At 40.8% G+C, this 128,053-nt stretch overlaps 1 protein-coding gene across 2 annotated transcripts; it reads left to right on the top strand.

Annotated features, from left to right (window-relative positions):
- Nucleotides 1-52,891: 52,891 nt before the first annotated feature.
- SLC14A2 (solute carrier family 14 member 2) lies at nucleotides 52,892-121,557 on the top strand. 2 transcript variants are annotated; one of them, XM_027869006.1, is made up of 20 exons: nucleotides 52,892-53,065; nucleotides 55,437-55,614; nucleotides 57,790-57,979; nucleotides 64,386-64,514; nucleotides 70,373-70,565; nucleotides 74,690-74,837; nucleotides 75,687-75,821; nucleotides 76,940-76,989; nucleotides 77,736-77,910; nucleotides 87,711-87,713; nucleotides 93,309-93,431; nucleotides 98,888-98,970; nucleotides 102,153-102,315; nucleotides 103,303-103,492; nucleotides 104,469-104,597; nucleotides 106,059-106,251; nucleotides 110,603-110,750; nucleotides 111,381-111,515; nucleotides 115,367-115,416; nucleotides 121,357-121,557. In XM_027869006.1, exons 1-20 carry the CDS (start codon nucleotides 52,892-52,894, stop codon nucleotides 121,555-121,557), a joined length of 2,790 nt encoding a protein of 929 aa, XP_027724807.1. The 2 variants fall into 2 exon arrangements, with proteins under 2 accessions (XP_027724807.1, XP_027724808.1); XM_027869007.1 differs by lacking the exon at nucleotides 87,711-87,713.
- The last annotated feature ends 6,496 nt before the right edge of the window (nucleotides 121,558-128,053 follow it).

Genomic DNA, 128,053 nt, shown 5'->3' on the forward strand with positions numbered 1-128,053 from the left:
GTTGTTGGGGCTTTGGTTTTTTGGGTGGTAGGGGGATATATTGTTTCCTTTGTAGCTTTTTTTTTTTCATTTGGGAATTTTTCTTTGGGGGAGGGGGGTTGGGTATAGGGAATGTAAAGTTTGATGAGTGAACAAAAGCAGACACCTAAAAAGACCCAACTGCAGTTTTCTGACATACAGAAGGGTAACCCGAACTCCTCTCATTACGGAGCATATTTATGGCAGATCATAACATTAAATTACAACTCAGCCGCCTCAGCCAGGAATGTGTAACTCTCCCCATGTGCTTCTAATTAAGCCCGTTTGAAGTTGCTCTGGATATTTATTTGTGGGGGATTTACTGCACAGAACGATTAAAGTTTGTTCTTGTTAGGAGTTCGGCCCTGGTTTTCGGAGGGGGAGGGAGAGAGTGAGAAAAGCTGCAGATGAACTCCAAATGAATACATGTATACATACACACATACATACATACATACATACGTATGTACGTACATATATATTTTTTTAAATACAAGCAATACAAAAGGGCCCTTTGTTTTCAATATGGTTAGAGTCCAAAATCTTCAGCTGTAATTTTGTTTATAGGAAATCCTTTATAATGCAAGTTTAGTGTTTCCATATGGAATTCTCCTAGGACATTTCCCCACACCCCCCTCCCCCTCCCCTTTTTTTATTTGGATAAGGCAAGAGAAAAGTGACTGTACATTCCAAAGATTCATAGTCATTCCGGATCAAATTCAATGGATTTTGGCAAGAGTTGAAAAACACAGATGCAGAGTTTTTGGTCTCCCGCTGAGCTGCCTCCAGCTGTGAGTGTCTGGTGGAGGCACTTTGTAAAATCATGAAAACCCTATTAAATTCATGAAATATGATATACTGTATTTTCAAACTAACTTTCCATTGAACTGTCCACGAAGATAGAATTTAGTTAACTCACTTCAGAAGGGGAGGTGCAAGGGTGGAGGACAGAGGAGGGAGCCCAAGAAGTGTCGGGAATATTTTTTTTTAGTTGGCTGCAAACATCTCTGTGTCTGGGTATGAGACCTCCCTGGGCCCTCAGGAGAGCCAGCCTTTCTCAGGCTTTGATTCTGCTCTGACCCGGGGCTGTCTTTGTTTTTCACCTCCCATCATGTTGTTGTGAATCCGGCTGTGACCGTCAAGGTGCCAGGATGAGGAGAATCATAATACTCATGGCTGAGGAAGGACCTCCGAGATCCAGGAGTGGAAACCATCACTAGGATCATAGGATTATCAATCTACAAAGCTAGCAGGGACCTCAGAGGCCATCATTTTACAGAAAAGGAAACCAAGGCTCAGTGAGACTAAGTGACTTAGCCAGAGGCGCACTTAGGGGTAAAAACAAGGACTAGAACTCAGGTCTCCTGACTCACAGTTTAGTGCTCTTCCCCTCACACCACATGCCTCCCTTAGAGATGAAGATGTCATTTTTCATGGCAGGTACTGATTGTGTTCTGCATTAACCCAAAGTGAGGAAAATAGGGGGAAAAAAAAAGAATGCCTTGCACATTTACACTCTCTCTCTCTCTCTCTCTCTCTCTCTCTCTCTCCCTCTCCTCTGCCCCTCCCCAAGCCATGGAAAAGACCAACTTAAAGAAGCTGGATAGTCTTAGTTCATTTCCTATTGGGCTATAATTCACATCATAAAACTATCACATGTTTATTTTCAAACAGAGCAGGGTGAGGGCTCCCTGGAGGTGAATTGGGTTTGTTTTCTGGAAACATCCCCAGGACATGGGCAATTGCAGGCGCTCACGTGCAGAGAACACAGCCTTGCCTGTGGCGGGAATGAGATAAGTCCAGCTTCCAAGAGGTGGTGCAGGGCCTCTCCGTTCCATATGTCTTGGCACCCCAGTGACTTCAAGTAGCAACCCCAGTAATGGAAGGATATACATAGAGACTATGAATCACTGTCTTATTGTTGCAAGGGCCCCTTAAAGGGAAACCACACACCCTGAAAGCGTGTATTCCCCCACATCCTCCTACCCGGGGACAGCTTTAGGTTTTGGCAGAGCTGGGGGAGGGTACCACCAAACCCTGTGCCTAGGAGAGATGTCCTTTTGGTGAAGCATTACCCTTTACAAATAGTCTTCCTTTAAACCCTTAACACTTTGGTTTGAATGAGTTTTATCATATCATCTTAGCCTACTGGGAGGAGAGAAGATGAGGCAGCCTCCAAAGGTAGCTCAATCTTGGGGTTAATGTCCAGAAGCGACCACCCCAGCATACTCTGCCCTTGTCGGGGGAAAAATTACAAACTGCAGCACGTCCAGAGGAGGGCACCCAGGATAACGACAACACTGGAGGCTATGTCATCAGAGGACTCATTGAAAGAGCTGGAGATGATTAGTCTGGGGAGGAGAAAATCCAGAGAAGACATGCTTGCTGTCTTTCAGTATTTGAAGGGTAGTCTTGTAGAATAGGGATTCAAAGTCAAGTCAACAAGCATTTATTATGCACTTACTGTGTACTCCTTGTAATTGTACTCCTATGTACTCCCTGGCCCCAGGGGACAGAATTAAAAGCAACGGGTTAAAGTTGCAGACAAGGTGATTTGGGCGTTAAAAGAGCAAGAAAAGACTTGCTAACAATCAGAACTATAAGAGTTGAATGGGTGGCAACCAGAAGTATAGTATTGTGCTCTCTCTCTCTGTCTCTCAAACTCTAGAACTAGATTTCTCTAGAAAGTAATCAAGTTCAACCCCTTCATTTCACGTAGGAGGAAACGGAGCTCCTCAGATTGGTGACTTGCCCTATGATACACATATGAGAAGATCCAAACCTTCCTTATGAGTCGCCTAGGGTCCCAGGTCCCAGGTCCCAGGGGAGTGAGAAATATCCTCCAGATCTATTCAGAAGGAACAAAATTACGTTTACCTCCTGGAAGACTATAATGAGTGTGATGGATTATTGTTCTATGTTTCTGTATTTGTTAGTGTGTGCTCTGGGTGGCAAGAATTTTCTGTGGTGTAGGAAATAAACGGTTGTCCAAAACCTGGTAATCATACTGTGTTTTAAGGACTTTTTTCTAGAAGGAACCATGTTACTCACTTTGGGAAGGCCCTAGACATTAGGAGATGAAAGAAAGGAACAAGAATTTATGTAACACCTACTATGTGCCATACACTGTGCTATATGCTTTACAAATATCTCATTTGATTCTCACAACAACCCTCTGAGGTAGATGCTATTATTATCCTCATTTTGCAGCCAAGGAAACTGAGGCAAAGGTTAAGTGACTTGACCAAGGTTACACCGTGAGTAAGTAATTAAGGCCAGACCAGATCTGAACTCAGATCTTCCTGACCCCAGGCCCAGTGCTCTAACCATTATGCCACCTGGCTATCCCTCAGGTATTAGCCATACCTATGCATTATTTAGAGGTTTTCCCTGGAGAAGGTAGGTGGCACAGTGGGAAAAAAAACCAGACCTAGAGTCAGGAAGACTGGAGTTCAGATCTGTTCTCAGACACTTACTAACTGTAGAACCCGGAGCTAGTCACTTAATCTTCGTTTGCCTTAGTTTTCCCAACTATAAAATGAAGATAATGATAGCACCCACCTCCCAAGGTTGTTGTGAGGGTGAAGTGAGCTAATTCCTCTGGACTTTCTCCACTTTGCCTTTCTTTATATATTTCCCCACCTGCATCTCAGCTTCCTTTCATGTGTTGCCTTTCTCTATTTGAATGTCAGCTCCTTGAGGGAAGGGACAACCTTTCCTTCTCTTTGTAAACAGTGTTTAGCACCATGTGTGGCACATAGTAGTTCTTAATAAATAGTTACTAACTTTATTCCTTGGTGGGCACAAGAATGAGTGAGAAAAAAACTTCCTTCTTTGGGGTCAAATCCATTTCCAGGTCCAAGTAAGTCCAATGCTAAAAGCCCTTTAGGGAGAGGGGACCCCTTGGACTGACAGTCACATCTTGGTAGCAAGAGTCAGGCTTAATTCATCACTGAGTATATTAAGTACTTTTTCCACTGCTCTGTGTCACTAGGTGTCTTCTAGTAGAGGCTACATGACCACTTTCAGGGACATAAGAGTGGAATCTCATTCTGATATATAGATTGGACTAAAAAGTCAGGGGTGGGGAACCTGTGACCTCAAGGCCACATGTGGCCTTCTAGGTCCTCAAATGTGGCCCCTTGACTGAATCCAAACTTCACAGAACAGATCCCCTTAATGAAAGGATTTGTACTGTAAAACTTGGACTCAGGCAAAAGGCCACACCCAAGGACCTAGAAGCCACAAGTGGCCTTGAGGCTGCAGGTTCCCCACCCCATGACCTGTGAGGTCCCTTGCTACATGGAGATCTTACAATTTCTGAACAAATTGTCTCATCAGTGACCTTATGAGTTAAGCAGGATAGTTATTATCCCTATTTGATATATGAGGAAAATGAGACTTGGAGAGATGAAAAGTAGCTTACTCAGGGTTACACAGCTATTGACAGACCCCAGCCCAGACAGCTTTGCTTCTGATTCACTGCCCAGTACTCTTTCCTCAGACAGTGTAAGGTCTATACCAGTGAAGTAAAACTCAAAGAGAAACACAGCTACTAAGCCAGACAAAAGGATCCCTGCAGGTAGGGCTCATATTGACTTAGAAAACCACATATTAACATTATTTATGTTCTATTGTATTTTTATTTATTTTGCTAAATACTGCCCAATTATGGCCCTACTATGTGGGCTCTACTATGTGGGCCTCCAGCAGACCTCGTGTTTGACATCTCTGGTCTCTACCATGTTTTGTATGACTGGACTCTCTCTTTCCTTACCTACAATCCCCTACAAAGTAGAGACTCTTTTCCTTTGATATCCTTCCTTAGCTCTACTCTCTGTGCCAGTACCTAGCCCTCAGTGTTGTTGCTCGGTCCAATATGTGGTCTGCCCATGCCTCTCTCTCTAAAAACTTACCTCAGTGTCTGCCAGCTGCCTTGAGAGCACCAATTAATGAGATTTCGCTTTTCCTGACAAGTGAATTCACTTGTGTTAAAGGAGTATAGTCTTTCCTGATTGGTGGGAGATGCTTATCTCTAACCTCTCCCTGGACTTTGCCATGACTATCTTCCCCATTTGCATGTAGGTTCCTTGAATTCAGGAACCATCAAATTCTGGAACAGAGTAAGTAATTAATATTTTTTTTTCATTCCATCCATCAATAAGTCAGTCAGGCAGGTTAGTCTGAAGAGAGGTATCTCATGAGCGTCTAGATGCAAAGAATACCACATAGAGGGGAGTCAAGAAATCTCCCAAGATACCTTTTGGGGTAGACATGGTGTTCTCTGGGAGACTGCCACAGTGGTAGGGATGGAGGTTTTCACTTCACTGGTTGTTAAGGGTCTGTGCTTTACTTCCAAACCTCTATCACTCACTGTACAGGGATCAGAGCCATACATCCCACCCCACCAGCCACATGATGCTACATTAATTAACATATAAGAATGCCATGGAGATATTTGGCTTGACAAGTCCTATCTATAATTTCAAAATATTATTAGAAACCATAAAGGCTCGCATGCCTAACAAAATCAAAACTGAACTCATTCACTGAACTCCCCTCCAAAAGAAAAATGACTCTGGTTAATAAGAGCATCTTGAAGATAGAGCTGTGTCCATATTGCATATCCTGAGAATGTATTTCAGACCCTTATAGGGTAGTGGGGAGAGATTAGAATGAAAAGGGAAGGAGCTAGTGATAGTCAGAAAGGGAATTTCCATGATGGATTAAAGCCAAAGGGAGCAATGGAGGAGGTGGACAGGGGAGAGAGATCATTTATAATGGAAGAGGTGCGCTGTCTCATCCAAGGCTTCCCTGAGAAGGGGCAGTAAATCCTGCCACAGTGTTCCTGCGTGTGTGTGTGTGTGTGTGTGTGTGTATGTGCAAGCACACACATGCAGGAAGGAGTCTGAACTCTTGGGACTCAATGATCTTTTGCTGCTTGTCACCAAGCAACACTTAGTGACAAATGAGGAAAGGAGGTGCTGCAAGAGGGCTGGGACCAGGTGGCATGGCCATAAATAGTGGGCACTGGCTGACCTAGCAGCAGTAGAGGGATAAGCTACATATTCTCTTTCCCGGAGGGAGAAATCTAGACTTGGAAGAAACTGCCTGTGCCTCTTCCTAGTACCGAACTGCAACAAATTATGAAGTTGGTACCGTTTTCCTTCAGTTCCTCTTGCTTCCGCATCAGGACTTTTCTCCTTTGTCCTGGCATCTCTTTCTCCTTCGTCCTAGAATCTCACCTTCCTCAAACACCCTCTCAACGGTCCATTCCCCCAGTGACTCACGTTTGTTTCTTTGCCCTAGTCCCACCACCACTATCCTAGTAAAAGCTCCCATTAGCTGACTGTCAACAAATCCCCTAAGGAGCCTATGAGTAGCAGTTTAGCTAATAAGGCCTAATACTTCCCATGGGCATTTCTGTCTTAATAGAATATTATAGTTGGAAGAAACCTCAGAGGTCATCATGTCCAACTCCTACTTTCAACATCCTGACATATGATCATTTGGCCAAGGGCATGTGAAAACTAAGATACCATCACCATAGCCCTCAAATGGTGAAATGAAAGCCAAGAGATATTTGGGAGGCGGGAGCTTAGCCCGAGGATCTTCTCAAATGTATTTATCTGGTAAGTATTTATGGATGTACAAAGTATATCACTGAGAACGGGGGAGGCAGGGGAAGTTGGCAAAAGGGATAATAAAAATGTGTAAAACAGGGTCTCAGTGCTTATGGGGCTAAAGTCTAGTCATTGAAATGGGTCATTATCCACCTTGACCTCCATAACATTTGGACACTTTCTCCTTCTTTCTTGCTTAAACATCTGAGATCCTCTGCCCCATTTCTGGTTCTTTTCCCACTGGGACTACTCCTGAATCTCCTTTGCTAGCTCCCTATCTTCTTCCCAACCAGCTTAAGTCCATGTTTCCCCCAAGATTCAGTCCTTAGGCCCTTTTCTTTCCTTTCCCAAAATCCTCTCCATAGCTAATATCTTCAAATTATATGGTTTTAGGTATCCTGCATGGGACAGTAACTTCTAAATCATTTCTTAGGTCCATTATAATAAATCATTTTAATTCAATTAACCGAGCATTTATTAAGAGCCTGCACTAGGCATGGGCATAAAAGACAAAACCAAAACCAAAAGGTCTTAAGAAGCTTCTATTTTAATGTGTGCAAAGTACTTTTAAAATCTTAAAACACTGTATCAATGTTACTATCATTATCAATGTTACCTTAGTTTTATTGTCTTCTATGAGGTTCAGACAAAAACAGTCCTGGAACATGTTACCATTCTATTATTGTTTTTATAATATTTAATGTACTACAAACTATGATACAATTGGGTTAACCACTTTTTGTAGTTGAATAAAAATATGAAGACATAAGTTCATTACCTCATTGAAAGGCTCATTGAAAGCATCCTTGGTACAATCCCAGGAGCAGATAGAACAGTAGGGATTATATGCACCTCATCCTGATTTTTTATTGTCATTTTTCAGTCTTGTCCAACTCCTCATGATTCCATTTGGTGTTTTCTTGGCAAAGATACTGGAGTGATTTGCCATTTCCTTCTCCAGTTCATTTTACAGATGGGAAAACTGAGGCAAACAGGGTTAAATGACTTGCCCCCATTCACACAGCTAGTGGGTGTCTGAGGCCAGATTTGAACTCACAAAGATGAGTCTTCCAAACTCCAGGCCCAGCACTCTACCCACTGTGACACCTAGCATCCTGTTACCATGTGATTTTGATTTCTTCTCTATGTTTCTATATTTTGAAAGTATTTTCCTCCAAGACACTTAGAGATTACAAGTATTTGAAAGTATGGTAACCTTTATTTAAAGCATTGTTCTTAAGTGTTTATGGATGGGTGTTATTTCTGGACGATTGTGGGCAACAGTGCTGTCCGTGATAATAGTCCAATTCCAGTATAATTCATTGGTTGAGTTCTCTAGGATATTCTAAGTTCTCTATTTAGAGTATGGTAATTTGGCACAGAGTCTGATGCAGAATTCTAGCCACTAAGTCAAGTTTTGCCTGGTATTCTATAGGTGCTAAGTTTTCACAACCTGCAGGGATGTGTTGCAGTTTGTACATTTGCCTAGAATAATCTGCTTGATCTTTAAGTCTGGGCTCTTCAAGGATAACCCCTCTATAATTTCTGGTGTAATGACCTGATCTAGTATTACCATCATAAACCCTTCCATTGCCACAAACAAGTACACAGCTTAGCCATTTTTTCAGAGCCTCTTTGTCAGCATGTTGTGGACTGAGTTCATACAGATGTCACCCCATGATTCCATTCTTGGATTTTAGCCATTTCATAGGCTCCATCAAGAAGTAAACCACTTTCTGTTCTACTCAACAAATTTAATGGTATAGACCAATTAACAGCTTTTACTGTTGCTAAGTCAAGTGATGTTTTCTTGTTCCAATTTTTTTTTCCTGTAGGTTTTTGACCTACATACCTCACCCTCTAAGAATTTTTATCATTTGTCTTCCTCCCTGGGGAAAGGAATTGTTCATCTTTCTAGAGCTGCCTTGAGATAATAGATTTTATGTTTCACTAATAGTGTATAGGTTTTTGTTAGAATACTTTCTAAATCTGTTATACTTCATTTTGTAGTTCTGGAATTATACACTAAAACTGGTAATGGCTAAGTGTTCATTGCTTTAAATATGTTCTTCCAATTCAGCTTTGAGTTCAAGATGCTAAGAAATCTCTTAATGTGTTTATGAGCCAAATCCTTCTCTTTGATATCTTTATACTTGATGTGTCTTGCCTGGAGGAGACCAAGGCATTACCTTCATCCACTGGTTCAGCGTAACCTCTAGATTCAAGAATGAAGCTTCTCCTCAGTGTATATTAAGAATTTAGCAATTATCAATGACAGTTTATTGCACAAAATGAAAGAGCTATTTAATTTGTTTTTTTATAGCTCAGTATCATCCATGGACATCAAGTCATTAATAAGACATCTCAGTTCAACTCCCTCTGTAATTCGGAGCCCATACATAATTCTATTTAGTAGAGAAGACAGTGGATGTAAAGCTTGAAAGAACCACAATTAGCTGAAACTCTTTCCCTAAAAAATGCTGTATTTTATATCAATTGTTCTTGACATCACTATGTTGGCCAAGTGTTTCAGATCAAGAAGTTTTCCATACCTATGGAATATGTTAAGGTTCTCAATATGCTTAGACAGATTTTCTATAGCTATAGATACACACATGGATATGGATAGATATACACACAGTATATGACTAATCCATGAGTGCAGAACTGAATCAAAGACCTTGTGATACTGAAAAGAGGCATTGTAAATATTCTGACACTCTGGGACAGCTTGCTCAGTCATTACTAAACTGATAATAAGTTATTTATTATTGTTCTTCATAACCTGCCTCATCCCCCTCCACATACCTTGCAATCCAGTGAAACCAACGTTTTTATTGTTCCTTGAACAAGACTCTATATCCTGACTCTTGGGATCTCCACTGACTGTCTCCCATTGCTGGTTTGGTCTCCATCTTCATATCTGCCTCCTGACTTCCTTTAAGTCCCAGGTAAACTACCTTCCACAGGAAGCTTTTCTTAATTCCCTTTAGTTCTAGTGCCTTCCCTCTGTTTATTATTTCAAATTTATCTTGTATATACCTTGTTTGTACCTAATTATTTGCATATTGTCTCCCCATCAGACCATGAATTCCTTGAGAGCAAGGATTGTCTATTGCCTTTCTTTGAATCCTTAGTGTGTAGCACAATGTCTTGCATGTAGGAGGTCAAACTACCATATTTGTTGACTGACTAATCGACAATTTTGGCATACTCTATTCACTCCTCAGGCATTCTATTGTTTTGTTAGAAGAGTGCATAGATTTTAGAGGTGCGTATACTACTGTGAGCAGTACTGAAATGTTTTTCAGTGAAACAACTGAATTCTTTGTATAAAATACACAAACACATAATTAACCTATAGCTGGAATGGTCACTGTTGTTTTCATTTTTTGATTAATAGACATGTAATATATTTGCTTTAGAAATTTGGGATCAATCTTGTGTCTTACGGGAAGGTGATAAATTGACTTTCCAATAATTTATGCACCACTGTCAAGCATTTAAGTTAATAATTATAAATCTTGACTAGTCCTACTGCTTTCTAGTTTTTCTCCCTTTATTTTTAAATTTTCTTTATTCCAAACTTTACAAACACCAAGTAAAATGAGCATTTCCATATCCGTAGTAGGATGGAATGAGAGTATTGTACATGAGAACGCAAATCTCTATTACGTATATTTTGCTTTTCTGGGATTTTTTTAAATTTTCAGTTAAATCAGTTAACAAAAATCTATTTTCTCTCCCTCCCACCCTCTCCCCCCACTAAAAGAAAAAGAAAACTAACTTGCTGTAAACATGCATAGTCAAGCAAAAAAAAAAAAATCCCACACTGGCCATGTCCAAAAATTAGATATCTCAATTTTCATCCTAAGTCTGTCACCTCTCTGACAGGAGATGAGTAGCACACTCCATCAGTGATTCTGACGAACTGTGTCTACAAGAACAAATGACGTTCTTAAGTCTTTCAAAATTGTTTTACTTTGTATTTGCTTTATCTAAAGGATTATTCTCCTGATTCTGCTCACTCCACTCTAAATCAATACATCCAAGTTTTCCCAGTTTTCTGAAGCCATCTCTTTCATCATTTCTCATAGCTTCCTGTTACATTTACGTGCCATAATTTGTTCATCCATTCCCTAGTTGTTAACTTAGTTGATGACTTAGATTCCAATTCTTTTCTACCACACAGAAAAAATAGCCACTATTTAAAATTGTTTATAAATGTGTCCTTTTGCTCTTTCCTTGACTTCTTTGGGGCACATACCTAGTATTGGTATTGCTGAGTCATTTTGGGGCATTGTTTAAAAATGTCTTCCAGAATGGCCAGCCCGCTTCACGGCTCCACTGATGTGCTGATTTTCCCACTTGTCATTTTCTTTCTTTCTCAACTTTACCAATCGTATGAGTCTGAAGTAGAACCTGGAAGTTGCTCTCATTTGCATTTCTCGACTTATTAGTGATTTAGAGCATTTTTATATGATTGTGGATAGTTTGTTTTTCTTCTTTAAAAAGTACCTATAGGCAATCATTGACCATTCATCAATTGGGAAATGTGTTTTCCAATTCTTCGGAGAAGCTACAGTTTCAGTCATTTTCCTTGACAAAATTCTTCAGTCATTTATCATGTTAATAGTCTATAAACTTTCTGTTTCTCATTTGAGCCACCTGTGGTTTTGTGTTAAACTTTCTCAAAACCACTTAGACAAGAAATTTTCCACATCCTCCTCCTTTGGAGGCTCTCTCTTCATCTCTGATTTCTCTACTTCTCAAGCATCTGTGGTAACATTTTTGACTGATGCTGAATAGTTTATTTTTTTCTTTGCACACTTGGACTCCTTGTATCACCTTAATCTTTTGATTTTTGCCTTCAGTGGATGATAAAGGAAATCTAGAATTTCTGATGGGTTTTGTTTTTTGGATGCTTTTCTACATGCTTCTTTTTGGCTGTCCTTAACTGGGCAATATGGCATTCAGATTTTCTTTGGGGTATACCAGCTAGATGTTGATGTAATCTTCCGAAGCCTTTTCAAAGATCTGCAATTGCTTTCTTGAGTTACTTTCACCATAGCAATGTTTGACCCCACACCCTTAAGAGGCATGCTTGCGTAGTTCTACTTTTTCTCCTGTGGTATTTACCTTGCAAACAGCTGGTGCATATGCTACTGTGTAAATGTCCTGCAATATTTTTACACTTTTTTTTACACTATGGAAAAATGTGTTCATTCGTGATAGTCCTAACAAATATAATACGGCAAGGGAGGGGAGACTGGCTCACTCATCTCTCCACACAGAGAAAGTGGGAAGCCTGCTATTGGAGGAATCATGGAGACATATAAGGAGAAGTGATTTGGAAAGATGTGGAGCAAGAGAGAAGACAAGGTAGCTGAAGCTGATAGGCCTTTCTGAATGCTTCTGCAAGTCAGTGCTCTTCAGGAGGTGGTTAGCCAACATCTAATTAAAGACCACGGTGAAACAAGCAATCTAAGTGGTACAAAGAACAAAATAAATTATTCAGCAGCAGTCAAAAACGCTAAAAGACCAAGATGGTATAGGAGAAAGTATATGCAGTTTGGATGATGAACAGGTGTAGGGAGAGACAGGAGGTAGAGAGACTAACTAAAAAATTCAGGTGATGAAGGCCTGCGTCAGGGAGGAGTCGGTACCAAAAGAGAGGAGGAGTCATATACAAGAGATGCTGTGAAGGCAGAATCCTGGGAATTGGCAACAAATTAGATTTGAGGAGAGAGAGTGAAGAGTTAAGTATAACACACAGATTTCAAGTCTGGCTGACTGGGAGAATGGGGGGTGCCCTCAATAGCAATAGTGAAATTAGGAAGGGGTTGGGGGAAGATAATGAGTTTAGTTTTGGACATGTTGAGAATAAGATGTCTATGAGACCTCCACTTTGTGATGTTCAATGGGGAGTTAAAGATGAGAGACTAGAGGTTAAAAGAGTAGCTATAGCTGGATGAAAATAATCTGAGAACAAATAAGCCATAAGTAATTAACTTTGACCATAGAAGTAGGAACAAAACTCAAAGTCAAGAATGTTCAATGTTTTTCCCTCCTAGGGACATTAATCTACTTCTTTAGCCTCTGACATGCAATACTTTTCCTGGCACCTCCCACCCCCTCATCCCACCCTCTCCCAGTGCCTTTTACTTCTGAGATTGTTTCCCATTTTTACTGCATAGATATTGTTTACGTAGTCATTTGTGTGTTGTCTCTTCCCTTAGAATGCAGGCCCCTTCAGAGCAGAGATTATGATTTTGTCTTTCTTTATATCCCCAGAACTTAGCAGAGTGTCTGGCACATAGTAAGCATTTAATAAATGCTTGTTGACTGACTAATTCTGATTGTTGTTCAGTTGTTTTTCAGTCATGTCTGACTCTTTGTGACCCATTTTGGAGTTTTCTTGGCAAAGATACTGGAGTAGTTTGCCATTTCCTTCTCCAGCTCATTTTACAGATGAAGAACTGAGGCAAATAGGGTTAAGTGACTTGCCAAAGGTCACCCAGCTATAAGTGTTTGAGGCAGGATTCGAACTCAGGCACTCCTGACTCCAGGGCTGGTGCTCTATCCACTCTGCCATCTAGCTGCCATTCATTTTTATTACCATTACTGTTATTATTACTGTTACTGTTATTATGATTTACTATTACTATTTTGACTAGGCCCATAATTTTATCAGTATTAGGAACTCCCAGTGAGGAGCCCTATTAATGCACAGTAGCACCTTTTCTGCACCTTACAGAGGTGACTATGAGGGTGAATGACTTGCCCAGAGTTAACAAAGCCTGCTTCTCTCTCTCTGCCTCTGTCTCTGTCTTCGTCTCTCTCTCTCTGTCTCTGTCTCTCTCTCTCTGCCTCTCTCTGTCTCTCTCCCCTCTGTGTGTGTGCGTGTGTGTGTGTGTGTGTGTATAATATATATATATATATATATATATGTATATATACAGTCAGGATTTGAACTTGAGAGCCATCAGTTCTCTCTTCAGTCCACTACTCTCGCTTCTCATGCACATATCTAGACATATACTTGCCTACATCTACCAAGTGTTATGGTAAAAATCAGGTGACTTTGCTTTTAACCAGGATATGCCAGGATTTACATATCTAAATGAGTGCTGTGTCCTTGGGAGGGAGGAAAGAAGGCAGAGAAGATTCACGTCTCTGTGCCAGGATGCCCTGGATCAAAATATACTTGTAGCGGCTCTTTCGGAACTGTCTTCGGTGCCCAGGGCACATTCTTTTGAAGGTCCTCAGCGGGGGCAAATCTTCCCATTTTGAATGTGACTTTGCCTTTGAAAGCAACCCAAAGTCCCCAGGGCCCAAATCTGTTGAGTAAGGAGGACAGTCAAGCTGGGTCATACCATTTTGGATCAGAAACTGGGGGTGACTATAAAATAATGAGGCTGATTTTCTGTGGCTCCTAAAGTGACCCTAGAAGCAGTTTCCAGAACAATTTTTGAGTATGAGCAGCATCAATAGGACACACCTGCCTAATCTCCCAAGATGAGGTCTCAGCAATTTGCACATCAGCTACTAATAAATGTGAGCTATTACTGGGTATGCATGCTTGTTAGAGAAATCATTCTACTGACAATACAGTTATACTTGGTATAGGGGTGAAGGGAACCCATGCAAGTCACTTTTCTCTGAGCTTCTATTTTTTGATCTACAAAATGAAGGTGTTATTCTATGACCTCTAAGAACTCTACTGACTCTAAATTCCATGGTCCTGTGACATATGTAAAATAAATATTCTCTCTGGAATTTTGTATAAACTGAACTTCTATCAGTAGGGCGCTTTCACAATCTGAAATTACAAAACAGTATCAACCGAACTTGATCATTTATACTCATCAATGATTCCGATGCCCTAACCAGTCGGTAAGTACTTTCTAAATCATCAGAATTAAACTTTAACATAGAGCGCTTTGCATAATTTGCAGTTTCTAATTCTTTGAAAAGTGGTAGTTCAAATAGGACATCTATGGTAACTATCTTTTTAAAAGGATATCAGGTTAACCAGGACAATCTTCAACCATGCCAGATAACACAAAAATGGAAGAGTTGGATCACAATTGTTTTCCCATTTTACATTGGGAAATCTAAGATTCAGAAATGGAAAATGACTCACTGAATTTCTCACAACACAAAGCAGATGAAAAATTAGAATCAAGGTTTCTGAACCCACTGTATTTTCTTTCCAGGCTTCCATTGGAGCACTGAGATGCTTTTCTGGTTTGTTTGTTTGTTTGTTTGTTTGTTTTGTAAATGTAAGGTTAAAAAAAGTTGTGGGGTGGGGGGGCAGAGTATAGATTAGTGATGTCAATCTCATATAGAAATAAGGCCACTAAACAGTACATAAGGATCCCAGCAGGAGCATATTGACTTAGAAAAACACATATTAATATTATATGTGTTTTATTGTATTTTTATTTATTTTATTAAACATTTCCCAATTACATTTTAATGTGTTGTGGAAGTATGGTGGTTCCCATGTGACGACTGAGTGTCTGACACCTCTGGAGAGAGGAACAGGAAGCCCAGACTGCATAGGGCCTGGGGGATGTCTCCTTAGACAGTCTATCCAGAAAGGACAGGGAGGCAGTTAATGTGGCGAAAAGAGAATAATAGAAAGAGGTTCTAGTTCCAGTTCTGCTGCTGGCTCTCTGGGTGACCTTGGATTTCAGTCTCCTTACTTGCAAAATGAGGGGATTGGATGATGAATGATCTATTGGGGCTCTGAGATCCTAGGACACAACGGAAAACTTGGCATCTCCCAGGTTTGATTTCACCTCTTCTTCATCCCTGGAGAAGGCTCATTCCTAACCAAATATCTTGCTCATTTTTCTCTCTGCATCTCTTCCTGCCCTGCCTAGAATCACATGCAGGGGTGTGCAGCCACCAACTGTGGAGAAGCGGCCATAAAACCATAATGAGCCCAGAGATGCCAAAGTGAAAATGATAAAGAGAAAGTCATAAACATTCAAATAAATATATAAATATAAATGCATCCATAAACTGAGCCCTGGAGGTGTTTTAAACACATAATGTGGCTGTTCTATCTCTTACTTTGCCTAGAACAGCTTTCAAAGGGAATTAACTTAATTCTCTTGTTCACCCCACCTCAGCCCCTTACAGGAGTAATAGCTAATAACGAATACAGATAGACTTCCCCTCCCCCTCAGGTCCAAGGACCATCCAAAGCCTCCCTCTTGCATTCATTAAAATAAAGGAAATGCATTGATTCACCCTGGCCAAGGTCACATGACTATACACCTGGCATCCCTTTCTGTTGTACCAATCTAAACTAGCACTGGCTTCCACCCCGAGACCTGCTGTGCCTTCTACAGATGTGGCCACCTCTCTGTTGCCCTGATTAATGTAAAGAGAGGACAGGGAGTTAGTAGGAAATCTTGGAAAATACACAGCTAGATAGCTTAACAGCTGGGCACCAGGCAAGCCTCTCACTTTCTCCCCTTTCTCTTCTTCCTGCCACATGGTGACATCTGGATTGAATAATAACATTCACATTTATAAAGTCATTTTCAAAACTCTATACATGTGTGTATATATATATATATGTATACACATACGTGTATATGTATAAACATATATTTTATATTGAAGAGATATATATGTATATATTTGTATCAGGAGATATGTTAGATATGTATTAGATATTAACATATATATTACATATGTATTGAAGAGATATATACAATTGGGAGAAATAAAATATTAAAAATAGTGGGGAAAAGATATATACATGTAAATATCTCTTTAATACATAATATATGTATATTGTATATACAAAGTATATGCAATTATAAAATGTACATGCCATATTAAATGTATATTTGTGATGTACATAAATATATTAAGTATATTATATATGATGTAGTGAATGTATTAAATACATTTATGTATAATGTATTATATAACATATTAAAAAGATATGTACATGTCTCTCTATAAAACATATACATGTGTAAATACATGCCTATATCTCTTTAGATATATAAAGATATGTATTGGAGAGATATGTGTGCATATATATATCTTTCATATATTATATACATTATTTCTTTTTTTTTTTTTTTTGGTGAGGCAATTGGGGCTAAGTGACTTGCCCAGGGTCACACAGCTAGTAAGTGTTATGTGTCTGAGGCCGGATTTGAACTCAGGTCCTCCTGACTCCAGGGCTGGTGCTCTATCCACTGCACCACCTAGCTGCCCCTACACTATATCTCTCTAATGTATAATATACTCACATGTTTATACTTTAATATATTTATGTGTTTTAAAACACAAAATATGTATACATGTGGGTATGTTTGTGTGTGTATACACACACACACACACACACACACACACACACACATTGATCCTTATAATGATCCTCCAAGTGAGGTGGTATGATTATCTTCTTTTTAAAGATGACGAAATTGAGGCATGGAGAAGTGATTGCTCTGGGTCACGTATCTACTAAGTGTCTGATCTGAGAGTTAAACCCAGGTCTTCCTGAGTTTGATCCATGATGTCAAGCTACTTTGTGGGTCAAGTGGAAAAAGCAAAGGCCTGGCAGTCAGGAGACCTGAGCTGGAGTCTAGACTGTGCCACTAATTTGGGATATGACCCTGGATCTGAACACATTTACCCAACTGACCGTCTACTGACACAGAATCATAAGCTAATAAGGGACCTTAGAAACCATGTAATCTAATGTTTTCCTTTACAGATAAGGATCTGAGACCCAAAGAGAGAAATGACTTGCCCAAGATCTCATACACAGCTAGTGGCAGAACCAGGACTAGAACCCAGAGCTTCTGACTCCCTGTCTAGTGTTGTCACTGCTCTACACCAGTGGTGTCGAGCTCAAATAGAAATAGATCCCTGTAGGCAATATATTGATTTAGAAAAGTACATATTAATATTATCTATGTCGTATTTTTATCTATATTGTTAATCAACTCCCAATTACATTTCAATTTGGTTTGGACCTCATGTGAAAGGCTAGTAGCCTGCTTACAGCCAGAGGATTGTGAGTTTGACACTCTGCTCTATACTGTTGCTTAAAAAGTTCAGTCAAGGGGCAGCTAGGTGGTGCAGTGGATAGAGCACTGCCCCTGAAGTCAGGAGGACCTGAGTTCAAATCTGACCTCAGACCAAACACTTGACACTAGCTGTGTGACCTTGGTGAGTCATTTAACCCCAATTGCCTTGCAAAAGAAAAAAGAAAAAAAAGTTCAGCCATGAATAAGCTTTTGATGTATAGATCTGTCCATAATGTCTACCTTTTCTATTTATTCTTGAACTTGGGATATACTTGAGGGACCACAGTCTACTCCATGAACCCCTATATGTTGAAGGCCAGTATTGTACTTGGGTTGCTTGACCCTGCCTCATTTGGGTCATTCCAACTGGATGGCTCAACCCCCTTCCCATTGCAACTCACCCTGTTTCATTTCAAGGCAGCGAGAGGGACACACAGCTGGAGGCCTAAGTTTCTGTCGGTTGCTTAGTATGTTTTATTTAATACATAATAAGTTTCTGCTGTTGCTTTGGCATTCCTGAGAACTTGTTCACTTATATCATCACTGTAGAGGAGAAGGAGCACAGATTTGGCTCTGAGATGGACTTTAGCAGATATCCAGTCTTCATAATTGTTGTTCAGTCCTTTCTCAGTTGTGTCCGACTCTTCATGGCCCTTTCAGGCTTTTTCTTGGCAAAGGTACTGGAGGGGTTTCCATTTCCTTTTCCAGCTCATTTTAAAGATGAGGAAACTGAGGGAAGTAGGGCTAAGTGACTTGCCCAAAGTCACCCAGCGAGTAGGTGTCTAAGGCTGGATTTGAACTCATGAAGATGAGTCTTCTGGACTGTAGGCCAGGCACTTTATGGACTACGGCACCACCTAACTGCCATCTGGTCTTCACAGAATTAAAAATTGAGACCCAGAGAGTTTGTAACTTGCCTCAAAACACAGGCAGTAAATGCTATAATCAGGATTTAAACCCAGGTTCTCTGACTTCAAATCCAACATTCTTTCCACTGGAGAACAATCCAACATTCTCTGGCATTCCCCTGTCACCTGTCAGACATTAAATAAGCTGTCAATCAGAATGAGGCAGCCAGCAATGGAATAACACTTAGCGCAAGTTTCTGTGTTTCTAAGAAGGCATTTAAGATGAGTATGCATGCCATGCATAAAAGAGAAAAAAAAAACTCCCATGCACACACCTATGTGTTCCATATCACTGACCTTGACTGAGAGGCCATATAGGTTAACTGAACATGGTTCAAACTCTTTTCCACCTCCCTACTAACCATGTAACCCTGGGCAAGTCATTCCATCTCTGAGCCTCAGTTTCTACATCTGCAAAATGGAGGGACAGGATTTATTTCATTCTAAGCTCCCATCAATTCTTGTCTTGGATCTTAGCCTTTGCGTTGGGGTCCTCCTTGCTGCCTAATCTGATGCCTAATCTCACCAATACTTTAAGAATCTTTACCCATCCTCTCTGCACATTTCTAAGACTCCTCATGGCAGGCAGGAGCTTCAGAAAGAAATCTCTACATTGTCATTATCATTAGCGAGTGCTAAATAATTACACAGATGAAAAGAGGCATTATATTGTCATCACAGTTTTATTCCACTAGTGTGCAATTATATCCCATGTTCAACTCTTACCTGGTATTCAGAGTCAGATCCAAATTTTCCAATTAGAGGGAATGACTGTATACAAATAGAAGGATCCATATATAGCACTGTAGACACTACAGGGGGGTGTCTATCTCTTTTAACCAGGTTCTTTTTCTGTGCAGAGCTCTGCAAAAATAAGGTAAAATGATTTGCTTTGCACATGAATTTTAAGGGCTAACACAAACTGGGCCTGCTTGCTCTCCATGGAAGAGAAGAGACTTCATTAATTAAATTTATGTAGAATTTATAACTTCAGATACTACTGGAAGAAGTAGAGGTGCCACACACATTAAAACTGCTCAAGATGAAATATTGAAGGCTGCAATAGAACAAAGACCATCTGAAGGAAGCAGAAGGAGTGGATGTTTTCAGGCACCAAAGCTGAACAGATTATAATGCTCTGGTCATTAGTTTATGGAAGAATACAAAGAAAGGTATAAGACAGTGTTAGAGGAGTCAGTGCTCCCAAAACAGGGAGTTCCTTAACCAACCTGATGAGTGTGCAGAGAATAGAACACCATTAGAAGCAATTGAGGGGTACTTTCTTATGGAATGTGTCCATGCTCAGTACAGATATCCCTTCCACATCAATGGGGTTAGGGTGGAGGCACCCCTGTGATCTGAAAAATCTGTGTAAAACTTTTTGGCCCTCCCTTCTTACCAGAGAAGTCTGAATTTTTTTTCTTTTTCTTTTATGGGGTGTTCACGGTACCTCATTGTAAAACTTGGGTTGATATTACAATACTATACATATATTTGATGTACTTCTGAGTTTCTAAACATTTTCTGTGTCATCTGTTGGCCTTTGCATATTGTCCACAGCTTCTACAAAAACACCCAAAAATTCCCATTTAGTATCTTATGCTGACCTTCAGTATATTGGAAATGTGATGGGGAAAGTGGTGATGGGGAAGGGATAACTGTAGCTCTATCCTGATCAGATTTCAGAGATAGAGACTATCTCCTGATGATTGGCTGACAAACATCCAACCGTCCCTGTTGTGGTTTATAAACATGAGCTACTCCATCTTTCTCAAGCTATTTGGAACTTCCTCTTTGCCTTTTCCCCCTCATGCCTTCTTCCATGTTGCAGCAAGGGGAAAACAGGAAAATCCCAACCTTCCAGTGAAGTCAGGAGAATCCTTGCATCTTTTGCATTTTTGGTGGTATGAAATAAGGGCTGCCTCACACTTTAGACCCCTTATTGTACCTGGAGTGCTTATGTGAGAGTTGAGGTGCTCTTTTATGTAGATTTTACGAAAATTCAGACACAAGTTATACAACAAGGATAATAAGGAATTTTTCTAGAGCAACTCCAGGTTGGAGCAATGCCCCTTTGGGATCAACTCCCAGGACTGAACCTGGTCTGTGGAAAACTAGAACTTCTGGTGGACCCTGGGCTGTGATTTACAAAGGCAAGAAAGTAAAACCAAGCATTTCATAGTTTTTGCTTTTTAACATATATCTTTGGTTGCAATTTTTTCCTGAAATTTAGGGTGGTTTGATGACTGTCTTTCAGTTTCCATGAAGGATTTTATGAGAAGAATATGGGGGCAGTTGTAATCTAACTACATAAATCAATCAGAAGCATTTATTGAGGGCCTTGTGTGCGTTCAGTGGGAGTTGGGTGCTCTTGGAGACACAGAAAAAGGAGAAGAAACCATTTTTTCCCTTGAGAGAAGAAAATAAATTGGAGAGGAATGAAAAAAAAAAAACCCAGACCAACCTAGTATAGCAAAGTACAGTAAAAAGAATACTAATTCTAAGTGCAGAGAACCTGGGTTCAAATCCTACTTCTAACACTTAACTGTGCGATCTTGAAAAAGTCCCTTATCCTCCTTGGGTCTTGGTTTCAGAGGCAACATGAAGTAGTGGATAGAGCACCATACTTGGAGTAAGAAAGACTTGAGTTCAATTTCTACCTCAGATACTAGCACATCATTTGACCTCTGTGCCTCACTTTCCTTCTCTGTAAGACAAAAGGATTGGATTTGATGACCAGCTCTATATCTATGTTTCCTTACCAGATGGTATGTTTAAAATATAAGTGCTTGGAGAAAGGGGGAGAGGAGAAGAGGTAAAAGGGTAGAATTGTTGGGAAGGCTTCATGGAGGAAGTAACACATGATTTTGGCTTTGAAGGATGGGGAAGGTTTAGACAAATGGAGAAGAGAAGGGAGAGCTTCCCAGACAGAACAGGGTAAATGAACATGCAGAGATGGGGTGCAAGGAGCTGAGAAAAACGTGGCTCCTGAAAAGGACATTAAAGAGTTGAGCCTGACTGGAAAAGATGAGTGTCTAGGGGAAGTATGGGAAATGAAGAGCTGAATATCCCCCCAGGAATTTAGATTGGATTCCAGAGGTCGTTGAAATGTGTGTTTGGTGTTGGGGTTGGAGAGAAGGGAAGATCAATTCTGTGAAAGTTCTAGAGATATGGAGAGAGAAAATTAAAGCAATGTTTAGGAAGCCCATCTTGTGTTATTAGCTGCATTGAGAAACATAGTGCTTAGACTTCAAGGGAAGACACTCCGTCTCTCTTCTACCCACAGGTCATAAATCCTGTACCTATCGTACCTATCATATCCAGGCCTCTGGTCTTCATCCTGACCATGTGGCCATTAATGACCACTGCCATTATCTCCTAACACCTTTCTCTAGTACCACAGTCCTCCATTATCCAGAACTGACAGATTCTCTTCTTATTTCAAAATTCAGACCCCTACTGAACACTCCCCCTCCTCCCTATGTCATGTGAGAGCCTCTGAAGTAGGAGTTTCAGTAGGATACCTGATGTACATGTCAGAAAGCAAATCTCCAGCAGGAAAGAGTACGAACATTCCCTGACTTGGAGGAAAGGGAGACAGGAAAGGGGTCTCAGAATTAGAGAGAGATTCCTGTAGTAAGTAGAATTTGAAGTGGGCTTTAACAGATGGATAAAATCAATAATAATAATAACTCCTACTAAAGATCCCAGAGGTTGTGTTGGGGTGAAGTATATAAAAGGAATTCTTCATATAGGTAAAAGAGTAGGGAGGGCAGCTAGGTGACACAGTGGATAGAGAAAGCACTGGGCCTGGAGTTAGGAAGGCCTGAGATTAAATCTGGCCTCAGGCTAAGTGAGCAGAACTAGGAGAACATTGTGCACAGTAACAGCCACATTGTGTGATGATTGACTCTGATAGACTTGGCTTTTCTCAGCAATGCAAGGATCTAAGACAACTCCAAGAGACTCATGATGGAAAATGCTATCCACTTTCAGAGAAAGTACTGTAGAGTCTGAATGCAGACTGAAGCATACTATTTGCTTTCTCTTTTTTTTTTGTTTCTTCTTTCTCATAATTTCTCCCATTGGTTCTAATTCTTCTTTACAACATGACTAATGTGAAAATAGGTTTAATATGAATGTATATGTAGAGCCTATATCAAATTGCATGCCATCTTTGGGTAGGGGGAGGGGAGGGATGGGGAGAAAATGTGGAGCTCAAATTCTTATGGAAGTGAATGTTGACAACTAAAAATAAATAATTTTTTAAAAATCTGGTCTCAGACACTTACTAGCTGTGTGACTCTGGGTAAATCATTTAATCTGGTTTGCCTCAGTTTCCTCATCTATAAAATGCAGAGATATAATCCAGTAAATGTTCACATCATTTTCGGCTAAAGTAAATCGCTCATTTCACTTCCCTACGTTAGTTTTGATGATACACTCCTCAAATGTCCTGCCCATGAGGTTCTCCTTTCCTCAATCCTGATTTAACCTTTGCTTTAGAGCAGGGATTCTTAAACTTTTTGTGTCGTGCACTCTTTGGGCAATCTCATGAAGCCAAGGGAACCCTCAGAACAAGATTTTTAAATGCATAAAATAAAATTCACAGGATGACAATCCTACCAATTATATTAAAATAAAGATAAAACTTTCCCAGCCAAGTTTATGGACCCCCTAAAACCTAACCATAGACTTCCAGTTAAAGAAATTTTGTTGTGGAGGTTTTCACATGAAACAAAGATCCCTAGTATATTTGGGGGGATTTATTGCCTCTCTGCCTTGTAGCCGCCACCTAACTGTACTCAGTGACACCACCCAGTGTCTTATCTCCAACTTCCTGCAAACACAAAGTTCACAAAACTCAGAGCAGGAAAATGTGCTCGATAGATAAAATAAAATAAAGTAAAGTAGAACTTAAAACAAAGGTCAGAAAAACCCCTTCCATAAGCAGCCTTCTCCCTGGACACCTGTACTGAGTCTCAGTCACTTATCTCATGCTAAATACGTAGCACTCCCCAGAGGGGCTGACACTTGTACTCCCTCAGTACAGGGCTCCTTCTATAGTTCTGCACTCCTGCCAGTCAATAACATTGCTAGTATCTCCCATCATGGTTCCCTTGTGTGTCCTTCACAGATAGGAACCAGAATCCCTTTGCCCGAGAGCAGCCCTCTCTGCTATGGATGCCATGGCATCAGGGCGGATGGCAATCCTACAGAGTTTCTCTGCTTTTACTTTATGTTGGCAGGAGACACAGCTCTTCCTGTCTCATCGTTCTTAGGTAGGACCAGACAAGGGGGTCTTCTGTTCTGGAGCTTTTCATGGTGCTCAGGGTTCTGCCAACCTCTCTTCTCAGGCCCCATGCTTAAGGACCAGAAACATCATGCCTTTCTCAAGTCCCAAGGGAAATCTCAGTCATGAATACTAGAGTCTGCCACGGTGACTTTCTCACGGTGTCCTTTCTCCCTTGGGCAACCAGGGAATTCACATCATGAAGTATTTAAGTGCCTCCTATGGGACGGCTAGGTGGCACATTGGATAGAGAGCTGGACCTGGAGTCAGGAAGACTCAGATTCTTGAGTTTAAATCTGACCTTAGACACTTATTAGCTCTATGTGATCGTGGACAAGTCATTTAGCCCTGTTTGCCTCAGATCCTCACCTCTAAAATGAGCTGGAAAAGAAAATGGCAAACTACTCTAATATCTTTGCCAAGAAAACCCCAAATGGGGTCATAGAGAGTCAGACACGACTGAAACAACTTAACAACAACAACAAAATATACCAGCTTACTATGAGTAATGAACATACTTAAAAAAAAAAAAGCAAAAATAGTGTGCCTTCAATACACTCACAATCTAATGGGGGAGATAAGCAAACTACAGTACAAACTGGATAGATATACATATATGCCTATATATTGTATATATCTGATCATATTATTATGTGTTATCTCATAAATATTTGTGTATATACATAGCCTGTACGTATAGACACACTTGCGTGCATTTATACATAAACGTATAAAATACATATGATAAATGGGAGAAAATAGAAAAGCACTAGCATTAAGAAGGACCAGGAAAGGCTTCTCACAGAAGGAAAGGTTTTCACTGGAATTTGAAGGAATTTCACTGCCAAAGAGCGCAGAGTCAGGAGATGGAGTATATTGGGTGAGAGGAAGAGCATGGCCAGTGGCACTGGACCGTATAGTGTGTGGATGTCTCTTCTGAGTGACCACAGTCTTTACCAGTCTATTGGCTTGACAAAGCAACCCGGTTTCTCCCAATTATCTCTCCAGTCTTTCTGAATTAAGTTGATGGAATTATTCATAAAACTATACATCTAGAGTGGAAGGGGACAGCAATGGACATCTAGTCCAATCCCCGAATTTTACAAACAAAGAAACTAAGGCCCGGGGAGGTTAAGTGATTTGCCTTAGGGTCCCAGAAGTTGTAAGCATCATAGGAGGGATTTGAATCCAGGTCTTGTGACAGCAGAGTCAGAGTTCTTCTCACTGTACCAACCACCTCTTGAAGGCTGCTACCCACAATAACTTAGACAGAGGGGAATGACAGAGGTTGATAGCACTCCACTGGAAGAATGAGAGAGGAAAAGGAACAGTCTCCACTATGCCATTCTTACGATTTTACAATATTCACAAAAATTTTAAGCATATAATAGAAGGCAATTTTCACTAATAGTAAAATCATACTCACAACATATGACCCAGATGATGGAGGCCTGTACTAAGGTGGGGATTAGGAGAATAGAGATGAAAAGGTGAATAATAATATCTTGTATTTGCATAACTACATTTTTCAAAGAATTTTCTCATCTGCTCTCTCTCTCTCTCTCACTCGTCATTAATCTCACAACAGCCCTAGTCCACAGTTCGGGTATGATCATCCCAGTTGACAGGTAATAATAACAAATGATAACTACTAGTCCATTATATAGTTTGAAAAATGGTAGCTAGGCCCCCTTCATTCCTCCTTTTTCTTACTATTTTCCATGATATTCTAGATATTTTATTATTAATTTGTCTAGTTTGAGAAAGTAATCCCTTGGTACTTTGCTGTAATCTTTAAATGAATTGGGGTAGTATCTTTATTTTCATTATGTTGTTTTGGCCTAACTATGAACAATAAATGTCTTTCTGGTTATTTAAGCCTTCCTTTATTTTTGTAAAGGATTCTTAATTGTTGTATTTCTTTTTTTTTCTTTCTTAAATTAATTTATTTTTAGTTTTAAACATTCTTCCATAAGCTTTTGAGTTTAAAATTTTCTCCACCTCCCTCCCCTCCCCAAGACAGTATGCAATCTGGTATAGGCTCTACATATGCATTCATATTGAACCTATTTTCACATTAGTCATGTTGTAAAGAAAAATTCAAACCAATGGGAGGAACCATGAAAAAGAAGAAACAAAACAAAACAAAAAAAAGAGAGAGAGAGCAAATAGTATGCTTCCATTTGCATTCAGACTCCACAGTTCATTCTCTGGATGTGGATAGCATTTTCCATCATGAGTCTTTTGGAGTTGTCTTAGATCCTTGCTTTTCTAAGAAGAGCTAAGTCTATCAAAGTTACTTATCACATAATGTGACTGTTACTGTGTATAATGTTCTCCTGGTTCTACTCACTTCACTCAGCATCAGTTCATATAAGGCTTCCCAGGTTTTTCTGAAGTCTGCCTGCTTATCATTTCTTATAGCACAATAGTATTCCATAGCATTCATATACCACAACTTGTTCAGTCATTCCCCAATTGATGGGCATCCTCTCAATTTCCAATTCTTTGCCACCACAAAAAAAAATTGCTATAAATATTTTTGTACATGTGGGTCTTTTCCCCATTTTTGTGATTTCATTGGGATACACACCTAGAAGGGGTATTTCTGGGTCAAAGAGTATGCACATTTTTATAGACCTTTGGGCATAATTCCAAATTGCTCTCCAGAATGGCTGGATCAGTTCACAATTCTGCCAACAATGCATTAGTGTTCCAATTTTCCCACATCTTCTCCAGCATTTATCATTTTCCTGTTTTATCTGGTTAGCCATTCTGATAGGTGTAATGAGTAACGTAACTATGAGTGGTTTTGATTTGCATTTCTCCAATCAATAGAGATTTAGAGCATTTTTTCATATGACTATAGATAGCTTTAATTTCTTCATCTGAAAACTACCTGTTCATATCCTTTGACCATTTATCAATTAGGGAATGTTGTATTTCTATAAGTCAAAACTATGCCTTAGTAAGTTACCTCTACAGATATTTTGTGTATTTTAAGGTATTTTGAATACAATTTCTCTTTCTATTTCTCTTTTCCTCCTAGTTTTTGAGAGGATTGTATCAAAATATTGATTATACTTGTGGATTTATTTTGTATCCCACTACCTTAAACTTATAAATTGTCATAATTAATTTTGCTGATCCTATGGGTTTTCTGAGTAAAGTATCATGTAATCTACAAACAGGGATACTTTTTTCTTCTCTTTTTTGATTTATAGATTTAATTTTTCTCTGTATAGCTAACATATATATTAGTAGGGAAGGAAAACCTCTGTGCTTTACTCTGTACTTACTGAGAAAGCTTTCAGTAGGTCACTTTTACAGACAATGCTAGTAGTTTGTTTTAGCCATGTACTTTTGATTTTATTGAAGTATTCATGATTTTCTTAGCATGAAGAACTCTCCACCTGTCCACGACTGAATAGCTAAATCTTAGGGAATTGCCTGGGACAAATAACAGTGAAGTGACTTAGAGTTACCTAATTATTGTCTCAGAGGTAGAATTTGAACCCAGATCCTTCTGAGTTCAAGCCTTAATCAACTATTCCATACTACTATTTTTGTTCTGGTGATGCTAATAATAATAATAATAATAGAAAAGTATCCAGACAAAATCCTGTACAATATGAATGAAACTCAAGGCCTATCACCCAAAGATAGCTATGGACATATGAACATTGACTTGCCAAAAAAATGAGGAAGAGGATTGATAAACATTCTGAGAGCATATGACAAAATACAGAATTTCCTTTAGAACAAGAAGACATTACTTTACGCACCATTATATTTGTTGAACATAATTGAAAGTGGTTTAGTTCTAATGGAGTCTATGAAGTAGTTATAATCCAAGTATGGAATCAAAAAACTACCTATGGGCAACATCCATGTGAATTCATCTGACAGTTTGTAAACAAAGAAGCATATGTGTTTGTGGAAACCTCAAGATTTATGATAGCAACTCAGGACCAGGTCATTGACACCAAAAATTACAGAAGTGTTATCCTTAAGGAGCATGAATGTAGTGACCATGATAAATAATGCAAAAAATGATTGAAACAGTGCAACCCTTCCCCAGGTTGTAAAAATTTAAATGAAAGTATAGCATGGTATTGTAGAAAAACCACTGGTTCCGAAATCAGAGTACATGGCAGGTAGGTGGTGCAGTGGATGTAGCCCTGGACCCAGCATCAGGAAGACCCGAGTTTAAATCCAGTTTACTAGCTGTGTGATCCTAGGTAAGTCACTTTGCCTCTGTCTGCCTCAGTTTCCTCAACTGTTAAATGGGGACAATAATAATAATCTTTACCTCCCAGAGTTGTTGTGAGGATGAAATGAGATCTTATTTGTTAAGAAATTAGCACAGAGTCTGGCACATTTTTATTATTCATTTGCATTGGTCTTGTCTGACTCTTTTTGTCAAAGATACTGGAGTGGTTTATTATTTCTTTCTCCAGTTCATTTTATAGAAGAGAAACTAAGGCAGACAGGGTTAAGTGACTTGCCCAGGGCCACACAGCTATTAAGTGTTAGAGGCCTGATTTGAACTCATAAAGTCAAGCCTTGCAGACCCAGCACTCTAGCCACTGTGCCACCTAGCTGCACTGCCCAGCACACAGAAAACCCTTAATAAGTGTTTCTTTCACGCCTGCCTGCCTTTTTACTTGGGTTGAAATACTGCTTCTGATGCATATTACTTGTGTGACCTTGAACAAAAAACTTACCTTCCCCAGGTCTCAGTTTCTGTGTAAGTAAAATAAGACTGTTAGACTAGAGGACCTCTGAGATCCTTTCTAGTTTTACGTCTTTGATCCTATGAATACCTAGCAAGAAATGACCTGCTGTTGAGAATCATACATGAGACAGCCCTGACTATCATATACTTCAATCTTTCATGGAATGAGAGGCAAGTCCCAATACTACAAACATAGACCTTAAATATCATGGAGAACTCAACCAGTAAACTGGACTTCACAGGCCAAAGTGTCACCCACATTCTCCTGGATGAAATATCAATCCATCAGAATTTAAGAATAACATTTTTAATGGAAGTCCCATACCTAATGCTCACATTCTACATAGTTGTTGGGGTTTTTTTTTAAACTATCAAGATACAGAGGGGCAGCTAGGTGGCACAGTAGATAGAGCTCCAGCCTTGGAGTCAGGAGGACCGGAGTTCAGATCCGACCTTAGACACATAACACTTGCTAGCTGTGTGACCCTAGGAAAGTCACTTAACCCTGATTGCCTCATCAAAAACAAACAAACAAAAAAAAAGATACAGAGAAGATCAAAATCACATGGGAATAGGACAAAGTGCATCTATTGTCTATTGGTGGTGTTATACCAAGGATGCTCTCAGTGAGCCACAGAAGATGAATTTACATCCTGATACTTTTGTCAACTACAAAAAAGTATTTCATCTACCTATACAATAGTTTGTGGAACACTAATAATAACAATAATGGAGTAGCAACTTGTCTCAGAACTATTTTTATCTGAAACCCACTGAAAAATATTAGGATAAGATAATAATAAAATAATAATAATTCATTTTATAAGGTATTTTAAAGCAACACTCTTGTGGGGTAGGCAGTACAAATGCAATTTCCCCCACTTTATAGATGAAAAAACCAAGGCCCCAGAAGTGAAAAGACTCACTTGGGGTGAGGCAGCTAGTCAGCTAATTAATGACAGAGCTTGGGTATTAGAAATCTATTCAGATCACATCTGGAGAATTGTATTCCATTATGGGCAACCTATTTTAAGGATGACATTTACAAAGTAGAGTGTGTCCAGAAGAGGATGACGAGTATGATGAAGGGTCTAGAGAAATGCCCTATGAGAGATGGGATAGTAAGACAGAAAGCATGACTGGGAGTCAAAAGAGACCTGGATTTGAGTACTTCTTCGGACACTCAATTGCCATGTGACCACAGGCAAGTCATTTAACCTTTAGTTTTCTCTTCTGTAAATGTGAGTAATTAACAAATGCTGTAATACCTACCTGGCAGGGTTATTGGGAGGTTCAAGTGAAATGACAAATTTAGAGCACTTTGTAAACCTTGAAGTGTTATATAAATATCAGCGATCGTCTATGACGATCATTTTAAGAAACTTCCATTGTTTAACCTGGAAAAGGGAAAACTCAGTGGAGAGATGATAGCTGTCTTCAAATATACGATGGGCTGTTATGTACATAAAGGAACAGACTTGTTCTATTTTAATCGAGAAGCTGGGACCAGAACCAAGAGACAAAACTTGTAAAGAAGAGAATTTTGGATCAACTGAAGGAAGAACATTTTAACAATTAAAACTGTCTAAAAATGAAATTGGCCGTCTCCTGTGGTCGTGAACTACCCAACACTGGGACTATTTAAGTGGAGCTCAGAACTGTCAAGCATGTCAAAATGATTTCTCATAGAATGAGTGGTAGAACTAGATGATCCCTAACATCCTTCCCAACTCTAAGGGGGGAAGGGAAGGGAACTAGAATTTATTAAGTGCCTACTCAGGCACTGTGCAAAGCGCTTTAGAAATATGTCATTTGGTCCTCATGACAACAGTGAGAGGTAGGTGCTATTATTACCCCCTTTTTGCAATTGGGGAAACTGAGGTGGATGGTAGTTAAGTGAGTTGCCCAGGGTCACACAGTTAATAAGTGTCTGAGGCCAGATTTGCGCTCAGAAAGACCAGTCTTCTTGACTTCAGGCCCAGCACTCTATGCGCTATGGCACCACCTAGCAGCCCACTCCGGGCCATAGTTCCTTTTAATTGAAAAAAAGGAGGGAGTGCAGTGGAAAGAGTGCTACATTTGAAGTCAAAAGACCTGGGCTAGAATCTCAGTTGTGCTGTGTCTCTTTAGGCAAGTGACTTCACCTCTCTGGGCCTCCACTTCCTCATTTATAAAACATAAAGGGGCCAGGGCAGCTAGGTGGTACAGTGGATAGAGCCCTGGAGTCAAGAGGACCTCAGACGCTTGGTATTTACTAGCTGAGTGACCCTGGGCAAGTCACTTAATCCATATTGTCTCACCAATAAAAATTTAAAAAAATTAAAAATAAAGGGGTAAAAGGCCTTTGAAGTCCTTTCTACCTCTAAATACATGATCCTGTAACTGTATACCTTTTAAGTCCTTTTCCTGTTCTAAAGTGCTTTGATTCTGAACTACCACATAGCATTCTTTCTACCATGCTGTAATGGAATTTTATCTTATATTTAATCTTACAGGTACTAGAGGTCATCTAGTCCAAGCTGTGCCTCTAAAAGAATCCCCTCTATTCTATGCCTGACAAGTGGCCATCCAGGTCCCTCTCAAAGACTTCCGGTTAAAGGGCCTCTATGACCTCCCAAGGCACTACAGGATAGTACTAATTATTAGAAAAGGTTTCCCCGTATCAAGCCACAGTCTGCCTCTCTGCCACATCCTTCCAGTGTTCCAGCAGACTAACCCCAAGTCCTCTTCCTTTTTCCCCCCATTTGTCAAGTATTATTTAATCTGTCCTTCACACAACACACCTCCACCCATTTTTAAAAATCTCTCTGTTCGTATATCTACATAATCTGGCAAAACAAATCCCTGCTTTAGCCACATCTGAATTTTAAGTTCATCACCTCTCTGTCAGGAGGTTAGCGGCATGTTGAATGAATCACTTCATTCTTCCAGATTCGTGGTAGAACACTACATAGATCAGAGTTCTAAAGGCTGTCAAAGTTGTTGTGGTTTTTTTTTTAATTTCTAAGTTAACATTGTATAAATTGTCTTCCCTGATCTGTTCACTTCACTCTTCCTCTGTTCATAAAGCTGTTTCCTGTTTCCTCAGAAATCGTTCACGTCATCATTTCTTGCATCATGATAATTTACGTCAATAGGTCACCCTTTGTTCAGCCATTCCCCAGCAGGAGAATAGCACAAAAAAAGTCTTAAGTCCCATATTATCAATTACCCATGAGACATTTCAAACTGGATATCCAGGAGACACCTTAAATTCAACATGTCCAAAACAGAACTCATTCTCTTCTCTCCACATCCTGTCCTCTTTCAGATTTCCGTTTCTCTTGAAGCCACTGCCGTCCTTCCAGTATCCCAAGTTTATAACCTTAGCTTGCTTCTCTCTCCCTATCATTTCATAAAGGTCATGTTAGTGACCTCTGAAGTTATCCATTCCATTATTTCTTACTGTACAATAATATTCTGTTACATTTATATTGCTTAGCCATCCCCCAATAGGAGGATACTCCTTTAGTTTCCCATTTGGGGCTACCATAAAAAAACTACTACAAATATTTCCAATCCCTCTTTCACACAATAGCCCTTCAAATACATAAAAATAGCTACCTTGTACTTCCCATGTTTCCTCTTTTCCAAGTTAAACATTCCCAGTTACTTGAGCTTATCCTTTTATGGCAGAGTACCAAGTCCCTTCATCAACCTGGTCATCCTCCAGCTTTTCAATGCTGTATCACTTCACTAGTCCTGGGTACTCTGCTTTCTTTTAATGTAGTCTTTAGATAGAAATCCAATAAAAACCCCAAAGCTTTTTCAGATGAACTATGATCTAGCCATGCCTCCTTCATCTTATACTTGTGAAATACATTTTTTAACCCATGTAAGACTTTATATTTGTTTCTATTTAATGTAATTTTAGTAAATGCAGCCCAATATTGTTGCATATCAAGATATTTTTGGATCCCGACTCTTCTTTCCAATGTTAGCTCTTCTTCCAGTCTTTGAGTCTAACTCAATAAGCATGCCATCCACACCTTTACCCAAGTTACCGTTTAAAATGTTAGTGCAGAGCCAAAGATATTCCTGGGCTACTCCATTAGAGACCTTCTTCCAAACTGACCTTGAATGAGTGATAACTATGCCTTGGGTCCAGCCATTCAGTCTGTTCCAACAACACCTAATTATACAACTGTCTGGCCCACATCTCTCCATCTTTTTTTTTTCCACAAAAATAACCTGAAAGACTCTGTCAAATACTTTGCTCAAAAATAACCTGAAAGGCTGTCAAATGCTTTGCTCAAATCTAGGCAAACTACACTGATAGCATTCCACTGTCTAGTAAGCCTTTCAAAAAGGAGAAATGAGGTCAGGCTGACATGACCTGTGCTTGATGAAGCCAGGCTGGCTCTTTCTGGTCACCCCTTTGTTTTCCAGACATTCACTAACTGTTCCTTAAGTAATACATTTCGGAATATTGCCAAGAATCAAAGTCAAGATCACATGGATAGAGTTCCCTTTCCTGAAGACTGGGCCATTTGCCCTTCTACTATTCTGTGGTCCCTTTGCTGCTCTCTATGATCTTCCCAGATCACAGACAGAGTGGTTCAACAATCCCATCTGATGGTACTCTCAGTTTATAGTTTATGTGAGCCTTTGAGATTCCTGAGTAAACTAGAAACCTACATGTTTTTAATGGTTTATGAGTGGTCATGCATAGAGACAGTAGCCTAGCCAAGATGTCTCCAGAAAGTCAGTTTAAAAAACATATTACAGCTCTGTGTGGAGATCTGGACAAGATCCTTGGGTTTACAAAGCAAAGGGGAAATAAAGAGATGCCTTACAGGTAGGAGGAGGTGTCAGAGTGGAGAGATGATGAGAGAGATCAGTGTTAGACTTGTAGGTTTATGAATCATTTTCTAGTAGTTGATAATTAAGACCAGTGTTAAGGGTTGAAAGAGAAGGGCAGCTGGCCCAAGACCGAGTTTTAGAAGACATCCAGACATAGAGAAAGTGGAATAGAAGATCCTGAGAAGGGAATATAAATTGTATCAGGAGGCATCCCAGGAGCAAAAAGTGCCTTGATCACCAAATCTGATGGACTTTTCTCAATCCTAATCTTTTTTGATCTCTTTGCTGCAGCTAACAGTAAGCCACCCCCTTCTCTTGGAGACATTCTCCTCTCTGGGTTTTCATGACACTTTGCTCTTCAGATTCCCTCCTACCTGTCTGACTGCTCCTTCTCAATGTCTTTTGCTCTGGTTCATTATTCATATCACACTACCTGACCATGAGTGTTCCCCCAAGGTCCCTCTTGTCCATCTGCATTGTCTTTCTTGGTAACCTCATCGGCTCCCATGGGTTTAACTTTAGACTCCCAGTTCTCCATATCTAGTCCCGTTCTTTCCACTGAGCTCAAGCCTCACATCATCAACTGAGTATGAGATATTTCAAAATGGATATCCCAAAGATACCCTACATTTAATATATTTAAAACAGAACTCATCATCTTTACCCTAAACGCTCCCCTCTTTCAAACTGCCTTATTTCTGTTGAAGGCACCATCATCCTCACAGTCTCCTAGGTTCATAATCTGAGCTTTTTCCTCAAATCCTCACTCTCCCTCACCCCATGTAGCCAATCAGTTGCTGAATCTTGCATTTTCTATCTCAGCGATACCTTTCCTATCTGATCCCTTCTTGCCACTCAATTACCTTGGTTCAGGCCCTTGACACCTCTTGCCTAGATTATTATAACATCTTACTAATTCATCTCCCTACCTCAATCTCTTCCTACTCCAGACCATCTCAAACACTGTTGCCAAATTAATTTTCCTCAAGCACAAATCTGATTATTTCACTCTCTTACTTAATAAATCCAGTGGCTCCCTATCTGCTATAGACAATCAAAAATTATTTCCCCTGTTTAACTTTTCAAATTCCTATACAATCTGGCCCAAACCTATCTTTCCAGCCTCATTGAAAATTATTCCCCTTCCCATAGTCTGTGATCTAGCCAAACTCTCCCTATCTTTGTCACACATGACACACCATCTCTCATCTCTATATCTTTGCACTGGCCATCACACATGCTACTCTCTCCTTCCCTCCACCCCATACAGTCCTTCTCTTTCTTCAAGAAGGAACTAACTCATTCATCATCTTCTACATGAAGCTTTTCTTGATCTTCCCAACTGTCTCTGCCCTCTTTCCCACACTACCTTGTATTTAAATACTTTGAATGTTGTATTTATTAACATTACATTATCTGGTATGGATGTAAGTGTAGTCAAGACAGATTATGAAGGACAAACTGAGAAACTCCTAGAATTAATAAAAAAAACTCAGTATGTATATCATATATATATATATATGTATATATGTAGTTTTTGCCTCCCCCATTAGAAGAGAAGCTCATTGGGAGTGGGGATTATTTCACTCTTCATACTTGCTCCCCCCATTGCCTATCAAGGTGCCTGGGACATAGTAGGTACCACATAGTAGGTACTTAGTAAGTACCTGATTATAGATTGATCTTATCTCAATTATGTGTGTCTGTGCTAAACCTAGGAGAATGGCCACTGTCAGGCAATGACATTACTAGCTGCTTCTCTCTCTAATGTAGCTGTAAGTCATAACACACACATTCTATCCAAGAGCCTATTAAAGGAAGAAAAACATCTTGAATTGTTCTGTCCTATTTAAGTTTTTTGTGATTTGCATCAGTGAGATTCCCAGTCATCCCAACAAAAGACTCGATAATCAGAACCATTTCTTCAAGGACCTCCTAAGGATTCCTAAAGCCACAACTTTCCAGATAATAAATTGGCCCAGTGCTGAGAAGGACCAGTCCACACATACCTACCCAATATTAGTGCAAATGCCTGCCAACTCCTCCAGCTTGGGTAAGGAAATGTTCCCACTGCAAAGGGGGAAAAAAGGGTGATGTGGTTTTAAAATAGTTTCTGTTGCTCCCAGAGAAAGGCTGGGAAATTCTGGCGATGTGGTACTGTGGAAAGAGGAATGAATTTGGCATCTGCTTCTTACTCCCCCGACTTGTTGGCTGACTCTTTGACCTTGGGCAAGTCACTTAACTTCTGTCTCAGTTTCCTCAACTGTAAAATGAAAATAATAGTACCTCCGTCTCAGGATTGTGGTGAGGATCGAATATAATTGTAAAGGGCTTAGCACAGAGCACTTAATAAATATTTGTTCTCTTCTCCTCTCTTTCTCCCATTTAGTACTCTGGACCTGAGATGAAATCTACACACATACCTACCCCCAAACAATGAATGACTATACAACAGTCTATTTCTTAATAGCTTTTAGGAATAGAATGTGTCTACATCAGCATGAAGACCTTTTAAAAAGAACAAGCAATCCACCAACAAGTATTTACTAAGTGTCTTCTATGTGGCAGGCACCAGTCTTGAAGTGCCCTGCCTTCAAGAAGCTTACATTTTATCATGAATTTATTTACTTCTATCAGATTATTTATTCTGAGAAAATCATCTATGCATATTCACACAAAGCAATTAACTCAACATTTAAATTGTCAAACCTGAGTGGGAAAAAAATCTGATTGCCTCAGTCAGATGGGGCCGGATGGTGAAAGGCTTCAAGCAGCTTAACTCCAAAAGAGTGGTTCTAATGATAAGACCTTCAGGCATCTAGGACCTTTGGGAGACTTCTTTCAGACAATTTTTTGCCTCTGGTGCTAGCCCTGAAGAGACAGATTGTATAACTAATGTGCATCCAGATTAATTTTGTTCTTGATCAAAAGGAAACAAATACTCAGGGTAGAGGTCAGGAGGGCCAACATGAGTAAGGAATGGGGAACAAATGATTTTTGCCGAGATTGAAAAAGAAATGTTATGAGTGCTCTCTACATTCTTCTACTTCAGGGTGGGTCATCTGAGTCTGGTAGCTCATAGAATTCTAGAATATGAGAACTGGAAGGTCCCTCAAAAGGGCATTCTAGGACAGCCTCTTAATCATCCCTGCTGAGTGTTGTCAATACTGAGGGAAAACACACTTGGCATTTTTAAGAGTAAACTCAGTTGACAAAGAGTGTTGGAACCAAAACTTGGGCAGTTTTGAGTAAAGTTCTCAGAATTTTGGTTTCTTAGATCTGGTTTGTGTATCTCCAAATATCTTAGAAAGCCTGATTAACTAACTCTTCCTGAAATGACCAAAAAGGAGGCAAATGACATCAGGCTATTTCACAGCTGGGGCATTACTGCCTAATAGAGCTGGAAGAGGCCCTAGATTGAGGTCATTTATCCTAGAATCACACTGTCTGAGAGTTGTGGCCATTTAGTCTGATCCTTTCATTTTACAGATGAGGAAACTGAGCCCCAGAGAGGTTATAAAACTTTCCCAAAGTCATACAGGTCATAAATGACAAAATGGGATTTGAATCTAGGTCCACTAAGTTCAAACTGAGGCCCAGAGAGTGGAAATATACAAGGCCATGCAAGAAATTCAGGTCAGTAAACCAGGTAAAGTAAACCAAGACTGCTTTCCATATATCTCAAATCTAAATGCTTCAGTTCTCCATGGAGTAGAATTAACCTAGAGGCAGCCAGATAAATCAGTGGATAGACCTCTGGGTCCAGAGTCAGGAAGACCTGAGTTCAAACATGGCCCAGACACTTACTAGCATTATGACTTTGGGCAAGTCATTTTACCTCTGTTTGCCTAGGAGGAAGCTCATTAGAAAGATCACTGGACCTGAATTCAGGAAGACGTGAGTTCAAATTTGACCTCACTAGCTTACTAACCATGTGACCCTGGGCAAGTCACTTCACCTCTGTTTTCCTTAATCCACTGAAGACGGAAATGATGAACCACTCCAGTATCTTTGCCAAGACAACCCCATGGACAGTACAGTACATGGGGTCACAAAGTGTTAGACATGACTGAACGATTCAATGACAACAACAAGAATTAACCTAAGGAGTTTCCTCTTGGCCTCTAGGACTATGTAGCCTTTCTACCCTCCAAATAGTGAAAGACAAATTATCTATTTGGGAGCAGCTAGGTGGATGGGGAACTGGGCTTAGAGTCAGAAAGACCGGAGTTCAAATCCAGCCTCCACACTTCCTAGCCATGTGACCCTGGGCAAGTCACTTAAATAACCTCTGCCTCAGTTTCCTCAACTGTAGAATGAGGATAATAATGTCTACTCACAGGGTTACCGTGAGGATCAAATGAGATAATATTTAGCATAGTGCCTGGCATCTAGTAGTTCTTCATAAATGCTTGTTCCCTAAACAGCCCTACCACACCACACAACCTCAAATCTAATAAGCAGATTGGTGGAGGGGGTACAAGTTCTGACTTGAACGTTTATTAAATATGTGGACTTCGGCCAGGTCAAAACTTCCTCATCTACAAATGACGATAGTGATTTTACAATCAGACAGAGCTGTAAGGAAAATTCTTTGTAAACTGTGAGGTTCTTTTTACTGTGAGAAACACTTATTGTAGAAGTCACAGTCCCAATCCATTAAGAGCAGATGTCCTTTCAGAAGGAGGAGGTAGGGGAAGGAAATCTACCCATGGCACAGTATGTCCCATAGCAGCAGCAGTAGGATAGTAACTACATGAAGGCGTCAGAGTCTATTTGGGACTTAAGGTCTGGAGGGGAAGTTTAGGCCTAAATTTAGGGAGCAAAGATGGGTTTGATTGGGTAGGACCTCCGGACTCCTCCCCCTTTGAACTTTCCCATGAATTCCTAGACCCCAAAGCCACAGAACCAAGTCTCTGGTGTTTGCCTGAGGCACCTGGCCCATCCCAGTATAATCCTTTCAACTATCCTTTCATTGTGTCTGGGACCTACAATTCTCTGATATCTCTGACCCAGCCCAGCCCTTGTAAAATGGAGGTCTGCTACCTCTGGATCACCCCAGGCTACTTCCCACCCTTAACCCCATCTAGACCCTGTTTCATTATCTCCTGGGTCACCCCAGTTTATTGACCACTCCTAGATCCCATTCAAATCTCCCCACAAAATCTTTTTACCTTATAAAAGAGGTCAGTTTCATGTACCAAAGGTACAGGTTCTTAAAGAGCCCTCCCACTTTTACTGGCAAAACAATAAACCTTGTCTCTGACTGAAAGAATACTTGAGTCAAATTCTTTCCAGGCAAGAACCGTACCTTTTGCCCTTGAATTTCAGGGTTCCCAGCTCCTCTAGACCACAACAGGCCCAACAAAGGAGAATGAATGACTCTACTCCTTTGTGGAGACATCTACTTTCCTCTGATTGTCTTGAGACCAGGTTGATTGAGCAGATATGAGGCTAACTTGGTCAGAACCTTTCCATTCATACTTCTGAAGGTGAGGAAAAGGCATGGTGTGCCAAGATAGCCCAAGAGATTGAAATGGAGAAGCATATGCTCTTCAAAGAGGCCTTCGTGTACACCATTTAGCGCTTGCACCTTAAAAGCTGGCTTGGGACACATACCAACAAGTAGAAATGTGGTTTAGGAAATGAATTCGCTGCCTAACCCTGACAAGTGGCCAGTGCCTTGTGTAAACCTTTTGAAAAGCATTGTTTCAGTCAAGCCAAGTTATAGTTCTTTCCTTTCTCTAGCCCTCTTCAGCTTGAGAACAAAGGACAATGAAATTCCCTTCTCCCTAGCAGGGCATTTACTATGCCTCTCCTTCTCCTGCCAAAACAATAATTCTTCATTGTAATGTAATTTAATTCAATTAAGCAAACATTTATTGAGTGCCTACTATGTGTGAGGTTATCAAATTCAATTCAACTGGCATTTATAAAGTGTCTTCTAATGTGTTTCTGAACAATAAATGGCGCGGTAGAGATAATGTATTTTGTAGACCACCATAGAAATGCATTTTGTAGGTACTATGGAAAGTATGCATTTTGTAAAGTGCTTTACAAACCTAAAAGCACCAAATACATCTCAGTTGTTACTATTGTTGCTGTTTCTGTCCACCATCCCTTGCCCCGTCCTGAAACATCTTATACAATTAGATACTCATCATTGTTCTATGTGTGAGCATCAAGGTGCTTACCTGTCTAAAAAGGGAGATGACATGTATACAACTTACATGACTATGGGATTGACTGACTGTGAGCAAAGCTATAGAAACCCAAAATTCTAGAGAAACAGCTGGGATCAAAGAAAGTTTCATGTGGATAGAGTACCAGACTTGGAATCAGGAACTCATCTTTCTGAGTCCAGATCTGGCTTCAGACACTTAGTAGCTGTGTGACTCTGTGCAAGTCACTTAACCCTGTTTGCCTCAGTTTCCTCATCTGTAAAATGAACTGGAGAGGGAAATGGCAAACTCCACTATCTTCGTCAAGAAAACACCAAATAGGGTCATGAAGAGTCAGACACGCCTGAAAAAATGACTCAACAACAACAACAAAAAAAAAACAATAAGCAATAGAGAGACATGGAAGGCTTTTTGAGCAAAGCGGTGACACAATAATTTTATCAGTTCATTAGGAAGATTAATCAGGCATTGATGGGCATGATGGTTTGCAGAGGAAAGAGATTAGAGACAGGGAGATCAGTTAGAAAGTTATTTGTAATAGCCCATGGGAGAGGTCATGAAACAATGATGCCATCAGGTAATGGAAAGAATATGACAAATATGAGTATCATTTGGCATAGCAGGAAAAAATTTTTTTTTTTTTATTTGGGGCCTGAAGACCTAGATTCCAATCTCATCACCGCTTCTTGTTATCTTGGCAAGTCACTCATCCACACTAGGCTTCAGTTTTCTCTTCTATAAAATTAAAGGGTTTGGACTAGATGAGATCAAAAGCCCATGCTCCTAGGTATAATTGACAGAGCCTAGGACATAGCTAGATGCAGGAATGAGGGTGAGGACCTCATGGTTTTGAGCCTGGATGATCAGAAGGATGGTGGTGATGTTTACAGAAATAAGGGAGCCGGGAGAAAGAATAAGGTTGGAAGGGAAGATGAATAGTTTGGTTTTGAAAATGTTGAGTTTGAGGTGACAGTGGGACATCCTGAGTTTCCATGGCAATGGTAACCTAGAAAAGATGAAAATAAGTCTTTGCAGTATAATGAAGAGAGCACTAGGATGAAGGACTGAAAACTCAGAGTCTAGCCCTGGCATCCTATCATTTTGCTGTGACCCTTGGATACCTTAAGAGCCCAGGACCAGCCCTCAGGAGACCAGAATTGTAATACTGGCTTTGCCATTGACTTGGCTTAAGCCCCTTGGATTCTGAGTCTGTTTCTTCATCTGAAAATTGGACACAGTAATACCTACCCACCCCCACAGAGTTATGAGGACCAAATGAAATCATGGATAGGAAGACAAATGCTACAAAATATGAAGAATGGCAACTATGTAACTTCTGAATGCCTCAATTTCCCCATATATAAATGAGGGTAATAACACAGTGTTGGTAGAATTCTGCAGTCAATGAGTTTGAAAAGTAGAGTTAAAAGGTTTGAGGTTATGCATTCCCCCCTCCTACCCATGACTTCATAGAAGGAAGGAAAGGAAATTAATACGTACTAAAAGACTGTTACGTGCCAGACACTGTGCTAAGTACTTTACAAATATTATTTCATCTGACTCTAACAACAACCCTAGAAGGTAGGTGTTATTATTATCCCCATTTTACAGTTGAAGAAACTGAGGCAGACAGAGATTAAATGACTTACCCAGGGTAACACAGCTGATATCTAAAGTCAGATTTGAACTCAGTTTTTTCTTACTCCAGGCCTAGTGCTCTACCACCTCCTCTCATGCATGTTCTCATATTAAGAAAGCCACACTGGTACAAAAGAAAGTATGTTGTATTAAAAAGTCAAAGGATACAGCTTTGTCATTTACTAGCTGTGTGACCCTCATCGTGGCCTCTGTTTCCTCATGTGTAAAATGAGGTGATTGAACTAGGTAGCTTATAAGACCCTCTCTAGCTTGAAATCTCCGATTCTATTTCTGGGTCACATCTTCCTTTGACTCTTGCAGACTGAAAAATAGGTTTGGGAATTAACTTTCAACTGGAATTTTTATGGATTCTGGATTCACCCTAACATTTAAGTCATGAAATCATAAAACTTTAGGTCAGGAAGGGACTTTAGAAATCATTCGTAACGCAACTTTATTTTACAAACAAGGAAACTGAAACCCAGGAGTGTTTTAACATGAATCCCTAGTAAGCTTTCCCGAACATACAGATGTTTGCTATCATGTAGGGCACACATTGGAATGGTTGACTTCTTTTGTTTTTCACTTTCCATCTTGATTCTCCATTTTTATGAGAAATCTTAATGAATACCCAATTTTAAAAAGAAATTTGGTTGGTTTTGGTTTTTTCAGGTTTTTGGTTTTTTGGGGTTTTTTTTTGGTTTTTTAAAGCGAGCAGGGTGCTATAATAGCTGCTGGCCACCAGAGGGGGAACAAGTACCAGAGATCTCCAGGCACATTGCAGCCCTCCGTTGCCTCTCTTCCCTCCAGACCTCTAGATCAAAATCTTGTCCCACAGCAGCAGACTGGCTCGCAGAGGTCCTATCCCTGAGGAACAGCAATGCAAGAAGGTCAAAAGATCAAATCAGAAGAGTAACATTTCACTTTTTCTTCTACTCTCCACCCTCATCCCATCCTCAAGTGCAATTAAATTTTTTTTAAAAATTTATTGATTATGTAAAATGCAAAAGACTTTACCCTAGAACCTTATAGTCAGGAAGACAGCTGGAAAAGTCATCTCCATCTCCCTGATTCCACTTAGTAGCTATGGAATCTTGGCTCAGTCATCAAAACGCTGTGTGCCTCACTTTCTTTCTCCATAAAATGGTAGCATCTCCCTTGAAGGATTGTTGTATCAAATAAGACAAAACATGCAAAGTAGCTCATAAACCTTAAAGTCATATATAAAATATTTATTATTATATTATCATTGTCATCATTCCAAGCTGAGCCATTATTAAACCATCCTCAAGAAGCAAGACTCTCTTATAGTTGTAAAGCATTTAGCCTGTTAATAAGACTGCAGGGCTTCAGAATTGGAAGGGATCTTTGAGCTCGGCTAGCCCAGAGCTTTTTAAACTTTCCACTGGCGACCCTTTCAGCGCCTCTTAAACTGTGGGTTTGCCACCCCATATGGGGTTTAAGAAGAGCTGAGTCAACCCTCTCACTTTACAGAGAGGAAAAAAGAAGTTCAGAGGGCCAAGTGATTTTCCCCAAGTTGACAAAGAAGCAGAGAGCAGAGACAGGATGTGAGCCTGGGTCTTCTACTACACCACCAGTATTCTTCCACTATTTCTTGGTGCCTTTTCCTAAAGTAGCCAAGCTTCTGTATTTAAATCCTCATATGACCTAGTTAACTTTGTGCAGAAAAAAAATAAATGATAACCTAAATTCTATTGCATAACTACAGCCCACTCCTCCCTCTCCTAGCCTCACCAACACATACCTTTCAAAGCACATAGTCCCAAGAGGGACTGGGCCAGGGACTACAGAAGCTCCAATACATACTGTCCATATTGCTGGAAACATCTCAAAGCAGATCGCCTCCTCTTGTGGATTAGAACACAATTTTCACACAAAAGGGAAAGCACTTCTTAAAAAATAAATAATTTTTAATTTTTTTCCTAACTGTAGTTATTTTTTAGGATCATGGGTTTAGAACTAAAAGGGACTTGAGAGATTATCTATTCCAATCCCCTCAATCATTTTCCAGATCAGGAAACATAGGACCAGATAGATTAAGTGACTTACCCCTCATTGCCCAGCCAGTACGTTATCAGAAGCAGAATTTGAACTCTGGTCATTAGCACTCTCTCCACTGTGCCATGTGCCTTTTCTTGGCAGGTATCAAGTTTGATTAAGTGCCTAATATAATGTCTTATCATAACTGGGTATAGCTACCAGATAGACCCGAACTCATGATTTCATTCATCCTTATTGGCCCCCCATAACACGGTCACAGAATCATGTGTGCCTGAGTTTACAGACTAGTTAAAATTGTTGTTTGTCCTTAGTTCTTGAAGAGGACCATGACATCAGGGAGGTGATTCCGTGAAGTAAAGACATCATCAAATTATAGATTTAAAGCTGGGAGTAAAGTTAAGATCATCTAGTAGAGGCCATTCATTTTCCACTTGAGGAAACTGAGACCCAGAGGGGGAACTGATTTCCCCCAGGTCTGCCTGAGTGGCTGCCAGCTGGTACAAACACTGGAGAGTAAGACATACATCCTGGCAGCACCTTGCTCCTAAATTATGGGCAAAGCCATAACTGACCCTTCCTAGGTCTACCTTCAATGAACTTCCAAAGCTACCAACGACTGCCAGGTGACTTATCTGCTTCTGCTACCTGTTTTAAACTCATCTCAGCCTTTCACCAGGCCAGCATTTCCAGAGTGAGGGCCACCTTGTTACTTTTATCATTCCCCCAAAACCAATAGTAGCTGATGAAGCAGATGATGTTCAGTCAGGTTGTCCCAAAGAATTCAGGGGGCAGAGGTTCTACTAGTCAAGAGGGTTTTATTGACACAAAAGCAGCTGGCTTGTCCTTAGGAGCACTAACAGTTTGAGAAAAGACAGGGTCTTGCTTTTATACCCAAGTTTTGGGCACTCAGCTCGGGATGGGGGGTATGTTCCTATGAGGGCAGCTAACCACAGGGAAGGATGTCAGGAAGGGGGAAGCAGGTGTGTAAGGGAAGGAGATGCAGGTGTGTTGGGTACTTTACAAAACAGTTCAAGGATGTGGTCACAAAGCAGGGAACTAAATTTGCAACATTCAAGGATATGGGCACATGCATTAGGGGTACATCATGTACACAGAAAATAACAAGGTTTCTTTGTCAACAGATAGAGCCCCCTGATTACTGGGCAGATTCAGATTTAGGCAAGGCTTTCATTGTTGCTGGGCAGAAGTCAGCCTTATCAGTAGCCAAAAGGAGAGTAAAGGGAGGGCATATCATAAATATCTCAAAACAAAATGAATCACACTTCATTTTAAGTTAAACAAATATATATATGTACATATATATATATATACACACACATACATATATGGCTTGAATGTATTATAAATTAACATTTCCAAAAATGATATCTTAAGCCTTTATAGGTGAAGAGATAAACAATAAACTAAGGCTACATTGCAAGGCAATATATTGCGTGGGTCTAAATAGGCTAGGAAGGTTTAATGGAAGATGTGGCACCTGAGCTGATCTTTGAAAGATGGGTAGATTTGGATAGATGGTGAAGAGGTAGTGAAGACCCAGAGGCAGCGATGTATAAGGCATATTCAGAACTGTGAGACCAGCCTGGCTGGAGGGCTTATCTTAAGGAACAGAGTGGAACAGAGTAAAGCAATCCCACCTATGAATGATGGGAACTATATGCCAGCAATGCATTGGTTTTGCTTTGTGGGTGATTGCCCATAAAATAGAAAGCATTGGCTTTTTCAGAACAAGGTACTTCTCTGGTACCCAAGGAAGGTTAGGCAAAAGCTGGCAGCAGGATTTGGTTTGGAGATAACTTCATAGTTAATTTAGGGCACCGCCACCTCATAAATGATTATCTGAGAGAATTAGCAGGTCTAGGAACCTGGGATTAAAGTTGTCTTTTACCATTAGCAGCTCTAGGGTTATCTGAAAGTTAGCCCCCCAAAGAGACTGGAAATGAAGGTGGAAGAAAAGAGGGAAATGGGTGCTAAGGTTAGTCAGTCAATAAGCATTTATTAGGCTATGTGCCAGGCACTGGACTAAGCACTAGGGATACAAAGAAATGCAAAAGATGGCCCTTCACCTCAAAGGGCTTGCAATCTAATGGAGAGGACAACATGCAAACAACTATGTACAGGCAAGCTAATAAATTTGCAGAATAAATAGGAAATGAGGGAAGGAATTAGTGTTAAGGAGAATCACAAAAGGCTTCTCATAGAAGGTGAGGTTTTAGCTGAGACTTGTATGAACTCACAGAATCTAAGACCAAACATTAAAATAGAGAGTGGCAGGAGCAAATAAGGGGAATAGGACATTAGGATATGGGCGAGGCAGATTTCTAAAGTCAAGGAGACGAGCCAATTCAGAGACCTGAGGATCCATGTAGCTCCATACCTCTAGATGTGGTTTAATGATCAGAGAAATTATAAAGCAAGGTAAGGGGAAAGACTTTATCTTAAAGGGACTAAAGATGACACTCAGAGAGGAAGAAGAAGGTCCCATTTGACTGGTGCCCCAGGCTGCAGATTGTGATTCAGGGAAGCCTAAGAGCCAGGATACTTTCCAAGATCTAAGATTCTTTCACAGGAGGCAAGAAATGTGTGCCCTTAAGTTCTCAAATATGTGAAAATGCTTTTTTAAAATTTTGTTTTTGGAGGTGGGGAAGGAGTGTATGCGTGTGTGAAGGGGATGTGGTTAGTTTTGCCAAACTTTTTTTTTCTTTGTTATAAAGAATAACTCTCTAGGAAATGAAGGGGGAGAGATCCATTGGGAAATATAGCTTATGTAAATATAAAAGATCAATAAAATGTATTTTGAAAAATAAAAAACCTAATTCATTACCATAGGAAAATATATGAATAATCCTGTGCTATGTATTTGATCTCAATTTATGCAGAACCACATGAGCTCCCTTGGGTACCAGTTCCTTACTGGAGCCGATCCAACACACCTTTAGCCTTTATCCTCTCAGGTCTTTCTTCACAACTTGCTTTTCCCTTTCTTTGTATATGTAGCACTTAGCACAGAGCTTAGAACACAATAAATGTCATATGCTTGTTATCCCACTGAATTATCACTGAATCCCAACCAAATGTTCTGAGCCTCTTGACCATCCATGGTACCAGAGTTTACTCATCTCCTTGAATTCAACAGTCTACCACATTCAGTCCCTAATTATCTTTCTCTATCCTTCTGCAACCACCATCATAACGCAATGCCCTGATCAGGCATTCTCTCCTCTTTTCCTTCCTATTCCCCATGCCTATAAACTAAATATTGTAAGAATATATTTTATAGAATTTATTTTTTAGGAAAAGAAAATCTAAAAAATCAGAAATAATACACCACAGCAAGATAATTAAATGTGCATGTAACACCAGATTGGCAAAGTTGACAAAAAGGGAAAATGACAAATACTGGAAGGGCTATGGGAAAAGTGGTACATTAATGCACTGTTCCTGGAACTATGAACTAGTCCAACTATTCTGGAAAGCAACTATATTCACAAAACTATTAAGCTATGCATACCCTTTGATCCAGTAATACTGCTACTAGATCTATACCCCCAAAGAGTTCAAAGAAAGAGGAAAAGAGCCCTTAGGTACAAAAATTTTTCATCTTTTCATGGTGTCAAAGAATTGAAAGTGGCCCATCAATTGGGGATGACTGAACATGTGGTATGTGAATGGGATAGAATATTGTTGTGTTGTAAGAAATGATGAAGAGAAACCTGGGAAGACTTGTATGAACTGATGCAAAGTTAAGGGAGCAGAAACAAGGGAACAATTTATAAAATAACAGCATTGTTATAAAGACAAAAAACTCTGAAAGACTTTGGAACACTGATCAACACAGTGACTGGCCACAATTCCAAGAGACTCATGATGAAACATGTTACCCACCTCTAGATGGAGGGCCTCAGTGGGCAAATTCAGGCATATATAAATATATACCTATATGTGAATATATAAACATATATATACATAGGACATTGCTAATTTGGGGTGTAGGGATTTGTTTTGTTTTTCTACATTTTTAAACTGGTTTTGTTTTTCTTACTTTCTCAACTTGAGGAAAGCAGGTGGGAGGGAAAGAATTTGGAGCTAATAATAAAAATTGAATTAAAAATAAATAAAAAATTAAAATAGTACATATAAATATGTATATACTTACTCCCTAGACTAAGTGGTCCTGAAATTCCCTAAGATACTCAGTCTAGCTATAGCTCCCCAGACTACCCTGATTCTCTCTAGATGGGACACAGTTGAGATTTTTATGTTTCACTCCAGGACATTCCACTTACCACCAACACTGAATTGGGATTCACCCACAGGCTCTCTGGGTCAAACTCATCAGTACATTCTATAATTCTAGGTTTACTCTCAGTCAATCAGGCAGCATCCTAATCACATTATCAACTTTTGGTGCACCATTTTTATTTCCATGTAATGACGCGGCTAACTGGATATATTCCCTACCTCCACCCAAAGCCAGGTAGGGAATAGAAAGAATTAACCACTAGAACTCAACTTTGTACGTCATCTCCAAAACAGAATACAACACCCTTGCAAAAACACACAAAAGCTGGTTCTTCTATCACAAAATGTGACATGGTTTTATTTTCATTGTGGTAAGTGGTATTATTATGAGGAATCTCTAGGGCAGGACAGTTCCAATAAATATGGTGGGCATGGGCTTTGAGAGGAAAAAGCAGAGCCTCTCTTTGACTTCATTCCTAATGTTCCTTCCACAAGTAGAAGAACCAAACGTTTTCCTTTTCCTTTTCAGAGAGAAGAACGTATCTGTGCAGAAAAACAAGGATCTTCTCGTTAGGTAAGAAACCAGCCATGCAGCCTATGGGGAAGGGAGAGGGGACAATGTGGGCTAATTATCACTCCCAGAGTCCTTGTGGGAACTCCTCCCCCTCAAACAAGAGGTTTCCTAGATGTGACAGACTAATCAGAGACATGCAATCTCACATCCTCTATTCCAAATGGTCCGTCCTCCCCCCCCCCCCGCCCCCCCCCCCGTATTAGACTCTAATCTCTGTCTGATTCATTTGCCTATCAGATTGGGGACCAATTTCCTCACCTGAAGGGAGAGCAAAAATCCTCTCCTTTACCCTTGGTTTCTTCACTAGGCCAAATAGCAATGCCTGCAGGGCTTGAGATCCTTTTCCTTCAATGAACAGATTTATAGGGTCTGAATTGCTGTAGTTGTAGTTATACTCGGAGGGAGAACTCATGCCCTAAATCTTTTAATGAGTAGATGTTCAATGAAATAGTTATTGATTGATAAGTTGATTAATCCAGATCAATTCAATTCAGTTTATTTAATCACATATTTATTAAATGCCTAGTATCTAAAAGATACATTGCTAGGTGCAGATGATACAAAAACAAAACAATTTTTTCCCTCAAAGTTTTTGTGGGTAACACAACAAAAATGCACTTTCCTGGGACCCAAGCAAGCTACCTCAAATTAGAAGTACTTTTAGGAAGAGAATCCACTCAAAACCATAGCTCTTAAACCCCGACTGAAGTATTTACTTTATACAAGGCCAGAGACCACATCAGTTCAAAGAAAAATCATTTAACATCAAACAATAAGACAAGTTAAGGGCCAAGGAAATACCTCTCTTACACATGTATGGAGTATACTGTCCCAAAACTTACCCAACCCACCAATGGGGAGGGCACATATGTAGAGAACATGAATGAACAGGGAACACACCATGAGAAGGCACACAGAGAGCATACATGTAGCCAGGGAACCTCTTTAAAAGGAAACATTCCAGTAGTAAAGACACACGTTGGGACATGTGGGTAAATATATGGATGGGGCAACTCATACCACTGAAATTGCATTCTGGTGATGGCATTAGACTATACTCTACTAGGTACTGTATCTGTGTTTTCCGTCTTTTCCATCTCTCCTGGCCCTGTGGTCTCCCTAAACTGCTCTCTGCTACTATCTGGTGATTTTCAGTTATTTAGCCTCTTCAGGAACATCTGCTGTTCTGTTCTCCCAGGATAATAGTGGAAGAAAGTGCTGGGCATGGCAACTCTTAAGACCTCTCTGTTCAAAGAGAGGGCTAAAGTTGTTTTAGTGCATAGTCCAGGGCAATGAGCCACTATACCCAGCCTAGTAGCCCAAAACAAAACAAAACAAAACAAAAAACAGTAACAACAAAAGCCTCAGGCAAAGATTAAGTCTATTCTTTTGACTTCTTTTCCAGAAGCCAACTCAAAATCCTCTGTCCCAACCAACTACCTGACTTGAGGCTAGAAATTTTCTTTTAACTTCTGCCAATCTCCTAGTCTTAATCTATATCTCCAAGATTCACTTCACCAAAAAAAAAAAAAAAAATCCACAGGAGATGAGGAGCACTCCAGGCTCCCATAGTGCTGCCTGTTGGACCTACAAATGAACCTGGAATAAAAACAAATGAACAAGAATATGTGCCTTTTTTCAACATTTCCTTAACCTTCTGGCTGGCCTGTGGGTACCATTCTTTTTCCATATAAATAAACATGATACAAATTTGAGAATGAACATTTCAAAGCAGAAATCCAAACAGGAAGCTCTAAGAAAATTTGAGGAAAATGAAAAAGTCTTCATGAAGGTAGCAGCACCTGAACTGACTATTAACAACAGATAAGAAATCTGATAGAGCAGAAGAGAAAGTACACAGATTGTAGAAAGAAGAAAGACAGATGGATAGACTAGAAATCCACAGAGGAGGAAGGTGGCAAGTTGATTTCAGGAAGCTACATCTACTAGTCCAATTTGGCAGCAAGTAAAATTAGTAAAGGAGTATAATGCAAAGTATAGATAGAAAAATACATTGGAGCCAAATTGTGAAGATACCACAAGAGGCTAAGGAGTTTTTATTTAATGTGTGGGGATCCACTTTATAATAAAGAACTACTAAAGGGTTTTGAACTTGGAAGGATCGTGGTCAGGTCTGTGCTTTAGAAAGATTATTTTGACAGTTGTATGAAGGATGGATTGCAGATTTGAAAGAGACAGGAAGACCAATCAATAGACTGCCAAGTGAGTGTGATGAGGATGTAGGGCAAAGGATAAATTCAAGAGATGTTGTAGAAGTTTATTGACAGGACCAAGCAACTTACTGGAGAGTTTAGGGAGAGGGAAGGGTCATAGATGATTAAAGATCTAAAACATGAGTGGCTGAGAGAATGGTGGAAATAATGAAGCTTGGAAGAGATATGAATGGGGAGGTGAGTTTCATTTTGAATGTTTTGCATTTGTGTTGTCAGCTGGACATGTCCAGTAGGAAATTAGTAATGGGAGACTAGAACTCAAGAGAGAAAATTGAGTTTGATATGGAGATTTGGGAACCATCCATGTAAAACTGAGCCTGTGGGAGTGAAGACCACAAAAGGAAAGAGGAGAAGATAGCCCAGAACAAAGACGTGGGGGACACAAAGTTAGGGAGCAGGAGATGGATGTTGAACCAGAAAAGGAAACTGAGAACCACTGATTGTTCAAGTAGGAGACCCATGAGAGAGCTATATCATAGAATGCAAGGCAAGAGAGTTCATCCAGAAGGAGGAGGTGGTTAAAGTGACAAAGATCACTGGAAGGTCAAGGAAGATGACGATTGAGAAGGTCATTGGATTAAGCAATTAAGAAGTTTCCAGTAACCTTTGGGAGAGCAGTTTCAGTCAAATGATAGAACTGGAAGCCAGAATGAACTTAAATAAATACACACCAAGTTGAACAGCTATAGCAAAATGCCCATGAGCAGGCAATAGGTAGCCTAAATGTTTTCCACCCTAGACTGCGAGTCTTCAGATTGACATGAGCTCATCATCAACCCCTTCCTGTATGATGACCCCTTTTAAAATATAAAAAATGTCACAGACTCCCTCATGATAGCAGTCGTAATACGAATCTGGCTGAATAAGAAGATAAATCATGACCAAAGGCTGCTATGAATCCACTAATGCTTTTGGAGCATTACCATCACCACAGCTTCTACATCCATTTGGAAAAGAATAGTACATGTATGTGTGAGACGGTTCAGTCCACAGATGGTGTGTTCACCTATTCATCATACTGAGTCACACTGCATGTTTTGTTGGAGCTAAATAAAGATCAACATGCCAATGCTTGCTGAACAGATGGACCTTTTGCCATAACTCCAAGCCCCCCTAGGGATTCTACATTCACAGGTGGGGAACCACTGTCAACGATTCATAAAACATGAGTGTGACAGAGAGCTGAAACCATCCAGGGGTGGCATCTGGAGAGAGAAATACTCAAAAGGGATTGGTTCTCCAATTACTCCCATGAGTCATCCTTTCCTCATTTTTTTGAAAGAGTCTTCTTAATAAACAGCAATGTTGACAAATTTTTCTTTTCTTTTTTTTTCAAATTGTTCTATAGTATGCTACAGTTTTCAAAACTTTTTCTCATATATTCTCTCCTTGGACCCTCATAGCATCCCTGTGATGTGGGAAGAGCAGGAATTACTACCTCCTTTTTAAAGATGGAGAAACTTTTGAGTTATTTCCCCAATGGCATGTGTCTATGACTTTCAGCACCAGAGAGGTTCATGACCCTATCCTACTCTACCCATAACCCATCAAAGACCAGGATCTTCTCCTCCAGTTAAATTTAACGTATGTTTATTGGATTCCAACTCAGGGTTAAAGGCCAAAAGCACAAATTTGGTCATGTAGAGCAATTAACTCCACCCTCTTCTCTGGTCCCCAGATAGCCATCTCTCATGTATATATAGCTCCAGTCATGAGATCAGGAAACACTTTATAGAAAAGGTATAAATATAACTCTCCTTCATGTTTAATCCAAACTGACCTACTTGCTATTTCCCAGACAGGACATTCCACTTCTTATTTCTATGCGTTTGAATAGGCCATCTGTCCCGCATGCCTAGAATACATTCCTTCCTCACTTCAAGCTCTTAGGATCCTTAGCTTCCTTCAAGGCTCAACACAAGTGCTACCTCCAAGGCTCAACACAAGTGCTACCTCCAACAGAAGGCCTTTCCTAATTTTCTTAGTCACCAGAATCCTCCCTATACCCCTGAAGTTGCTTTGCTCTGTCTATACATTTATCTGTGTATACGTTATCCATCTCCACCACCAACACACTTGCACAGTAGAATATAAACACCTTGATAGACTGTTTTGGTTTTTCTTTGTATCTCCAGCACCTAAGATAATTCCTGGCACATAGTAGGGACCTAATAAATACTTATTGAATGAATGAATGAATGAAAAAATTGAGTTTGAGCTGGCCCTTGATGAATGAGAAGGATTTCCATAATCAGAGATTGGGGAAGGACATTTCAAGCAGATGGAATGGTGTAAGTCCTCTCCAGAGACATGCGGCAAAGCTATACTATTGGATTCAAGCCTTAGAAATCTGCTGTCCCCCAGAGAACCAATCTTCTGATTTACTTTCTCCTACCCAGCCTCATCTGTAGCTCTTCCATGTCTGTTACCTAACTGCTGGGTTGTGTTTTTTTTTCCTTTTTTTCTGTCCACTAATCACAGTGCAGGATGAGCAGCCGGCCTCCACGGGACATGTCTGAGAGCCACAGCAGCCCCCTCTTGGTAGACTCTCTCTCTGATAGATGCAGACTTTATGAGTCAGAGTTTATGTGTGCAACGTGGACCCCACGTTCCCCTGACACCCACCCAGGTCTTCCCCTCCTGGAAATGCCAGAAGAAAAGGTACACAGTACAGTTATCATGTGACTGGTGGGTGGGATAGGATGGTTGGACTCAATATGAGCGGATGTTCCAGTTTCACTTGAAAACATGGTTAGGAAAAGATGGGAGATAGGCAGGTCACCCCCAGCAGCATATAGAATCATGTGATGTTTGAACAATTAAAATGGACCTTTCAGATAATCTAGCTCAACCTCCTTATCTTACAGATGAGAATGACTTGCCCAAGTTCTGATGGCGAGTTACTAACATAGCTAGTATGTTTGAGCAGTGGCCAAGGAACTCACTTCAGATAGCCAGACTGGAGAACATTTGCTAAAAAGTTCAAAGAATGTCTTGTGGCACACCTGCCTTTCATCCCACCCCACCCCTTCCCAGGACCCCAAAAGATGAAAGCAGTTAGTTAAAAAAAAAATCAAAATTGCTACCCTGGGCTAGCCCCATGGTTCCTTTTGTCCAAGGTTCTCTGGTTAGGGCCCTAAGGAAACACCAAGAGAAGGGTAGTGAGAGGTGGTGATGGTTTCTCTGATGTATATATTAAAAGACTGGGAGCCTGCCCCAGTCATCCTCAGCTTCCCCTGATGATGCATCATTTATCTAAACCAGTAGAACTCATAACCACATATCTCTGAAGATTCATTGGTAAGCCCCCTTGACCAAAAGAAATATCTGACTCCTATATGCCCAGTGGAGCCTGATATAACAGAGCAGATGAGAATATTCTAATACAGGAATCAGATGTCTCAAAGAGCCACCAGGGTCCCATTAGAGAGCTGGGGGAGGTAGGGTGGAAAGCCTGAGGATGATTGATCTAACATGTTCCTGAATGTCAATAATTTTTTTTTATTTCATAGTGTACCATCTCTTGGGGACAATGAGTTTTCCACACTTCATGCTATCTGAAGAAGGGTGTCCCCTTTGTTCAATCATGCCTAGACATGTGAAAAAAGCCACTGTCCTCTTCTTTATCCCCTTTATGTGATTGTTGACTCCAATCCTATTTCCTCTTAAACTTTATGTTTCTACACTGAAGAGTCTTCTTAACACAGAAATAAATGGATGCAGAATGATACAGTAGAATGTGCATTGGACTTGGGGGTCAAGAGACCTAGATTCTAGACCTGGCTCTGCCATTAACTAGCTAGATGACATTATTCAAATACATCTTTGATCTTCTTGTTATAAATGTTCCCCTCAACAATGCAGATATCATAGTCATCAGTATATGGACCTCGGTTTTCTTACCTACAAAATGGAAGTGAAAGGCAGCCTTGAAACCAGAAAGACCTGGGTTCAGGTTCCACTTCTGATATCTACTGGATATGTGACTCTGTACAAGTCACTCAAACTCTCAAAGTCCCTGCAATTAAGACTACAAAGTAGAGCTCATAGTGGTAGCCTACATTGGTAGATGGAGTTCCCCAAAACAGTGAAATCACAAATTCAGTAAAAAAAAATTAAAATGGCTTAGCTAAATAACTTCTAAGGTCCCTTTCATTTCTGAGAGCCTATAGTTCTAAGGCAGCAGTCTTTGCTCCTTGCCCATTTGGGAAAGGTTGTTTACTAAATAACAGCCTGAAAGACTAAGTGTGGCCTCTCAAGGTGCCACAGGTGTGCCACATGCTCCCAAGAAACATACTGGCCCCTTTGGAAATGCCAGAGGAAAAGGTACACAGCATGGCTCTTCTGTGACTCTTGTGGATGGGAAAGAAGGGTTAGGTTAATAAGGCAGGAGGCTGAGGGATGGGAATGACTAACACTCTAGGAATGGCTCTCACTCTGTGTGTGGATATCTCCACCTAGGGCTGAACCCACAGATATGCAGAATAGGTAGCTAGTTCACAATTGTGCTTTCTGATGGAGAAAAAAATCTCCCTTACCATTGCCCTTACTATTTTCCAAAATTCCCACCATGAGAGAGACTCCGTTGCATTGAGTGATCTTAGAAGGCTCCTATTAAAAATGTAAATGGAACAATAATATAGCTCGGCTATGTTTTTCAAACTCCTTAGCTTCCATCAGAGAGCAGGTCCTTGAGGGATTCCCCAGATGGCAAAAGTCTGATGAAGGGGAGGTTGGGAAGGATATCGAAAAGGGGACATTGGTCTGAGTGGGGCACAGGACAGCGGGGAAAACAGTGTGATGGTTTATGTATGTGCATGTGTGCATATGTGGATAGTGGAGAACAAAATAAAACTTTTCCAGAGAATCTCTATTTCATCTCCAGCCTTCTTGATCCTTCACCTGAGACCAAAATAGCATCAATTCTTAAATGACAATCCCTATCCCATCCCCCACCATCCACACACACACATCGGAATGAGTGAGTCATATTGTTTGGTGCCTTTTCTCAACTTTCCCTCCACCCCAAAAGGGTCTCCGGTCAGCCCTGGAGGACAGTCCCATGGTAAAAATTGAAAAACCCAGGAGGGAGAGGAAAGAAAGTGCTGCATCCCGTCGGAACCCAGCCTTCAGTGGCAGCAACATCAGCCTCTTCACAGCAGTGGGCTACCTCACTGGTGAGATGAAGGAGTGTAGCAGCTGGATCGAAGGTAAGGTGGGCCAAGGAGCATCAGAGGAAGACCTTGGCACAGAGGACCTCCCTCATCCCCCAAGCAAACTCTTTCCAGGAGTAGGTCAATTGAAGATGTCCTAGGGACAACATTTCAAGGGAAATTATTAGGACAATGGCTAGGGGAAGAAAGTAAATATATTTTTCTCTGCGGTACTGTATAACTTAATTGTGAGCTAGGATTTGGGCAAGAAAGAAAGTCACCAGGAGGGAAAAGAGTGTTGAGTAGAGAATTCAATAACAGGAAAAAAATCTGCTTTACCCAAGGAGGGAAATCAGCATTGGTCCAGGACTACAGGGAAGTCAAATGACCTCTTTCTTCCAGCTCTAGCAGATTTAATCACAGATGTTATCTTCAACACTTACCTCCCCCATCACCACACATAGACATATTTACACACTAGCTTTGGGAAAAAAAATAGGTAGGGGAATGATGCATTCCACCAACCCTGGAATTATGTAGGTCCAGTATAGTTTCAGCATTGATCATGTTTGAAGATTATAAAATCACAAATTTAGAGCTGGAAGGGAGCTTAGAGATTACCTAGTCTAACATCCTTCACTTTGCTGTTGAGAAAACAGCCACAGAGGAAGGGAAATGACTTGCCCAAGGTCACTTAGGTAGTCTGCTCCTGTTCCCATCTAACCACTGCTTGAAAGAGCCAGGAATCACCAACTATAATCCTTCTTGTAAGATGGAGGACCATCATACCTTACCTCTTGCCCTATCATTACTCCCTTCAAATTCTCAAACATTGCTTCTGACCTCCCACTGTATCTTGGACCTTAGAACTCATAATTTATCATCTTCCTTTACATTAAACTCTTATATAGTTGGGTGACATGAAGTTTATGCTTGGTTTATGCCCACTAATGAGCTGTGCAACCTCGGACAAATGTATCTCTCTGAACCTCAGTTTCTCCCTCTGACCTAAATAAACTCAAAGATCCTTTTTAGCTTTAAACTTCCATGGTTCTATAAATCTATACAGACACTCTTTAATTCTATGAAATTATAGATTAGTGGGTACCTTAGCTTCCATCTAGTCAAAAGCTCTTTAACCTCAGGTTTGTGAACTTTCTATAAATATATATTTATATATATATATATATATATATATATTTGGATAACTGTATTTCAATATAATTAGTTTCTTTTGTAATGCTATGTATTCTATTTTATGTATTTTAATAACATTATTCTGAGAAGGCATCACTGGCTTCACTACACTGTCCCTTCTATAAACATGGGTGTAATCTGGGCTTAATATTTGCTTACTTGTTTTTGAAGTCTTTTTTAGGCTAAGCCAGCATGGTGCTAATCATTTAGTTATTACAATTATTTTTGGTCCATATTTTCATGGGCTCTATCCCTTCCTTGTCTTCTCTATCTCCTCCCTCCTTCCCAACTTTCTCAGTTAAAGAAAAACAAGTATCTGGTACAACAAATATATTCTGGAGTCTGTATTACCCTCCTAGCAAATTCCACACTCAAATTCTCTATTTGAGACTGCCTTGAAAATCAAACCAGCAGGTAGTTCAGAGTGTCCTTCTGTCTTTAGACCCTGCTGTCTGATTTTCATTAGGTCACCTGTTTGACTTCCCTGTAGTCCTGGACCAATGCTGATTTCCCTCCTTGGGTAAAGCAGATTTTTTTCCTGTTATTGAATTCTCTACTCAACACTCTTTTCCCTCCTGGTGACTTTCTTTCTTGCCCAAATCCTAGCTCACAATTAAGTTATACAGTACCGCAGAGAAAAATATATTTACTTTCTTCCCCTAGCCATTGTCCTAATAATTTCCCTTGAAATGTTGTCCCTAGGACATCTTCAATTGAGCCTGTGACTAGAACCTCAAGACTTGACTCCCCATAGATAGAATGCTAGGCTATATTTCCCCCAGGACCTGATAAGGCAGCAGTCATAATGGTTTTAACTAGCATTTCTATAGGGCTTTGAGATTTACAAAATTCTTTCCTCACAATAATCTTGTAAGGTACATAGCATAAGTATTATCATCCCATTTTGCAGATGAGGAAAGTGAGACTCATAGGGAAAACATTTGATAGACTTGTGAATCCCCTGTACTCACCTTGGCTTCCAGTAGCAGGGATATGTAACTACAGAGGGACCTTAGCTGTATGAATCTCTTTCAGATAAGCCACTCGCTGTCCAGTTCATTGACTGGGTCCTGAGGGGGACAGCGCAGGTGATGTTCGTAAATAACCCAGTCAGTGGAATCCTCATTTTCATTGGACTCCTCATCCAGAATCCCTGGTGGACAATCACTGGAGGTCTGGGTGCTGTGATTTCTACGTTGACTGCCCTCATATTGAATCAAGACAGGTAAGTCCCTTCCTGAGGCTGGCTGGACAAGAGGGAAGGGATATTTAAACTGTGTAATGTAAACAATATGTGCTATAAAGTACTGAATAGGGCTAGAACGTGTGAGAGACGAGGGAGTGAGCTGGCTCATTGAGAGACTGAGTAGATGGTAGCAGAGTAGGGGTCTTTTAATCAGGAGTCCTAAGTTCAAATCCCAGTTCTGAAACCTATTAGCTATGGGGCCCTGAAGCATAAGCCTAATTTCCCCCATATTTGAAATAAGAATAATAACACATGTACTACCTATCACACCAGGTTCCTGTGAGGAAAATACTTTGTAAGCCATGTAAATGTGAGCTACTATGAAAAGTGGAAAGAATAGGGAGAGCATTTCAGGAGGAGAAAGAACAGCATCAAGAAAGCAGAGTGGTAAGAACGAAGGAATGTGCATGGTCTACGGAAACAGCGAGGGGGCTTTCTCGACCAGAGCAGAAGGCCTGTGTTGGGGGGTGGCAGGGAGGGTCTATTGTCAGGGTGGGGAAATATAACATGTGCAATGACCCGGAGGCCATTTTTGTGTCCGTCCAGAAGAGGCAGGGAGTCAGTGAAGCTGAAACATGAGATTTCAGGATCAGTTGTGTTATAACTAAGGTTGCCAGGACCATCAGGTATGTCTGACCTCTCAGATTCCATAAACGCAACTCCATGGAGAAATGGCTCTAGGGCACTAATCCTAATTTTTAAAAGGAGCCACTGCCTTCTCATTCTTTATGCCACAAGGTCAGCAACTTTCCTAAAGATGCCTTTAGAGCATGGTGTCAAACTCAAACAGAAACAGAGGCCACTAATCTGTACATAAGGATCCCTGTCAGCAGCATCTTAGTTTTAAAATGTAATATAGGGCAGCGAGGTGGCATAGTGGATAGAGTTCTGGGTCTGAAGTCAGGAAGATTCATCTTCCTGATTTCAAATCTGACCTCAGACACTTACTAGCTGTGTGGTCCTGGGTAAGTCACTTAATCCTGTTTGCCTCAGTTTCCTCAGCTGTAGAATGAGCCGGAGAAGGAAATGGCAAAGCACTCCAGTATCTCTACCAAGAAAATCCCAAACGGGGTCATGAAGAGTCAGACATGATTGAAATGACTCAACAAAATTATCTGTTTTATTTTGTTAAATATTTCCCAATTACATCTTAATCTGGTTCAGGTGGCACTTGGGAGCCATATGCAGCCAGAAGGCTGTGTGTGTCTGACACCTCTGCTGTAGAACATAATAGATTGGAGCTCAGAGAACCCAATATGATGGAAGGTTCCTCATTAAAGATTTTGCTCTAGGCAAAAGGCTTTGGACATGGACCTGATCCCTAGGAGGGAACATGTCATCATAGGATCAAGACCCTAGAGATTATCTAGTCCCACCCCCTTCATTTTCCAGATTAGGAAACTGCTCATGGTCAAACTGGTAGAAAGTCATAGAACCAGGAATGGAACCTATTTCCTCTTACTGTTGAACCTATGTGCCCTTGCCACTATACCACACTGTTAGTCACAACCATTCATTACATACTTACTATAGGCCAAGCACTGGGCTAAGTGCTGGGAGCATGTTGGTACCAAGTGTCTCATCATCTGTGGGCAGTTCGTAGACACAAGCCTTCCTCTCCTCCCTCCTTGGCATAGGTCAGTCAAGCCACTCTGCTAGGTGCTAGGGACTCAAAGATCAACAAATAAATAAATAGTGAATGAATAAATAAATAAATCCCTGCTGTCAGTGTGTTTACATTCTATTGGAATGACAATATGTACATGTATAAGTTTATATGGAACAAAACCAAAATTAATGATTAAATACAAGATGGTTAGGGAAGGAAGGCTATGGTCCTCTTAACCCTGACGGGGGAAAGGCTTCATGTTGAAGGTGATTTTTCAGCTGCGTCTTTTAAAAAGTGAAGGATTCTATGAGACAGAGATGAGCAAAATATGTTTTCTTGGAATGGGGAATGGCCAGCACAAATTCACAGGAACAAGAGAGGGAGGGCCATAGTTGAAGAACAGAGAAAAGACTGAAAAAAAGGGGAGTAATATATCATTATGTATTATATATTATATATTATATATATAAGTATATATAATATATATATAAGTCAGATCTAGACTTAAAGAAATTCATTTTGGCAGTTGGGTGGAGGATGAATTGAAATAGGAAGAGACTTGAGTCACAGAAACCAATTTGGAGGACATTGAAATAGTCCAAGTGAGAAGTGATAAACTAAGATGGTGACCATATGAGTATGGAGAAGGGGTCAGTTGTGAAGGAGAATGAGGAGGAGTAATGTGGAAATTATGAACCTGGCAAGCTGCAAAACTAATGGCAACCTTAACAAAAATAAGGAAATTCAGATGAAGGGAGTGGGGTTTTGAAGGGAAAGATCATGAATCTTGTTTTGGACATGTTAAATTTGCGTTGCTTCCATGTCATTCAATTTGAAATTTCTGAAAAAGCATGTCATGATTGGATCTCAAGAGAGAGTCAAAAGCTAGATATATAGATTTATAAGTCATTTGCCTAGAGATAACAATTAAACCCAAGGGAGCTAATGAGATTAGTAAGAGATATGTTGTTGAGAAAGAATATAAGAGAATATAAGAATATCCTCAAGACAGAGCCTTGGGGAATACATCCAGTTAAAGTGTATAATATGGATAAGCCAGCAAAAGAGGCCTAGAAGGAAGGATCAGACAGGTAATATGGGAGAACCAGAAGAGATTAGTTTCATGAAAACCCAAAGAGTAGAGAATATTCAGGAGAGGCTGGTGAATCATGTCAGTTGTAGCAGAGATCTCAAAATAAGGACTGAGAAAAGATCATCAGATTTAGCATTTAAGAAGCTTTTGGTATCTACGGAAAGAGAAGTCTCAGTTGAGTGATGAGGTCAGAGGTCAGAATGACAAATGTTGAGGAGTGAGAAATAAAGGAATAGAGGCAATTAAAATAGTCTAAGTTTGGCAGAGAGAGGGAGAGATTATATAGGATGATACAGTCTAGTGAAGTGTTTTTTTTAAAGATAGGGAGGAGATATGAGCTTATTTGAAGGCAGTAGGAATTACAGAAAGGAATTAGCACTTAGGGATTGATTGGATTGGATAGAATGAAGGAGGGAGAGAAAAAAGAGGGAGGAAAGAGTATTGGGGGTGAAATTTTATGGAGAAGAGAGGATCAAGAGTACATGTAGCAAGATTGACTTTGGCAAGAAGGGTCCTCCAATTATCAAAGACTGGAGGAAAGGAGGAAAGGTTAGGGATGCTGACAAGGAGTTTTGAGTTGAAGAAAAGGGAAGTTCAATGTAAATGGCCTCAATTTTCTCAATAAAGTAAGAGTGAGTGTCTTCAGCTAGGAGTGGGGGAAAGCTATGAAAGACTTAAGGAGAGAAAAAAGTTTTGGCTATAACTTTTGGGGAGGGTGGGATAGGAATCAAAAGGATTAGAAAAGGATAAAGGGATTGCTTTGGGTCAGTAATGGCCCAGTTTAGTTTAGATAACACATGTTTGTAGTACATTAGTACAGTGTGACTTTCTCCAGCTCTGTATAGCAGTAGGTGATTAGGGGCAGAGTGGCGGGAGTAGTTCAGAGCTGGAGTTTTGCAACAGATAATCATCTAGGTCACAAGGGCATGTTCCCAATCCTCTATACTTTTACCAGCAATGAAGTCTGAGCACCACCCTCCCTAGCCACTCTATTCTTGTGTCCTATTATTCCTCCTACATTCAGCTGTTCCCCCTTTATGGAACACTTTATCCCCACCCTCACTCCTTTTCTAACTTTGCTGTATGTTTCTTTCAAGTCCCATTTTTTCCATATAGTCTTTCTTGACCGCCCTAACCTTCACTGATCCCTCCCTTCTCTGGATTCCCCTACCATTTTTACTTAATGCTGCACAGTTTAACATTAAACTGTCCTCTAATTGAGTCAAGGGCCTCTGTCTCCTCTCTTCAGTGATCCTATAAATACCTAGGCAGAAATCCTGCCTCACACTGGTTCTGAAAACATAGTGGGTCCCCAGCTGATATGCCAATAACTAGTCCTATGCAGAAGTAGCAAAATTCTAGACACTGTTTGATATGTCTAAGGACACGTCCAGATCATTATCAATAAGTTACTGCTTCATTATACAATTAGGTTAGATAACCACCCAAAAGTAGTCTAGAGAAATATCAACATGCCAGGCCAGCACACCAAGTTTCTAGGGACAATCAGCCACTGAGGGTCCATCCCACCTCCAAAACTCTGAAAAATCAAAAGTGTTGGGATCCCCAGGGCCCAGTGGTCCAGTAACTCATTTCTTTCTGGGGAAGTCCCCACAAAACTCACCTCCCATTCACAACTTACACCTCTTCTATGTTAGCCAGGGCACAGGTAATAGATTTCTAAGAACAGCAAGTATTTCCTTGGGGAAGAGATTTTATGGAAGTGGAATTAGGGGGGCAAAAATATTAAGGCCCAAAACATCTGCAAGAATGTAATTTAGATGAAGTTATTTCCAACATCTGACATTTTTTCAATAAACATTGTATAGACATTTTTCCTGAGAACTGAAACATACAATGGAACATGCCCCAGGCCAGTATCTCTCCAAGGACAGCCCTGCCCAGAGTTACTAGGATAATTAAGAATCCAGTCTTTAGAGCTGGGGGGGGGAGGGATTGGAGTTCCTTAAATTGGATATAAAAAGACAATGGATTCAGATTTAGGAGAGGGAAGGGAATAAGTAATTATTAATAACCTATTATATGCCAGGCACTGTGCTAAGCACTTTACAAATATTATCTCATTTGGTTCTCACAACAAACATGGGAGGTGGGTACTATTATTATCCCCATTTTACAGTTGAGGAAACTGAGGCAAGTTAAGTAACTTGCCCTGAGTCACACAGCTAGTAAGTACCTGAGGCTGGATTTGATCTCAGATATTCCCGACCCCCAGCCCAGTCCCTTGTCCCTTGCACCATCCAGCATTTGATAGGTTAATCTCTACACAACCTCTATCCTTCCCCAGCATAATATTGGGATGTGTGCATTTGTGTGCATGTTCAGTGACTTTATCCATATGAATGCTGGGAAGTAAAAGTACAAATAGCCCTCACTCTTCCAACAATCCCAAAACATTCATATTTAACTTGGGAACACACTCAGACATACTCATCTTCTATGCTAGGACTCAGCGTTCCTATACTGGCAACATATCTAAGTGGATGGTACTTGGAGGGGTTGGGGGGGAGGGAGAGAGGAAAAGGGAGAGGGAGTGGGGGGAGGGGGGAGAGGGAGAGAGAAAGAGAGAAAGAGAGAGAGAGAGAGAGAGAGAGAGAGAGAGAGAGATGCAGCCCCAAAATAATACAGAAACAGAAAGCAAACTCATAATAAATAAAAACCGGCTATATGTTAAACAAATGGGGCAGCTAGGTGGCACAGGGGATAGAGCACCAGGCCTGAAAGTGGGCAAGTTATTTCACTCCTACCTCATTTTCCCCATCTGTAAAATAGAGATACTACCTCCTCCCGGGGCTGTTGTGAGGATTGAATGAGATAATAACTGTAAAGCACTTAGCACAGTGCCTGGCACATAGTAAGCACTATATAAATGTTAGCTATTATTATTATCTAGAAGAGAACTGGGTGCTCTGTGAGTTTTCTGAATTGACTCAGTTGAGTCATTTTACTTGCCTAACTAACAAAGTCAGAGGACTTTGATAAGGATGGAAAATAAAATTATATATGTAAAAATGTTCTATTAATACAAGTAGTTATTATTTTTATCACCAGTAATTATGCTGAAATCTGTCTTGTAGGAGTAGTGAAAACTAGAAAGTTTAAAAATTGCTTGGAGCCATTCAATTCAACAAATATTTATTGAGAAGTTTAAAATGAAAACAAGGATAATCAATATTAGGCTGATTGATGGGAAAGAAAGATTTCAGAGCTCCTACTGGATCCAATTTCAAGGTTAGGTGGTGCAGGCGATAGAACACTAGACCTGCTTTAAGAAAGACAACCTGAGTTCAAATCCAGCTTCAGACATTTTTGGAGGCTGCTTCCCTCCTTTCTATCTTTTTCTTGCCTCCAAGTACCATCCACCTAGATATCACGTTGCCCTGATAGGAACACTGAAGCACAGAAGATGAGTATGTCTGAGTGCGTTCCCAAGTTGAATATGAATGTTTTGGGATTGTTGGAAGAGTGATCCTTTTGTCTTTGTCTGCCTCACTTTCTTCATCTATAAAATGGAAATAATAATAGCACCTACCTCCCAGGGTTGTTGGGAGGATAAAATGAGATATTTGTGAAGCACTTTGTAAAATTTAAAGCACTTTATAAGTGCTAGCTATTATTAGTGTTTATTATTATTATCGTTGTTATTATCATTTGTCCCAAAGGTCTGCCATTGCCTCGGGACTACATGGGTACAATGGTATCCTGGTGGGACTACTGATGGCTGTCTTCTCAGAGAAACTAGACTACTACTGGTGGCTTCTATTGCCAGTTACCTTTACCTCCATGACGTGGTAAGGAAAACTCATGCCCTTGCTCCATAGATCTCCTCTGAGGCCTAAGCTAGGGAACCTTGACCTGTTCATTCTTAGGGAAAGGAGTCAAGGGTAATGATATTGTTTTTGCTTAGATTCCCAACCCCCATGGGGATGGAGCCAACACGTGTGCCAGTGATTAGGGACAAATAATAGGGTTTGAAAGAACATAACTGGTGAGACATGAGCACAGGGCACACCATGATACAAAAGAGTAACTAAGACACCATGCCAAGGTCAAACCAAAGAATACAGAGACTCAGAGAGTGAGATAAAGACGTGAAATGGAGGCCAGGATAGCACACCAAAGTCTGGAGATGGTCAACACAGTCGGTACAGTCAGACAAGATATTAGTGAATAGAACTTTATCTCATACAAATTTTCTACTTGAAATAGCATTACTACATGGGTAAGGTACAGTGGTCACACTGTCTTCCTTAACTGTACTCCTGACAACAGTACTACTCATGTCCTAAGGTTATCCAAAGACTCTGGGATTAGACAAACCAGAACCAGTCCAGGGTGCTAAACCTCTAAAAGGGTCACTCTATGTCTTTGGCTAATCCTCTCCACCTAAAATTACTCCAGCAAAACTCTTCTAATATATTCAAGGCATAGCTCATATCTGGGATACCCCAAATGTAGTTAACAGAGCCTCCAACACTTGATAGCAAATGGAGTTGGGTATAAGACAATCCTTATTTCACCCCACAGAAAGTATAAAAGATATAAAGGATTCATTGAATCCCACATCAACATATAGAAGTACAGTAGAAAAAGTTCTAGATTTCCTATTAAGGGACATCAATTCAAAAGCTGCCTCTTCCATTTGTTATCTATTGTGACTTTGAGGTATTTAGGTGGCTCTGGTCCTGGAGTCACGAAGACCTGAGTTCAAATCTGGCCTCATACACTTACTAGCTGTATGACCCTGGGCAAGTCATTTAACCTCTGCCTGCCTCAGTTTCCTCAACTGTAAAATTGGAATACTAATAGCACCCACCTCTCAGGATCATTATGAGGATCAAAGGAGATAATATTTTCAAAGCACTTAGCACAGAGCATGGTCCATAGTAGGTGCTAAATAAATGCTTATTAAGTTCCTCTTCCCCCTAATAATCTCTAAAGGCTGTCAGTCAGCCAACTTAAAGTTTCAGACCAGGCTCTATCATTGCCTTGTTGTGTGACCTTAGACAAGGCTGACCTGTGTTTTCATTTGTCTCACATATACAATGGAAATTATGATAGCAGATCTTTAAGAAAAAGAAAAAAAAAAGACAACACATATAGAAGTGCTTGAACTTCTTGGACTTATAAACAAAAGGTATTATTTTTGCCATCACTATTTATTACTCCTAAAATCTATCCTATGGAACTAGTGAAAATGTGGGAATTGAAAACCACCTCATAGCCAGGATAGAGATCGTTTGGAGCAATTTAGCTCAACAAACATTTATTAAGAATTTAAGGGCTTTGCAAATATTATCTAATTTGATCCTCACAACAACCCTGAAAAGTAGGTGCTATTATTATCCCCATTTGACAAATGAAGAAACTGAGGCAGGCAGAAGTTAAGTGACTTGTCTAGGGTTACACAGCTAGTAAATATCTGAGGCTGGATTTGATCTCAGGTCTTCCTGACCAAAGCACTTTGTCACTGATACAAATCTTGTTTGCAGTAAGGCTACTAGTTTAGAATGCCCACAGTACCTAACAGACTACTAGACCTAAAGTAGATGCTCAATATATAACCTACTGGTTGATTGATATACTGTTGTCGTTGTTCAGTCGTTTCAGTCATGGCCAACTCTTCATGACTCTGTTTGGGGTTTTCTTGGCAAAGAAAATGGCAGTGGTCTGCCATTTCCTTCTGCAACTTATTTTACGGATGAGGAAACTGAGGCCAACAGAATTAAGTGACTTGCCCAAGATCACACAGCTAGTAAGTATATAAGGCTAGATTTGAACTCAGGTCTTCCTAACTCCAGGCCTGGCACTCTATCCACTACGCTACCTAGTTGCCCAGATTGATATACTAATGGGAGTTATTAGTCCCAGGGTAATTGAGAACTCCCTGTATCTAGGCAGTAACAAAAGGAAGACCACAGAATAAGAGATCATTAGAATCAAAAAGGTCTTCAGGTGTTATCTAGGTCCCATACATCTTGTGAGAAAAGGGCACAGGTCAAGCTGTGATCCAGAAGCCAAGGAGTTCATTGGATTAAACAAATTCCAAACATGAGGCAAAGTCATGAAATAGAGATCAGTACAGCAGTCCAAAGTCTGAAGGAGGTCATTTTACAGATAAGGACTTACATTCAGAGAAGGGAAATCATTCACCCTGGCCACATCGCTACTTAGGGGAAGGACTGGAACTGGAAGATTCGTATCTCCTAGTCTAGTGTGTGCCTTTTATTGGCGCACTGTCTCCACTCCCAGTCAGTTCCAAGGAGAAGAATTCATGTTTCACTTCTCCAAAAAGGAAATCTCTTTTATTTCCATCTTATGAGGCTTTTAAAACCTATTATCTGAAGTTGGCTCAAATAGTATCTAATAACTGTCCAGAAGCACTTCAAAATATGTTATAACATTTAATATCCTGAGTTAACTACTTTGCCTTTCAAAGCTTTCTTATCCTGCCCAGGAAAAAAATAAGTGAATACTGATCTCTGTGGGAATCTTCTTAAAGGCATTCATATCCGAAGGTATAAAAAAGAAGAGGACCTGTGTAAATCGTAATGTTTGTACATGAAGAAAATAGACCTAAATGGACCATGCCATTAGGACCAGCCCTATACAAAATTAAGAAGTTGTCAAAGTTTCTTTTCCAGGTTCACTCAAATCTCCTTTTTCAGTACCTCCTCTGCTTCAGGCACCCATGTTTTTCAGGATGCATTTTATCTCTCCTGTTAGGAAAGAAAATAATAAAAATAAACTAATTCATACTAAGATGCCAAGGACTTCATGCATTATATCTCCAGTGGAGGCTTATATTTCAGAAGGGAATACCTAGAGAGGGAAAGTTTAATTCAATAAAATGAATTTTACTAGTGTTGTTCCAGACACTGGAACATGCGGGTGAGACAGACTTTTAGCAGCTTCAAGTGAGTGAAAAAACAAAAGGAGGTAGGAAAACTCTGTTGAGCAACCAAGGAAATAGCTGCTAAGTTCATGCTAAAGTTACTTGTCCAAAAGCATCCTCAGATACTTTAGACCAGTGCTTCTTAAATTGTGGATCGCAACCCCACATAGGGTCAATGTAACTGAGTGTGGTGGTCACAAAAAAATTGGCAACAGTAAAAGGTTTCTGAATATGCAACGACCAAAACTTATTTCAAAATCAATGCGTAATAAATCCGAGGTGTTTCTGGCAGTGTTTGCCCATGTTGCATCACATGACTTCACTGAAGCGTTGGTTCTGAATATATCACCGATGATTATAAAATCAAAATTTCAATCAACTCTGAAAAACATTGAAGATGCTCTACATCCTTCAGTATCAAATATTCCACCAAGATTTAATTCTTTATTAAAAATAAACAAGCACATCCATCTCATTAGTATGCAAATTTGCTTTCATCTTTAATAAATGTTAAAATTATATGTACACCAAAGAATTGTTTTAAAATAAATCCTTTATGATTTATTATCAGTAAATATTTGATTTGTATGCCTATTTTAAAAAATATACCTGGGGTCACGTAAAAATTTCTCAGGCAAAAAGGGGTCATAAGACGAAAAAAATTAAGAAGCCCTGCTCTAGACAGTTGTATATATAAAAAGGCAGTAACTAAAAAGTAGTGACCATAGGTGACAACAGAGGAAGGAAATGGGAAAATATAAAAATTGGAAACAAGAATTATAAAAACATGGTCTGGAGCAACTTAGTGCAGGGGCTGAAGGTCTAATATGACTCAATAGCCCTGGGATCATTGCTATATTCTCTTCTACATCAAAAGATATGATTTCACCTGTGTGGGCCTTCCCTTCTCAGATGCAGATCACATCTCCTTCATACCTGAGGAAATAATTTTATGGATTTCTGGAATCAAATAAATTAATTAACTAATAGCCTACCCTCTGATGATGATTATCTCCAAATTTGGCTAAGCTAGTCCCTGTGTTTGAGCCCACATTTGGGAAGCCTTTCTGAGGTTGGATGAACCTGTCACAGTTTACATTCCACTTGCACAGCCTTTGAGAATTCAAACTAGTTTGGTCTAGCCAGACATTTTGGATGACTGTTGACAACAGGAGGTACACATACATTGTTGAGTCATTTCAGTCATGTCTGACTCTTTGTGAATCCTTTTTGGGGGTTTTTTGGCAAAGATACTGTAGTGGTTTGCCATTTCCTTCTCCAACTCATTCTATAAATGAGGAAACTGAGGCCAACAGGATTCAGTGACTTGCCCAGGGTCACACAGCTAGTAAATGTCTGAGGTGGGATTTGAACTCATGAAGATGAGTGAGTCTTCCTAATTCCAAGCCCAGTACTCTATGCACTATAGCACCACCTAGCTGTGTACTTATACCTGCAGAGAAAGATGAGAGGTTTAGGATGTTAACAACTAGAGGCTGTGGTTTCTTTCTTATACTTGCTGCTCATTTCCCAGGACTACCCAAAGACTCTGGGCATACACAAACCAGAGTTAATGCTGGGTGCCAAGCTCCCAAAAGACCATCCCTTCTGCCAAGAAGCAGCAGAGAAGGACTTTGGTAGGGATTGAGGCAGGTAAATAGCCCAGGGGATAGAGTGCTAGGCCTGGAGTCAGGGAGACCCAACTTAAATTCTGGATTCGAATACTTAACTGCTGTGCGATCCAGGGCAAATCACTTCACCTCTGTTCACCTTAGTTTCCTTAGCTATAAAATGAAGATGTTATAAGGATCAAATACAGCCTCATCTCTAAAATGGATACATATAATAGCTTCTACCTCCCAGGACTGTTGTGAGGGTCAAATGAAATAATAATTATAAAACACATAGCACAATCCCAGGCACAAGGTGAGTACTATATAAATGTTTAATAATAATAAGGGATGCAATATTTGTAAAGCACTTAGCAAGCACTGGCACACTGTAGGTGCTTTATAAATGGTTATTCCCTTCCTGTCCTGCATTACATCAGAACATTGGAGCTCCTGTTTACAATGATAAAAGTTTTGTTCAACATCTTCTGTTTAAGAAGAAAGATTTCCATCTGAGATGACCGTATTTCTTTAATACAGAACATAAAAAACTTCAGTTAACGAAAGTTTGCTCATGTCTTTGAAATGTGGAGTTCCTATGGTGATAGGTGGAGCGATAAAGGGAATCAGACTGGGCTAGGACATGGAGATGTGGGTTAGGACACTTCCACACAAGTCACTTAATCCTGTTTGCCTCAGTTTCCTCACCTGTAAAATGAGCTGGAGAAGGAAATGGCAAACCACTCCAGTATCTTTGCCAAGAAAACCCCAAATGGGGTCACAAAGAGTCAAACACGACTGAAATGACTAAACAAACAACAGGACATGAAAAGGACAGGACAAGGATAAAGGTAAATTTATTCAGATCACATTTGGTGATGAGGCAATGTAGCAACATGTCTTGAATCAGAAGGTCTAGGTTCGGATCCTGGCTCTAACACGTAATAGCTGTGTGACCATGGGTAAGTGACTTGACCTCTCTGACCCTCAGTTTCCTTACCTGTAAAATAAGGATAATAATAATTGAATCTCATAAAATTCTTGTGAAGAAAGCAATGAATTAACTTTAAAACACTCAAGAAATGTGAGCTATCCTGAGTTTGTAGGCAGCCTTGATAATTCATGAAATGACTGGTTTTTTCAGTCCAGTTTTTTCCAGTGCCCTGAGCACCATCTTCAGTAAATGGGACCTCCCTGTCTTCACACTCCCATTCAACATCGCTGTGTCCCTGTACATGGCAGCTACGGGCCATTACAATCTCTTCTTCCCCACAACGCTGGTGCAGCCCATCACCTCAGTGCCCAACATCACCTGGTCTGAGATCCAAGTGCCTCTGGTAAGTGTCTCCAAGATTGTTTGATGTTCCTTGACCACCAGTATTGTGACTGATACCATCTGCCCAAGCTTGGCCTGTTCTAAGTCAATAACATATTTCACAACTATCCCCCTCTCTCTACACTCTCTCATTTTGATTATGTATTTTCACATGCAAGCATGCACATAACATATACATGCAATTGTGCACATGTAGGTATATATAGATTATATACATATGCATATCGACATGTACATACACATCTATGTAGATATGTGTCAATGTATACATGTGTATAGATGTGCATTTATATAAGTACATCTATTATGTATAATAGATATTTATGTATTATAAATTTAATTATAATTTTATTATATTAGAATTTGTATATGTGTGAATTATACCTTTTACATAATATATAAAGATAAAATACAAGTGATATATAAAGTATATATATAGATATGCAAGTGTAATAAATATACGTATCTATATACACCTATAGGTTGTCTCTCTTGCTAGAATGTAATCTCCATGAGGGTAGGGACTACTTATTTTTTGTTTCAGCACTTAGCGCAGTACCTGGCAGATAGTAAGTATTTAATAGAACCTTGTTGATTCATTAAATGATTAAAGTGAGATAAATTGATATTTATCTGATATTTACTATCAATGATGATTAAATTCATTAATTTGCTCCAGAGAAGAATGTGCCCAACCCCATACTAGATACTTTAGCAGAGAGGATTTGGGAGTACTAAGGAAATAGAAGACATGTTTGCAACTCTCCAAGAACTCACAATCAAAGTTATCCACATGTACCTGTGACCAAGTTGGAAAAGCCGCACATCCCAGAATTGAAGGGGACATTATGTTTTGTGAACTGAAACTCTAATTGCCAAGGTGGGATGCAGGATCAGAGTGGGCGGGGAGAAGGGACTTGTGTCTCTTTGTGGGTCCACTTAATCGTTGGAAGTTGTTTATTCAAAGTATGTCCTGCACTTCCCACCTAACCCCAGGGTCAGAATGAGCAAAAGCTGCAGGTCATTTCCATCGTTTTAGGGCTATGAAAAACACAGCTCTTCCACTGTATCCTACTATAGGCTCCACCCCTACCAGGTCTGTAATGCCAGGCGAGGTAGTAAAATGCAGCTAACACCCACTACTCTCTTTCAACTGGACAATTTGGGCCCTGAACCACAGGGAAGCAGTATTGCGTGGTATTTAAAAATCACTGGAATCATACCCAGAAATCCTAGGTTTGAGTATTGATTCTGCTCCCTACTACCTATGTGACTAGGGAAGTCACGTTGCTTCTCTCTGCCTCAGTTTCTGCTTCTGTAGGAAGAATTGTTTGGTTTAGGTGAGAGCTAGGGTTCTGTCTAGTTCTGATATGATAATGCCATTTTTCTGCACTTTCTCTCTAAAATAAAGGTGGAACTTGCTCAGTTTTTTCTTTTTCTTTTATTTTCCTCATCTTTCTTAAGTTGAGAATTCATGAAGGGTTAGGTATAGAGAGAAGGACATATTTGGAAGGTTGGTAGTGTTCAGTAAATTTCCAAGACACAGCTGGCTGCCCTTCCCACCAGGGTGTCGGGGTACCAGGCTGGGAAGAACAGCCCCTGACACAGCTGACCACGCCGAAATATGAATCACAATGGGGGTGGCAAACACAGGCTCTCTTCCAAAGCAACTTGTCCTCTCATTCCTCTCATTCTTGCCCGCTTGGGCTTAAAACCTCATAAAAAACCTCTGTTTCCAGCTCAAGGAATGGATTTTGGATCCCCTCTGTATCCCACATTCCTTGGACATTGGCAAGGGACTGGGAGCATGGGGTGTTTATTTAGTAGTTCTCTAGACTATTCCTCGGGCCTAAGCAGAGTTCCTCATTATCGTACATAGTGTTTTCTCAGTGCCAGGAAATGGTGTTTGAATATTGGAAGGCTCCCTAGGCCGGTCTTGCCAGCTAGCACAGGCCCTTCCAACAGAAGCCCTAAAAGAAGTTAGAGAGGCCCCTAATAAAAATCAGGCTTTAGGCTCCAAGGGAATCATACAACTAATTCACACAGCCTGTAGTTGAGGGTCAGCAAATATTTGTCCGGCCATATTGTCCATCCTTCTTCTTCACCCACTCTGTGTTACAACCAGAATGCCCTTCCTGCTTTTCCTCACACATGATATGCCATTTCCTGTCCATGTGCAATGGTACCTGTTGTCCGCCATGCCTAGAATGCACTCAGTCCTCAACTCCATGTCCTTCAGACCACATCATTCGAAAGGTCTGTCTGTAGTCTATCCAGCTCTGTACTAGGCACTTAATGGGAGGAAAAAAGAAGGAGGAGGAGAAGGAGAAGGAGATGGAGGAGGACCCATAGTCCTTGTCCCTAGAGAGTTTCCAATCAGATCGTGGAAAGAAGAGCAGCATTCACAGATTCATAGAATACTAGGAAGGTCACCTTAGAGGTCACCTAGACCAAATGCCTCATTTTACAAATAAGAAAGCTGATGCCCAGAGAGGGGGACTGACTTGCCCTAGGTCACACATCTACTTAGTAGCAGAAATAGAATAAAAACCCAGGTCTCAGAAATTCCCAGTTCAATGGTCTTTCCATGATACCATGCTGCTACCCATTCATTTCTGCTGAGTGAGGACAGACCACAAAGACAAGCCCTCTGCAGGCTAGAAAGTGGACTGCACGAGTGTAAAACTGGTTTCTAACTTCATGAAGTGGATAGGAGATGAATCAGAATTTTTCAAGAAATAACAAGAAAGCAAGAAATTAAGAGCTAGGGGGATGTTACAGATTCTAACTCCTGTAGAAACCCCAGCAGTGGGGTGGTATATGGATGCATGTGGATTCATGTGTGAATATGTTAGTTATCCATCCTCAGGACCAAAATAGAAAGAAAAGTTCTGTCTTATTTACTTAGAGCAGTATAGTATTACTATGGTCAGAATTTCAATATCTTACTTTCCAACAGACTGTAGGCTTCTTGAGGGGTTATTTCAGGAAGTAGTGAGTTCTCCATCAATGATAGCCTTCAAGTAGATGGTAAATGACCACCTGTTGAAGATAGTATAGAGGGGATGATTATTCAGATACATATTGGACTGGATTCCCCCAATTCCAAATTCTCTTCCAATTATGACATTTTATACTGTTAATTTTTTCCTTAAAGTATCTCTCTTATCCATTTCTTTGGTCCCTGGATTCCACCATACCAGTTGAGCTGCTCATTGCCATATTCTTGTATTGCCACTATTGTGTCTCAGTTTCCTCATCTCCCACTTCAGGCTAGTCTAGTCTATTCACCCTCTTAGCTTCTATCCTGCCACGCTCCTCCTCAAGAACCTTGGAATGCTTTCTATTGTCCTTGGATGTTTCACGTGTTGACTCCCCAACAGGTCTGTAAATTCTGTGAGGGCAAGAAGGAAGCAGCCTTCTCTTGTATCCCTCACTGAATCTAGAAGAAGACTAGCAATAGTCACTCAGTAGCCATTCAGTAAGTTATGGTTGGTGGTTAACCATGGTTCATTTGAGAAATTGAAGAGGAAAGTCAAATCAGGTCATAAACAAATATTGATTAGACACTTACTTTGTGCCAGAGACTCTATTCAGCACTAAAGATACAAGAAAAAAAAAAGGCAAAACGATCCCTGCCCTGCTGAGCCCTGGGTTCTGGCCCTGGCACTGCTACCAGCTATGTGTCTTTGGGCAAATCAATTCACTCAGCTTCCTCCCCAATTAAAAAAAAAGAGAGGCTGGATTAGATGACCTCAAAATTCTCTTCTAGCCCTTAGGACTCCCCAGTTATCAAGGATTTAAGGAGATTCTTCCATGCCTTAGAAGCTCTATCATACCATTTTTGGGTTGAACATTCACTCTCAAGATGAAAGCCCTGTGGTGTTTGGAAACTTGTCCTTCTCAAGCTGTCCAAGAGTCATGCTTGGGGTGAGGGAATGCCTGAGCGCTGGCAGAATGAAGAGCTGGTGGCCCTTGTTAGCGAGCTCTTCTTTCCCACAAGTGGGGCCCAGAATCACCCTCCTATTCCACTTCATCACTTCCCCAAGGTGTGGCCCAGGCAGCACACATGTGTGTCGGTCCATGCTCCGTGGTGACCTGCCCTCATTTCTGTTGATTTTGTAGCTCTTACAAGCCATTCCCGTTGGGGTCGGTCAGGTGTACGGCTGCAGCAACCCCTGGACAGGCGGCGTTTTCCTGGTGGCCCTGTTCATTTCCTCACCACTCATCTGTCTCCATGCAGCTATTGGCTCCGCTGTGGGCATGCTAGCAGGTAGGGTGAATCTACTTGCCTACATCTTTACGGGATTATTTTTACCAAGAGCTGTTCTTGCCCCTCATTCCAGTTCTCTGAAGAGTCGCCTTTAAAATTATGGGGGAGGTTGCCGCTCATTTTCTATATTGAGTGACCAGTCGGTGCATATTAGGCACTGCAAAAGGATGTGAAATTAAATGAAGATAGAGTCTCTTCCCTTAAGAAGCCAGCGATCAGGTTGGAGAGACAAAGCATGCACACGCAAGCGCGCGCACACACACGCATACACACACAGGGAAAGAAAAAAAAAAAGACTTGAAGACTTACAAAGCTTTGAGCCAGGAAATCTAATGCAAATGGAACACACAGGCTGAGGGACAGGAAGGAAAGTAAATCTAGGAGGCTTCCTAGAGAGTGGAGTTTTGAGCTGAGTTTTAAAAGTGAATAGAGATTTACTGGAGAAAGCAAGGTATTGTAGGCAGGGGAGTGGTCTGCAATAGCAATGAGAATGGCCCCAAATTTGGATTTGGCTTCAGTTGGAAGAGTTTTGATCCAAGACTTTTCCTAGAAAAGATGAATTGCCTTGTGACCAATAAATGAGAAACGTTGAGTAGCGGAGCCAGAGCATGGGGTCGAGGGAGGCAGTGAAGTCATTTGGCTTCTTTCCCTTCCTCCAGTTTCCGGGTTTGTAAGTTGGGGTGACATTTGAAGTTGTCCCTGTGGCTGTTGATGCGGCGGGGGAGAGGAGGAGAATGCAACAGTCACCCTCATGAAGTTCCTCACTGCCACCCCCCTCACACCCCGGGCTAGGCCAGGCCATGTCTCAGGGACTCAGGGCCTGCTGAAAATACCCCATCTTGTTCACAGCCCTGACAGTGGCCACACCGTTTGCCACCATCTACATGGGTCTGTGGAGCTACAACTGTGTCCTCTCTTGTGTTGCCATCGGTGGCATGTTCTACGCCCTCACCTGGCAGACACACGTCCTGGCACTCATTTGCGGTAGGTATCCTAGGATTCCAAGGCCAAGGGCATCCTAGTTATTCTTTCCTCAGCCACAAAATACATATGCAGGATCATAGATTTAGAGGTTGCAAGAATCGTAGAGACCATTCAGTCCAACTCCCTCCTTTTACAGATGAGGAAACTGAGGCCCAGAGAAGTCACACTCACCATCTGTATTACTCTGGGGCAATCACTTCAACTCTGTGGGCCTTGGTTTCCCCATTTGTTAAATGGAGATAATACCTACTCAATCTGCCTCCCAAAGAAGTGGTATAGATGAACAAGGCAACATGTTTGAAGAAGCTTCAAAAATATTACCAGCAGTAAGAATGTTTAAGGCATCACCACTCTTGACTCAGCCTGTGGACACAGACAGTGTAGAGAACATGCTTTGAGACATCCAGTAGGCTGCAAATATATATAGAATACCTACTGTATGATCAACCCTATGTACGCTAGGACCTCAAGAGAATACAGAAAAGAGAAGACTTCGAGCTGAGAAGGACCACCTAGACTAAATCACCCAGTCAGGTGGTGAGGTGGATAAAATGTCAGGCCTGGAGTCAGGAAGAGCCAAGTTCAAATCCAGCTTCAGACACTTACTAGCTGTGTGATCCTGGGCAAGTCACCTAACCTCTGCCTGCCTCTGTTTCCTCATCTCTAAAGTGGGAATAATAATAGCATTTACCTCCCAGGACTGTTTTGAGGACCAAATATGATAATATTTGTAAAGCACTTAGCACAGTGCCTGGCACATAGTAGGTGCTTAATAAATGCTTATTTTAAAGATGAGAAACTGAGTCACTGAGAGGACAAGTGACTTGCCCAATATCTGATATTAAGCAATGTGAGTCTCAGACTTAACTATAAAATTAGACGGTTGCAATAAAGGGCCCCCTGAAGTCCCATGTGGGTCTAGATCTCTAAATCCATGATCAACAAGTGTTGAAAAAGAGGAAGTGAGTGCATTCAGCCAGTGTCCCAGTTCTCTGTGTGTAGGTAAGGAAAGGGGATCAGGGCTGCGCAGCCTGACTCCATCCTGCGGGAAGAAGGCTGTGGATAACTGGATCTCCTACCAGCTCCCTCTCTCTGACTGATTAATCTTCTCTTCCCAGCATTATTCTGTGCCTACATGGGAGCAGCTCTCACCAACATGATGGCAGTGGTAAGTCTGGAATTCCCTGGGTGAGAACCTGAAGTGGAAGACGGATATTCAGTACATTGTGGAGGGAGGTCTCCCAGGAAGTTTGTGGTGATCTAGGCCACCTCACTCCATTCAATGTATGATACAGAAAATTGAGGGTTAGCAGGAAGGTTATGGGTTCCTGTGTCTGTCTCTGTGTGTTTATGTCGGTGGGAGGGTGCTTTATATGGTTGTGCATATGTGTAGACATCTGTGTGTGCGTGTTTATGTATGTGTGCCTATGTGTATATTTATATGGGTACATATGTATAGCTGTATAGACATACACATCCATATATGTACTTTTGATATTTATGGTTGTGTCCATGTTTCTGTTTAAGCTTAAAATATGAGGCATATCTGTCACTGTGCCTCGAAAGTGTTTGCATGCATGTGTGCGCATAAGTAAGATGTGGTTGGAAGGGAATGGTATGAGAAACATCTCTCTGGAGCATCCTAATAAAGTGCCCGTGTATGCGATGGACTGAAAAATCCTGGAAAACAAATGACCAAAGACACCAGGACCTTAGATCTTGTGGCATAGTTCTTACAACCCTGCATCCTGATAGGACCCATCTGTCCGCTGAGGGGAGGGTTACTCCCTTCTTTCCTCATGCCCTTCCCAAGTATCCACTGTGGATGGACAACCATCCCATGGCCCCCCCCTCCCATCAGAAAAATCAAAAAGTGCAGCACTGACTCCCTAAACCTGATATGCTTATTTTCAGGTTGGCTTGCCACCCGGCACATGGCCCTTCTGCCTCTCAACCCTCATTTTTTTGCTTCTAACAACCAACAACCCTGCCATCTACAAGTTGCCACTCAGCAAAGTTACATACCCAGAAGCCAACCGGATCTACTACCTGACAGTGAGAAGCGTGGAAGAAGAGAAATGCCCCACTGGTGACTAGCCAGGGCCCCATCAAAAAAAAAAAATGTGCTTTTTCTGTATTCTCCCCTGTCTGCTCCTTCAGATGTTAAACCCATGCAAGTCAACTATTCCATCCCATGATGCTAACCTCCCTTACCATCTCATACTCTTGTAATAACCCCCCCCACTAAACAAAAATCCATAACTCACTTTTCATTGAAGATGATTTTTCCTCCCTCTTTCCCCTTAATTCCCCACAGCCATTCATCATCTTATATTAGTGGGAGCTAGTAATGAGGTTGCTGTAGTTAAAATTAAGGAGGGCATTTAAAAGTCCATTGACTTAAAACAGAGACATTATTTAGTCTCTGGCAAGATGATTAAGATACAATCCTATTGGAGTATTTAACCAGAGAGTAAATGTTATAAAATCAAGCTTGATTCTCTATCTATATGGAATCACCGGGGAGATAGTGGCACACATGTATAAATCAAGATAGAAAGCATATATGTGAATTTCAGAAAAGGTTTCCTTTGTAAAGGGAAAAATTCCATCCTGGTTCACAAGTTTTAAGCCAGAACTGGCTAACTTTGCATAGCAGTTCTGAACCAGGAAAAGAGTCTAGGGACAGCTAGGTGGCTCAGTGGATAGAACACCAGCCCTGAAGTCAGGAGGACCTGAGTTCAAATCCGGCCTCAGACCAAACACTTGACACGTACTAGCTGTGTGACCTTGGGCAAGTCACTTAACCCCGATTGCCTCACCAAAAAAAAAAAAAAAAAAAGAAGAAGTCTAAAAAATTGAAGTGATTATCTATACATGTATTTTTTTTTAATTTTTTTGAAGAGATGAGAATTACCAGCCAATTCTCAGTAGCAGGGAGGAACGATCAGCAAGTTCATGAATCAGGATCCTGTTTATGTATCTATTGGGGATGTTAATCATTTGTTAGCTTAAGTCAAATGCTATAAGTCAAATGCTTGGCTGTAGTTGTCAGTCTAAGAAGTTGTTGACTGAGTCTGATATGAAAAATTAAAACTGAATTACAGAAACTTCCATTTTAATCAAAGATCATTATTGATAGAACATTAGTGATAGAACAAAGAGACAGCATGTCATTTATAACCAAGGAGCAGCTCAGGGAAGTATGCTGGATGTGGATCTGAAGTGTCAAGACTCACATCTTAGCCTGCTACTTACTTCCTGTGTGACCTGAGGCAAGATGCTACCTATCTGGGCCTCAGTTTCCTCAGCTTTAACGTGAGGGAATTGGAGTAGATAATCTCTAAAGTGCATGCCAACTCAAAAATTTGTGATCTTAGCCTTAACAGTAGACCTTCATTCATTAATTTTATGATTGTCCTTCCCTGCCATTAACCTGAATTCAATCTTTACCTGTAATAAAATGCAATGAGGGGGAGTCCAGACAGGGCTCATGCTATGGATCTAACAACACGGGCCTGAAAGTCTAGCATCCATCACATTAAGTCCCATTTTTAAATACTGGGGCAAGAAATAGATTAAAACTAAGGTAGCCTCATATCCAGGGTGACTAAATTTTTAAGAAATAGGACAAAGAATAGTGAGATTAGAGATTCCAGTCCAAGAGGAGTTCCATCCCCAGACATTCACAATTGCCTAGCCTTTTGTGGACTTTAGTTGAATAATGACTATGTTGCATTGAGCATGCAATATAGAGGGAACATACTATGATATAGAGAGTACAGTATCCTGGTCAGCACTCCAGGGTTCTTCAGCACAAATTTGCTGTGTGACCTTAGACAAATTACTAAACTACTCTGAGGTTCAATTTCCTCATCTGCCAAATGAATATACTAGTATGTGCCTGCCTCTCAGTCAAGAATTCTCATGAGAAATGAATGAAATATTGAATGTATAAGCATTTTTAAAAGTATAAATTACTAAACAGGTATATTTCATTTTTAACTCTGATACGAATGAAAAAGTCTTGGAATCTAGGTTTGTGAATAGTTTACTTCAGTCCTGCCCTACTCTTAGGTCTAGCCATGAAGAAAGAAGTACTAATATTCTTAGTCTCTCACTTACCTTTGTTCAGAGGTAGCAGGAAAAGGAAAGAAGATAGTGTTTGTTTTTTAAATATAATCTCCAGAAATGACAGAAAGAGTCAGGACCTCAGAATTGCATCAAAGGCTACCCTCAGTGGAGTTCTTAGCACCAGGAAAGGCCCTCAGCTAAATTGTGAGTAAGTGGCTTTGTCTTTGTTGCCTTCCAGTCTCCCTTGCCAAAATCTCTGCTTCCAACAATCCCATCCTCCCCATATCCATTCCGTGTCCCAGTCTTACTCTTGAGTGGCTGTCCACCATTCTTTGATAAGGTATTGCCTGGATTTAAGATGTCAGCTAAAAACAGTATAAGGCATGATTCTTCCCTGGTACATTTGAATTTGAACAAGGGATTCTAGAAGAGTAAAAAGCCTTGAAGAAGCAAAGGAATGAAGATATTAGCATGAGATAGGCAACAAGGGAACATTTTTATGCAAGGAACTCTATTACCTCAAAGTCCAATCCAGATGACAAAGTCCTTCATCTACCTTTTCATAAGGCTAGCCCATTGACAAGGCTCAACAGACCTTTTCTTGTTGTGATTCCTCACTGGGTGAGAAACGACACTACCCCTTTCAGAGCAGACCCAAAACATTTGGTCTGAACTGAATATTTTCTATTAGTCATGCTTTTTATTAGGTTTCCAGACAAGAGGAAATATTTGGATGTGAAACACTATAAAAACTCCTTTGGAAAAAATCATGGTCTGCCCTTTTACCCCCTACCCCACCCCTAGATCCTTTCCATTCTAGCTCAACAGTTTGTCTTTTATAAGGCATACTGTCAGATGCCTGTTTTTTATTTCAAGTTCCCACTTCAACCTCAGACAGAAACAAGTTTAATTAAGTTGGAAACTCAATTCTGCAGGGGAAAAATGTCCAGTATGTCTGGCAGAACCTTTGCATTCAGAAACCTTTCAATATCTCTCTATATGGCAGGATTACATATATGAACTCAATCATAGGATTCTTTTATGCATGAGGGTGTTGGTAATGGGAAGAAAGTTACCTCATCAATTTGTTAGGTGGAAGAATAAATTGACTAGGCTGCTGGATTGTTAGATAATGGTTTGACTTGCCAAAGGAAATATTATTATAATTTTTAAAAGGTCATCTGGAAAGATAGGATTCATGAATTTCTTCTGACCAATAAAAGGAAAACTAGATGACAGCCTCTCCCACATAGCATAAGTCAACTCCTGTCCTACAGGCCAAACAAACTCCCAACAATCTAGTCCACTGCATAGAGCCAAGAAAAAGGGCTTCCTGGGATTGGTGGTTTCCATATGATATCATTGAGACTTCCCTCCTCTACACACTGCTATCCCTCATCTTCATGATGTGGTAGTCCCACTGCCCTGCCATTCCTCCAAACACCCTTGGATGTTTAAAAGTCATCCTAGCTCACTCAGAATCCAACCTTCAAAGGCAATCCTATTCAGGGGATGTCTTCCCCACATGGGCATGAGGTATATGGTCAAAGACCTATTGTAGGCTTTTCTGAAATAGAGGAACACCAATGGATTGAGCCTTCTAAAATTTATCTTGTGTTTTGATTCATTGAAAACCATACCTTAGGGAACCACAACAAAGAAGAGGACTTAAGTTACCATAAGTCTCTGCTGACTTCCTCACCTCATCCCCCTCAAAAATCGATGAAACCCATTCAACCATCTTGACTGGACTAACCCATAGCATTGGTTGCCCATGTGGACAGAGTAGACATTCACTTGCCAATTGCAAATGCACAGGAGTGCCTCCTTCTATTATTCTAAAATTATCCCAATTTCTCATGAATTCTTCATGATTATAGTTTCATTCTTTTGGCTTCAGGTTTTGTTTCTGGCAAAAATACAAATATTCCTGAGAAGGGTAATAAATTAAGTATCATGGCTCCTTTATACCTTATAATGAAAGAGTTTATCAGGTCTTTTCTCAAGAGCTAGCTTTGATAAGGAAGAGGTAGAGAGAGCATGAGGACATGAAAATATTTGGTTCTGGGCACCAAGTTTCAGCCGGAGCTTATCCAGAGTGGGATGACGAGCATACAATGAGAAATGCAATTCTAAGAGAAATCATTCACAGAACAGGGGATGGTTAACCTGGAAAACAGAAGACTAATGGCAGACATAGTTATATTGAAATGGCTGTCTTCTGGAAGAGGAATTAGCCTCATTTTATGTAGCTCTAGAGCAGGGGCGGGGAACTCGACGCCTTCAGGCCACATGTGGCCTTCTAGGTCCTTAAGGTCCTTTATTGTTCTGTAAAATTTTGATTGAGTCAAAAGGCTGCACTTAAGGACCTAGAAGGCCACATGTGGCCTGAAGGCTACCTGCAGCCTATAGGGTAGAACTTAGGACCAATGTGTGGAAATGACAGGGTGGCAGATTTCAGCTCAATATGAGGAAGGAAGAACTCCATTATAATTGGAGCTGTCCAACAATAGAAGAAGCTGCCTCAGAATGCTAGTGGATTCCCCATCAATGAAAATGTTTGAGAAGAAGTTAAATGACCCCCTCTTCAGGAATGCTATAAAAGGGATTCCTTCTTTGGGGTGGTAAGCTTAAACTAAAGTACCTCTAAAGCACCTTTTACTCTTAGAGTCCATGATTCTTTGACAACAGATAATAACTTAGAAAGGGATAGGTAGAGGCTACCACTGAAATTACAAGGAAAATTATAGAAGGGACTGAGAAAGACAAAGACAAATTTTGCTAACTTCACAATTTTTCTCAGGGATGACCCCACTAGCCACTTCATAGCTAGTTAGGCACTAGGGCCATTTCAATCAAAGCACTTAAAACTATTGTGTGTACAAATCGGGCTTTGCCAATGAAATTCCTCTCTTCCCTTACCCCATCTTGCCCCCTCATAACAACAGGATGTATATTTTTTAAAGTGACCAGAGAACACCAGAGAAAAACATTAACACCCTATCCCCTTTAAAATATTAAAGTCCTTTCAAGAACTTTCTTCCTAGCATGTATTGTTGTGATTACTATAATTGGCTTGTGACCTATAGGCTTGTTTATTTTTCTACCTGAATCTGCAAGTTATTTGAGGGCTTGGTGGGTAGGAAGACTATGAGAAGAATTGGTGTCCTAAAACTTTGGTGGGACTGGCCACTATATTGTGAACCTGACTTCCACCCAATAAACTATAGTCTCATTTAGCAACTTCAAAGGTGTTTGATTTTTGTGCAAGTTTTTAGACCATTCTTTTTATTTCCCTTTAGTTATTCTGTTATGAGACAAGTAAAGCCTTCTTCCTCCAAAAGGAACCTCTTACCTCTTGTCCCCAGAAATGGCTCAGAAGGGGAAAAGTTCAGAAAAGCCATCTTATCCTTAGTAACTCCAAAATAAGTTCTCTAGGGGGCGTTCGCCTCCCCAGTACTCTTCCAGTGCAAAGGATACTTGGCAGTATTTATGTCCATGGAAAGAAACAAAGGAGGATCTGGCTCTCTCCATTCTGTTTTACCTTTTCATAATCAGCCCCATGTAGAATTACTAGTCTTCAGTAAAAGCAGCCACCTCCTACAACTTTAGAGGGTTTCGCTGAAGAGGAAAATGCACTGTTTGGTGAGGTCTTAAAAGATCTTAAATAAAATGCTGCTAAAGCAGGTGCAGAGTAATAGAAAGAGTACTGGATCCAAAGACCCAGAAGAATTGGTTTAAATTCCCAGTCCACCAGCTGTGATTTGTGTGACCTTGGCAAATCACTTAACTTCTGATCTCCTCAGTGTCCTCATCTTTGGGATAAGGAACTTAGATAATCTCCCTAAAGTCTGTTCCTACATGGAAATCTCAAGATTCCATTACTTCATAATTCAAATGACATATAAATAATACTTTAAAGTTGGCAAAGTGTTCAATAGACATTAGCTCATTTGAGCCTCACAACAAGCCTGTGGGGAAGACTGTTATTTTTGTTATCCCCATTTGAAGAAAAAGGCTCAGAAAAGTTAAGTGACTTTCTCATAGTCATACAACTAGTAGGTATCTAAGGCAATATTTTGACCCCAGAGCTTCCTGATTCTGAATCTATCCACTACAAGCTTTCAGGAGCAAGGAGCCTCAGGCTGCTAGGGTCAGTCCCTTCCATCTAGCACAGAAGTTTGCAGGACCTGCTAGAAAAGGGACTCAGACCCCCTTCTACTCTCCCCTGCTTGGCTTTCCAATGACCAGGCCCTGCATGTTTTATGGCTATTTACAACCTTGTTCTCTTCAGTCCAAAAAGAGAATCCTTCAACCCCTTGGAACTCTCTAGATTACTTTTCTGGAGGTAATTATTTCTGGCCTTTTCAGAAGGCTTATATGCTTTCAAAGGTGGCATCCCTAGAGTCACTGCTGGGAGTGAATAACCTAGTTAACAAGCAACTGGGAAACTGATCCCATCTCCATTGCCATGTAAGGCTCCAGAAGTGGGTTGGAATGAGGATATCACCTCAGGTGTCAGGGTTGGGCAAAGAAGGCTGAAGCCACTAGAAAAATGGAAGCAAAGACAGAAGAAAGGAATGCTGTTGAGAGCTGAATCAAGCAGGGTATCTTTGCTGTGGGCTTGAAGATCACTAGGAAAGCAACAAAGACTTGGGGGGGGGCCTGGAAAATGACTTCAGATCTAGAATAAATGACATGGAAGAAGCTGCCGCATTTGCCACTGTCTAGGGAATCTGGACCAACACTAAATGCAGCTCTCCTCCTTTCCTTGGAATGTTGGGCCAGCTCTTGGTCCTTCCAGATTGTTTGTTTTTCTTTCTTTCCATGGCATGTCCCCCATGCCCAGCTCCCTCTCCTCACTAATTCCACACAAACTAGTGAGGTGGGAGATGTGACTTTGACGTCAGCTGGGCCTGCTTGGAGGTTGCCTGCTCAGGTGTATCTAATGCCAAGACTCTAAATCTGGGTAGGCCACCCTGATCCCAATTATTGCCATGTTCCCAGGCCCTAGGCAACTGATGCGTAGCCCCATAGAGCCCAGGAAACCAAACAAAATATGTTTAGATTGGGGCCTCATCTCCAAGTCCCCAGCATGCCCAAGCACACAGCCTTTTGGGAACTGGGAGGAGGCAGTGGACTTCCCTAATATAAAGATCTCTGGGACACTCTTTCCTGAGGCAGAAGACCTAGATTTCCATCAGGAGCTCATGGTGAAAGCCTCATCTACAAAGATCCAAGAGTCCAGCATCCTGGACAGCTCTCTTTAGGAAGGGGTAGCAGTATTCAGAAGGAGGAGAAGGCTGAAATTTTCCACAGCATTAGGTACAAGGCACCTTAGGGATAGGACTGGGCAGAAATTTCCACTGGGGAAAGCAAGGAAACTCTGCTCCCCGCCTAGAGAAAGGAATTAAAGGAGCTTATTGAGGCTGTATATTGACCCCCCTGAGGTGGGAGAGGGAGGAGGAGGGGCAATTACTAGGACCAGAATCATCCTGAAACCCTTTGCTAGCAAAGAAAGTAGTCAGGATGTAATATGCCAGCTGGGGATGGCACATCAAGCTGACTAGTCAAGGGCACTACCCCTTTAAGAAAAGCTGCTTACCCCAGCAAACCTGGTGAATTAAACCAATAGGGAGACCATGGTAACAAAAGCCTACAGTGCCAAGGGAGTTTAGGAAATTGTCACTTGACAGGAAGACTAAAAAGGGAGAGAAAGAAATAATAGCAAGCTGGTAAACTGCAAAGAGGACGTTTCCCCTCTCCCTCCATCCCCTGTTCTTCCTTCTCCTCCTCCATGGTACCCAATACCCATTGGCAGAGATGCTCCAGGCATGAGCTAAGAGGATGCAAGGAGACTTTTAAGTAACTAAGTAAGAGAATGAGATAAAGTGATTCAGAGGCAAGGGGATGAGAGTCTAGGGAGGAGGCACTTGGAAGCTGAGTGCTGGAAGGACCACCCTCATCCAGGGCAAGGGTGCTGACAAGCGGCAACCTCAACACCCCCAATGGTCTGGTGGTGTCTTGCTGAAGGGAGCCCAAGGACAAGGTCTCAGGACAGAGAAAGGACTCACCTCCCAGCAGGACGCTCCAACTCACCGGCAGGGAAAGGAGAAAGGTTTGTTGCTTCCTGTTACCCTCTTTCACTGAGCCACATGGTCTTGGGCCTTGGGGACTTGCAGACAACTCAGAGGAAAACCATATAGCACAGAGTTTGAGAGCTGAGTGAGAACTTAGAGCTTGTTGAATCCAACTCCTTTCGTGAGGTAGCTGTGTTGTACAGGGAATAGAGCACCAGGCCTAGAGTCAGGAAGACCCACGTTAAAATTCAGCCTCAGACATTTACTAGCTATATGACCCTGGGCAAGTCACTTAACCTAGGTCCATTTACTTTCCTGCAAAATGGGGTAACAATAGCACCTACGTCCCAAGGCTGTTGTGAGGATCGGATGAGATATTTGTAAAGTGTTTGGCATGTAGCAAGCTCTATATAAATGCTAGCCAATTATTATTACTGTTATTGTTGTTGTTGTTATTGTTATTTTACAAAGGAGGAAAATGAGGGCCAGAGTAGTGAGGTGATTCATCCAAGGTCTCACAGCTGGCTAGTGGCAGAACTGAGATTAGAACCTAGGTCTCTGACTCCTGTCCAACACTTTCTGCCTCACTATGTTGTCTCATAGGATGATGGATCTGAGTAAGTCTGAGAAGCTTAAGAGAATTAGGATGCCCCTGGAGCTCTTCTAGTGTGCTTTAAACACTTAGGAGTCCCCCAAATCCCCAGGGTCTCCTTGAATTAAATGTTATCTTTACCAAAAGTGCCCCTTTCTTATCTTCCTCTTTGCTTAATCTAAAAAGGCTCTGAAGCCTAGTCAGCCTGTACCTTCTATCCTAAGGATTTATTAAAAGACTGACCCATGTGACATAAGCAGGGTTCCCTACATCCATCACTGGTTTGCAAGATTGTAACTGGGTACCTTACTCTTATTACTATGTGTATATCATGGTCTAGTAGAAAGAACTGGATTAGGAGTCTAGGGGCCTGGGTTCCACTCCCAGCCCTGTCCCTAACTAACTGTGTGACCTCAAGCAAATCATTTAACCATTCTGGGCCTGTTTCCCCATCTGTAATATAAGTAGTTGGGACCAGATGATTTCTAAAGTCATTTCCAGTGCTAACATCTTAGTTCTCTGATGATCTTCCTGCTTTTACTGCCTAAAAATAGACAACATTTAATTTTCAAAGGGTCTATTTGATGTTCTGAATATTGACTACTGGCTAAAATAGATTTGTGAATTATTTGTGATTTCAATGATTTACACACTTTCTCTCCTAGAAAATGTGGTAGCAGAGCATAATAGGAGTATTGGCCTCCATATCAGAAGATCCAGATCCAACACTATAGTAGGTGCTATGAGGAAATACAAGAGAAGACACCACTTTTAAAGAGTTAATAATCTAATTGAGGAGAAACGGGTAACACATGGTGAATAATTCAGCATTGAAGAGGGTGCTGCTGATTCTAAGTCAGGACCACAGACTTTTCAACAACTGTAGGAGCTGTCCAAAAGCAGAAATGTCTGCCTTGGGAAGGAAGGAGTATCCTGACCCAACAATTCTTTAGAGAGATGTGAGATGACACCTGTTGAGCATATTAAGCAGTGGAAAAATTCATACTTCACGTTGGGGTTGGAATAGATGATCTCTGAGGTCCTTTCCAACTCTGAAACGTCTTTGATTCTAAGTGGCAAAGACATGCAGAAAACTGAGGGATTACTGTGGATGGCAATATGGGGCCCCTATCTTCCTAGAAGGGGGTAGATGTTCTCTTTCCTATCCTCATAGAAGAGACAGAGGTTGGGTTGGGCACAGAAAGATGAGTAGGATTTAGATGGCAGAGAAGAGAATGACAGGAAGGTCTACTCAGGTTATAAAGTGATGGAGGTATGAATAAAAGTAGGACGAGACCTATAGCAGTGAAGAGACCTACCCAATGGAATAAAGGGCTTGTATAGGAGAAGAGTTAGAAACAATTTGGATAGATCAAGTGCACACAGATTGGGGGATGAAGGTGGCTTGAAACCTAGGTGGAGGAATTGGAGTTTGACAGATGATCACAAAACCATTTTAACTTCCTAAACAAGGGAGGAATGGGATAAAAGGTGTTTCAGGGTAAGGAATTTGACAGTGTATAGGTTATATTGGAGAAGGGAGAGTCAGAGAATTTGGTCAGAAAGTTTTTTTAATAATGCAAATACAAGGAGCCAAGGGCCAAAGTCATGACAGTGAGAATAGAGAGGAAAGAACAGATATGAGAGATGTTGAAGAAGAAATTGATAGCATTTGATGATGGATTGGCTATATTTTTGAAAAAAGTTTTCCTTCTCCTTCACTCCATCTTTCCCAATAGGCATAGAATATAAAAGGAGATGAAAAATCAATCCAACCAATTAGCCTACTGGTAAGCAGCTCTTGGAAAAGGTGCAGGGGCAGAAGGTGTGAACAGGTGAAAATATTAGCTAAAATCAGATCTATGAATTACTCATGGGTTTCAATGATTCATACTCTTCCTCTTCCAGAAAGAGGTAGTAGGAAATAATAAAAGGAATAATGGACCCAGAGTCAGAAGTCCTGACTCTAATAGTTCTTTGCTATGAGTAAAGTCATAGAAGCTCTCTAAACCTCAATTTCATCAACTGCATGGAGAATAATAATACTGCCACTATATGTCCTTGAAGGTTTTGATGGAGAAAATCTTGGTAAATCCTAATGTTAATGAGATTTGTGAGTAAATCCTAATGTAGCAGTGTGAGTTATTATGAATAATAACATTGAGAATTGGCTGAGTGATTAGATGACAATTCCTTGTGCCCACGTTGACATGGCTCCAATCTTTTATTCTCTCTTTGCTCAGGCCTTCCCTTTTCTTAGATTTTCTAGGGATTTTGTGGGGTTCTTTGCTCCTGTTTCCTTTGCTTCCCCTAGGAAATGTCAGCCATAGTTTAAAAGTCAATGTACCCTACAGAAGGGGCAGCTGGGTAGACAGAGTGCTGGGCCTGGAGTCAAGAAGACTCATCTTTATGAGTTCAAATTTGACCTTAGACATTTGCCTCAGTTTCGTCATCTCTAAAATAAGCTACAGAAGGAAATGGCAAATCACTGCAGTATCTTTGCCAAGAAAACCCCAAATGGGGTCACAAAGAGCCAGATACAAGTGAAAACAACTGAACAACAACACCCTACAGAAATGTGGATCAGTGCTTTGCCGCTGACTAGTTGTGTGACCTTGATCAAGTACTTTCTCTCTCTGGGCCCCAGTAGCCTTATCTATAAAATGAAAGGACTGGATCGGATAATCTCTATGTTCCCTACCAGCTCTAGTATTCTATGATTCTATGATATTCTAAAAAATAGCTTAAAAGAATGTGACTTCAACATGGAAAGAGATGGTTCTTTTCTCAACCACAAGGACTACTCTTTACAAGGCATAAGTAAATAAAAGTTTTTTGAATCAAATTTAATTCTATGCGTAGGCCACTGAGCCAGATGCTGAAAAGACAAATATGAAAAGTTATAAAGGGGTATAAAATTATAAAGGGGTATAAAATTTTAAAGGGGTATAAAAATCTGTTAGGGCCAATAAGACTTGCGTACAAATCAATATACTACAAGATAGAATGTGACAGAAGGGAAGGAAGGAAACAAGCATTATTAAGCACCTACTATGGACCAGGCATAGGCTAAGCACTTTAAGAATATTATCTCATTTGGTCCTCACAGCGAACTTGGGAAGTAGATGCTACTGTTATCCCCATTTTACAGCTGAGGAAACTGAGGTAAGTAACTTGCCAAGGATCACCCAGCTAGTAAGTGCCTGAGACTGGAATAAAACTCAGGTCTTTTTGATTTCAGATCCAGAGGCAAAGAAATGGTCCAGGAAAAATGCTCTAGCAATAGTTGAGGAAGGAGAAATCACCTTCAGCTGAAGGTATCAACTAAGGCTTTATGGGGAAGGTAGTACCTGAGCTTAGCCTTGATATAAGAGAAATAGCTCGATGCCCAGAGACAAAGAGGGGGCATATTCTAGACACACAGGCAGCAGGCATGGTTACATGGAGGCAGGAGAGAGTAAGACCTATTTAAGGAACACACTGCTAGTGGAGTTTGGCTGGAATGTAGAGTGTGAGGAGGAAAAAAAGCTAGAAAGATGTGAGTGTGTGAAGAAGATGAACATGAAATGAGGTTATAAAAGGTAACTAGGAGCCAGACTGAGGAGGGCCATAAGTCCTGAGCTAAGTAGTACTCTATCCAAAAACAATAGGGAGCCACTAAAGGATTTTGAGCAAAGCAGTGACCCCACGTCTGTTTGGAAGGAAAATGTGATGGCCATATCTTTTAATGCTGAGGAAACTGCCTTGGATTGAATGTGAGTGTATGGAGGCAGGGGGCGAGGAGGTCAAAAGAGATGCTGAGGCAAGGGAGGTAATGCTGAGGGTGTGCCTAATGGGTCAAGCTGTGGCTACATAGATTCTCCACAGTGTGAGTTCCCCATTGTTCTTTCTAACGAATGATGTGGGGCTGAAAGAAAGCCAGCTCCTGTCTAGGAGACAGGCTTTAAGAGCCACATCCAAACCCAGTAACAGAGGAGAAACCTTGCAGACCCTGTGGCCTGTCGGTGAAGATGGCTTTTTAGCAAAGAAAATCTGAATCCTTTGTCTCATCTACAGGACGTTTATTCCCTCATCAAAAGGAACCGTTTAGAAGTTACAAAAGGAAAGGAAACACAGCCTCTGCTGCAGCCTGTGTGTTTTTCTACAAGACTCAAAGTGGTCTTTGTCACCTTTGACATCTGGATGGTTGGCATTTTATAGATTCTTTGCTAGAAGTCAGGTCAGGTGTGGCCGCTGTGGGAGGGCCACTCTTCCAGAAAAATGTTTCCCAACAAATCATTATCACTCGTAACTGCCTCTCCCTTACCTGTAAGCATCACTGGATCCTGGCCTGGGAAAATACTGGAGTCTCCTGGGTAGGGGGGGCACCAGGGCCTGAAATAGACCTGAACAAGATCCAGCACAAGGCCCCCTGCATCGGGGCACCTACAGAGGCTTCTTTGGGGAGGAGCGCCATGCTTCAAATACCACTGGCATGCAGAGGAATTGCTGAACTACTAAGACTAGCCTCTTTTCCAGGAAATAGTGCAGAATGTGAGCACTTTCTAGGTGCAAAGCCCTATACTGGGTGTAATGAGGGATTGACCAGCCCTAATAATAATGAGAGCAGCTTACATTTACATATAAGAGAGGCAGCATTGCCTTATGGAGAGAGAACAGGCCACAAAGCTAGGAGGACCTGGGTTCAAATCCAGCCTTTGACACATAGTAGCTGGGTGACCTCTCCATGCTCTAGACAACTCTCTAATATTTTGAACTGCAGAGGGAGTTTCCTCACATGGGGAGTTCATCATATCTATGAAATCATAGCTGTATATTCATAGGTCTCAGGAGTCCTGCTCTGGGCAAGCTAATGGTCTGAATACAAACATATGAAGTACCTCATTTATCTCATTTGTTAAATGGGGAAAATATCTGCCCTCCCCAGCTCAAAGACCGTAACAGGTCAATAACTTTGACAGTTTTAAAGCATCGTATTAATATGAAATTAAAAAGTAGTAGTTTCCAGCTGGAGTCTAAGCAGCCACCAGGTGTTAAGAGTGTAATTGTTCCCATGGTAGAGGGGATTTAAGGCAACAGGTTACAACCCAATGTCTCTTGAAGCTGATCTGATTCATGGCTGTGGTATTGCACAACTGGAAACTGGAGAACCCAGCTGATGGTTAATGAATAGCTGACCTGTAATTGACGCTGGCCCAGGGACCTATTGTGGAACTGATTCATGTAAAGTGTGCTTGATTACAACGGGGAAGGCGAGAACAGGAAGAAGTAAGCAAGGGTTTCACAAGGTCTTCAGCAAATGACATAATGACAAGTCTATTATGTCTCCTGGGATTAAAGTTCCCAGGTCATAGTTCCAAGAGAAAATAACCAGAAATTTGAGCCAATAGGCGGCTTCCCTTGTTCTACTCAAGGCCAACCAGTAGGCAAAGTAGATAGTCACCTACCTAGTGTGGGTTGAGAGCAACCGGGAATGGCATTCCATCATAGAACATGTTCCCCTCTTTCACTCCATGCTGGAATTTCCATTCTAAGAGATCCATCTCTTTAATTTAAGCATCTCCCCCTCTTAAAACAGGAAGAGAAGATCACTGAGTCAGCAAAATCTACCGAGGAATGGATATTTCTTTCCTTGACAAAACATAACACTGGGTTCTTATTTTCATACAGACGTAGATTTAAAAAAAAAACCCTCTTAACCTCGACTGTGCTTTTTTGTTTCTCACTCTTCCTTAACCTGCCTGAGATTTTGCTTCCCTAAATATTCCCAACTCACTAATTCAGGTCAATTGAGTAATGTTGTTTTTCTCCCTTCTCAGAGTTGTTGATTTCCCTACTCAGAACCCATGTTTTCAGCCCCACATTCTTTGCCCCTTCCAGATATCTTGCTTGGGAGGGAGGAGAGATGTTCAGTGGGTTTGAAAAAAAAGAAAGTGGGATGGTTCAAATTTAAGAAATAAGAAGTAGGCAGTTAATTCATGGACAAACAAAATCGAGGCTTCTGTAGAAAGGGAATACTAGAGAAGCAGGTTAGCATAGTGGACAGAGGTCTGGCCTCAGAGTCAGGAAGACCTGTCTGAGTCCCATCTCTGACACAATTCTACGATGTAATCAAGAAGTCACTTAACCTCTCAGTTATTCTCTCAGAATATAATTATAGAACAGTGCCCATCTTCATTGGTAGGAGGATTTCCTCATGAGGAGTTCCCTATACCAATGGAATCATGAGCAACCAGAGACAGAGCCCAAGGAAGAACAATTCACATTTAGTGATTTAAAATAGACAATAGAGCATTGTCCTCACCCTAATCCTGTAAGAGAGGCAGTGTAAAACCTATCTCCATTTTACAGATAAAGAGGCTAAAGCTCAGGGAGATTGCAAGGCTAACTAAGTGCTAGATAGAGCATGGATGAAATCCGGGTCTTCTAGGTCCAAGACCAGAGTTCCTTCCATTGTGACACTCAGCTTTGGAGAAAGCAGCATGCAAAATGATGTCCCCTTAGACCTGGGTATAACCAAGAGAGGAAAAGAAGTGGGATGGTGTCCGTTGGAGACATAAGGAAGTGAAATGAGATGCCCAGTGATCCTCCTCTAAGCCTCCCTAGGAGCCTTCTTGGGCTTCATCCTTTGCAGCTGTCATATTTGATTTTCATTTCCCGTTGCTCCCTGATTTCACCCTCTATTTAGAAAACAACTTGGACTGACTTGGAATTTGTCTCTGATTTCGCATCCCCGGCCAGGTGGCAGTGAGGAGCATCCTCCCAAGGTTGAAGAAAAAGTGGATGAGAGCCTAGAGGCTGCTGTGCCCAGGCAACACGGCATATTTCACATTGAATGGTCCTCCATACGGAGGAGGAGTAAAGGTGAGACCGACGCTTCTTGCTCTTTTCCACTCCTCTCCCCATTCTTGTCCTCTCATCTACCACTGGGGATGGGAGGGGGTCTAAGAATAGGAATGGATCTACCACAGGCTGGAGGTTTTCTGAAGCTGAATTTTCCAGAATCCAACCCCTTAGCAAACTTGTCCTTTCTCCATCCTGGGAGCCCTCTTCCTTACATCTGTATCCTAAAATGTGGTGCCCAGAACTCAACCCAATACCCAGATCTGGCCAGGCCAGGCCAGACGCTGCCAAGAAAGCCTCAGCCTATCAGATATCAGGTCTTTTTATGAAGATCTAGAAGGGACCTCAGAGACGATCTAGTCCAAACCTCTCCCTTTATAGATGAGGAAACTGAGGCCGAGATACCAACTCAACACATTTTATGAAGTATCTATCATGTCATAGTCATTGTATTGGTTGCTAGAAATATACTCCTGTCACCAAACCTATGATTTCATCAATTCATTGAACTCCCAAAGCAGAAATTTCCTCTACCAATTCGGATGGCCACCTACTTCACGATATATGGAACTGAGAATTGCTTAGGCCACTAAGAGGTGAAGTGATTTGGTCACACAGCTAATATGCCTCAGAGGCTGGCTTTGAACTCAGGGATTCCTGACTGTAAGACTGGTTCTATCTACAACACCATGCTGCCTTTCAGTATGAAATACAAATAAAATAAACACAAATTAATTTGAGAGGGCAGGGAGGGAGCTAATAACAAAGGAGGTCAGGAAAGGTAGAGGAAAATTTTTGGTTTTGGAATTCAATGAATCCATGGAATTATAGGTTTGGTGATAGGAGCACAACTCTATGAAGAAGTTCTCATAAAGAGTAACCAACTGGGTGGAATTCAAAAGCAATCATTCTGACTCCAAATCAGGAAGCTGGGAGGTGCAGTAGATAGTGTTAGACTTAGAATCTGGAAGACCTGAGCTCAAATCCCACCTCAAATATTTATTAGCTATGTGACCGTGGGCAAGTTCAATCTCAGTTTCTTCACCTGTCATATGAGAATAATAAACCTACCTCCCCTCCCAAGGTTGTTGTGATGATTAAGTGAGATAACATATGTAAAGTGCTTTGCAAACCTTAAAGCACTATATAAATGCTGGCTGTTAGTCTATCCCTTTACCCCCACCCAGGAAAGCATCTAAACTGGCCAAATGGAATATGCATTAAAACACCTTAGAGAAAAAGGAAGCATTCCGAGAGATCTTTCAAAGTACATGAGGTATGTCAACAGCAAGCATCTCCGTGGTTCTGTCTCTGATGAGAGCAAGTAGAGGTGATTTAGAAGAGAGCTTAGTGGCCTGAAAATGTTGGCCACAACCCTGATAAAAAGGAGGCTAAGAGATAGGAACAGCAGCCGGGTTGTACGTGAAAGAACTTAATGAAAAATGAGACATTCCAAGAGATGCATGGGAAACAGGAGGGCTTGAAGGAGGAGACAGCCAAGAGGAGCTTTTGCATAGTAACAGAAAATAGAAAGGAATGAAGAGGCGATGCATCTGCTGAGCCAGCAGTCTCACTTCCTCACAAAGCTTGGGAACTATTTTTTCCTTGCTCTTGTAATGCCATCTTGCTACCCTATTCATGATTACACTCTTAATTTCTTTGGAAACTACCTAGTACCTGAAAATCTTGGGTGTTCAGCAAATGGGTAATATGAGCATGAGAGCCAAATAGACTAAAAATACAAGTATTCCAAGGGACACATTGCTATTCTCATAACTAACCAGCAGAGGGACCCAAAAAATCAGGAATGCAGTACTTTTACTCAAAAAAATAAATAAGTAAGTAAGCTTTTATTAACTTTGTTTTAGACAGAAAGGGCAGCTAAGTGGTGCAGTGGATAGAGTTCTGAGCCTAAAGTCAGGAAAACTCACTTTTCTGATTTCAAATCTGGCCTCAGACACTTAGTAGCTGTGTGATCCTGGGTTACTTACTTCACCCTGTTTGCCTCAGTTTCCTCATCTGTAAAATGAGAAGGAAATGACAAACCACCCTTGTATCTTTGCCAAGAAAACCCCAAATGAGGTCACAAAGACTCAGACATGACCCTGCAATAAACAACAAATTGACAGAAAGACCTGCATTCAAATTCTGCCTCTGAAACATAATGGCTGTGTAATAATAGTTGATTCATTTAACTTCCCTAGGCCTCAGTTTCCTCCTCTATAAATTGGAGGGTTTGGACTAGATGGCCTTTGAGCCCACCTAGCATCTACAACCTTCAAAGGCAGCCCATTCCATTTAAAAACACTCCTCATTACAAAGAAGTTTTTCCCTGTGAAGTAAATTTACTTTGCAATTTTAAACCATTGCTCCTATGCAGTAGATGAGCAAAACAAACATAATTCTACTCTTCCAAAGGACAAGCCGTCAAATAGCCAAAGACAATTATCATGGCTCTTAACAGGTTCTATCTTCTCTGGGCTAAACACCCCTGGTTCTTTCAAGAAACACTCATATGTCATGATGCCGAGGTCATTCATTATCCTGGTTTCCCTCCCCTGTGCTTTTCACAGTGCCCTTCCTAAAATCTATGCCTAAACAATATTCCAGATATGATTTGACCAGGGAAGATTATCCCCTCCCTTGTCTTTACTTTGCCTTTCTCAATGCAGCCTATGATCCCATTAGCTTTTTTTTAGGGGTCTGCTATATTGTATTTTCAACTCACTGAATATACAGTTATCTCTTCCACATTGCAAGGGGGTAAGGACACCACACCCCTGTGACCTGGAAAAATCTACATAAAAATTTTTGGCCCTCCCTTTGTAACAGAGAAGAAGTCTGAATTTTTTTCTTTTTCTTTTATGGAGTGTTTATAGTATCTTATTATAAAATCTGAGTTAAGTATTTGGTCATAGGCTATGTGTAAGTCAATGTCAATAAAAATACTATATATGTATTTTATGCATTTCTGAGTTTCTAGACTTTTTCTGTGTTGTCTGCTGGCCTTTGCACATCATTCGCAGCTTTCATAAAACTCCCCCAAAACTCCCATTTAATTTCTTATGCCAACCCCCAATACATCAAAATCACGAATGGGAAAGTCATGATATGGAAGGGGTAACTATAGCCCAACAGTGTCAAACTCACATAGAAAGGAGACCACTAATCTGTACATTAAGATTCCCAGGGGGTGCGTATTAACCTAGTCCTAAAATATAATGTCATTTATATTTTATTGTATTTTTGTTTTTGTTAAATATTTCCCCATTACTTTAACCTGGTTTAAGAGCCAGTGGTGCTGCCTGCATAGGGCCCTCAGATTGCCTGTTTGACACCTTTGATTTATTCCACCAAACCCTACCCCCATTTTTTAGATAAATTATTTGACCATACTTCCTTTATTATTTATTTGTGAGTTGATTTTTTTTATCTCAACTACAAAATAATGCAATTTATCCCTATTCAATTTAACATTAACATTCTTAGCTGTAAAAATATTTTTGGGTCCTCTGCAAATGTGATGAGCTCACTATTTGGGCCTTTATTCAAAATATTAATAAAAATGTTAAACAACACAGACCCCAACACAAATACCTGGAGCACCATACTTAGAGAGTGCCTTCCATGTTGCTATCAAATTATTAATGGCTATCCTCTAAGGACAACCATTCAACTAGGCCTGAATTCACCTAATTATATTCCCATCTAGCCCATACCTCTCTATCTCTGCCATGAGAATAGTTATGAGACTTTGTGAAATGCTTTGCTAAAATCTAGGCAATTTACATGCACAACATTCCTTTCTCTACCAGCCTAATAATCCTGTCCAAAAAAAAAAAAAAAGACTCCCTGTGGGACCTCAGTAGGAACAGGCATCTCCCTGACTTGACAGAAAGACACACTGATGACAAGAGAATTGATGAATATGTGCTGCTAAGAACTTCTCTGTTAGCTTGTTATCATAAACATTTTAGAAATCCCAGCAGATCACTCCTTGTTCCACTTGAGGTTTGATGACTGATTAGCACATTAAGAAATTCAATAAATATAATTACACTTGGAGTCAAGGCCTCATGGCTTATTACCCATCTGTCTTGTCTTATTCCAGGAGCAGATCATAGATGGAAGAGGATCAGAAAGTAGGAAGAACGATAGATTTAAAGCTAGATGGGACCTCAAAAACCATCCAGTCCAATCCTTTTATTTTACAGAAAAAGAGACTGAGGCCCAGAGAGGTTAATGATGGCAGAAGTATAATTGTCAGAGATTGGATTACAACTCTTACAACTATACTATACTCTCTACTTCCAAGTTCTTTATCCTACATTTGATAAAGCCCCCAGAAATCAGAATACTTGGGAAATGGGAGTGTTGCAGTCAATTCTAGTCAGTCTAAGTAATTTAGGATTGAGCAGAAAGACATTTTTGTTGTCAACACTTGTTATTGAAAACTTTCTAAATTGTCTTACTCACTTGATTAAGTCCTGCCTGTTGAATCTGTCTTTAATTGATTGAGAATCTTGCAGGATGTTGAGGTCCTCTCCCTGAGCATCACTGACCACTGTTCAGCCCTGGAGATGGGGACAGAGAAAGGGTAGGAGATGGAGATGGACCGGTGCTGAACCCAAGACATATATTGGCTTTGATCTATGGGTGGTTTTGTTGCTGCTGTTTTTACTAAATCTCATATGTCTCCTTTTCTAGTGATATGCCACTTCTTTCTCCAAGGAGGACGGTGGGAGTGATTGGGGGAACAGAACAATAAATTAATTGTACATTTTAGTTAATTGGTTCCCAGTTAATTAAAGTTTGGTGTCCCAATCCCAGTCACCCCCTGTACTGCTCAGTCCTTTAATGAAAACTAAATGACCTACATGGTAGCATAGAAAGTACTTGGAGTTAGAAGGGGGTTCAAGTGCCCGCTGTCCTGTTGAACCTCTCTGGGTCTCAATTTCCTCATCAATAAAATTAGAGGTGGTGAGGGGATAGGGGATACACTAGAAGATCTCCAAGCTCACCTTCTAGCTCTCATATATTTTATTTCCTGTGCTTCTACAAATTGATTAATGATACTGAAAAGATTTAGAACTAGAAAGCTCCAAGATCATTTAGGCTGATCCCCTAATGAGGGAACTAAGGATCAGAGAGGTTGTGACCTTCCCGAGTCACACAGTTGAATCGTAGAAGAAACACGTGTTTTACATTTGGAAGAGACCTTATGAGACCATGTAGGCAAACATCTTCTTTTTACAAATGAGGATTCTGAGACCCAGGGAATAGAATTAGATTGCCTAAGGTCACACAGACAGTAAGTAGTAGGTCTGGGATTCAAATCGAGGTCTTAGGATTCCCTATTCTCTTTCTACCTCACCCCGTTGCTCAGGCTGCATCCAACTTGCCAGAAGATATTCTGTGGAAATACTAGAGCAGGGGTGTCCTAACCAACCAACATTCTCTTTCCTTTCTTTCTCCAGTATTTGGAAGAGCTGAACACCAAGAGAGACAAAGCAAGAATCATTTTCCTTATCCCTACCAGAAGTCTACGCACGAATTTCTTGTGAGTATTGGAAGGCACCCCTTAAAGCATGACAAACAGCCAAGAGAGAAATAACTCCCATTATGAAGTTTTGTTCAATTGTATCCTACTCTTCATGAATCCATTTGGGTTTGGTTTTGGGTTTTTGGGGTTTTCTTTTGCAAAGTTGCTGGAGTATTTTGCCATTTCCTTCTCCATCTCATTTTACAGATAAGGAAACTGAGGCAAACAGGGTGAAGTGCCTAACTCAGAGTCACCCAGCTAGTAAGTGTCTGAGGCTGGATTTGAACTCACAAAGATCGCTCTTCCTGACTGCAGGCCTGATGCTATTTATTATGCCACCTAGCTGCCCCCATCATGGAATTAAACCAACGAAGTTACTGTCTAAGAACAAGAATGGGAAGAGTTGGTAGCTTCCAGTTCCAAAATGAACAATCACCACTCTGTTCATGCACAAACTAAAATTTTCAATTCACAGTATTTTAATTTTTTAGCGGAGCCTATGGTTTATAAACCAAATAGAGCCCCAAGGTCATTGTTACCCAGATGCAGGTCAATGGTCAAACAAATGGTAACAGCTCACATTTATAGAGTTCTCTAAGCTTCACAGGGGTATAGAGGTGGCACAGTAGACCGAACACTGGGCCTGGAGTCAGGAAAACTCATCTTCAAGAGTTCAAATCTGGCCTCAGACACTTCCTAACTTGTGACCCTGGGCAAGTCACTTAACCCTATTTGCCTCAGTTTCCTCATCTGTAAAATGAGGTGGAGAAGGAAATGACAAACCACTCCAGTATCTTTACCAAGAAAACTCCAAATGGGGTCGTGGAGAGTTAGACACAACTGAAAAATGACTGAACAAAGCTTCACAAAGTGCTTTTTTCCCAACCACCTTAAGAGTACAATTCTATCCCTATCATATAGCTAAACAAACTAAAGCTGAAAGGTTCAGTAACTTATCTATAATCATAAAGCTAAGTAAGCCTTAGAATCAGTCATCCAAGGTTAGCAACATGGCAGAGTAGTTGATAGAGTACTTGAGCCCTGGGTTCTAATTCCAATTCCACCATCTACTAGCTGTGTAAACTTGGAAAGTCACTAGACTTCAGTGGGCTTGAGTTTCTTCAATCTCTAAAATAACTAGGATAGGGAGTGGAAGATAGATTGCCACACTGCCTCAGATATAGCTATCCCGTTTATAACGGCATGCTCTAATGCAGTGTGGCTTACCACAAAGATATCAGAGCAGCCTGGGAATACTGGTCCTATAAATCAGATAAACAGATAGATACACACATGCATACATATAAACATAATTATATGATAAATTTCTCTATCATATAATGTATAATATATATGTTTAGAGTTGGAATCTATCTATGTCTATATATATATCTATATATGTCTATATAGACATATATATTATATAGACATATCTATTCATATACATACATACATTCATACAAACACATACACACTTATAACAAAACTCTAGGTAAAGGCACTCATTCAAATTGGCCTCAGCTTATTTGAAGAGAATGCTGGCATGGTACTACTAGATTGCCTGTATTGAAGGTCCTTACATGTTGAATTGTCAGAGCTGAGATAACATAACAACAACAAGTATATGGTGTTTTAAGGTTTGCAAAGTGCTTTACAAATATTATGTCATCTGAACCTCACAATAATCCTGGAAGTAAAGTGCTATTATTATCCTCATTTTACATATGAGGAAACTGAGGCAATTAGAGGTTAAATGATTAGCCTGGAGTCGTAGAACCAGTAAGTGTTTGAAGCAAGATTTGAACTCAGGTCTGACTGACTCCAGGTCCAGGGCTCTATCCACTAAAACTGCCTAATTGAAGTAGAGAAGCCTAGAAGAAAGCATTCTTTCCTACAGAAACAACTGTGGACCTACCAAAAGGATCAATAACCTATAAAAATCTATCCCGGGAGACAGAGAACAGAGAATACTAATACTACCTCTATTAGTCGATCTGACCCTGATTAGTAGCCTATACGTTAGCGAGTAACAGTGCATTGTGGGACAAGGTGTCTGTTGAGGAGCTCATTTCTGACTTGGCTAAGCTATGTGGTAGAATCAACTTTTTCTCCTCTCAAAATTCTCAAATTTAATCATAGGATTCAAAACTGGAAGGAACCTTAGTGATTATCGATTCAAGCCTACCCCCTTTCCTTCCCAACTTTATTCTACAAAGAAGGAAACTGAGGCATACAGAGGTTAAGCGGCCTGCTGGAAGTCAATCAGGAAGTAGCAAAGGACAAATCTTTCTATTGTGGCACCAGCTAGGTGACACAATGGCTAGAGTGCTGGGTCTGAAGCCCAGAAGACCCAAGTTCAAATACTTACTAGCTATGACCCTGGATAAGTCTGGATAATATCTATCTCCATTTCTCCAACTATAAAATGAGGATGATAGTAGCAACTACCTCCCAAGGCTGTTGTGAGTATCTAATAAGATAATATTTGTTAAATGCTTAGCCCAGGGCCTGGAATATAGTAATCACTTAATAAATGTTTATTTATTTCTTCCTTCCACCTTGGGTCCTCACCAAACAAAAAGAATGGAGCATAGTTGTGACTGAAAACTAGGTTCTCTGCCTCTAAATCCAGGTTCTTTTCACACATCCGTCTGCTTTGGTTTTCTACCAACATTCGTCCTGCCTTTGGGATGTTCTTCTTTGTGACCAGCGCAGAGAGACATAGCTCCTCAAACTCAGCCAAACAGATGCCAGAGGTTTCTTTTTCAGCGCCACTCAAATCAAACTTCAACTACAAACATCATCATCCAGAGTATTCCATCATTTCCTTTCCTGAAAAGTCATAAATTCTTCCTCCCTGTTATGCCCTTTCCTTCCCCCTCATCTCACTTCTCCCAAAGCTATCCCAATAATATCACTTGACATTTTTATGGCGTTTTATATGTTTTGAAATATCCTCATGGACGTTGCTTCTCCCTGACAACAACCCTGGATGATAGGGAAGGCAAATATAAACCCCTTTTGACACATGAATAAACCGAGGCACAGAAAGGTCATCTAGACACAGTAAGGATGAAGACCAGGAAGATAACTCTGTTTTCTTGCTCTTTTTTTCCAGTGAGTTTTCCAACATACCCTGCTTCAAAGGAGGAGTTTCAGGATATGAAAAACTATTGTCTGTCTGTCATTCCCCCATACAGGATCTCAGTAACAACATGGAGGACAGCACTGAGATTAAGGTGGAAACAAACGTGCCAGAGACTTCTCGGATCCAAAGTTCCTTGGTCACTGGTGGGAAAAGACTCAGCAAAGCCCTCCGTTACATCACTGGAGAAATGAAGGAATGTGGAGAGGGACTTAAAGGTAAAAAAGCAGTGAGAACAGTCCTTGTCCCCTCCCAGAAGAGTTCATCTCTTCCTGGTAGCCAGGAAAAAAGCAAGGCAATGCCGAGTCTTATCCAAATGACGTCTCTGAAGTATGACCCAAACCATCGACCTGAGCCAGGGACCAGGGTCTTTCAGGAAGGCTCTGTGACTCTACCTCCTGGGAGGAATTATTAGTGCATTTTCCTTCATAAGTTTATATTTTATTGGAGCTAGAAGGAACCTTCCAGTCCAATCCCTTCATTTGATGCATGAGCAAATTAAGGCCAACAGAGGTGATACCAAGATCACACAGATAATGTTCTGGAGATCTGGGTTCGAGTTCTGCCTTTGATGCTTACAACCTCTGTGACCTTGGGTTGGGCACCTCACCTCTCTGTGCCTCAGTTTCCTTCTCTGTGAAATGAGGATGTTAAACTAGATCATCTTTGGATACCTTGCAGCTCCAGTTCTATGACCTTATCATGAAAATGAGGGGACTAGATTGGAAGACAGGTCTCCTAAATCCAAGCCAGGGCTCTTTATCTAACACCAAAACATTCACTTAACTCAGGGGTTCTAACCTGGTGTTTATGAACTTGAAAAAATAAATTCATAAATTTTTTCTAATCTTTTGATAGCTATATTTCAACATAATTGGTTGCCTTTGTAATCCTATGTATTTTGTTTTATGCATTTAAAAACGTCATTCTGAGAAGGAATCTATGAGCTTCCCTAGACTGCCAAAATAATCCATCATACAAAAAAAGGTGACAAACCCCCAACCTAGGGCTAAACTGTGGTTTAGCTTGCTAAGTGTAAACCCAGTTTAGGCAAAAGGGAAATGATAATGTCTGCCCTCTGGTGTGTCCCTCCTCCCTCCCGAGTGCCTAATAGTATTAGGGGCATGGTGTTAGTACAACGCCTTCACATGCATTAGCCTGGCATTCCTGGGAGGTCCCTAAAGCAGATCGTCTTCCTCTTTCAGACAAGTCTCCAGTATTCCAATTTCTGGATTGGATCTTAAGGGGCACGTCCCAAGTGATGTTTGTGAACAACCCTCTCAGCGGCCTCATCATCATCCTTGGCCTCTTTGTCCAGAACCCCTGGTGGGCCATCTCAGGCTGTTTAGGAACCATCATCTCTACTCTGACAGCCCTCATCCTGAGTCAGGACAAGTAAGTCCTGGGCAGGAGGGGGAGGACCACACAATCTCACTTGGTGCCATTTGCAGTCTTCCCCTTTCCTTCCTCCCTCTCTTTACCTGCCCCTCATCTCATTCCTCCAGAGACCATTATTTCTTCTATAAAGTCTTCTAGCCTCTCTGTACCTCAGTTTCCTCATCTGTATAATGGGAATAGTAATAGCACCTACCTCCCAGGGTTGTTTTGAGGCTCCAATGAGGTAACATACATAAAGAGTTTTCAAAGTGCTTTATAAATGCTAGTAATTATTATTATTATTTGGAATACTAAACAAACAAGATTAAGAGTTAGAAAGAACCTTAGAGATAACAAAATGAGGTTGACGTACAGGGAGTAAATGACAGAGCTGGGATTCATATCCAAGCCACAGATCACAGATTTGGGGCTAGTCAAAACCCCCTCATTTTACAATTGAGGAAACCGGAGTCTAGAGAGCCCAGGCTCTTTAACTTCAAATCTAACATTCTTTCCATGACAGCACCTGTGTCAGAAATCCCTCTGGGGTCAGTGGTTTAGAACAGAATAATAATTTACTCCAGGGACATTAGTATCTTCTTAAAGGACTGTAAGGGCACTTTTAACCCCAAAGGGCATGAGTTTTTGCTGGCAGAACTTCAGACCCTGGGAGAGGCTAGGTCGCAGGGGTGGGGAATCTGCAGCCTCGAGCCCACAGGTGGCCCTCTAGGTCCTTGGGTGCAGCCTTTTACTGAATCCAACTTTTACAGAACAAATCCTTTTATTAAGGGTATTTGTTCTGTAAAGTTAGGATTCAGTCAAAGGGCTGTACTTGAGGACCTAGAAGGCCACCTGTGGGCTCGAGGCTGAAGGTTCCCCAGCCCTGCAGGGAATCAGGGAGCTAGGAGATGCCTCAGCCTCTCTCAACAAGCCATGGAGGACACTATGGTCACTACCCTCCCACTTCCATCTTGTGCTCCTTCTCTGTCCCCAGGTCATCGATTGCAGCAGGACTCCATGGCTACAATGGGGTGCTGGTGGGCTTGCTGATGGCTGTGTTCTCAGATAAAGGAGATTATTACTGGTGGCTTTTACTCCCTGTCATTGTTATGTCCATGTGCTGGTAAGTCCCATCAATAAAATTGTGGGTATGATTTGAGTACCCCTCCCAACACCCCTGAGGCAGCTAGGTGGCACAGTGGATTGAGTGACAGACCTGGATTCAGGAAGACCTGAGTTCAAATCCAGCCTCAGACACTCGCTAGCTACGTGACCCTGAGCAAGTCACTTAACCCTGTTTGCCTCAGTTTCCTCATCTGTAAAATGGGCTGGAGAAGGAAATGGCAAACCGTTCCAGAATCTTTGCCAAGAAAACCCCAAATGGGGTCATGAAAAGTCAGTTAAAACTGAAGAACAGTCACCTTACTCCCCCATCCCTCTCAAAACCTCTTTTCTCTGCTTGGGGGGAACCTAAAGCCTAAGTCCTCTCTAGAACCTTTCCTGTCTTTTGGTTCTGAGCTCCCCTCCCTTCCCAGCTCCCTTATCTCCCTTCTATCTCTATGTATCCCTCTCTAGAGATGGCCATTCTGCCCCTAGAGTAGGCCAGGACCATTACCATCATCCTCTGAATCTTTGGCCCAATGTGTGAGGCAACCTCTTCACTACAGACTGTTTGGGGAGCAAGGGGCCCTTTGATCCTGCTTCCTCACCCAGGAATGCAGACAGTGTGGCACCATGAGAAAAGCACTAGCTCTGGAGTCTGAGGAACTGAGTTCAAATCCTCCCTCTGATGCATAAGGCTCATGTGACTGTAGGCAAGTCACTTAAGCTTTCTGGGTCTCAGTTTCTTATACTGTATAAAGATGGCTCAGATAGCCTCTAATGTCCCCTCCAACTGTAACTGTGTCATTTTGTGAAAGAACAATGGTTCTGGAGTCCCTACCCTAGAGGGGCTTCCAATTTAATGAAGGGAGACAGCACAGAAAAGGAAGTAGAAAAGGGAGGGAGGTGGAGTTTGTGTTGGGGGGAAAAGTACCTATATTTATGACATCTCAGATCCTTGAAATATTGAAGAGGAAATACCTTTCTCCCCAGCACACGAGAGTCAAATAGCTTTTTCTATGATGTATCTACCCTGACGCCTACAGTGCTCTACATCCTTTGTCTGACATCCTTGACCATTCCCAGAGCTCTTCAGTCAAGAGATTCCTAGGAGAATTCCAAAGAGATTCCATGATGCCCCCAATCAGCTGGTACAGGGCCACTATAGAGACCAAAGGGAAGATGGCAAAAAGTTTCACAGGAGAATCAGATGAGGCCAAACCTGACACATAGAGCTATTGGGTTTCTGTCGCCTACTCATTGTTGAGAGAGGCAGATAAATCCCTGAAGGATACTCCTGGAGCAAGGATTCCCAACTCCCTATTTGGTTATTTCCCAGAGTCCGTAAGAATAAGCCCATGTGCACTTATACACACACACACACACACACACACACACACACACACACACACACACCTAAAAGACAGAAACATTAACTAAAGTGAGTTCTTAAAGGATCTCCCCCTCTTGTTTCCATTCCTAGCCCAATTCTTTCCAGTGCCCTGAGCACCATCTTCAGTAAATGGGACCTTCCTGTCTTCACACTCCCATTCAACATCACTGTGTCCCTGTACATGGCAGCTACAGGTCATTACAACCTCTTCTTCCCCACGACACTGGTGCAGCCCATCACCTCAGTGCCCAACATCACCTGGTCTGAGATCCAAGTGCCTTTGGTAAGTGTCACTGAAGGAAGAAAAGAAGCTTTACCTTAAATTGGTTTTGAAAATGGTGTTTACTTTCCTGGGACCACAGGGACCCCCAGAGCTGTGTGTTTGCATAGTTGAGCTATTGCCTACATAAAGTATTTTTACTTTGGGGTTTTTTTTTATTCATCTTATTTTTATTGATGTTTTTTGTTTTTATGCTCCTTTTCATCCTTCCCCTCTCTCCTACCCAAGGAGTCATCCCTAGTAAGATTTAAAAAGAAAGAGGAGAAAAAAATAGGTCAGCAAAATTAATCAGCATGTCCCCCATGTCTGGCAGGCAGTATATGCAGCATCCCATGCCCAAAATAGCCCACCTCTGCACTGAATTTTCTTAACTTTTCTCTGGGGCCAAGCTTGCTCATTATCATTACATTCAGTTTTCCTTTGTTGTTCTCTTTACATGGTTGGAGACAGGTGTATGTTGTACTCCTTTTAAGGTAAATTTTTAGCAAATCAACAAATATTTATGAAGCATCTCTTAGGAGAAACTGGGCACTGTTCTAGGTGCTGGGGATATAAAAACATAAGGAAAAAGAGAGAGAGCCTTCAAAGAGCCTACATTATCCTTGGGGCTATGATGGGTACACAGAGAGGTAAATACCAGTCCATTTGAAGAGGCAGGCAGCATTAACAAAGTAACAAAGTAAGACACCACAGTTAGCCATGAAGGAAGATCGAAATTCTGAGAAGCAAAGATGGGGGGACAATGTATTCCAGCCAGAGATGACAGCCCGTGAAACCTCACAGAAAGAGGAGAGGGAATGCCAGGCTCAGAAGAGCTGCCCCAGTCTGGCTGCAGCCCAGAGTCCTAAAGAAGAATAATAAGAAATATCTGGAAAGGTAGGTTGGAGCTAGACTGTGGAGGTCCTTAAATACCAGGTTGAAGAGTTTGTGTACGAGAGGCATTAAGGAACCACAGAAGGTTTTCATTTGGGGAAAAGACTTGAGAAGTCTAATATTCAACTAACTGTCAAAAATGATCATGGAATCCCAAGCTGGAAGGGGTCTTTGATATCATCCAGCCCAACACCTTCATTTTACATTTCAGGAAATTGGAGCCCAGAACGGGGAAGGGATTTGTCCAAGGCCAACAAATCAATCCAAGCATTTTTTTTTTTTTTTTTTTTGGTGAGACAATTGGGGTTAAGTGACTGGCCTAGGGTCACATAGCTAGTGAGTGTTATGTGTCTGAGGCTGGATTTGAGCTCAGGTTCTCCTGACTCCAGGGCCAGTGCTCTACTTGCTGCACCACCTAGCTGCCCCTAACCCAAGCATTTTTAAGCTGCTACAATATTACAGGCACTGGAGATACAAAGACAAAAATGGAAGCTTGAGGAGTCTACATTTTATCTTGGTCACCCAACTAATAAAAGCAAAGTTGTGACTCAAGCTCAGATTCTCCAATCCAGATTCACTGTCATTAATTAGGGGTGAGAGAGAAACATCAAAGGTGGCCTCTGCCTTCAAAGGCCTTACACTGGAGTCTGAGAAACATGATGATAGACACATGAAATGTTGAAAATAATTAAATGGTAAGATGGACAGATGAATAAACAAATAAATCATACATACTTGTTTCAGTGAAAATGGGTAAGTGATGTCAAGGAGGGCTTAATGGAGAAATCCAGAGCTAGATCCTTGAAGGATGGATTTAATAGGCATGGGTTAGCAAAGAGGATACTTCAGGTGATAAAACCGACATAAACAAAGGAGTAGGATCATAGTTAAGAGTTTGAATTTGACATAAGAGCAGCAATGAGGAGACCAGATTGCCTGGAACAAAGTTTAAGTTAGGGAGCAATGAGAGAAAAGATTGGATAATCATTAAGTAGCCACATTTTGGAGAAGGCTTGAAATCCATACCAGGTTGGACATGATACAATAATAGCTAATGGCTAACATTTATATGGGGCAGGTAGGTGGCACAATGGAGAGAAAACTGGCCCTGAAATCAGGAAGACCTGAGTTCAAATCTGGCCCCAGAAACTTACTAGCTATGTGACCTTGAACAAGTCACTCAACTCTACCTCAGTTTCCTCATTTGTAAAATGAGCTGTAAATAGAAATGGCAAGCCATTCTAGTATCTCTGCCAAGAAAATCCCAAATGGGATCACAAAGAGTTGGACATAAATGAAGTGATTGAATACCAGCAGCAGCAATATTTATACTGCATGTACTATGTGCCAGGTACTGTGTGCTGAACACTTTACAAACATTTTCTTATTTGATCCTCACAACGCTGAGAGGCAGGTGCTGTTGTTACCCCCATTTTACAGATGAGAAAATCAAGACAAACAGAGGTTAAGCAATTTGCTCAGGGTTACACAGCTAATAAGTGTCTAAGGCTAAATTTCATGTCAGGTCTTCCTGACTCCAGGCTGATGCTCTATCCACTGTGCCACCTAGCTGCTCAATAAGTAATGAGGAATCTACAGCAGGTTCTGGGTTGACAGAGTTTCATATCTATCTGTGAGGGGGAAAGAAAGTTTTAAAAACGAAGGATTGGGAGATGTTTTAGAACAGAAAATGGTTGTGCTGAAATAATTATAGCAGCATCTTTTGGGGTAGCAAAAATAAAGTGGAAGCCAAGTAGAGGTCCTTTCATTGCATCACAGAGCAAATAGAATTTTGGACTTGGAGTCAAGATCTGGGCTCAAATCCTGTCTAAAAATCTAGTTATGTGATCCTGGGCAAATGACTTAATCTCTCTTGGCCTCATTTGTAAAGTGATGGGATTGGTCGAGATAGCTTCTGAGGTCCTTTGACCTGTAGACCTGTGATCCTAGGATTCTGTGATTGAGGAATGAACAGCTTCACAAATTGGGATACATGCATGTAGTGGAGTATTACTGTGCAGTAAGATCAACAAAGATAGGAAAGCATAACAAGACACATGAACTGATACAAAGTGATGGGAGCAGAACCAGAAGACGGTATTCACAATGACCACAACATTGCACCTTGGAAGAACAGCAACAAAACAACTGAAACAGATTGCTAGCAAATTCTAATTTGGAGCTCAGCCCCAAAGAGGAGATCTGAGACAACCTCTCTTCCTGCTAAAGAGGCCCATGATTGCGGAACAACACTGCAAATGACAAGAGACTTTTCTGACCTGTTGATTTGGGGTGCTGAACTTTTTTCCCCTTAGTTTTTATTCTTTATAAGGGATGGCTTTCTGGGAGGGGAAGAAGTGAGGGACACACTGGGAAATATATGTGATATAAAATCAAAAGATAACAATTTTTTAAAGAAAAAGGTTGTGATAGTAAAGTTAAAAAAAAAAGCAGTGGGATTGAGGTATGGGATAGATACGCAGCTGGAGACAACAGCCAGCAGCAGTAAGGGATGGCCTCTTTCCTACCCAGGGCCCTATTATTCCACTTGATTATCTCAGTTCCTCATCTGTCAAGTGAAGGTGTTGGAGAAGATAGCATGAGACTCCTTTCAACTCTAACATGCTTTGATTTTGAGCAGTTTAATGTACCACAAAATCCTTAAGTCAAAGAGTTCTTCTCATCTAGGGGGGAGGAAGGAGGTTGGGCAGAACCCACATCTCACCCTTTCTCCGTATTTTTTAAATCAGAGATGTCAAACACACATAAGAGGCGGCAATACTCACCATGGTGACCTGAATTAAAATTAGATTATAATGTAATTGGGAAATATTTAACAAAATAAACAAAAATACAATGAAACACAGATAATATTACATTTTAAAACTAAGTCAGTATGCCAACCCAAGGATTCTTATTTATTCATTAATGGCCCTTTTTTCTAACAGAGTTTGACACCAGTGTTTTAAATAATAGAAATCTATTCTTGTAAATCCTTTAATACTGTGGGAATAAAAGCTTGTGTTCTTGTTAAGTTTGATTTGATTGAATTAAAAAAAGAATAATCCTATGAGAGAACCAGCCCTGAAGTCAGGAGGATCTGAGTTCAACTCTGACCTCAGATACTTACTAGCTGTGTGACCTTGGGCAAATCACTTAACCCTGATTGCCTCCTCCCCCCCCCAAAAAAAAACCTATGGGGAAAATGATAGTGAAATATGCAATCCTGAGTCAGAGGGACCCTAAAAATATTATAATCTACCCCCCTTCAATTTCAAAGGGAAAAAAATGAAGCTCAGAGAGAAGTGACTTGCCTAAGGTCACACACTCTTTGGTGAGAAAGTCAGACCTAGAACTTCTGAATGTCATGACTTCTAGTTCAGTAAAATTTCCATTATGCTGTGAATCCTGCCCCATTATTATTTAATTTTGCTATATGATCTACCCATGTAATAAGCATGTTATTGTATGGTCCTTACAGCTTTTAAGAGCTATTCCTGTTGGAATTGGTCAGGTGTATGGCTGCGATAACCCCTGGACTGGCGGCATTTTCCTTGTAGCTCTTTTCATCTCTTCACCACTTATTTGCTTGCATGCTGCGATTGGATCTACCATGGGGATGTTAGCAGGTATGATCCCATTATTCACCCGTCACCAATGGTCAGTGAGAATATTGGTATCCAGGACAGCCCTTTAGCAAAGTTGTGAGGTTAGTGATTCCAGCCTCTAGTTTCTTTGAACATTTGCTCTCTGATAACACCCCCAGGCTTTCCACTTCAGGCACCTTGCCAGTCGTCAGGCTGTGTAGCCCTGCCCCACCCCCATTTTGAGTACATATCAGTCATTCACAACTTAGTATAATCAAAAGTCATTGTTCTATTTCTGAATCCAAAGCTTTTTTTCTATTTGTGGAATGAAAAGAGGTGTCCAGCAGGATTAAAGGAATACCAATCATCTCTCAGATGGAACAAGCCTTTTGGGACCCAAGAAGCCTTTCTTTATTCCTGAAATGTTACTCTGTGGGCAGCTATGGCATGGCTAATGCCAGCCCTTACAGTCATTTGTGTCATCAATTTCTGTCCCTTCAACCATATTTATATTGAAGGAAACCCAAACCTAAATGCCCCAAGGGGTCATCGGGTCTGGAATGTGTGAAGGAAAACAGACAGGAAACAAAAAGGAAACTGCTCAGTGGGGCTGCTCTCTCTCCAGTGCTTTCTGGATGTACCAGTGATATAAATGTCTGACTTTTCTTACAGCCCTCACTCTGGCAACACCCTTCAATTCTATCTACTTTGGCCTGTGGGGATTCAACAGCACCCTGGCCTGCATAGCAATAGGAGGAATGTTCTATGCCATCACCTGGCAGACACACCTCCTTGCAATCACCTGTGGTAGGTACCTCAAACCTAAGTCCCTTTGGAACTGAAGTGGGAATCCAGGTGTGGGTGTGAGTGGGTGTGGATGTGTTACTTGAAGCAAGGTGCTGTGGAAAGAGTAGTGGACATGGAGACAAGAGGCCACTTACCAGATTCAATCATGAACAAGTCCTTTGATCTTTCTATAATTCAATTTCTTCCTTTGCAAAGTAAGGATAGCAAGACTGTGCTACCTACCTATAGGAGGAAAGCACTTTTCAAACCTCGAAGCGCTGTATGTAAACAGGGGTTATTTAAACAAACCTGATAAATGATATTTCTAATTTGCACAAAAGTGCTTTCAGGAAAAAATTACTTGCTTTGCAAAGGGATCCTTCACTTTCCAAAAGATTTCCTGGTAGCATTGCTTTAAAGTGCAAACTCCTCCAGCACATGGAAAATGTCAGTTTGCAAAAATGAGATACAAAATTGTATTAAACAAGTTACACCTGTTTGTTGTTCAGTTGCGTCTGACTCTTCATGACCCTATTTGGGGTTTTCTTGGCAAAGATACTGGAGTGGTTTGCCATTTCCTTCTCTAGCTCATTTTACAAATGAGGAAACTGAGGCAAACAGGGTTAACTGACTCAGAAGATGAGTCTTTCTGACTCCAGGTCCAGCACTCTATCCACTGTGCCACTTCACTGCCCTATTGTACCTGTACATAAACATGTAGTGGTGCTGTTCCTGCCACCAGGTCCAAACCCCTCACTCTAGAAACAACAGACTGTGTTTACCCAGCAGTCCAGTAATATTTTAGAATGGAAAAAAAAATAGTAGTTGGTAATTTGGTGGTTTTTATATTCTCACCAAAAAAGTAGGAATTCAACCATATGCAAAAAGGCAATTAGATATTTCTCAGAGAGAAAGTAGGAAAGGGAACAAGCATTTAAGGTCCCTTCCAACCTTAACATTGTATGATTTGATAGTTCTTACAACTATATAAGTCTAAAGAACCCTATAACCACATAAAGGTGGTGCAGTGGATACAGCACCAACCCTGGAGCCAGGAGGACCTGAGTTCAAATCCAGCCTCAGACACTTACTAGCTGTGTGACCCTGGGAAAGTCACTCAACTCCGATTGTGTTAAAAAAAAAAAATCCAGTCTAGCATGACATGAAAGCTTCAACCAGAGCTTTCCCTCAAGTTTGAGGCAAATAACCTTTCTCAACAAATTGTTTAAGTAGGCCAGAGCAATGACCTGAAACTGAGATCCATAACCAGTTAACTCATTGGCTAGTCATTCAAAAAAAAAAAAAGAGCCTTTAACATGCCTGTTCCGTATTCACACATGGAAATGTCATTTAAATCCTCGAAAGATTTCTAATCTTTAAAATAAAGGGACATTTTGTGATTCATCAATTTTCTGACTACAATTTAAAAAAGAGTTGGGGGTAAAGAAAGATGGCAGTACACTGAAAGTTAACAACCCAAAAGAGTTAGTTACCCAGACTGGAAGCAGAAAGCAGTAGTTTGCTGTACACAATGAAATGAAAGGAGGAATGTGACCTGACAAGTTGTCAGAAGGACCCAGAAGTGCAGTTACTACCCAAGGAGGCCCTGCAAGTCTTTGGGGAAGGGGAGTATAGATGCTAACCAGACAAGAGATGGGCTAGGAAATCCCAGGGATTACAGCCAGAGCTCCCTAGCTGCTTCACATGAGGTTTTTCTAATCCAGTAAGGCATTGGTATAGTAAGAGCTCCAATACATGCTCTGTTTATATCCAACCCCACTTAGAGAGATACCTCTGAACTCCTAAGGGGTGTCCCCTCTGCAGAAGATGGCTCATTCATTTTGTGGAGGGTTAAGCACCCCATGGTTCCAGGCTATGGCTAGAGGAAGCAACAAGCAAAAAAAAAAAAGCAAGTGAGAACCAAACCCTGAGCCAGGAAGATGTCCCTTTCAGATGCTTCCTTTGTCTCTCATCAGAGCCTCCAATACTATCCAAGAAAACTGCCCAGCAGATAGGCCTGAGCTCTATTTAGCTGGTAGCTTAAAAAAATTTGTTTATTTATTTGGGACTTAGGGAGGGTCCAAACTTGTGACTTCGTTGGTTTACAGAAGCCTAGGGGGGAAACACCAACCTCCATGTAAATCTTCAACCCTTGTGCAGTTTATAGTATTAGTGTTGCCTGGGGGTACTAAGAGGTTAAGTGATTTGCCCCCGTTTATTTCTCTAGGATGTTGTCAGAGGCAAGATTCCTAACTCAAAGGCCAGAGCCCTATCACCTTTCAAGACTCTCTCTTACTCCAGCAATTACTAAGACTAATTTTCGTATCCCCACTCTTCCCCTCCTTCATTTCTCAGCATTGGAATCTCAGTCCTTAACATGTAATACCTTTGATAAATTTCAATCGAGCAATTTGAATGAATAAATGTCCAAGCAGGGCACAGTGGGAAGAACACTGACTCTGAAGTCAGAAGACCTGGGTTCAAATTCCACCTTTGAGGCTTATTTACCTCTGTGGTCTTGAGCGAGTCCTCCTGGATCCTCAGTTTTCTCTACTATAAAATGAGGTGGTTGGAGTAGATGGTCCCTGAGTTCCCGTCTAGTCACTAGAGAGATCATCTTCCTCTTTCATTTTGACAGCTCCCACCCTCCTCCACTAGAAGCAGGGATGTTTTGGAGCAAGCTTGAACAGGCTCCAACGAACTGATTGTTAAATTTTCAGTGTGAGCGTTTACACCTTGGAAATCAGGAAACTCTATAAATCAATATTTGATTTATTATTTTTGTTGATTTTCAAAATTTAAGGAAGTGATGAAGAAAATGTTAGTGACTCAGATTAAATGGGTGTCCCCATAGAGCTGGTTGTTGAACACTTACCAACCCGCTCCTGATCAGAAGTCACCTGTGTTTTTGTTATTTTTATTATTATGTTTTTAGCTTATTTTCTGTGGGTACACTAACTCTGTCCTTGGCATATCCCAACTTATCAGTAGGGGAGAGAGAGAGAGAAGGCAAGTCTATAGACAGACTTGGATTGTGGAGAGAAGTATTTCAGTAATCTGTGCTTTTACTACTGCTACTGTTTCTCTCTGGGGGATAATAGATACAGATAAGTATATGTACATATATATGCATAGATATATAAATACACACACCTTCATGTATAGTATACATTTGTATATTGTATATTAATAAATATGTGTATTATAGTCACATATTATATTTGTTATATATTAATGTGTACAATATAGTAATGATCCATATTTATATTTTAATAAAATATATATAGTTTATTAATGGTTCCTAATAAAGATTCCAGTCGAGAGCCCTAGGATCCACTTACCCTTACCACAAAGTAACATTTTCATTCACAGTTTAAGCTGTTAAAAGTGCCTACTAATGGGAAACAAGATGGTGGGGCTTAAGAGAGTACTCACTGTTGGATTTGGGGCCTTTTAAAAAGTGCATGTGACTTCTAATCAGATTTACCTACTTCTGTGGAATACAGTACTTCAAAAAAAAGAAGTAGAAAGTTTTTTTCTTTTTGGTCTAGCCAGAGAAATAAAGCAAATATAAGGAAAAAGAACTGGACTCCAAGTCAGAAAACCGAGGTTTGAATCTCAGCTCTATACTTTAGCTGTGTGACATAGGGCAAGTTCATGTCTCCAGGCCTCAGACCTCTGAGAACCTCAGTTTCTTCATATGTAAAATTTGGCCAGAAGATGGATGAGGTCCATTCTATCTCTAAATTTCATCAGCCCCAGGTCCAGTGAGAGTCAATGCCTTTACAGCTGCCATGAAACCCTATTCAAAGGCTAGGGCCACAGTCAATGACATTTTTACTTATCACTTTCCCATTCTTATCTTTTCTCAGCACTGTTTGCAGCCTACCTGGGAGGTGCCCTTACCAACATGCTGTCTGTGGTAAGTTGATCTGAGATCGGTGCAGTCACCTGGAATGTCCTACCTCAAACTAGCCTCTCCTCTATAACCATCCTGACCTTTGAAGTCCTCTCCTCTATTACTGTTCCCCCTATACGCACTTGTTTCACCCCACTTATCTCTCACCATTTGTACTTGCTCTCACACACACACACACATCTCCAGCACTTATCAATTGGTGTGCTCCACACACAGTGGACACGGGCCTAGACATGGTCTTCTTGAAGTTTTGGTCAATCAGATTCCATTTTAAACAGAGCAGAGCAACCTATTGAAAAGGAATCTAGTAGGAAATTCTTTTGTAGAGCAATCCATCACTCTTAATTCCTTAATTCAGTCACCCCCTCATTTGTCTTTTCCTTAAGCAAAAACTTGCATATATTAGGTCTGTTTAATGGATGATACACCTGAATTCATTTGTCATTGTTTCTGTAACTTCTGTAATGGGAGTTTGAAATCTAAGGGCCTTCTGAGATTTATAGTTTTGAGGAACAAATATTTCATCTCAATCTCTGTCAGCTCTGGGGGGTGGAGGGGAGAGTGCTTTTGCTCCCCTGAAATACAAATCCCAGAACAGCTTTCAGGGCTCAGATCCCTTTTACACCTCTTAGCTGTATTCTTGAGGCTCTTTCATGTTTTCTATCCTTTCCCTAAATTTATACTACAAGCATCTCAGGTACATACAGACAGACATACAAACACACACACCCCTTAGACAGCAGAACTATGAGATATCATCTACAACTGCCATTGTTGTTCCTCCTTCACTCTCCTAGAAGACCAATCACTTCAGCAGGGTGATGTCTTGACTTGCAAGTGAATTGGACTTCAGTGAGGCAGGGCTGTACAGTCACCAGCCTCACTTTCTCCTCCTGAGTCATTAGAGTCCCGTGGAAAGACACAGGTTAGGACAACTGGCAATGGCCCCAGATGCAGTGGGAGACCGTGGCCTTTTTAAATTAAAGCCTTTCCCAGGTCTCAGTTTGTCTGAAACAACAACCATTCAGTGATTAAAGGATAGGTAAGAATTCCAGTGCTACCTGCCTATCACTGACCAAACAAAAAGGTGTGGGAGAACAAATCTCAATCAGCTATCTCCACTTGAGCCCAAATGTTGAAATAAAGCACAGAGGTACAGCCAAAGCCCAAAAAGACAGGCCTCCGTGTTGGGCAAGGACAACCTGCCAAGAGCAGCTTAGGCACAGGCTTGGGCTGCCAGGACCCTGGGCATTGAGTCCAGGGATCCAGACTACAGTCGCTCCCTCCCCTTCACGGCAAGTACAAGTCTTGAGTGTTCCCTAAGCTGGAGAGCGAATAGGAGTCCCAACCTCTTCATATCCAAATTCCATCCCATCCTCCAAGATTCTTTGAAAACTTTTCCTCCTTCATGAAATTCTCATAGCAAGGATACAGAATTTGTTTCAACATTTAAAAAAAGTCCTAATAATCACCACTGTCAAACAACAGAACAATCTACCTTGAGAGATAGTGAGCTTGTTATCACGAGAAGTGTTCAAATGTAGTCTGGGATGTTGTAGAAGGGATTACTGAGAGGTCTGTCTAGCCAGGGATGGGGAACCTGTGGCCCCAAGGCCAGATGTGGCCCTCTACATCCTCAAGTGCGGCCCTTTGACTGAATCCAGACTTCCAGAACAAATCCCCTTAATAAAAGGATTTGTTCTATAAAACTTGGACTCAGTCAAAAGACCACACCCAAGAACCTTGAAGGCCATATGGTCCCCACCCCTGCTTAATTCATACCAATGTGTATTAAGTACTTTCTGTGATTCTATTCACTCAATGTTTTTTATCTATTATGTTCAAGACCATGAGCTAAATAGTTGCTACATTCACACACATATGTATAATATTCATATATACACATATATGCATGTAATACACACACACATAAGCTAGAATTTCTATAGCACAATTTGAAAAAGCATTTTACCTACATTATCTCATTTAGTTCTCACAACAACCATGTGAGGTAAGCATTATTATTATGCCCATCTTACAGATGAGAAAACTAAGGCTGAGAGAGGTTAAGTGACTTGCCCTGGGTCACACAGTCAGGGACAGGACTTGAACTCTGGTCTTCCTGATTCCAAGTCCAAAACTTCAGCCACTGTACCACCTACCTGCCCACAAGTAAGAAGCAACATGAGGAAGCTGATAGAGAACTGGCTTTTAGAGTTAGTAAGACCTCTTGACACATTCCAGCTGTGTGACTCTGAGTAAGATACTCAGCTTCCCAGTGCCCCAAGCATTTCTCTAAGATTATATGTTGCAGAGCAGGTATGAATCTTTATCATTAAAGGGAACTTTTAATCCATAGCTCCCAAAACTGATGAAATTACAATCTACTCAAAAAAATATATTTCTGTTTGTATGAACACAGCAAGCTGAGCTTACATCTACATCTTGAATACATAAGCCACCTTTCCAGATAAGATTAACATTTCTGCAACGCTTTATGATTACAATGAGTTTTTACACCCCCTCTCTCATTTAATCGTCATTACAATGCTGCAAATTAGGTTAAATAAAATTATTAGTGCCCATTTTACAGATCTGAGATGATCTCGAGTTCTGAACCTATAGTCAGGAAGACCTGGGTTCAAAGTCCTACTCAGACATTTGATAGGTGAGACTCTGGGAAAGTCTCCTCCACTAAGCCCCAGGTAAGTCTTTCAGCCTTCTAAGTTATAGATTGGCAATCTCCAAATGACCATCTCCTAAAAGAAGCAGATGCGTATTTAAAGAAGAAACAGCCTCAAGTAGGTTAATGGTCACAGAGATAACAGGCTGTCAGAAGTGGGCTGTGAGCCTAGGCTTCCTAACTGGATTCTTCATTTAGCATTCTTTGGACTGTATCACTTTGCTTACAGATAGTCATTGAACATCTACTATGCACAAAGAAGTCTGTTAAAGACAAAGAATTTTAAGACTAGTCTGTCCCTAGAGAGCTTTAAACCTAATCTGAAAGACAGTATGATAAACTGAGGGAAAAAAAAAACACAATAGAAAATCCACAATAGAACAGAGCTTTGGATTCCACGTTTCTGAATTGTCCTCTAAATGCGTCATGCTGTCTTCAAGTCCCATCTTGTCCAGGATCAATACTAGGCACATAGTATTATAATATAATTATTATTATAATAAAATAGTTATATAAATGCTTATTGAATCAATTACTGATTTGCATTGGTACAGCAAGTTTTCTCACTTGGGAGTTTCCTACGTCAATAAAATGGCGTTCCCATCTTTATCCTACCCCTAAATCAGACACATAAGTAGGTACTCTGTGTAGGGATTAGTTGTTCAGTTGTTTCTGACTCTTTGTGATCTCATTTTGGGTTTTCTTAGCAAAGATACTGGAGTGGTTTGACATTTCCCTCTGCAGCTCATTTTACAGATGAGGAAACTGAGGCAAACAGGATTACCCAGGGTCACACAACTAATAAGTGTCTGAGGCCAGATTTGAACTCATGAAAATGAGAGTTGCTGATTCTAAGCCCAGTGCTCTATCCATTGAGCCACCTAGTAAGATATTACTAGCCACACATAGTGATAGTTTTCCCATTTTCACAGAACAGTCATCTTTCACTGTGAATGCCATTGACATGTATCAGTAAAAAGCAGGAGGTTCTACCAAATACAGTGGCAGCCTTTTATAATGCTTAGCACATGGGGCTGGACACATCAGTGGTTTGACTATTATAACAGGTTTTTATTACCACATGTAGTTGGAATTGGGGTGAGATGATTTGATTGTATATCTCAGACCACATAATAAAAGGGTTTCCTATGTTCTACTGTATGTTTTGAAATGGCTTTTTAGTTTGTGAAAATGCAGACCATTACCGCTAATGTGTTTCATGCAGTGCATCAAGTAGTACTCTCTACAGAGCACCATCCTAGGATTTGGGGGAGATACTGAGATGAAGTAAGACACGACCCCTGTCCCGTTTACAGTTTACAATCAATAAAGAGATATGACAAATAGACAAATTATCTAAGTTATAAGTACATAAGAGTCACAGGATGCTAGGCAATGTCAATAGGAAAAGCACATTACCAACTGGCTGGGGAAGAGAGTCAGGGGTCACATGTCATAGAGGAGGTGGCATTTGAGTGGATTCATGTACATTTGTTACAAGGACAGGCTTCCACTTGGGAATGGGAGAGAATGGAAGTTACAGAGTAGTGATAAATATGCAAAAAAAATTGAATGCAGAGAACAAAAAAAAGTACAGGAGGACACAAATAACCCAGTTTTGTTACTTCCATATACCTCTTTAAAAACCAACTGTACATATAGTTCACAATTTCTTATACAGGACAAGCCTCATGTTCTTTGCATATTAAAATGTTAAGTTTGCAACAAAAAAGAAAATTTAATTTGAAGAAGAAAAAAGGGTAGAAAGATACATTTTTAGAAAGACTGACATATTTTAAAAATGGGTATAATCTTCCTGACAGAAAATAGATGGCAATATATGCTTTCCTCTTCTTGGTAGATGGGTGGGGGACTATGGGTGTGGGATATTGTATATGCTGTCAGACTCATTTAGTCAGTTGGCTTTACTTAACTTTTTCTTGTTAATAAGGGTGGGATTAATGCAATAATAGGGTAGGTGGAGAAGTGGTCATCATATTGGGAAATAACTATGATGTAAAAAAACAAGACACATCAGTTTGACTTTTTTAAAAGACCTAGGTAGAATTTGAAGGGTGGAGTTTGAAGGGAGGGCATCCTGACCACATGGAATTGTTTGAACAAAGGCCTAGAGTCAGGACAGTGTAAAAGTAATGGGTGAGTTCAGTTTGGCTGGGGAATTTCATGATGGTTCCCCTTTCAGTCCCCAGGAAGCATTTCTCTACATGTTGGTAACTGTTTTCAGCCAAAGAAATGGAAATGAAGTTTTTTCTGGTCAGCCCATCAAGAAGTGATCCTTCTCTTGTCTATTCTATCCTACCACCCTGGGACCTCTTCTATGATTGATTAATCATTGTTTTCTTTGGTCCAGACCTATGGTTTCATAAGTGGGAAGAACTCCTGGAGTGGAAATTCCCTCTACCAATGCAGATTAGCAACATTTATGACATATCATTTCAGAGAGTTGCCTAGGGCATGGAGAGATTAAAAGACTTCCCAAAAAAAAGGACCTATATGTACAAAAACAGCTCTTTTTGTGGTAGCAAAGAATTGGACATCAAGAGGATGCCCATCAGTTGGGGAATGGTTGAACAAGTTGTGGTATATGATTGTGGCAGAATATTATTGTGCTTTAAGAAATGATGAGCAAGGGAAAAAAAAGAAATGATGAGCAGGATAATTTCAGAAAAACTTGGGAGGACCTATATGAACTAACGCAGAGTGAAATGAACAGAACCAGGAGAACATTGTACACAGTAGCAGCAACATTATAAGGATGATCTATTGTGAAAGACTTAGCTCTGATCAAGACTATGAACCAAGATAATTCCAAAGGACCCATGATAAAAAATGGTACCTATCTCCAGAGAATTAAATGATGAACTCTGAATGCAGATTGAAGCATTTTTTAAAAATTTCTTTATCTTTTTTGTTTTATTTTGTTTGTGTTTTCTTTTGCAACATGGCTAATACAGAAATATGTTTTGTAGAAGCAGAACTCAAGCCCAGATCTTCCTGACTGAGGCATGGCCTCCGTCTACTATTCCATGCCCCTTCTTCATTTATTAACACTTTTTAATATTGACATTAACATTAACACTTAGAGCCACTTTGCATATGCCTCTTTCCCGCTACCATTGTAAGCTCCTTAAAGATGGGAATCGTGTCTTATTTTATCCATGCATCTTCAGTGTTAATCTATGTTTATTGAATTGAAACATGAACCTCATCTTTTTCTTTTTCCCATTTCTCCTCTCCAGTTTGGATTGCCCCCATGTACCTGGCCCTTCTGTCTCTCAGGGCTCACCTTCCTGTTACTGACAACCAACAACTCGGCCATCTACAAGTTACCACTCAACAAAGTCACTTACCCAGAAGCCAACCGGCTCTACTACTTGTCTCAGGAAAAGAACCGGAGAGCCTCCATCATGACCAAATATCAGGCCTATGTAGTTTCCTAACCTGCCACAACATGAACACATCAAATCCCTTATTCTCTAGAGCCAGACCTTTTTCCTATTGAAAGTCTATTCCACCGCCACTCCTGGGTTTTCTATGATGCTTTGCACCAAGCAATTCATCACAACTATCCTTAATTATTAGTTTAAAATTCTTTGTTTCCTGAACGATGACTATGTGATATGTAATCCTTATAGTACTAATAGTTAGGCCTTCTGTATGCCACATACCAAACTTTGAAGAGTTCAGTTTTGGGAAATTCCCCTATCACTCTACCCACACCCCCCAAAAAATCAGTTTTAAAATTCAAGGTGTACCCTTCAGTATAAGGACACCAAGGAGGAAACAAAGACAGTTTCAAAAATCTAAGAATGAAAATCAACATTAGTGATTGGTCATCAGGAGATTACCAAGAGCCAAATCCCTCTGATTTAGGGAAGTAGTATGGTACTAGATTGGAAAACAGGAGACGCGGGTTCTAGTCCCAGCCCTGCTGCAACCATGCTGTGTCACCTGGGCCAGTCACAACCTCTCTGGGCTTCAGGTTCTTCATCTCATGGAATGAGAATTGTCCCAGATGATCTCTGAGCTATTTCCAAGCTCTAAAATGTTCTGATCCTAAGCTTTTTTTTTTTTTGTCATACCAAACTAACAGTCAGTCTTGTCCATATTGGAGATAAAGAAAGTCTATAATATCCAGGCAATAAGAATAACACCTGCCAAATGGTAGGAGCCCTCTTAAGCCATGGCTGTTCTGGAAACTCGAGGCTGGAACACCGAGTCCATTGTGAAAGCAGGTTTGTCTGCACCTGGTCTGGGGTCCTGGGAGCAGTAGCATGGGATTGGATTTTCTGTAAATTGAACCATATTGCAAATTCTGAAGGAAACTGTTCTTTAAGGCCAAGGACTTTGGGAACATCAGAAGAGTCATCCCCCAATTTATCTGTCTAATAAGCCCAGGAAACAAGGGTGGGTTTTCTAAAAGGTGAGTCCTCTCCTTCCTCCCCCATGTTTAAACTTCACCTGCTTCAGGCTTTTCCCACAGCTGTTCCTCTCAGAGAGGAATAGAGGCTAGATTAAGAGTACTTGACAATGGGCTGTTTGGTTGGCTGAAAACTTGGAAGTGAGTCTTGGACACAAAAGAATATTCTTATGGAGAAGACTAGTTTTCTCTTTCAATGGAAGGCTCTTTTTTAAAGAGCCTATAACCTGGAGCTTTATTAAAGAACCTGTCACCTGGGCAGGAAAGTGCTGCAGTGAGCCCGGAGTGAGGAAGACCTGAGTTCAAATCCAACCTGGGACACTTACCAGCTATGTGACCCTAGGCAAGTCACTTAACCCTTTTTTGTCTTAGTTCCTCATCTGTAAAAAGGGAGAAGGAAATGGCAAACTATTCCAGGATCTTGGCCAAGAAAACCCCATGGACAAAGACAAAGGGATCATATAGAGTCAGCCATGACTGAATAACCACAACAACCTAGAGTTGGAAGGGCCCCACCCTTCTCAAACCCCCGGATTACAGACTCACTTCCGTGCCTGCCTCCCTCCCCTCTCCCTCTTCCTCTCACAGGGTGGGGAGCCCAAGGTTTCCCAGGAACAATCCCAGGTCTAGCGCCAGCCCCTGACACATGGGTAGTGTACTTCCCATAAGGCAAGTGAACATAAATCACCCAGATCTCTTTTGTAAAATTAATGGCTTCAGCTTCCTCCTCACCTCCTCTGCTTCTCACCCAACACACACGGGTAGAAACACAATCTGTGCCTGTGCTGTCTCACCAGCGTGACCGCCCCAGCTGGCTCCCCTGCCTGCCTCCACTTCAGTCAGTTTAAAGAATGAAGCAAGGGGCAAAGGCGGAAAAGACCCTCCCATTGGTGGTCAGAAGCTTTCCAGGGGAAAAACACCACAGGATGCAGAGAGCGTGCTCATTTCTGCTGGAATCATCATTCTATGTTATTGCTTTTTTTTTTTTTTAATGAATTCAATGGGCACTTAGAAGGCTTTACAGAATAAAGAAAATGAATTGTTTCATTAATGCTGAGGATGTGTTCTTGCTTTTCTAAATTTGATATGGAGTAACTGAATACAAATCTCATTTGGGAAAATAGTAGGCAAACCTCCACACATCTGCTATTTCCTTTCCTTAGTAAGCTCAATTTTAATCACCCCATCTCCTTGCGTGCCCAGATCCCTGATTACTTGCATCTGCCCAAAGAGAACTGATGGCCTACTTCTCTTCCATATAACATACAGCTGGCTGTATGCATCCATCAACAAGCATTTATTAATCGATTACTTCATGGTACAGTGAAAAGAGTCTGGCTCTGGTGTCAGAAGACCTAGGCTTAAATCTTGCCTGTTACTTCCTTCACGACCTTGGGCAAGCCTCTCTGGACCTCAATTTCCTCATCTGTAAAATGAGGGTATTTGACAGGATAGTCTCTTAGGTCCTTTTCAGCCCTAAATCCAGCATCTTATGACTCCTTGGGCACATCACTAGGAATATCCCTTCCAGCTAGGAAAACTTCCTTCTGAAACCTTTGAACAAATAATTAACCCCTGAGGCCAGGGAGACTCTATACTGTATCTGTGGGTACAGATAGATGTCCAAGTAGCACCACCAGAGGGCGCTTGCTCATTCAGCTGTCCCCAAGTCCTGAAATGTGAACAATTGAGGATTTTACACTCAAGTTATAATGGAGTTGGCTTAAGAGGAGAAAGCCCTCTGAAGGCATTTTCCTCCTTCTGTTGAGCATTTAAATAACACTTGAACTGTTTTTAAGTGTTTTACTCTCCTCTTTTTATTGGACATGAGGAACTTGTCCAAGGTTAGCAAGTAAGTTACTGGTGGCTATGATAAAAGAGTTGATAAAAGTGTCTGTAAGATACCAAAACAAAGAATCCCTTTGACCAAGTCAGTTATTTCAGTGGGGAGGGAAGGAATCTCCAAACCAAATGACAGGCTCAACCAGCCTTGCAATTTGGTCAAAATGCTCTTCGCAATAGAGCAAAGGTAGTACATGGGTATACGTGCGTACAAGTAATCAGATCAGTCCCTTGCAAACAGAGCAAAAGCAGGCTATTAACAATACAAAAATGTCAACTTACCTCTGCAAAAGATCTATATAAACAATGAGGGTATCCTTGATGAAAGTAATTGAGGGAAACAGGCAGGACTTGGCAAATATTCTGTAATAGATGGCACCTTTACAGTTGTATAAATGACTAAAAGATGGAAGGAACGTAAGATCCTATTGTATCTATTATCTATAAACCTTTTGCAAGCATTTTATTGAGTAGAAGAAAATCTATTTTCAAATATTCTCTTCAAACAAAGTGTCCTAAATACATGGATGAAAATAACATAAAATTCTATAGGAGATGCAACTAATAATAATAATAATAGCTAACATATATAATGTTTTAGGCTTTGCAAAGCACTTTCGACACATAATCTCATTTGATTTTCATGACAACCCAATGAGGTAGGTGCTATTATTATTTCCATTTTACAAACGAAGAAACAAAAATTGAAAAAGGTTAAAGGTCTTGCCCAGGGTAGCATAGCTAATAAGTATCTGAGGCAAGATTTGAAGTCAGGTCTCCAAGTACAACACTATAGCTACCAGGGAAGTTTGTGTGGTGATCTCCTGAGTATTAACATCCAGTCATGAATAAAATGGGAAAGCATATGTCCACCAAATGTGTTAACCAGTGTTATGGACAAAGTCCTATGTGGATTCCAAAGGAAAGGATTACTTATCCATTGTGAGAGTCTTCAAATGACATTTTACTAATCAAATCATAAAAGAATATGATTTCAAGCTCGATGGATGGAAATCACTGAGATTGACATGCCACCCATGAAACATACCCACCTGTAAAGATATATAATATATGTGCATATACAAATGTATGTTTGTCTGTCAGGTGCTATAGAAGGACAGTGAGGTAGGCCCAAAGTCGAGGAAAGGAGGAGGTCATGATGGACTTCATTTGGTGAAAGTGAACAGTAGTACTGCAACGAGCCTCTCTGACTTGGGTTGATCCATGGATGACCGACACAGACATCTATACTCAAATGATTTATACTCAAAGCATTTGGCAGTTGGTAAACTTGTACTCTGCCATCATAGGCTTGGAAAACTTAAGGTTACGTCCATGCCATGCTGAAGGATCCAAGCAGGATGGTAGTACAGGCTCAGGCTTTGGTTCATATATATTCATCCTGACCCCCCATATAAAATGATAAATTCCTTAAGGTAAAAACCATATCCTGTACATCCCCCAAAGCATAGTTCTGAGAACACAATGGAAACTAAAGAAAAACTGACTAGTTGTGGGTATGTTGTCTTTTGTTTTTTAAGTAAGCAGCATTTGCTCTCAGAGAGCGTACTTTCTAAGGTAGGAAACAACTTGGAAATAGCTAAGTACTTAGAAGATACAATATACAAGAATAGTGGGCAGCTAGGGGGCTTTCTAAGGTCACTCCCAACCTTAACATTCCATGATTTGATGCTTCTCAGAGCCATATAAGCCTAAAGAACCATCTAAAGTTGGGGCAGCTAAGCAGTACAGTGGATAGATAGTGCACCAGCACTGGTATCAGGAGGACCTGAGTTCAAATCCAACCTCAGATACTTACTTTCTGTATGACCCTGGGCAAGTACTTTGCCCTGATTGTCTCAAAAGAAAAAAAAAAGATATATACAAGAATAGATGGACAGTATCTGAGAAGGAGAAGAGTAGTGTATCTAAGGAGACTGGAAAAAGCCTCTTGAAGAAGGTGGGACTGGAAGGAAACTGAGGAAACCAAGAAGTTGGGAATGGGGGCAGAGTATTCCAGGCATGGAGAAAAGCAGAGATTGTGATCAAGGAACTGCTGCTGTATGGTTGGAAATTGTGGAATAGCACGATCTCCATGGAGTCAGAATTGTGAGGGACCCAAATGTCAATAAAGAGATGCATGGTGGGCAGCAATCCATTGGCAGTATGCTATTAACAAGAATTTATGTGCAAGATATAAAGACTTCCTCCACATATGTATTACCATAAAAAATGACAGAATCATATATTTAATATTCAAAGGAGCCTGAGAAGTCATCTAGTATAATTCCCTCATTTCCATGTATGGCCAAGAGAAGTTCAGTGACTTGACCAAGGTCATACAGGTAGTAAGTGTGTGAGGTCATATTTGAACTCTGGTCCTCCTCACTCCAGGGCCTAAATCCAAATGGTGGAACAAGAATTCAACATGTTATCTGACTCCAATTACAGAATTCTTTACTCTGAATCATGCTGCCTCCCACGGGAGGCCAGCACTGTAGCAAGTCAGTAGGTTAACAAATGAAGAGCCAGAGGGCTGCACTAACACCTGCAATATATTGAGAGAAAAAACAAAACAAAACAAAACAAAACACAAGCAAAGAAACAAAACAACAATTCTAGTGGAAGGCTTCTAGCACATCAGATAAATCCCTTTGAAGGATTTATGGGCAGCTGGATGGTATCATAAATAGAGTGCTGTACTCGGAGTCAGTAAGACCCAAGTTCAAATCATGTCTCAGACATTTATGAGCTGAGTGACCCTGGATAAGTCACTTAACCTCCCTCAACCTCAATTTCCTCTGTAAAATGGGGAGAGTACCAAGCACTTGCCTCACAGGGTAGTTATGAGGATAAAATGAGATAGTACAGGTAAAGTGCTTATAAACCTGAAAGTGCTATATAAACATTAGTTATAATTATGGGAGGTGATGGATGAGAATCATATAAAATAATATGGCATAAACGTGTTGAGATTTACAACAAAAGAAAAAGTGCCCATGTAGCTGAGGTCTTGGCTCCGTCAAAGTGTAAGAGTACAGGAGGTAGATAATTAACTGAAAAACCACAAGATGAAGGAAGTGTGTGGGACATGAAGACCCTTACCAACAAATACTAGAGACTCATATGTAGCAAAACAAAAGATTTCTTTATTAGCTTTCTCAACAAAGGGCACCCTCCATCTGCCTAAAATGGCTCTGGTGGAAGAGTGCAAGGGTGTGCTCAGCAAAGAAAGATTATATAGATCCCTAATTGCAACTCCCTCTCCCTAACTCCCTTCCTCTCAGCTCATTGGTGCAAGCCTTGAGGGCACAATCTATTGGCAGAAATTCCACCCCAGCAATAGAGAACAAAGACAGTTTCACAAACCTGCCTGGAGACAAGGAAAGGTGGGAAGTTTTTGCAAGAGTGAGTAAGCAGTTTTAGAAGGGGGGGGTGTTATTCCTCCTTGCTACATGCCTAAAAACACGTTTGGGAAGGGGGCGGGTCTGGTAAAGTACAGGATGTGTTGAAAAGCATGTTTCTTTACAAGGTCAACCAATTAACTCTTTGAGGAGGCTTCACTCCTGAGAGATCCTCTGAGATCATCTCTCACAGAAGGAAGGAAAGGAGGGAGGGAGGGAGGATGGAAGAAAGAAAGAAAGAAAGAAAGAAAGAAAGAAAGAAAGAAAGAA

This window comes from Vombatus ursinus, unplaced genomic scaffold (assembly GCF_900497805.2).
Source record: "Vombatus ursinus unplaced genomic scaffold, bare-nosed wombat genome assembly UNPS02014791.1, whole genome shotgun sequence".
In the NCBI taxonomy this organism is placed as follows: Eukaryota; Metazoa; Chordata; class Mammalia; order Diprotodontia; family Vombatidae; genus Vombatus; species Vombatus ursinus.

Coding starts and splice junctions, on each gene's coding strand:
- SLC14A2 (XM_027869006.1), top strand. CDS start 52,892: ATGAGCAGCCGGCCTCCACGGGACATGTCTGAGAGCCACAGCAGCCCC. Junction 74,838..75,686: donor CGCTGTGGGCATGCTAGCAG/GTAGGGTGAATC, acceptor TCTTGTTCACAG/CCCTGACAGTGGCCACACCG. Junction 76,990..77,735: donor TCACCAACATGATGGCAGTG/GTAAGTCTGGAA, acceptor GCTTATTTTCAG/GTTGGCTTGCCACCCGGCAC.